General features: G+C 52.5%; 3 protein-coding genes and 1 long non-coding RNA gene across 14 annotated transcripts; 2 read left to right on the plus strand and 2 right to left on the minus strand.

Annotated features, from left to right (window-relative positions):
* The first annotated feature begins 23,209 nt into the window (after window positions 1-23,209).
* On the plus strand, window positions 23,210-33,908 carry KCTD17 (potassium channel tetramerization domain containing 17). 4 transcript variants are annotated; one of them, XM_060414171.1, is made up of 7 exons: window positions 23,210-23,400; window positions 24,589-24,697; window positions 27,005-27,096; window positions 28,026-28,121; window positions 29,884-30,009; window positions 31,342-31,411; window positions 33,019-33,908. In XM_060414171.1, the coding sequence occupies exons 1-7, from the start codon at window positions 23,227-23,229 to the stop codon at window positions 33,396-33,398; spliced, it is 1,047 nt and encodes a 348-aa protein (XP_060270154.1). In that variant the 5' UTR covers window positions 23,210-23,226; the 3' UTR covers window positions 33,399-33,908. The 4 variants fall into 4 exon arrangements, with proteins under 4 accessions (XP_060270154.1, XP_027823558.2, XP_027823559.2 ...); XM_027967757.3 differs by lacking the exon at window positions 33,019-33,908 and adding an exon at window positions 31,604-32,920; XM_027967758.2 differs by lacking the exon at window positions 31,342-31,411 and having other exon boundaries at window positions 33,019-33,878.
* A 2,964-nt stretch (window positions 33,909-36,872) lies between these two features.
* TMPRSS6 (transmembrane serine protease 6) lies at window positions 36,873-86,231 on the minus strand. Of its 2 annotated transcripts, none has more exons than XM_042247247.2 (18): window positions 86,098-86,231; window positions 70,741-70,937; window positions 65,682-65,815; window positions 64,213-64,280; window positions 63,452-63,636; window positions 63,155-63,196; window positions 58,662-58,866; window positions 55,820-55,956; window positions 54,347-54,459; window positions 53,942-54,051; window positions 45,545-45,690; window positions 45,070-45,168; window positions 44,013-44,126; window positions 42,500-42,616; window positions 42,005-42,173; window positions 40,389-40,660; window positions 38,219-38,355; window positions 36,873-37,688 (listed from the first exon to the last, which is right to left on the minus strand). In XM_042247247.2, the coding sequence occupies exons 1-18, from the start codon at window positions 86,130-86,132 to the stop codon at window positions 37,530-37,532; spliced, it is 2,439 nt and encodes an 812-aa protein (XP_042103181.1). In that variant the 5' UTR covers window positions 86,133-86,231; the 3' UTR covers window positions 36,873-37,529. The 2 variants fall into 2 exon arrangements, with proteins under 2 accessions (XP_042103181.1, XP_042103183.1); XM_042247249.2 differs by lacking the exon at window positions 86,098-86,231 and adding an exon at window positions 69,704-69,783 and having other exon boundaries at window positions 70,741-70,853.
* LOC114114033 (uncharacterized) lies at window positions 38,268-47,739 on the plus strand. The gene is made up of 5 exons (XR_006059408.2): window positions 38,268-38,380; window positions 40,784-40,869; window positions 41,030-41,139; window positions 46,134-46,293; window positions 47,355-47,739. It is a non-coding gene; the product is annotated as an uncharacterized LOC114114033 (long non-coding RNA).
* A 5,593-nt stretch (window positions 86,232-91,824) lies between the features above and the next one.
* On the minus strand, window positions 91,825-113,611 carry IL2RB (interleukin 2 receptor subunit beta). 7 transcript variants are annotated; one of them, XM_060414173.1, is made up of 11 exons: window positions 113,417-113,599; window positions 112,230-112,400; window positions 105,424-105,544; window positions 104,815-105,031; window positions 103,911-104,013; window positions 103,249-103,354; window positions 101,439-101,587; window positions 100,070-100,304; window positions 99,475-99,595; window positions 98,065-98,149; window positions 91,825-94,660 (listed from the first exon to the last, which is right to left on the minus strand). In XM_060414173.1, the coding sequence occupies exons 2-11, from the start codon at window positions 112,230-112,232 to the stop codon at window positions 93,905-93,907; spliced, it is 1,896 nt and encodes a 631-aa protein (XP_060270156.1). In that variant the 5' UTR covers window positions 112,233-112,400; window positions 113,417-113,599; the 3' UTR covers window positions 91,825-93,904. The 7 variants fall into 7 exon arrangements, with proteins under 7 accessions (XP_060270156.1, XP_042103191.1, XP_042103190.1 ...); XM_042247257.2 differs by lacking the exon at window positions 112,230-112,400 and having other exon boundaries at window positions 113,486-113,611; XM_042247256.2 differs by lacking the exon at window positions 112,230-112,400 and having other exon boundaries at window positions 113,417-113,583.
* Between the last annotated feature and the right edge of the window lie 26,965 nt (window positions 113,612-140,576).

The following is a 140,576-nucleotide window of genomic DNA, read 5'->3' on the forward strand; positions in this document are numbered from 1 at the left end:
TCAAACCAGTCAGTCCTAAAGAAAATCAACCCTGAATATTCACTGGAAGGACTGATGCTGAAACCAAAGCTCCAGTACTTTGGCCACCTGATGCAAAGAGCTAACTCATTGGAAAAGACCATTATGCTGGGAAAGATTGAAGGCAGGAGGAGAGGGGACAACAGAGGATGAGATGATTAGATAGCATCACCAACTCGATGGACATGAATTTGAGTAAACTCCAGGAGACAGTGGAGGACAGAGAAGCTTGGCTCGCTTCAGTCCATGAAGTCACAGTATAAGACGTGACTTAACTATTGAACAACAACAAGTGGAAAGACAGGCTCAGGGATATTGAGTGATTTGCCTAAGGGCACTCAGGTATTTTGAGAGAGGAGCCTAACGGGAGTTAGAATTCTCAGGGTAGGAGCCTCCCTGGTGAATTAGGAAAACCTGAGTTGGTTTTCCCAATTTCAGGATCAAGGGGAGAAGGGAGTAGAACTCAGGGTTTGGATACACATGTGGCAAGCTTGTGGAAGGTAGCCAAGTATCTTGAGCCAGGCCCTGAGTTTTGAGCAAGGAGATTGGGTTAGGCTTCCACCCCCAACCCCAGACCCATCACGCTTCCCTCCCCCACCTCTGCCCACAAGCAAGGAACCCGCTAATCTGAGCTGGGGTTTTTTCCTCCTGGGAATATTCTCCATGCATCTAGAAAAGTTCAGAGGCAACATTCTCGGGGGTGGGAGAAGGGAGATGGAGACGTGCCTTTCTAGATTTCTCGGAGCTGCGGTTGGTTTAACTTTGGAGGAGTTGGCTAGGAAAGACCCAGGGCCTTCCTGAGCTCTGCCTTGCAAGTCTGAACTCCCAGAATAATTAACTGTTCCCTGCAGGGTCCCAGCCTTTGCCAGCACCCATCCTACCTCGCCATGTGTGTTCCAGGAACTTGCAACATCGTACAGCAGGGATGATGAAAGTTTTGTCCACTTGGTAAATATTTGCTGAGCACCTCCCTCTGAGTCAGGGACAACTGGAAGTTTGCAGGCCTCATCTCACATGTGCATTGGATTTTGTCCACTCTCTGGCTTGTTGCCTGGAGGGATCATGGCACCAAGGAACCCCCACCCTGCACAGTGGGCTGAATAACGAAGTGATGTGTTGATTCAGTCCTGGCTCTGCTCGAGGCGCCAAAAGGTCTGCTTTCCAGACCCTTCCCTAGTTGGGGCCTCAGTCATCTCATCTGGAAAATGGGAGCAAACTGCCCTGCTGCATACAGGGTGGATGTGATGTCAGATAAGGGAGCACTCCAAACGATCTAAGACATTTTCTACTGTAGGTCATTCCCTGTGTAAGAAGGATGGAGCTTTATTATCCTTAACATATGGAGGACGAGTCATTTGGGAGGAGGTGAAATTTTCAGATTAACTGAAGCTTTATAATTTTTCTAACTTTTATGGGAGCATAGTTGCTTTACAATGTTGTGTTTCTGCTGTACAGCAAGTGAATCCGCTGTATGTACGCATGGTGGTGGTTTAGTCGCTAAGTCTTGTCTCACTCTTTGCAACCCCATGGACTGTAGCCTTCCAGGCTCCTCTGTCCATGGGATTTCCCAGGCAAGAATACTGGAGTGGATTGCCATTTCCTTCTCCAATATGTGTCCCCTCTGTTTTGGATTTCCTTCCCATTAGGTCACCACGGAGTACTGAGTAGATTCCCCTGTATTATACAGTAGGTTCTCACTAGTTATCAATTTTACACATAGTATCAATAGTGTATATATGTCAATCCCAATTCATCCCACCCTTTCTTTCCCCCTTGGTGTCCACATGCTTGTTCTCTTCACCTGAAGCTTTGTCATTTTAAGCACGCCAAAATTTAACAGGGGGTGGAACACAGTGTTCTGAGGGTACCAGAACTCTCTGTGGCTTTGTTTCATCACTTTACTGTGAGCACTGTTTGCCCCTAAACTGAACGGCCCCCATTGCTGTGACTTTCTAGTCCTCAAGTCCTTGCACCTCCAGATCATCCTTGACCACTCTTCATCCTGGTTAATATCATGCTCTCCAGAGTCTCCATCTGCTTCTAGGTGGGCCCACTCTCCAGATGATGCCAACTATTCTAGGCCTTAAACCACTGGTGAACCAGGGCCTCCGGCAACTCACTGGCGTCCACTGCCTGCGGTGCCATCACCCTGCTCCTCTGTCCGTGTCCCCTGTCTCAGCATGCATGGCCACCACGCAGGGTTCACCTGTGCCCAGACCTGCCTGACAGCCAGTTCTCCAGAGTTGGCCTCTCTTCCCCATAGCCAATCAACACCCAGGCCCATGATTTCCACCTCTGTTCTCACTGCTTTGGTGCAGGTCACAACCCCCACTCCCATGCCAAAGACACACAGATACAACCTGTCCAGTCATTAATTCCAGAACACACCTTCAGGAACAAGCCTTGTACTGGGATCTGGGGCATGGAAGATAAAGACATAAGGGGAACTGGCCTAGTGGAGAAGAGCAGACAGGCGGTGACGGGTGTGGCGAGGAGGATCTAAGAGATGAAACAGAACAGGAGAGGGTGGAACAGATGGCTCTGGGTCTGAGAGGCTGGTCTGCACAGGCCAGTAGCCCCTTTCTGAATCCCCTGGCCCGTGCCTCCTCACTCCATGTGGAACAACAATAGGGGATGGGGTTCAGAGCCCAGCCTCCAGAGGCATCTGGACCTCCAGCTCACTGGCTATGAGTGTGCTTTGATTTCCTCATCTGTCATGGAATAATCCAGTACCCACCTTACAGGATCAGATTCATACAAGCACTGAGAACAGAGCCTGCACGGTGAGCCCGACATCCATGCCTTATAAATTACTAATATTCTGTCCTACTCAGGTCACTCCTGCCTCCTTTTACCTGCCTGGATGCCCTTGAGGGTAGCATATCTTATTCATGGTTCTCTTCCTGGCCCCAGCACAGTGACATAGCCAGGGCTTAATGAGCCTCTGATGTATATATAAATATCCTGGCAGGACTAAGAAAGACCCTAAAAAACCTTCCTTGGGACTTTCCTGATGGTCCATTGGCTAAGACTCCAAGCTCCCAATTCAGGGGGCTTGGGTTCAATCCCTGGTTCGGGAACTAGATCCAGCATGCGCAGCTAAGCGTTCACATGCCATGGCGAAAGATCCTGCAAGCTGCAATGAAAGTGGAAGAGCCTGAGTGTGGCAGCTAAACCCAGTGCAACCAAATAAATACTAAATGAAACAGATATTTTAAAGTCCCTCCTCTTTATTGAGCACTTTCCATATCCAGGGACAATGCTAAGTATGTTGTACCCACTTAATCCCACAACCTCTTGATGAAAGTGAAAGTGGAGAGTGAAAAGTTGGCTTACAGCTCAACATTCAGAAAACGAAGATCATGGCATCTGGTCCCATCACTTCATGGGAAATAGATGGGGAAACAGCGGAAACAGTGTCAGACTTTATTTTTTTGGGCTCCAAAATCACTGCAGATGGTGACTGCAGCCATGAAATTAAAAGACGCTTACTCCTTGGAAGAAAAGTTATGACCAACCTAGATAGCATATTCAAAAGCAGAGACATTACTTTGCCGGCTAAGGTCCGTCTAGTCAAGGCTATGGTTTTTCCTATGGTCGTGTATGGATGTGAGAGTTGGACTGTGAAGAAGGCTGAGCGCCAAAGAATTGATGCTTTTGGACTGGGTGTTGGAGAAGACTCTTGAGAGTCCCTTGGACTGCAAGGAGATCCAACCAGTCCATTCTGAAGGAGATCAGCCCTGGGATTTCTTTGGAAGGAATGATGCTAAAGCTGAAACTCCAGTACTTTGGCCACCTCATGAGAAGAGTTGACTCATTGGAAAAGACTCTGATGCTGGGAGGGATTGGGGGCAGGAGGAGAAGGGGACGACAGAGGATGAGATGGCTGGATGGCATCACTGACTCAATGGACATGAGTCTGAGTGAACTCCAGGAGTTGGTGATGGACAGGGAGGCCTGGCCTGCTGCAATTCATGGGGTCGCAAAGAGTCAGACATGACTGAGCGACTGAACTGAACTGAGCTGAATCCGACAACCCTGAGAAATAGGTGTTATTACCCCTTCCTCTCATTTTACAGATAAGGAAGATGGTGGCTTAGGTCAGGTGACTCACCTGAATTGTTTCATCATGGTGAGACAGAACTGGAGAGGGGGTCATAGAAGAGGGGTTGGGGTTTCTGTCTGGGTGGGGGGTTCATAAGCCCCATAGGAATGCACTCACACATGCTTACACCTTTGCTCACAGGTGAGGAATAATGGAACCAGGCTAGACAGTTTGCCAAATTATGTGTGCGCTTTGATGCATATCTCCAGGACTCTTTATAAAAGTTGTACTTCCTCTCTTCAAAGAACGTAGTAGCAATTGGCAGAAAAAAACAGAAGGAAAGAGGCAATTATTTAATACTAACAACCATACCCAATTAGGTGCAAGCATGTGATAAACTGCAGAATTGTGTGGTCCAGTGCTGAGGTCCTTTAATGGACTGGAAGCTGGTGGTCCGGAGTCGACGATAAGAAAGTAAAAGAGAGAGAGAAAGAGGCTGATATTCCTTGGTTTATGCAGAAAACCAATAAAGCCCTTGACACGGGACTTGCACTGCTTCACATAGGCACAGGGCGCCCTCTCACAAGGGTCTTGCAAGCCCAGGCAAGAAAGTGAGCTCAGCAGGCTTCTGCACTCCAAAGAATTAGCCTGAGAGAGAGAGAAAGAAAGAGAGAGAAAAAGAAAGAAAGACACGGGGACCCAAGCTCTGATGGAACAAGGGTGTTTTTGTCAACATAGTGTGAGTATATATACTGTCTTACAAGGTAGCTTTGTTCAGCAAAGATAAAGATCAAAAGCCCAGACTTACAAATTATCAAGGAAACATAAGGCAATCCATATTAAAGAGAGAGGGTTGTAAATAATCATTTTTATGGTATGGTTCATAAAAAGGAAGAGGCTCATAAATAGTTTCTTATCACTGTATGGAAAAACTAAGGAAGGAAATGTATGCATTCTCAGCCCCGGGAGCGGTTTGCCACTCCTCTAAATTCCTGAATATTCAGGAATTAATAAGGAACAGAAGATTCATGACAGATCCAAAACAGCACACAGGAAGCCTCCTGTTAAGTACTTCCTGAAAATTCCCCTAATTTAATTATGTTTGTAAAAAAGGTCCTGATCAATTGAGTTTGTTTAGTATTAACCAACCTTATAGAGAGGTAACAATAAACAACAAATATAATTACCAAGACAATCACCAAAGTTTCAGACCTGATACTGTGGGTACTTTGCAACCATCCTCGTGGGTCTAGCCCAGATAATTGATCAGCTAGTTGTTCAGCTAAAGTTTCCAAATTAGTAGAAGAGGGCAGACATTTAGAAAAGGTTTCAAAGATTTCATTTTGCAGTAATTGTACATTTAGAGAGGCATTATCATGTATGTTTTGTAAATGAAATTTGATTTGTTCCCAGTTGTAGACACTATAATCGAATTGAACACAAATTCAAAAAATTTGAGAATTCCAATCACATTTTAGTATCACTTGGTTTTGCAAACCTATTAATTGATCTCCAACCCATTTGATGGCTGTTTTTAATTCCTGTATTTCCTCTTGAATATCTTCATCCACCTCAGCCTGAGTAGCCCATATATTATGAGTATTTTCAGTCCAATTTTGGATAAAATTATGTGTTTGAATCGAGGTACGTAAAGCAGCTCCAGTGACAGCAGCAGTGGTGCAAATAGCTGTTAACCCCAAAATGCCAAGAATCAGCCAGCCAACGAATCGTTTAGATCATTGGAGCAGTTTAGTAAGTAATCTGGATGCAAGTCCAGCCGTGGGACCTTCTTCCCAGGGTCGTTGGAGATTTATTGCTAACCACAAATTACACTGAGATGGAAGAATCAAAAAGGAATCATTTCTTAAAGACACAGAGGAGTTAAGTATTTAGTTTGCAATTAATACAAGTTACAGAAAGTAAAGTCTTATTAAATTGTAAATTTCCTATGGCTATAACAAAAGGAAGTGGGACACAGGCCTGTATAAAATATGACTGATTATAGAGAAAGAAATAGTTACTATGACCACGACTGGTCCCTGTGAAACGTCCGGTCCAAGTACCAAGTTCTTCAGTGCTCACAGCAAGCTTCCAGATGTCCCATTGTTCAAGCCCACTCTGTTTATCAACGATTCTAGGACGAGCTGGGGCTAATCCACCTTCAAGCCACCAAAGAAGTCCTTTGTCACAGTAATGCTCCATCGTAGTGTCAGTGACCTTCCATGTCACTTGAGTAGCATAGTCACACGCAGTGCTGTTAATATCATCTGAGCAGTTAGATAACCACATACCATGGGGTCTGCAATCAACAATTGTATGATTAGCCACAAACATTAATTTTCCTGATTTGGCTTGACATTTGTCCCAATGAACAGGAGCATATGTAAACTTCTTATAAGTAAACCCTTTGCATAATGTTCTTTGTTCTTTCCCTAACTCTTTCCCTAAAGTCTCAGCAGTATAAACATGGTCCACAGACAAAGAAAGGGCAGTAAATAATCCAAGCAACATCCGAAAATCCTTCTGGGGAGGCAAGGCGAAAGCCCAAGTTTGTCGGCTAATGTTTATGCATAATTCTGCTGTGCCCATGCACAAAGGAAGGACTTCATAACCTAGAGAAATATTAATTGGTTTTCCTTCTTCTTCAGCGTGTGAGGGCCCTTTAGTGCTCCAGGGAGAAGGCCTATGTATAGAGTCATTAGTTGAAACGATTGGTCCTCTCTCTGTCCACATGTAGTAGAGAGGGGTTAGGTATGTGAGCCCAGTAAGTATGATTAGTTAGAGCTTGAATGGGGGAGGCACGGGCAAGCAGACTGAGCATTGCCAGGAGAATGTATTCAGGACTCCGAGGCATTCCCTGTTGAGAGACCAAATTTTCAGCTTGACTAGTAAGAGTTTTTATGTGTCCCCAAGTGGGGCAGTCATAAGGTTGATGCTGCCGAGGGTGGCGCTTCCTGGAGATCTTTAGAGCCGCCATGACCCGTATTGGGATTTCTTCCTCCTGGGGTTTTTGTTGTTTTTTCTCTATTTTGAAGGCTGGGGGCCCCCTTGGGTTGAATCTTCCAAAGAGGAAGCCATGTGAGAGTTCGTTGGATCCATCTGGGGAAATACAAGCATACCTGTTTCCCTGTAAGATTAGTTTCCCATATTTCCATTGTTTCGTTAACCCATTTTGGTACCAAATGGGCAGAGGAAGAGAAGTGTCCTTCAATTCCTTGAAATGCTTTTCTGCTCTTGTTAAGATATCTCCCTGTGGTAAGTTTAAAAAATTTAAAACAAATAAAGCTGTATTAACAATAGTTATAGGTTTAGAAAATATCTTATGTTGGAATCTAGTAAAGTCTGCTTTAGATTCCTGTGTATTCCCCCTTTTTAAATTTTTTTATTTGCAACTTTAGTGTGTGATGTGCTCATTCGACTATGCCTTGTGCCTGTGGATTATAAGGAATACCTGTAATATGTTTAATAGAAAAAGATCGTAAAAATTGTTTAAAGTGTCTAGAAATATAGGCAGGGTCATTGTCTGTTTTTATAGAACTAGGAGTTCCCATTACAACAAAACAAGCTAATAAGTGAGTTATAACGTGTTGTGTAACCTCACCGCAAAGAGGTGTGGCCCAGATAAAAGGAGAATTAGTGTTGATACAGACAAGCAAGAAAGAAAATGGAGAAAGTTCAGGGCAATGAGTTACATCCATTTGCCATAGTTCATTAGGTTGCAAACCGTGAGGATTAATACCTTGTGCGATGGGTCGAAGATGTAGGGGTCTACACGGAGAGCAATTACTAATAATTTCTTTAGCCTGGCGGTATGGGATTTTCCATAGCTGGTGTAGGAAACCAGCATTGTTATGAAATGGAGCATGCTGTTCCTCTAGAGTAACAAAGGAAAGCAGTTTATCAGCCTGCTCATTACCATGAGTCATGGGGCCGGGAAGGCAAGAATGTGCTCGAATATGTGTAATATAAATGGGAGAATTGCGGTTTCTAACAACAGATTATAGTTTGAAAAAGAGTTGTTGAAAAATAGTTTGATTGGAGTTTATGGTGGAGGTTTCTATATTTTTTAATACAAAAACTGAACATACAGAGTCAGAGACTATATTAATGGGGTAAGGATGTAGGCAAATAACTTGAATAAGAGCATATAATTCATTTTGTTGAGCAGAATGAAATTTAGTATAAAAGACTTTATATTCTTTAAGAGACCAGAATGAAGCTTTGGCGTTTTTAGTCCCCTCAGCTTGTGTTATAGGCTGTGAGCTGATAATGCGAGAAATAATAAATTCAGTATTTTTGAAGAAATTCCACAGCTTACCAGAAGGATAATGAAATGAAATTTCTCCAAAATATTCCAGAAAAGCTATTTGGATATCAGTAGAAGTTTGTAATATGTTCTCAAATTGAGATTTATTGATAGGTATTACAGTTTATGAGGACCAGAGCCAGTTAGAGTTTTAGTCCTATTTCTTCCATTGATAATGATTAGAGCAATTAAATTAAGGTAGGGTGTAAGTGACTTTATTCCCCTAAAACGGGTATAGATCCATTCTACTGGGTGTTCTTGTTGGGCAAGAAGTCCTGTGGGAGAATGAGGAGAGGGGAGTATAAATAATTCTAGAGGCAAATCTAGTTTGATGCGAGTAAGAAACTGTTTGTGTAATTTATTTTGCACTAAATAGAGTTCTTCTCGTGCCTCTTGAGAAAGTGAACGAGGGCTATTTAAATCAGGATCTCCTTTTAAAGTATTAAATAGGTTATTCATTTGATAATTAGCAATGCCTAAAGAAGGTCCAATCCAATTCATACCACCTAAGAGCTTTTGAAAATCATTTAAGGTTGATAATTTATCAGTACGGATCTGGGATCTGAGTTAGTTGAGGAATAATACGTTGTCTATTAACAACAAACCCCAAGTAATGGTAAGGTGTAGAGGTTTGATTTTTTTCAGGGGCAATGGTTAATCCAGAGTTTTTAAAGCATAGTTGAGCTATATCAAATGTGTTGAGTTTCTAAGATAGATGGAGCCAAAAACAACATAATCATCCATATAGTGAATAACAAGAAAGTTAGGAAATTGCTTTCTCACAGGCTCAAGGGCTTTGGCTACGTAGTACTGACACATGGTGGGAGAATTCGTCATCCCTTGTGGCAGTACAGTCCATTGGTACCATTTATGAGGTCCGATATGATGAGGATAAGGGAGAGAGAAAGAGAATCTCTCTCAGTTTAAAGGGTGTAAAGGTATATTTTAAAAAGCAATCTTGTAAATCAATAATAATAATGTGCCAGTTTTGAGGAACAGTGGTAGGTGATGGGATTCCTGGTTGTAATGCACCCATAGGTTTCATGGATGCATTAACTTTTCTAAGGTCTTTAGGAGACACCATTTGTTAGATTTCTTTTTTATGACAAAAATAGGAGCGTTCCAAGGAGAACAAGATTCCTCAACATGCTTTAATTCTAGTTGTGTATCTATAAGTTCCTTAGCCGCCTGTAATTTCTCTTTCGTGAGGGGCCACTGCTCTGTCCAAATAGGCTTGTCATTCTTCCAAGTTATTTTAATAATTGTATTGTTTGTTAAATGAGCGGTGGCCCCTAGGAAAAATGTGGAATGTATAACTGAGTTTGCCATCGCATAAGTAAGTCCCTTCCTATTAGATTAAGGGGTGCATCTATCACAGAAGGTCTTAACGTTGCAGGTTGGCCTTTTGGTCCCTCACATGGATAAATCTGAGTACTGTGATAAATCTCTTGTGCTCTGGTTTGAGAAATCCCTGCAATTTGGCAAGAAATTTTTTGTACAGGCCAGGATTTGGGCCATAAATGTTTGGAAATAATATCAGATCCAGTGTAGAGGAGACCAGAAAATCTTTTACCATTAATTTTGATACTTATAGTCTGCCGGGCAAATTCAGATACCAATGATGTCCAAAAGGACTGTTTTTGATCTGTACTGCTGAATCCGCCCATCCATGTATCATCAGAGGAGTTAACAGAAATGTAAGGTAAAAGAAATAATTAAGCAATTTTATCCCCCTTTTTGAATTGCCATAAAAATCTGAGATAACATCATAATTTGAATTTCTATTTTCTAATCTGAATCAATTACTCCAGGGTGAACAGTAATTCCTTTAGAAGTCAAACTAGATCAGCCAAGTAAAAGACTGAAGGTCTGTGGGGACAGGGGTCCAAAAAGTCCCGTAGTTGTTCTAGAAGGGACAGCTTGAGGGTAAAGGAGAATGTCATTTAGGGCTGGTATATCGATGGCAGCATTGCTGGATGTTGAGGGTTTGAGGGAGAAGATGGAATTTGCCCCTGGTTTTTGTTGAAGGGGACCTGGGGGGTCCCCTGCTTGGACTTTCCCGGAATAGATTTCCCTTCAATGTCAATTTTAGATTTACAATCTTTGGCCCAATGCATTTCTCTACAGCAGTGGCAGCGAAGGCAGATTTTTGGAGGTTTTTTTATTAGCTTTCTTAGGGCAGTCCCTTTTTAAATGGTTCTTGTCTACACTTGTAAAGCATCCTTCATTTCCCTTTCTTAAGGCAGCAACCATTGTTTCAGCTAGGATTTGCATCTTTTGAGTTTCTGATCTCAGATTGCAACAGCCTTCAAACAATCAATAATAGTCCCTGTCTCACGAATTGGAGCTATAGCCTTTTGACATTCCTGATTTGCACATTCATAAGCAAGTAATTTCTCTAGTTGCCTTTTGGCGTCTTCTCCAATTATAATATGGGAAATAGCAGTTTCTAATCTAGCTAAAAAGTCAGCATACGTTTCATTAGGTCCTTGGAATATTTTCGTGTAGCTACCTGTAGGCTCCCCTTGAGGAGTAATTCGATCCCAAGCTTCAAGTAATTCGATCCCACTGTTTTTAATTGCTCATGTAACAAAGGAGGGCACTCTATTTGAGCTTCTATAGCTGTCAAATTGTCCTGTACCAGTTAGCATCTCAAAAGTAATTTGATTTGGGGGAGCGCCAGCTTGAGCATTTCTGTTAGCATGATCTCTGGCTCTATCATGAAACCACATTATCCATTTAAGATATTCTCCTGGTTTCAGTTCAGTTCAGTCACTCAGTTGCGTCCAACTCTTTGCGACCCCATGAGTTGCAGCAGGCCAGGCCTCCCTGTCCATCAACAACTCCCAGAGTTCACTCAAACTCACCTCCATCGAGTCGGTGATGCCATCCAGCCATCTCATCCTCTGTCGTCCCCTTCTCCTCCTGCCCCCAATCCCTCCCAGCATCAGAGTCTTTTCCAATGAGTCAACTCTTCTCATGAGGTGGCCAAAGTACTGGAGCCTCAGCTTTAGCATCATTCCTTCCAAAGAAATCCCAGGGTTGATCTCCTTCAGAATAGACTGGTTGGGTCTCCTTGCAGTCCAGGGGACTCTCAAGAGTCTTCTCCAACACCACAGTTCAAAAGCATCAATTCTTTGGCGCTCAGCCTTCTTCACAGTCCAACTCTCACATCCATACACGACCACTGGAAAAACCATAGCCTTGACTAAGCGAACCTTTTTTGGCAAAGTAATGTCTCTGGTTTTCAATATGCTGTCTAGGTTGGTCATAACTTTTCTTCCAAGGAGTAAAGATCTTTTAATTTCATGGCTGCAGTCACCATCTGCAGTGATTCTGGAGTCCAAAAAGATAAAGTCTGACACTGTTTCCACTGTTTCCCCATCTATTTCCCATGAAGTGATGGACCAGATGCCATGATCTTCGTTTTCTGAATGTTGAGCTTTAAGCCAACTTTTTCACCCTCCTCTTTCATTTTCATCAAGAAGCTTTTTAGTTCCTCTTCACTTTCCACCATAAGGGTGGTGTCATCTGCATATCTGAGGTTATTGATATTTCTCCCAGCAATCTTGATTTCAGCTTGTGCTTCTTCCAGCCCAGTGTTTCTCATGATGTACTCTGCATAGAAGTTAGATAAGCGGGGTGACAATATACAGCCTTGACGTACTCCTTTTCCTATTTGGAACCAGTCTGTTGTTCCATGTCCAGTTCTAACTGTTGCTTCCAAGGGAACATTTCATGCAAAGATGGGCTCGATAAAGGACAGAAATGGTATGGACCTAACAGAAGCAGAAGATATTAAGAAGAGGTGGCAAGAATACACAGAAGAACTGTACAAAAAGATCTTCACGACCAAGATAGTCACGATGGTGTGATCACTCACCTAGAGCCAGACATCCTGGAATGTGAAGTCAAGTGGGCCTTAGAAAGCATCACTACGAACAAAGCTAGTGGAGGTGATGGAATTCCAGTTGAGTTATTTCAAATCCTGAAAGATGATGCTGTGAAAGTGCTGCACTCAATATGCCAGCACATTTGGAAAACTCAGCAGTGGCCACAGGACTGGAAAAGGTCAGTTTTCATTTCAATCCCAAAGAAAGGCAATGCCAAAGAATGCTCAAACTATTGCACAATTGCACGCATCTCACACGCTAATAAAGTAATGCTCAAAGTCTTGCAAGCCAGGCTTCAGCAGTACGTGAACCGTGAACTTCCAGATGTTCAAGCTGGTTTTAGAAAAGGCAGAGGAACCAGAGATCAAACTCCCAACATCTGCTGAATCATTGAAAAAGCAAGAGAGTTCCAGAAAAACATCTGGTTTAAGGAGAGCTTTTATTGAAGTTCACCAGTCATGGGGAATAAAATTTCCAATAGAGGATGTTATAGACTTTAGAAGTACCTTAGTAAAAGGTGAATGTGGGCTGTACATAGTTATAGCTTTTTAAATTTGTTGCATGTGATAAAAGTTAATACCCTCATATTGAGGTATTATGTGCCCTTGAGCCTCAGGATTTCTAAAAACTGGAAAGGCGGAGAAACCATCAGCTTCAGAGACTTGTGATTGCAAAGCCAGCAATTCAGAGAGCCTCTGTCGTGAAGGAGAGTGAGTAGGTAGCAAATTCTTACTACAAATTCGCTGGTATTAAGAGTATGTGGTAAAAACTTATTATTGCTATTCAGAAAGGTGTTGTTGGTTTTAATGTCAAAAGGTGTCTTAGGGAAGTCGTTGCCAGAATCATTAGGTTCTAGCAAAGGAAAGACTTTGGGATTTGGGCCTGCTGGCAGGGGAGGAGCGCTTGGAGCAACCGGGGCAGGGCTTGTAGGAAAATTCTGAAGTATTTTATTATGTTGTTCTAATTGGGCCTTTTGTAAGGTTTCATCATCTAATTCATATTCAGGTAGTAAGTGTTCTGCCTGTTGCCAAATATCAGGAGGGCTAGAATTACCTTGAAATGGCAGAATCACAGATTTAATGAGAGCCCACAGGGGACAGAAATCTATTGGAATATTTTTTCCCTGTCTGGCGGCTTGTTCAACATTCTCTTTGACTCGGTGCCAAATTTCTAAATCAAAACTACCTTCATCTGGGAACCAAGGGTTACATTCAACCACAGTCTGAAGGCAAGCCTCTATTCACTGGCATGAAACTGAAAGTCCCTGAACTTTAAGTAAGTGATGAAGTAAAGTCGAAAAGTGATGGGGCTTTCCAGCTGTTTGACCCATGTCTTAGTACTTACTGACCTCAATAGGTCCTTGAGTCACTCCGTTCAAATCTGCCATGTGTACCAGGCCCCTGTTTTGGGCACCACCTGTTGAGGTCTTTTAATGGACTGGAACCTGGTGGTCTGGAGTGGATGATAAGAAAGTAAAAGAGAGAGAGTAAGAAGCGGATATTCCTTGGTTTATGCAGAAAACCAATAAAGCCCTTGACACGGGACTTGCACTGCTTCACATAGGCACAGGGCGCCCTCTCGTGAGGGTCTTGCAAGCCCAGGCAAGAAAGTGAGCTCAGCAGGCTTCTGCACTCCAAAGAATTAGCCTGAGAGAGAGAGAAAGAAAGAGAGAGAAAAAGAAAGAAAGACACGGGGACCCAAGCTCTGATGGAACAAGGGTGTTTTTGTCAACATAGTGTGAGTATATATACTGTCTTACAAGGTAGCTTTGTTCAGCAAAGATAAAGATCAAAAGTCCAGACTTACAAATTATCAAGGAAACATAAGGCAATCCATATTAAAGAGAGAGGGTTGTAAATAATCATTTTTATGGTATGGTTCATAAAAAGGAAGAGGCTCATAAATAGCTACTTATCAAAATAGCTAATTATCACCATATGGAAAAACTAAGGAAGGAAATGCATGCATTCTCAGCCCCGGGAGCGGTTTGCCACTCCTCTTAATTCCTGAATATTCAGGAATTAATAAGGAACAGAGGATTCATGACAGATCCAAAACAGCACACAGGAAGCCTCCTGTTAAATGCTTCCTGACAGTCCAGAATGAGGTGGGAGGAGCTTCTGAAAGTTCCCAAGTAAGTTAGGTGCCAGAGAGGCTTCTGGGAACCAGTGCAGTGGTGCAGTCCCCAAGGAGGCTGGTTCCTGTCCATTCTGCCTTCTGCCCTTCTTCCCCTCTGTACCCTCTCACTCCTGCCTCTGGAGGCTTTTCTTTATTTCTGAATCATGAAAGGCTTGAAAAATCACATAGCTATCGAATGAAACTACATATGCCCTTACCTTGAAGCAGCCATTCCACCTCTGGGAATTTCCCCTGAAGATACACCTCCAACAATAGGAAAACACTTATGCATAATTGGGTTGCTTGTTCTAACAGTACTTCCGTCATTTTCCAGTAGGCATGTATGGATGTGAGAGTTGGACCATAAAGCTGAGTGCCAAAGAACTGATACTTTTAAAGTGTGGTGTTGGAGAAGACTCTTGAGAGCCCCTTGGACTGCAAGGAGGTCAAACCAATCAATCCTTAAGGAAATCAGTCCTGAATATTCATTGGAAGGACTGATGCTAAAGCTGAAGCTCCAATACTTTGGCCACCTGATGTGACGAGCCGACTCATTAGAGAAGACCCTGATGCTGGGAAAGATTGAGAGCAGGAGAAGAAGGGGACGACAGAGGATGAGATGGTTGGATGGCATCACCGACTCAATGGACATGAGTTTGAGCAAGCTCTAGGAGATAGTGAAGGACAGGGAAACCTGGCTACGGGGTCACAAAGAGTTGGACACAACTGAGTGACTGAACAACAGCAAGCCTCCAGTAATGGGGTCAACTGACATGTGTGCCTCCTGAGATGACTCACTGAGAACACAGCGTCACCTCTGTGGAGTCCCTGCCAACGATGTATCCCATGAATCAAATCTTGAGGACACATCTGATAAACCCAGATTGAGAGCCCCTCTACAAAATAAGTAGCCTGTCCTCTTTTAAAATGGGAGACAAAGAAAGACTGAGGGACTGTTTCACATCAAAGGAGATTAAATAAGACATGATAGTTGAAGGCAATACATCCTGGATTGGATTTTTTTTTTTCTATAAAAGATACTAGTGAGACAAATGGATATTTGAAGAAATCCTTAGATAAGTTAATGGCATTGTATCAAAGCTAATTTCCTGACTTTGATCATTGTACTGTGGTTGTAGAAAAGAGCGTCCTTATTTTCAGATCACACTGAAGAGTTTGAACAAGGTCATGAACTCTGTAATTTACTCCCAAATGGTTAAGGAGAACAAGAAAAGAAGGAGAGAGAATGAAAAAGCAAATGACGTAAAAATGTTAACATACTGGGTAACGGGTCTACCAGAATTCTTGGTATTATTTTTGCAACTTTTCTCCAAGTCTGAAATTACTTCAAAATAAAATTTTATTTAAACAAATTACAATACCATTTTAAAGGTTACTTTCCATTTACAGTTATTACAAGATATTGGCTGTAATCCCTGTGTTATACAACACATCCTTGAGGCTATCTTACACCTAATGGTTTGCACCTACCACTCCCCTACCCTTATATTTCCCCTCCCCCACCACACACACGGGTAACCACAAGTTTGTTCTCTATGTGTTATTTTCAAACACCAGGTTTCTGATTCAGTTTCACAGGGCTGCTAACTGCACCCACATTCCAAAACAAAGTGCTAGACCATCTAAAGCAGTTCTTTCAGCCGCCTTGGTTAAGAACTAATTTAGAAACCGTAGGAGAGCTCACCTCCCACCCACAGCAGAGACAGGAGACATGCCAACAGGAGCCATTGGAAGGCAGAGGGAGGCTTTCTCTAGCGGCAGTTGTTGGGGTGCTGTGGCACTCCCCATGGTGGGAGTTGCCTGGGGTGCCTCCCCTCCCCAAAGGTTGACTGGGTCGGTGGGGGTTTCAGGGAGTTCACTTGAAGAATTTGAGCTGTGTCGCCTGGATTCAGAGGTTGAGGGTGGAAGGAACTCAAAGACTGGGCGAGACCTCTGCTTGGGAAAGCCTCAGGCGAGATGCTGGCCTGGCTGGGTGCTGGGTGGTGGGGTCAGTGGATGCGGCTGCACAGGGTGAATCATGTCAGCAATGAGCTGGCCAGGACTTCCGGGGAACCCACAGAAGACCCAGGTGAAGAAGATGCCTAGGGGCTGCCCAGAAGGGACTTTGTCTAGAGGGCTGTGGGGTAGGGCAGGAGGGAGCAGGACCCAGTGAGGTGGTCCTCACTCCCAGTGGGGTGCCCCAGACAGCCAACAGGAGTCTCTGCCAGGGTAGGAAACCCCAGAGCGAGCCACTCCCAGCAATGTGGGCTCCAAAGAATCCTCAAAGCTATCCTCCAGGGCAAACGAGCCCGCATGAATCATTGCTCTGGCCAGAGCAAAGCTGCAGTAGAGGACGTGGGCACCAGGCAAGAAAAATCTGTCCTTTCCTTTCCCACTCCCTATTCTGCTTACAAGGCCATGCACGAGCAGGAGTCGGTGGGGAGTGAAGGTGCAGGAGGAGCTGGGGGCCCAGGAGAGCACACACAACTTGCAGAGGGTTCCTCCTCTGTACGATGGCAATTATAGTCAAGTCTCCCTATTGGAGTGGGAATAAAAGAGCTAATCCATGAGACTGCTTGGTGCAGAGCAGGGCCAGTTGCTGCGCTCATAAATATCTTTCTGGCAGCAGGGGCCGGGGCTGGAGGTGGTCCACAAAGCCCAGGGGGTCAGGCAGGAGCTCCTAATTTTGTACAATTCCTGATTCAAGCTTGGTTTCTGATTCTACGTGTGGGCTGATCTTCCCAGGAACCAGAAGGACCTTTATGGGGAAGAGTGGGATCTCTGAGGGAGGCTGGGAAATTAGTTGACTGTCATGACCTCAGTATTGCAGAGCAGAGCTTCTGGAAAGGGGAGCCAACAAGAGCAGATGAACTGCGTGGATAGGGTGGGCAGGAAAGCATTGCGAGGGCCACCAAGGACCCAGGCAGACTGGTGTGCTCCCCACTAGTGAAGTCTATTCGCCGGCCACACTCCCACAGGGCCCAGACAGGCCAAGAGCCCCGCTAACCACCCGTTCCCCACCCCCGACCTGGCCCCGCTGGTTGAAGAGAGCAGCGTGCAGGCTGAGGACATTCAGCAGGGGCCCCAGCGATGCGAAAGGGTCAGGGTCAAACTCAGCTACACTTCGGTGCAAATTGGAGAAAGGCAGGCATCCTTTCCTCCAGACCCTTGACTGCCCTTCTGCCATGCGAAAGGTGACCCCTGGAGTTTGCAGACATTAACGAGCCCTCTGGGTGAGCTCTTCAAGGGTAGTAGGGTCTGCACCTCCACTTCAGAATTCTAAAATCCAGCACTTGGGTCAGGCTCTGTGAATATCTGTTGACGATTGAGGAAGTTCTAGGTGAATGCATTGTGGTTTACTTGTTATCTTGCATGGGTGATCAGTCACTTCCACCGTTTCTGACTCTTTGTGACCCTGTAACTGTAGCCCACCAGGTTCCTCCCTCCATGCGAATCTTCAGGCAAGAGTTCTGGAGTGGGTTGCTATGATCTTCTCCAACTTGTTATCTTATAGACATTCAAGTCTGTGGACCAGGCATTTAGCCTCTCTGAGCCCAATCTGTGAAATGGGATAATAATACTTCTAGCACAGGTGTGGCACATAGTAGGTGCTCAGTCATAATAACTAACATTAACTGCATGTAATAACACTAAGAAGTAAGAATAACATTATGATATAAATATTGCAAATGGTGTAATGTGAGAGTTGAAGAGGTTACATAACTAATTAGTGAGGTCTCACATGAAACCATGGAGCAGAGATGCAAACTCTGGACCACGGGCCTCTGAAAGCCTGTTTGAACATTTCTGGCTGGCAAAGACTCCCTCTCTTTTACTGCATAAGCTGGTTCTTCTCCTCGGGTGACCTGGAGACGTGCCAACTCAGAACCAACAATCTCCATCCCAAAGTAAGAGGCAGATCTGCCAGCCAAGGCAGGGATGGGATTGGATTTGACGTTAAAAAAAAAAAAAAAAAAGAAGAGTTGAGATGAATCAGAATGTTCTGACATTCTGAACGTGGGGCAGAGAAGGACTGACTCCAAAAAACCCAGCAGAGATGAATGACATCTTAGTCATGAAAGTGACAAGCAGATGTGAACAAAACCCTCAGATTCAGGGGATGCTGTTTAGAAAATGAGACGATTCAAAATAGAACATGGTGATGTGTTCAGGTGAGAACTTCAGGATGTATTTTCTGTTCCTTCAGCTCTGTCTGGCAGTAGAAAGTTCCCCAGGCCCCTTTAGATCTTGGGGGTTTAGCATGAGGAAATGGCAGCCACTCTGCCCTGGAGGCTGGGTCATTTGGGGGTAGCTTTTCTCTCTGCCTCTCCCTCTGACCCCAGCAGAGAAGTGTTGGTTGGGCTGGTTCATTCCAGGTTGCTGGGAAATGCATCCTAGGGGGCAGTCTTTGGCTTAGCCCCTGATCTTGGACCCAAAGGACAATAGGCAGAGTGGCAGGATTGGTTTCATGAAAGCCAATATTCACAGGACCTGAGGCTTTGTCCAGGCAGCATGCTGAGTGCTCTTCATGTGGTTTCATGTGTTAGCTTATTGAATCCTCACAATAACAGCATGAGCTAGGCACAATTATTCTCAATTTAGATATGGGGGAACTAAGGTTCCGAGAAGTTAAGTGATTTTGCCAAGATCACCCAACTAGCAAGCCACAAAGCCTGGGCTGGCATCCTTGTCTGGGAGCTGTGTGCCCCTTAATCCATCTCTCTCCTGTCTCACTTTCAAGCCCTATTCTGAGCCATGTTAAAAAGCACCTGAGCCCTGCTCTTCCCAGAAGGGGACAGCAGGGGGCAGTATAACTAGCAGGCATTTGAAGTCTGACCCTTCTCCAGGGTAACCATCATCCTGAGAAAGTGTCCAAGGGATGTTTAATTTCATCCTCTAAATTCAGAAGACATGCATAAAACTATGAAGAGTGCCAGTCCATGATTACAAGCAAAATAGTCTGGGATTCCATGTTTTTTCAAAGACTCTCAAGCCCACCTCCTCTAATCCTAAGCCCCCTGTAGGGAAGGGACCACCCCTAGTGCCTTCATCTTTGTGTTTCAGTGTCTGGCACACAGTTGGTGCTCAGTAAGCAGTAATGTCACTGAATGATGGTTGGTGGGAGGGAGGTGGTATTGCTTCAGGTGGGAACATTTTAAGTGCTTACTGAGGGGATGCTGTGTTTAGGTATAAGTAGGGGCTTCTGAGGAAGGAGGGGGGTAAGCCTCCCCCTCCACTCTGGGACCAAAGATGCTGGCCGAGCCTCTGCAACACCTTCAGGACCCCATGATGGTCCACAGTGGCAACGAGCCAAGCAAACTTGCACTGGACCACCCAGGTGGGTATAGCTTCCTCCCAGCATTCTGAGTTAAGAATGCCTGTGCAAGGGTGTACTGGGACTCCGTGTCAGCTTGAGTTTCAGAGTCAGTGAGACAAGCTTGAAGGCCAGATCTGCCCTTGGTTGCCATTCCCAGCATCACCTGGAAAGGCCCATGGTCTCAGAGCCTCTATCTCATCTTCCATAAGACGGTGGTGGGAACAGGATCAAACACATGGGGCTGTTTTAAGAATTCTGCACAGACTTGACCTGGTCCAGAATAAGCCCCTTATCAGTGACAGCAGCTGCCGCCAGTACAGAATGCCTGGGACACAGTCTCCAGCACGTTAGATGCATAAATGGTAGCTCCTGCTCTCACCCGGCTCCCTGAGCACACCTGTTACATGGGAGAGGTGGGCTTAGAATAGCACCTGGCACATAGGAAGCACTGAAGCAGTGAAATAAAGCACATCAGAAGCCAGTGTAAAGGAAGAAGACTGATCCCTATCCTGAAGACTCCCAGTACTGGGGAGGGGTTGATCCATTTGCCCCTCTAGGCCAGGACCAGAGCTGGGACTTTGTTGCTGCGAGGCCTTTTCTCCAGCTGTGGAGAGCAGGGGCTACTCTCCAGTTGCGGTGCATGGGCGTCTCATTCTGATGGCTTCTCTTGTTGCGGAGCACAGGTTCTACGGTGCATGGGCTTCAGCAGTTGCGGCTCCAGGGCTCTAGAGCACAGGCTCAGCAGTTGCAGGGCACAGGCTTAGCTGCTCTGCGGCATGTGGGATCCTCCCAGACCAGGGGTCAAACCCATGCCTCCTGCATTGGCAGGGGAATTCTGTACCACTGAGCCACCAGGAAAGCCCTTCCTTCCTTCCTTCTTTCTTTCTAATATCAGTTTTATTGTGAAATAATTCAATGTAGTAAGGAATTTCACCTCACCGAAAGAGAGATCTGAATTTTGTCCCATGACATGCCTCTTTTGTCTAAAAGCTCTACGCTGTCCGCGTGTGCAGCATGGTCTGTGCTCCTCGCAGGGGAGAGGCAACCCCTGATGGGTCAGGGCTGGCGGCCCAAGAAATCTGGGGTCTGCTCCACATTTGCTGAGTGACCCTGTGCAAGTTATTCTCTGCCTCCAGGCCTCGGCTCTGTCACACCTGCAGGGGCAGGTTGGTTCAGGCGAGCCGTGGGTTGCCACAGCTCCAGGACGCTACAGCTCCACTTTCTCAGCTTTCATTCCTCCTGTGAACTTGTCCATGCAAACTGGCCCCTTCTTGGTCTCTGGAGTATGGCTCTGGCTCCTCGCCCTCCAGACTTTGTCCCGTCCTCTTCATTCACTGGGGCCACCACATGAGAGGGCCTTCCTGGGTCTCTAGCTCTGGGACTTTTCAGGTTTTCTTTGAAGGGGTCTCCTCCCTGCTCTAGGCTCAGGCCAGCCCACCAGGCCTCTCCAGCCTAAGCTGCTCCGCTCAGTATCACACCTGCAGGACAATGGTCTCTCGCCCCACAGGCACTGGAGATACAGGCTCCAAACTGACCTCATCACCCCTGATGCCTCCCCAGACCATCTTCTCCTGCTTCAGGGAAACACTGCTGGTTCAAGCCAGAAGCCAGGGTTGTCAGCATGGCCCCTCCTCCTTCCTCTTTCTCCTTCCTTCTCCTTTCTTCCCACAGCCCCTTCAAGCTTCATTTCAGTTTCCCAAGTATCCACTAAAGCCTACTCCCGGTTGACGCTGCCTTGGTTGGGGCTTCCCTACCCCTCATCTAGGAGCCCTCCTGGCTGGTCTCTCAGGGCTCTGAGGCGTCTCCTCTGCAGTCTCCAGAGTGGCCCAAGTTACACATTGACCACATTACTCCCTGCCTATGACCCTTAAGTGGAAGAAGACATATTCCCTGCTTTGGTTTTGTTTCAGCTGACGATGGTGGAGGACTCACCTAGCGCTTGGAGTGCTGCCTGGAGTGCTGCCTGGAGTGCTGCTGTTCATCCAAGGCCAGTTCATAACTTATATCCTGTTTCATTCATTCATGTATTCAGTATACTACAAGCCATGGATTATGCCAGCTGTTTTACCAACATAATCGAATCTTCATGACAGTGTTCTTCAGTGACACTTCCCACTTCGCAAAAGGAAAAATTGAGATTCAGAAAGGAGGTGGCTCAAGATCACACTCGAATTTGTGTTTAAGAGAACACACATTCCCAGGAGCAGGAGTCTAGCAGCTGTGATCCACTCCCTGCCAAGGGGAAAGGTTTACGGAGACAGAACCTGAGGGATAATAGAACCTTCCCCTCCTCACCCCACCACAGGGCCAGGCTGCCCAGTGAGTGTGGCCTGAGTGTGTGACACAGAGATCACTGACTGAAATAGTGAGAAGGAAAGGAAGTTAAAGAAGACAGCTTTCAGGAATTCTCTGGTGGTCCAGTGGTTAGGACTTGGTGCTTTCACTGCCAAGGGCTTGGATTCAATTCCTGGTCAGGGAACTAAGATCCCACGAGCTACATGAAATAAATAAAGGAGGGTGACTTCCCTTCTGCTCCTTTCTCTCCCAGGACCCAAACCACATGAGGAGCTGTCCCCTTCCCACATCCTGCAGAACCCACAATAGCAGCAACCCACCCCCACCCCCGCCAAGTTATCTGGCTCAGAAGTACATCCACAGAACCAATCCCTCCTCCCCTTCCCGAATTACAGATGAGTAAACTGAGAGTCTCCCAGCACTTCATCCTACAAAAGCCAGAATGAAAACCTAGCTCTCCAGACATTCATCCGGTACCCTCTCCACTCTTCCTCCCTAGAAATGTTTCCCACGGAGCAGGAAACGGGCCTTGGTGGTGGAAATGCACTTGAAACCCACCTGGGCTCCTGCCAGCCTGACCCTCACTAGCTGTGTGAATGCAGAAAGTCACTTTGCTTCTGTGTCCTCTTATGTAAAATGGGTACAGTAACGCCAACTTCACAGGGCTACTGAGAGCATCAATGAATAATACAGATGCATAAAGCATCTGGAATATAGAAGGTGCTGAGCCAACTGTAAGCCCAGCTCTGTTGTCCTCAAAGAGAGTTTTCGTGGGGAAAGAGCACGGCTCCCTTCTTCCCCAGCCCCCGCCAGCCAAAAGCAGAATGAAAGAATATTAGAAAACAGATACAGGTAAATGCTGCTATAAAATTGGGAGAGGGAAAAGTTCCTTCTCTTGTCAGTTGTTTGATAACCCAGACTGGACAAAGGGAAAGCAATGTGGAGGCAGAACGGGAGGATTGCTGATTCGGGGTATCCCTCATCATTTTCCCAGTGACCTCGAATTTGACCTTCCCCGAACACAGAGCACTTTGGCCAAGAGCATCTTTAAGAGACCCTCGTTTGTAGACCTCCCAGAAAGGACAAAGTAGGGCGGGGCTAGGGAAAGGCAAGATCCTCACTCCCGCCGCATCCGCCCTTGGCGGCTGGGACTACAGCTCCCGGCATGCCCGGCGCTCGGTACCTGCCCACCTCCAGCCTCCTTGCCCGGAGGATGCAGACGCTGGGAAGAGCGATGAGGATGGAGGCCGGTGAGGCAGCGCCGCCGGCGGGGGCGGGCGGCTGGGGCAAGTGGGTGCGGCTCAACGTGGGGGGCACGGTGTTCCTGACCACCAGGCAGACGCTGTGCCGCGAGCAGAAGTCCTTCCTCAGCCGCCTGTGCCAGGGGGAAGAGCTGCAGTCCGACCGGGTGAGGCCCACGGGGTGGGCGGCCGTTGGGGATCCCCGCTCGCTGGAATCTGGCTATTCAGCCAGGCCTGCTCGCGGGGCTGGAAACCCGGCTGGGTTTCTTTCCGAAGAGCTGGAGGCAAGAAGAACTGGTCGAAGGAGGGGAGAAGGAAGTGGATCAGAGAGTGAGGATGTGCCCATTGCCTTGGCAACAGGACAACGCCAGGCTGGGGCCATTTGGAGCTTTTGAGCTCTACCCTAGGCTCCCCACCAAGGAGACTATTGGATAAGGTCTCTCCCATTTCTTTGGCGCTGTGGGGAGGACAGACACGAAGGGACTTCCCTCCTGCCCAAACTGGACTCCTGCATCACAGGAGATAGAGTCTGCTTCTCCCTGCCCTTTGGGGTGTGGGTGGCCTAGGGGTACAGGGAGCTGGGTGGAGAAATCCCAGGTTCCTTCTGAGCTGGGCTTCATGGGGAGGAATGCTGGCCTGGGGCACCATTTCTGGGTTCCCATCTCAGTTCTGCTGCAAACTGCCTGCATGACCTTGGGTCAGATCCTTCCCTGCTCCAGCTCAGCCTCCTGTCTGTAGCCCCAGGGGGCTGGCCTGCGATGACCTCTAAGGCCCCTTCTCTCCCATTTCCTGACCTGATGCTGTGACCTTGGGTGAGTCTCTTTACCTGGTGATGTCCCTGTCTTCTCTCTGTAGAGTTGCACTGAAACTCTCTCAAGCCTCCCTGCCCGGTATCCAATGAGGGTATCCAATGAGATAGCAGCTCCTTTGGAAACTTGTAAACATCCGCAGAATAACTGGGGTCTGCTGGAGACCGTGTAGGGCTGGCTTCAGGAAATAACCTCTAAGAGGGATGATCCCTGAGCCCTACACTGGCCTGGGTGCCACTGAAACTTCACTGGCTGCTCACAATTCTCCCCGGTTGTGGGGGAGAGGAGCAAGGCTCAGAGAGGTCAAGTCACTGACCCGAGGTCACAGAGTCAGGAAAAGGCAGAGGCAGGATCTGAACCTAGCTGTATCTGACCCGAAGGTCCTTTTACTCCATCACACCACTCCGTTTTGGAGCGAACACTGCATTCCCCCGCCCCCACCCTCCCTCTGTCCTTTACTGGGACTGAAGGGTGGGGGTATGTGCAGGGTCAGCAGGGAAGAGGGGCTCACTCTTTTCTCACTGCCTGTGCCCCTTGCCTTTGTAGGATGAGACAGGGGCCTACCTCATTGACCGCGACCCCACCTACTTTGGGCCCATCCTCAACTTCCTCCGGCATGGCAAGCTGGTGCTAGACAAGGACATGGCTGAGGAGGGTAAGTTGGTCCAGGGGGCTGGCCAGGACCTGCGTCCTACGCCTGTCTTCTCTAGCCTGCCAGGGCCTTCCATGGTGGTCCAAAGCCATTTCTCCCATCCAGAGGAGACCTCTGTTTTCTTCCATGTTTCCTGCTTCTTCTCGTTCCAGACAGGACTGGATGCCAAAGCCTCTGCCCAGGCTGAGCCTAGGGCCAAGGTGACTGGCCCACGCTTCCACTGGGTGCTTCTACTGGGTGGTGCTTCTGGGGAAGTGGCAGAAACATAGGCAGAAGAGAGAGGAAGCCCGTGAGGCCTGTAGCCTCCGCCGGAGGCAAGGGATGTCCTTTCCCCTGGCTTGCTGGGAAGCCAGTGGTGAGCCCGGTGGGGGTAGAAATGGCCACGGGAAGAGGTATGCTTCTTTCTTTGAGTGATCGGGTATCTCAGATGCCTGGTGAGGGCTCACAGTCAGCAGGGAGGTGGAACGGGTGGCTCTTCCCGAGCTCTGACAGCCTCTGCTGCACAGTGCTGGTTGTGGGTGGAGGAAGGGGAGTGGGGAGGCTGCTCCCCAGCGGGCGTGTGGTCCCTCCCAGGCCAGGTAGCTGAGGCCCTGTAAATGTCCACTTCCTGGCCCAGCAGATGGCAGGGAAGCCATGCCTGGGAGAATGGCTTCTTGGCAGAACTGCAGCCTGGAGCAGGGACTATAGGTGGGTGCCAAGCCCACTTTTCCTTAGAGCACAGGGTGTGGCTTTGGGTCAGCTGACCCAGCCAGGCCAGCTTGGACTTGTCACTTTTCCTTTCTGAGTCTCTACTGTGTGTATAAAGTGGGGCGGCGATCTCCATTAGGGATGTGTTCTGGGAAAACAGACATCGCAAATCCCAGGGCTTGTACCCTGAAGGAATCTAACACAGCCCCTCCCTCCTCACTCAGGCCACAGTCTTCCCTCCTGACCCCTATGGGACACAGTAGTCTAGAGGCCAGGTGGCTCTCCAGAGGACCAGGGCTTCAGAATCAGAGCCCACTCTAGGCATCGGCTCCGGGAGCCCCACAGCTTTCCTGGTGGCCCCTGGGAGAGCAGACACCATGGGCGTGGCCTGGGCCCAAAAGCCGCTCCCACGGGGAAGGGAGCTAAACACTCCAGCGTCACAGCTAACACCTGTTTACAGGTTCTGGATTTGTCAAAGCCCTGGCATTCCCAGCACCTTCAGACAGGACTAGGGCCCTGCTCCAAGGGGCCAGGGGCTTTGGCAGGAAACTGACTAGTGTGTGAACCCTAGAAAGTCACTTATCCCCTTGTGCCTCCATGCCTGCATCTGTGGAATGGGGTAACAATAGCACCCACCTTGCTGAGCTGCTGTGAAGATAAAAGGGGCGGATACAAGTGTGTCGCTTAGTGCCACGCCTGGCACCAAGGACCCGTGATACAGAGTTTGCTGTCTGTCATCTGTAGGGCCCCACGGGGGGCATTCCTGGCAGTAGCACGCACTGACCACCTCCTCTGTGTTAGGTGGATGTGAGCACTGGGGACAGCCAGGGACATCAGATGTGGGTCCTGTCCCGCAGGAGCCCAGAGGCCCGTTGTGCAAAGGACCTGCCCTGAGGAGCTGAGGGGGGTCCAAAGGCTGAGGGCTGTCCCCCTCACCAGAGAGGCACTCGCTCAGTCTCTAAGATGGCTCCCTTACCTGCGTGGGGACAAGCACGCCCTGGGGCTTGTGATGAGCACGGGACAGGCTCTGCAGACTGTGAAGTGTGGTTGGTCAGTGCACAAAGATCATGCACTTAGTGGGATTGGAGGGCAGAGGCACTTGAGTGGGAACCCCAGCTCTGCCCCATGCTGGGTGTGAGGTGTTGCACAGCTACTGCCTTGCCTGGCCCTTGGCTTCCCTGTTTGCTCGGTGGGGGTGATGAGAGTATCTACTTCTCGTGCTGAGAATGAACTACAGTAAAGAGTGCAACCTGCCTGGCGTGGTGCCTGCTGCTTAGCACGTGCTTCATCAGTGGGAGCATGTAATCAGGGGTCAGCCAAGGCCCCTCTCACTGTGGCCTTCTAGGGTCCAGTCCCATGGGCCTGCTGCCTCTGGTTAGCCCCAGACGGGGGGACTGGTAGGTGTCCCAGGTCGCTGTGCTCAGCACACCAGGGAGATGGTGCCTCTTAGCCCTGCTATAGAGAGTGTGAGTCCCCAAGAAGGGAGTGTTCCCTCTTGCCTGACCCCTGAACTCAGAGAGGCTCGTCACCCTAGTGTGATGAGCAGGGGGTGGGGATGGAGGGGACAAGGCGAGAATGGGGCATGGGGGCAGTGGGAGTGATGTGGGTGCTGCTCTGTGTCAGGGGTCCTGGAGGAAGCGGAATTCTACAACATTGGCCCGCTGATCCGCATCATCAAAGACCGGATGGAGGAAAAGGATTACACCGTCACACAGGTCAGGGGGCAGCGGGGCAGCATCCATGGCCAGAGCAGGGGGTGGTGGGGAGTGGGGAGAAGGGAGGTCAGGAGAGACAGAACTAGGTTTTCTTGGGAAGGCCGAGCTGCCCTGTAAGGGGTTGTCCAGCTCCCAGATCGCCCCGCAAAGCCCCAGACTGGGAGACATGTATCAGGTTCTGTCCTTGCCTTGGCTCTGCTGTGTGACCTTGGGCCAGTCACTTCACTCTCTGGATCCTGATTTCCTTTTGGGGCATATAGAGGTACTGAGAACTGCCCACCCTTCCCTTCCTCACAGGCAATATGGAGTCAGTATGAGGGTACAGGGGTCCTTGTAGGGGCAATGGGGATTAGTACACCATCCATTTCATGGGCTCAAGTGGCCCCCTGGAGCTGGCATGTCTGAGCTTGGACCCTGGACCTAAGTGGCCAGTCTGCAGGAGGAGCTGGTGGACTTCTCTGCCCACCCTGGGGGAGAGGTAGAAGATGAGAGATGGGTAGGGAGGCACTGTCTTCCACTGTCCTTCTCTCCCCAGGAGCTTGAAGAGGGGGTGCTCTGTCTCCTGGAGGACCTGCCTCAGTTAGTGGCCCAGGATGCCTCCTAAGCCCTTCTTCCTTACCCCTTGTATCACCTGTGTCCCAATTCTGGTCCTGCAACTCTTTAGCTGGGTGACCTTGGGCCAGTAACCAACCCTCTCAGAGCTTCCATGAACCTTCCTAGGGTTTTAGGTGGGATTAAGTGAAATCACGCATGTTGAGTGCCTGGCACATCGCAATTACTCAGAATGTGACTTCTGGCTTACCACCCCAACTCCATCCCCTCCTTCTGTCCTTCTTAGGGGTAGAGGGTAAGTGAAGAGCAGGGGCTCTCCCATCCCGGGATGCTGGGCACTCCCACAAGGTGCCCTCCACATCGCCCTCTGCCCATAGGTCCCACCCAAGCACGTGTACCGCGTGCTGCAGTGCCAGGAGGAGGAGCTGACGCAGATGGTCTCCACCATGTCTGATGGCTGGCGCTTTGAGCAGGTGGGTGGAGCACGCAGGAGCCACATGTCCAGGCAAAGCAAGCTCCTCTCTTCCTGCAGCCCCAGCCTTGGGGTTCCCCACTGCAGCCCCTACCCAGGAGTCTTCTTAAGGCAAACAAACAAGATTAAGAAAGGCCACACTTGGCAGCAGATTGATTGGGAAGGAGAGACAAAGGAAGCCCCACGGGCCACAGGCAGCTCTGGCAAAGCCTCCCAGGAGCTGGGTAGCATTTACACCGAAGTGTGTGAGTCTCTGCCCCCCCAAGCGACAGTTCTGATGAGAGGAGACAAGAACCGTAGAGGAGAACGGAGGTCTCCTGGGGGCCACACCTCTTGTAGCAACTCCACAGGCATAGATTCCAGGTCCCCACAAGGGACATGCCCAGTTCCAAGCATGGCCGCCTTCAGAAGCACAGAGCGGCAGCCTCCCCTGAGGTATTCACGATGACCTGCATTTCCTTCCAGTGCTGATGCAGTTTACCAGCCAGGAGAGATTTTTATCATAAACAGGTTGCCCTAGTAATCCAGTTGACGTCACACCTCTCTCAGGTTTCCAGAGGATCAGAGCCAGCAAGCCAACCCAAGGTCAGATTGGCCCTTAAGAAGAGAAGGGTTGCACTGCCTTTTATCCACACAAGCTCCCTCACACCTGGAGGTTGAAGAAAGGAGAGGAAGGCCAGGCTCCCCAGGATGGCCAGGCCTGGGGGGAAGAACAAGGCCAGTCCAGGAACTGGAAGCCTGGATTCACATCTAGGCTTCACCACTGATGTGCTCTGTGACCTTGAGCAGGTCATCTCTCTCTTGGCCTCAGTTTCCCAATCTGTGACATGGGCCAGTAGTGCTTCTTTTGCCAGAACATTGTGTAGATTAGAAAGACCATGGATCAAGTCTCTAGCCCAGGGTAGGCCTCAAAACAGTGAAGCTAGCTAGCATCCTATGAATTATTAGAAGCATTTGACTCTGTAGGATTCCAGAGAGGACTCAGGGTCCTGGATTCAAATCCTGTTCCACTCATTCTGGTTGTGGGACAAACCATCCCTCAAGGCCTCATCTGCTAAAGGGGCTGGCTGGTTTTTCCTCTGTCTGCAGGATGAGGGTCCCTGGGGGCTGAATGAGACCCACCATGTGCAGAGCTTTTATCAGCCAGGAGGGGCCTTCAGATGTAGTTATTTTAGGGATCCCAGACCAAAAGTGGGGCTGCTTTCCTCTGCTCTCTAGGTGAGAGTCGCAATTGCATGGGCTCCTAGAGGCTGAGCAAACATGCCAGGCACCACTGGCCTAAGGAACAGGTGATCTGGTCTACCTCTATTTCCAAGAGCAAACAGAATATTCTATGGTGCTCCACCAGGTCATGTGGACCCCATCCCGCGACTTGGTTCTGGGGCTGCTTCAGCCACACCCAGGACACAGGAGCACAGTCTGCCTGTTACAGATCTCTGCCTGCTTCTGGAAGTGGCCTGCTAGATCTGGGACTAGGCCGAGTGGGGGAGAAACAGCAATGATAACTGCCTTCCCCTAAGGATCAGGCCCGGCCAAGCCATGTGGGGAGGCTGGCCCTGGAAATTGACCAGAGGCATAGGCTGGGGAGGTGGAGAGGACTCTGACTTTGGGCCAGAGGTGTCCTCTGGAAAGCCAGGGGGATGGGCCTGAATGGAGCAGCAAGATAGGGCACAGTCAGTATCTTGACAAGTGCCAATGTTTGCCCACCCCTGCCCCCCACCCCACCTGACCAGTCATTTTCTCCCCACGCGCCGTCCCTCCAGCTGGTGAACATCGGCTCCTCCTACAACTATGGCAGTGAGGACCAGGCAGAGTTCCTGTGTGTGGTGTCCAAGGAGCTCTACAGCTCTCCACATGGGCTGAGCTCCGAGTCCAGCCGCAAAACCAAGGTGAGCCCCCCGCCCGACCTCAGCCTCCCTGCCTTCCCTCCCTCCCCTTGCTGCCCTCCGCCTGGCCATCTGTGCTTCTTCTTTCTCCCTCCTGCTACACACGCCTGACGCCCTGATCACAGCTGATGCCATCCATCCCATGCCACCCATGGTCCTGTCTGCCCACGCCAGTTGCCCAGGCCCAGGCTCCAGGGACAGTGAGAGGAGATTAGCCCCAGGGTGTGACCAGAGTGGACTTAGATGTTACTTGGATGGTGGGCACATGGCGGCCACGGGGCAGCATGGCACCGGGAGAATGCACTGGGCTAGGGGTCTGGGCGTGGTGTGAGTGCTCTGTGTGACCTTGGACAGGTCGCATCCTCTCTGTGCACCTTGGTTGTATTCTCAGAGAAGTGAGGGGGTGGACCACCAGCTTGGAACTTCTGCGATCCAAGGGGCCAGTTTAGTTCCTGGGGACCAGGGCTGGGGCAGGGAAGCTGAATCTGTTCATTCTGCCCCTTCTGCAGGCTCCCCACATAGGACTCAGCAGCAGAGGGGTCTGGAGCCCTCAGGGTCCAACCCTGTGTTGCCATCCTGGCCTGTGAGGCAGCCTCAGCTGGCTGCAGGGAGGGGGTTGATCGAAGGTCCTATCACCCCAGACCCTGAGTTGGTCAGAAGCCTCAGGAGTCCAGGGTGGAACCAGCAGGGCAGGCAGCAGCCAGGCTGGGAAGAAAGGAGAGCGTTCCTTCTAGAAGCCTGTCCCTGTGTGTTGAAGACTTAGGAACTCTGCTTCCCGTCTGTTTGTCTGCCTTCCTGTGCTGTGACTTCCCGTGCCCACCCCACCCCCAGCGGGGCCAGTGGCTGACGTGGCCTTGCAGGGGTGCAGGGTGAGCTGGCTGCTCCTGCCTCTCTGGGAGAGACCTCAGGATCTGGGATGTCAGAGCCAGTGCTGGCATCTCAGATCTGGCTGGTGTCTGCTGTGGGCCTTCCCTGGCCTCATATGTACTCTGGGTTGGTCCTTCTAAAATGAGGCCTTCCCAGGCACCCCTCAAGGATACCCCAGCCACACACCCACCCTCTTCGTCTCCACCACTGTCACAGCGGCAGCGGCCAGCATCCTCAGCAGGTCTCCACCCTCCCGCTGGTTACCCCGGGCCCCTCCCCAGGCTTCCTGGGAGGGACACGATGCCCCGGCTTCTGTGGCTGTAGCGCTCCCCTCCCCTGAAGGTCCTCCTTCTCTTGCCCCTCCCCTTCACCCTGAGACGGGGGCCCTCGGGGCCAGCCGCCAGCAGGCCCCGGTCCCCCGGTCAGTTCTGCGCTCTTTCTTCCCTGGGTCCGCCGGCTGGTTCACAGAGCGCGGAGGAGCAGCTGGAGCAGCAGCAGGAGCAGGAGGTGCAGGTGGAGGCAGATACGCAGGAGAAAGGTGCAGCCAACCCCCGAGGAGAATGATTGCTAGTAGAAGCCGGCGCCTCCCGCCCGCTCCCTGCTGGAGCCAGCTGCAGAGCCTGGGGTCCCGGGGGCGGCCGGGGGTCGGGCGGGCCCACCAGGGTTAGCTCAGCCGCATGCCTGGCGCCTCACCTGCATAACCATCCCTTCTCTCACTTTCTCTTTGCAGCCCAGTCATCTCAGGATCCCGCTAACCTTTTCTCCCTCCCACCACCGCCTCCTCCTCCTCCGCTCCCCGCCGGAGGTCCTGCCTCATCTTCATCCACCTCTTCCTCCTGGATCTCACCTACACCCTGCCTCTTCCCTCTCTGCCCCTGTCCGGGTTTTCTCTCTGCCTGCTCACACCTCCATCCCGGGGCTGTCCTGGTCCCAGCCTCCTGCGCCCTCCACCCAGGCGCCCCGGCCCCGCATCCCAGAGCACCCTGCCTGCCGCCTCCTGCACCCCTTCTGGCACCTCCTGCCTCCCGGGCCGGTGGGGAGGGGAGCAGCTGCACCTCCTCAGCGCCCCCTGCCGGCCACGTCTGAGGCACTGCTCCAGCGCTTCACGTTCTCCTCACGTTTCCTCCTTGCAGGTTTCTGGCGGCACCCCCTCAGACCTGAGGTGGTGCTTGCAGGGAGGGCCTCCCCTGGGCCCCTCGCCTGCCCCCAGAGCTGCCATGCCTGGTTCGTAGCCTGGCGGAGCTGGAGGGAGGGGCAGAAGCCAGAAGGGTGCTCATCTCTTATTTCTGGAACTTGAGCCGCACTTCCGGCTGAGTTTCTCCCCTCACCCAAGTTTCTCAGCCTATCTTGGCCTTGGGTGTGAGGCTCTGAGAGCAGACAAGAGGGGGAGGAAATTCTCTCCCACCTGCCCATCAGCATCAGAGCCACGCTGGGAAGGAGGGAAGGGAGACGGAAGCCAGGTGCCCAGACCTCACCCCTGATGCCCAGGACTCCTAATCACAGCCTCGGGGCACTGGGTCCCCGGTTTCTGCGGGGCTTGGAAGGACAGGCCACACTTGGATGCCTGTGGCCTTGGGAGAGTCAGCAGGAGCTGGCTAAGGATTGGGCTGTGGCAGAAGCAGCCCTGGCCAGGAGCCCACAAACCCCCACTCCATCTTATCTACCTGCTGTGGCCTTGGGCAAGTCACTGTCCCTCTCCGGGCCACAGTTCTCTAAAATGGGACTGACAGCTGTTCTCTGTGACCTCTTGCCTGAGACACTGGTGACCAGCCTCTCTTGACTTTCACTCCCCCAGCCAGAGTCTTGGCAGAATATGGACTCCTAGGAGGCCACCACCCAGCCCAAGATGGGGCGTGGGGTTCCCAGCAGACCAGCAAGCCGGGTCGCCTTCCTGTATCCCCTCCTCCTCAGCTCTGAATCCACCTTTTCTGGGCCTCAGCCCTCCTTCCTCGCAGAAAGGACCTCGTGACTCACCTAACTCTCTCTCTCTCCCTGTCTCCCCCACCCGCCCACCCCCTCCATTTCGATCTCCCCTCTGCCCTTCTCCTGGCCCTGCACTCCCGTCTCCTCACTGGCCCCACCCCCCCTCCCCTCCCGGTGTTCTGACCACCCCCACCCCGTCCCCCTGCCCCTCTTATTTTCTAGCTGTTACAAGCCAGAGGCACCCGGATGTAAGGCCCCAGATCGCCTCCAGGGACTTGGGGTTCCGTTCTGAAATCCTTTATTTTTGTACCACGGGGTGGGCCCCCGGCCTGAGGCAGAGGAAGAGATCTCCCCGCTGTCACCTCTGTCTACACCCTAGGGGATGTCACTCACCCCTGCCTCCGGGGTCCGGGAGGGGGCCCGCGGGGACCTCTCAAGCCCTGAGGTGGGCCCTGGGACCCCTGGGCAGAGCTGCCTGCCTGTGGCCGAAGTGTGGTGTTGTCCAGCTGTGTCTCCCAGGCCCCCAAGTCCCTGCCCCCAGGGCCCCCAGCTGCATGGCAAATACTACGCTCCCCCCCAGCCCAGTGACGTCACCTCCTTGAGCCTTAGTCTCGCTGTGTGTCACCCAGGTCACGTCCTGCCCTAACCTTGTGAGGTTACCAAGAGGGGCGAGGGCCCTGAAGGCCCTCAGGGAGGGTGTAAAACGCAGGCTGGCCCAGCACAGAGATGCAGGGATTGGTGGGGGTGAAAGGTCTGGGGGTCGGCCATATCGGAAGGAGAGGGTGGGTGACTTGGCCTTCAGCTTGGCTGCTCCCCACGCCCACCCCATCCCCGCCATCCGTACTGCTGGGCGCAGAGTGGCCTGGCCAGGAGGGCAGCGGGCACTGATTCAGCAGGGGCAGTGGGGCCCCTCAGGAACTGATGGCAAGGGAAAGGGGACCGTCCTTCCTCCACCCAGGGGAGAGGCTGGGGCTGGCAGGGGCTGAGCGAGGGGCCTCTCGCGTTTATGGGCTCCTGGGCCAGGTACTTGCTTCTCAGTTGTGTCCAACCCCATCGTGTAATAAAACCTGAATAAACAGCCAGCCTGGCTGCCTCCCTTTCTCTGGGCCACATTTGGGGACAGCGCTCTGTGGACTTAATTGTGTCTGATTCTCGTGACCCTGTGGATGAGTCCACCAGCCGCCTCTGTCCATGGGATTTTCCAGGTAAGAATACTGGAGTGGGTTGCCATTTCTTCTTCCAGGGGATCTTCCTGACCCAGGGATTGAACCCATGTCTCCTGCATTGCAGGTGGATTCTTCACCTGCTGAGTCATCAGGGAAGTCCCTTGGATCAGGGGCTAAACTTAAGGTGGGATACAGTCCAAAGGTAATGGGGCTTTTTCCCCAAGTCCTGGGGTCTGCCTGTTGTCCCTCTCCCGTGTGTGTTGAGGGGGAGTATCACGGCTGGATCCTCTGTCTCGTGGATGGGCGTCCAGGGTACCAACGCTGCCTTGCTGGGTAAACTTTGGAAAGTATCTGCCCCTCTCTGGGTCTGTTTCTTCACGGGTAAAGCAAGGGGTTGGACGAGGTGACTTCTAAGGCCCTGCCCCCAGAGTTACTCAATCTCCCACAGCCTCCAGGCAGACGTGGATTAGCTGGGATGCTGAGGGCTGGGGAGCTGGGCTTCCAGGCACCTGGAGTTTCCCTACCTCACCACACTGTTCAGCTGGCCCTCTTCTCCCCGGCTTTGCCCTGCCACCTCCGCTCCATCCTAACCTCCCAGGACGTCCTCTCTGCTTCCCGCTATGATACCTTCTGGTCACCTCCACCCCCTGTCCCAAGTCCTGAGAAATACAAACCCCAGGCTCCCATCCATCTTCTGAGTCCAACAAAGCCCTGCCCACCCCCACCCAACTTGGCCAATTCCTTCACCATGTGCTGGTCCTACTGAGTGTCTACCTTGCCTCCCTCCTCCCCTCCCCCCAGCAGTTTATTTTGCAGGTGTTTTGGGGGGACATCTCTGCAAAGCCGTGATCCCCTAAGCAGAGGCCCTCCCAAGCCCACTCAACGGTCTGGGGGCCCTCACCACTTCCCTTGGGGCCACCTGGCTCTCTGGAGTTGACTTCACTTTCTGTATCGCAAAAGGGTCACCAGGAGGCTTGTTAAAAGAACAGATTACAACCCCCACCCCAATTTCCACTAAGACTAGGATAAGGCCAGGAGTTTGCATTTCAGCAAAGCACCCTCTGGCAGTGTTCTGCTCCCCCTTTGAGAGGCCCCTGGGGTAGTCCTGTCCCCTCCCCAAAGCTGACCCCCCCGTAGCAGCTGCTCCACCTGCTCCGTCTCCACAGGGGCCGCCCAGCAGGTGGAGGGCTCCCCACGCGTGGCTTCGGCGGCCACTCCTCGTCTCCCTTTGAAAACTCTGGAGACTAGGTCCCTGCTGAGGCCCCCGCTGCTTCTTCCTCCCACTCAGGCTCCAAGGAAGACGTGTCTGCGCTTGACACCCTCCTTCCCTCCACCAGGGCCCACCCCACAGCCCTCCCTGATCACTCCCACTCAGGCCACAGCCTTGGCTGCCAAGACCCCACCCCTCAGCTCCCCTCCAGCCACTGGACACACCACCCCTCAGCCTCCTACTCTGGGCCCCCACTTCTACAGTGCGTGTGTCTCCCCTACCTCTTTGGTCTTCCCTGGACCACCTTCCATGCAGGGTGGCTGGAAAATCCCCCCTCCAAACCTCTCTCAAGCTCTGCCTATCTCCTGGACATCTCCCTCCTAGAGGCACCCTAAGTTCATGATACCTTCCCAGAGCCTTTCCTTCCCCAGGTGCCCCAGGTCAGGCAATGGGTCCTCCACCAGCCCAGCCAGGAGAGGTCCTCAGATTACCCCCACCACCAATGCACCTGGAGGATAATGAAGGTCCTTCAATGCTGTGTCCATCCCCACTGCCCTGCTTGGTCCAGGCCTCCTCCTTCTTGAGTTCTGCAGCAGCCTCCTCACCAGCTTCCCTGCCTCCCATTTTCTCCACGCTGATGTCCATGTTGGTTCTAAATGTTAAGCCACTTGTGTGTCACCTTCCTGCTCTAGAACCTTTCCTGGCTCCCCAGAGTGCCCAGCATCAGATCTTTAGCTCCACTCCAAGTTCTTTGCCATCTCATCTCAGTTTGCCCCTCCCCAAAGGAATTCTGCAAAGAATTCCTTTGCTTTGCCCCTAACCCCAACCTCTGTCCAAACTAAAAACAACTTTCCCTAAGAGGCCACTGACTTTGAGGACTCTGTGCCTTTGCACATCCTCTTCCCCTGCCTGGAATGCTCTTCCCTCCTTTGGCTGCCTTTGAATCCCAACTCAAGTTTCCTCCAGGCAGCTCTCCCTGACTTTCCGAGTTACTGGCTGCCTCCCCCAGAACCCTTCACACTGGATCACCATCCCACCCCTCTCGAGATTAGGAGCCGAGTTCTGTGAGCTCCATGACCCCACTACAGCACTTGGCACGTGGTCAGAGCCTGTGAGGTGCTGAATAAGAGACACAGAATGCAGAGGCAGTGCTGAGACAGAGAAGTGGTCGCCTGGGAATCAGGAGACAGGGCTTCCGCCCCAGGCTCCACTCCTGACCCCTCCCTGGTGGGATCAGGAGGCTCCTTGTCCCTCAGTTTCCTCCTAGGCTTCCAGAAGCAGCCCAGCACTTGTCCCAGCTCTGACTCTGACCTGTGTGCGTCTGACTCTTTGTGGCACAATGGACTGTCGAAGGGAGTTTCCAGGCAAGAATACTGAAGTGGGGTGCCATTTCCTACTCCAGGGGATCTTCCCAACCCAGAGGTTGAACCTGTGTCTCTTGCATCTCCTGCTTGGCAGGCGGATTCTTTACCACTAGTGCCACCTGGGAAGCCCAACTCTGACCTGACGGCACCCCACCACTGCCTTTCCAGGGTGGCTCCTGGGATTTAGGCAAATGCCCTGGAGGTCAGCCCTGCCCCCACTGACCCCGCCTTGGCCTTCTGGACACTTAGCCAACAGGCTGAGCAGACAGCAAGGGTCTGTTCAGTCAAGGGCATGAGATTGGTGCTGGGGCCCCATTCAACCCCCAGAGTAGGACCTTGGGTCAGACGGCTTTATTCCACAGGGCAGCTGAGCTCACCTCCTGGTGAGAATGGTCAGTGAAGTCCCAAGGGGCAAGTGGGGTTGGGAGGACCCTGGACCCAGGGCTCCCCACACTTTGGCTTGCAGTGGCGGCTGGCCCACTTGGCTGTCTCCAGGACTGTGAGGGCCCTTCCTGTGGGAGCACCTTCCTCCTCCACCACTCAAGTTAGGCCGAGGGCTTCAAAGGCCGGAATCTGCTGTCTGGAGAAGATGCCATCCCAACAGCCTTTGCACTGGGGCAGGGGTGGTGGCGGGAGGACCTTGCAGCCACAGGATCACTGCTCAACTCTTCCCCACAAAAGTCAGCAGCGGAGGAGCAGGGAGGAGAAGAGAGAATCAGGAGGTGACAGCCTGGATGAGAACCCCCCATCCAGGACTGGTGACCATCCCAGGCCCTCAGGGGTGGTCTGGACCACCAGCGAATGGCCCACCTCCCTCCTTGTACCCTCACTGAGGCTGATATCAGGCATTAGGTTGGGGGACAGGAAAGACACCACCTCTTGTCCCCTCCAGGCCCTGCTGCCTGCAGAATACTTGCTCCCAACCCCCCCAGTGGGTGCCCTGGGCTCTCTGAGTCCAAGAGGTAGGCCCCTGCTCTGCAGGGGGGCAGCTCCTCAAGTCAGCACCTGCTGGATCCAGCTTATCACACCAGTGATGCGGGTGTAGACGCCAAAATAGTTGGGCCGGCCGCAGCCCAGACCCCAGCTGACAAGCCCTGCCAGGAACCAACGGCCACTGGGCTCCTTGCACACCAGCGGGCCACCTGAGTCACCCTGTAAGGCGCGGAGAGACAGGACTACGTCAGGGTAAAGGAATCCACTTCCAGGTAAAGGGCTGGACTACTGGGGATATTCTGAGAGTGGCAGCAGGAAAACGAGAACTGCTTTGGAAGCCTCCGATACATGGAGGAAGCCCGAACCAACCCAGCCTGGCCTCCAGCGGGGCCTGGCTGTCACGGAAGCTTGAATGTGTGTCCCAATGCCCTGCCCAGCTCTGCCTCCATTCTGTGGGCTCTGTCTAGTCCTCTCTGCTGGGTCACTTGGGCAAAGTGCCTCTCAGAGGATAAGAAGCAGCACTGGGGTTGGGTCTCAGACCTGGCACCTGGGTCTCTTCTGATCTGGGGTCTGCAACCTGGAGGCAGTCTCTCAACCTCCCAACCCTCAGTTTCCTCACCCACAAGGTAGGGACAGCCAAGCCCACCTTGCCATGAGGCTGCTGCAGGCTGCTGTGAGCCGAGGGCCGGGCCCTGGGTGATGAGAGCCGTGCCCTCTCCCCACCCCCTGGCACACTCCGCGGGAGTCACCTGGCAGGCATCCTTCTTGCCGTTGCGGTAGCCGGCACACAGCATGCGGGGTGTCACCTGGTAGCGGTAGGCCTCGCTGCACAGGTCCTGCGGGATCAGCTGCACGTCCACCTTCTGCAGGCCGTTGCTGGTGGGGCCTGCCCGGCAGAGTTGAGGGCAAAGGTAAGAGGCTCTGAGGTGCCCAGGGCCCCGTCTCTTCTCTCGGCTGTTCCTTTCGTATCTCAAGAGCTCCTTCCTCGTCCTGCTCTGCCCTCCCTCCCATCTCCACCATCCCCCTCACTGACACTCTGTTCTGGCTCCTTCTCCAAGTGGCTCATGGGGACAGACCCCACCCACCAGGGCCAGGGTCCTCAGGTTCTCCTCCCCCTCTTCCTCGTGCCTGAGGCCTCTTGGCCGCCTCCCCTCTTCTCTGTGACAGCCCTGGGGAATTTTTCCAGAGTACACACCGCACGCCTCTGCTCCCACCTAAAACTCAGTCAGCGTCTGCTCATTGTCCAGCCAGCGCTTCTCCACGAGCATGCGTGTTAGGACCCCGCCACCGAACCATGGAGTTTCAATATACACCCTGTGCCTAGCTCCACTGGAGGATCCGGTCTGTTCAGCTGGGGTAGGACCCAGACGCTGGTTTTCTTTCCTGAAGCCCTGAGACCTTCATTCAGGTCAGGAGTAGGAATCCTAGCTCAAGATCCTGACTGAGATTCCCTGCCTGCCCTTCCCTCCTGTTCTCACCCAGATCCACCTGCTCCCGGCTCCCCTCTGGTGCTGTGTGTTCTCAGGTGGGTTGCCACCTATGCTCCTACCAGAAACGCCTTTCTGCTTTGCTGGGACACTGCTGATCCACCTGCAAGCCTCAGCTCAGCCCACCCCTCCTCTGGGCTGCCGTTGCCCCCACACCCCCATCCATGTCAGCTCTTAGCACTGTCTCCTATTCATTTTTGTACTGCTTTGTCCAACTCAATGCCCGCCATATAGCAGATGTTCACAAATGTGTCACTGAATGAATGAATGAGCAAGTGGACAGATCCTTGCTTGACCGCTGTTCTCTATCATCTTCTTGGACAAGTCACTTTACACGTGAGCCTCAGCTTCTCCATCTTTACATTAGCCCTCAACCTCACCCACCTCCAGATTGTAAAGCACAGTATACACTCCTGAATGCCACCACCGCGAAGGGTGCAGGGCATGGCTGTAGTTGTGTACAGAACTGAGAGCTGGCCTCTAGGGACAGCAGCCTCTGGTCAGTGCAGGAGAGAAGGACAGAAACTCATGTTTCTGAGAGGCAGTAGCAGGAACAGCAGAGTCTCTGGGGTCAGACAGGCAATAGCAGGAACAGCAGAGTCTCTGGGGTCAGACAGTCCTGGGTTCTAGTCTCTGTTCCAACTCTCCCTGGCTGTGTGACTTTGAGTCAACACTAAATGTCTCTGTTTTCCCATCCTTAAGATAGGGTCCATGATTACCAATAACTAGAGTTGTTGGATGGATTAAATGAAATCATGTTCCCCTAAAATCTAACCTCCATATGGTAAGTGTTAACAATTAAAAGTCTCCCCCCAACACAGACATATACCCTCCATTGTCCAAGGAGCACAGGGTTGGAGCTTGCCCAAGGGCCATGGGGCCCCTGGCCTGCCCTGTCACCCCACAGATATCCCCCAGCATCGCCTCCATGACCTTGGTTCTCCTTAAGTGCCCTTCACTCGAAAGGTATTGAAACTCCAATACTTTGGCCACCTGATGCGAAGAGTTGACTCATTGGAAAAGACTCTGGTTCTGGGAGGGATTGGGGGCAGGAGAAGGGGACGACAGAGGATGCGATGGCTGGGTGGCATCACTGACTCAATGGACATGAGTTTGAGTGAACTCCGGGCGTTGGTGATGGACAGGGAGGCCTGGAATGCTGCAATTCATGGGGTCGCAAAGAGTCGGACACGACTGAGCAACTGAACTGAACTGAACTGAACTGAAGTGCCCTTCTGGAAGGAAGGGAAGGGCCAGGGAGACAACCCATGGCTGTAGGAAAAGCCTTTTTTTTTTTTTTCTATGAAATACAACCCCATTTAATCCAGGACTAGCAAGAGTGGAGCCCCAGGGTCCCTCGCCAACTCCCTTCCAGGCTCAGAAGTTAGGCGAGCCAGAGCCACCCATCTCCCCTGCCTGCAGTCCAGCTCACCGCCTTCTCGCAGGGCACCCCAGCCTGTGATCCAGCAGTGCAGGCCCGGCTCGAAGAAGTGGGAGCGGGCAGGCAGGCAGATGGGCTGCACGGCGGCCGAGCGCACCACGGGGTGGTCGAGCTGCAGCAGGGCCACGTCGTAGTCGTGGCTGTCCTCCTCGTGGTACGGGTGCAGGAGCAGGCGGCTCACCTTGAAGGACACCTCGCCCGGCCAGCGTGAGCTCTGCCACACTTTGCCCAGGAACACGGTCCACAGCGCCGGGGATGCCATGCTGGGGGTGGGATGGGGACTGGCTCAGCGGCCGCCTCCCCCATCCCATCCCGGATCCCTGTGATAGCCAGCATTCCCACCTGGGACCCAGTCCCCCACACCCATCCCCACCCTGTTCTGGCAGACCGTGCAGCTGGCAGTGTGGTGCTCAGTGCTGGCCCTGGAGTCTGACTACCTGGATTTCAGCCCCAGCTTCAGCCCTTCCTAGAGGTGAGTGTACCTCTCTAGGCCTCAGTCACCCTATCTGTGAAGTGGGAATAGCATCTTCGGCTCATATGTTCCTGGGGGAATTCAATAAGACGGTGGATTAAAAAAAAAAAAATCCAGCACAGTGCCAGGCACCGGCAGATGTTTTCTGCACACTTTATAGATGGAGAAACTCGGAAACCCCTGGAATTTGCGGGTCCTCAGGAGGAGCGGATGGGAGTTGAGTGTGAAAGAATCGGCAGAGACTGGGCTATGCAGACCCCTGGAGGCCAGGTCAGCATCCAGGTCTTTCTCTACCTTGTGGACAGTGGGGAGCCAGGGATGGAGTGAAAGAACCTGGGTAGTCAGACCACACCCAGAAGGGCACCTGGGCACCCAGGCATAGGATGCAGAAGGGAGCTGGACTCTGAGCTGCTGCAGTGACGCAGGGGTGATGGTGGCAGCATGGACGGGCAATGGCTGAAGATGCGTTCGAACCATCGAGAGGGCTTGCTGCCTGGCTGAGTGTGGGGGGGAAGGAAGGGTGCCCGGGTGGCTCCAGGCCTTTGGTTTGGACCGTGCAGACCCAGGAAAGAGGAGGAGGTGTGGGGAGAGAGTCCAGGGCTGCCGTGCTCGGGGCTGGGTCTGGAGCACAGGGCATCAGGCTGGAGGTGGAGAGGGGAGCTGTCAGCCCACCATGGCGATGGGAGGGTGTCTGTGGGCAGGGTGAGATGGCCCTTCTTGTGGGCTTCTCTGCATCTCTCCGTCCCCGGGGTGGGGGACAGGCACACCTGGAGAAGGGTGTCACGACCTCTGACCAGGGCAGGAATTCTGTTCTCAGCTCTACCCCAGTGTCTCGCACAGCCCCTGGCACATGGTGGAAGCACAACAGATATCGCTGAACGGAGGGATGAGTGAGTGGCTCACTGGCCCAGCTGAGAGCAAGACACCAGAAGCAGAGCGCAGCAGGGGTTAGCAGCCTTTCCCAGGGCGCAGAGTGTGTTCTGGTAGTCAGGGCTGAACCCAAGTGTCAGGACAGCAAGTCTGAGGGGCTTCCCACAACCCTCCCCTCTGTCTGCTGAGATCTCAGACACACTGCCCCCGCCCCCTCACCACCACCTTCCTACCCACCTCTCGTGGCCTGTGTCCCCAGGCTCACCTTTCCTCCTGGAAGCAGTGGGCAGCAGTGATCACCCAGCGGTCAGCGATGAGGGCCCCCCCACAGATGTGTCGGCCACGAACCTGGAGGCTGGCCTGCCACGGCCACTCACCCTCCGAGGACACGGCCCCGCCCACGATGCGGCCCGAGGGGCCCTGAAGGCCACAGTCTGGGGGCAGGGGCAGGGGTGGATGGAGGGGCAGGGGCAGGGGCAGGAGAGAACCAGTGAGACACAGGGACAGAAGGAGAGGCATGGAAGAGGAGAGAGGAAAGACACAGAGGGGGCCAGGGAAAGAGAATGAGGGAGCGAGAAAGAGGGAGGTGGGCAGGACCCCCATGAGGGGCCAGAGGTGGGGTAAAAAGAGACAGATGGACAGACAGTGAGCTCTCCCTCCAGCCCCCCAGGGTGGGCACCTCCCTGCCCCCCATGCTCGTGGGCCCAGCAGGTGGAGGGTGTCCTGCCCACCCCAGCCTGTCGGAGCGCCCAGGGCTCACCGCAGCGCTGCTCGTCCGAGCCGTCCGTGCAGTCGGGGTGCCCGTCACACTGCGGGTTGGGCTTCTTCACACAGCTGCGGTCCTCACACTGAAAGGTGAAGGTCCCACAAGGCACCCCTAGGATTGGGCGGGGGGGCAGGGTGCAGAGGGTGGGTCCCTGAGCCCGAAGGAGTCTCCAAAACAAAGCCCAGGGAAGATGGAGCCTGAAAGAGGCCAGGAGACGACTGGGGAGGGGTCCCTTGATCACTCTAAAGGGTCCCCTGAGGCTCCTTTAGGATTCCCTAGAGGCAGGCCGTATCCCCTCCTGACCCCTCACTCCCTCAGACTGGTGTTTTGAGAGAAGGTGATGTCTCCCCTCTCAGACCTGGGCTCCTGACGGTAGGGTCAGGCCTTCCCCAGGTGTGGTACCTGAAGCCAGAACTGTGCCTCCACCTTGAGATGAGCAAGGCTCCCAAGAGCAAGGCTATGCCCCTCCCATCACGCTACCTTGACCTGGCAGCTCTCCAGGCCCCCACCCACCTAGACACCCACCTGCTCCTCACTGCCTTCACTGTGAAGAGCTTTCTGCCCCAGCAGCCAGTCTTCACCTGGTCTCCTTTCCTCCTCTATTCAAGTTGTATTTCTCTTCAAGGCCCAGTTCAAAGCCCACCTTCTCTAGTTCCAGCCGCATCTCCTCCTTGCCCTCCAGTCTTCCTATGCTACTGGACACGATGCTCAGAGGCTTTGGCCCGGAGTGACCCATCTTTTTTTTTTTTTTTAATTCGATAATCCCCAGAGTACGGGGACCACTTCTCTGGTGCCTTTTATTTCATTTTCCTTACTCTGCCTTGCATATCACTGGGCAATCTGCAAGTGAAGGTTGGATGGTCTGAGAGATGGATGGGTGGGTGGATGGATGGATGGATAAAACAATGGAGACTCAGACAAGAGATTGGGCAGACCAATAAATGTGCAGTGTGATGGTCTGATAAGAAGACTGACACACAGCTATTTAGATGGATAAATGAGTGAATGTAAGTGCCAGTGGACAAACAACTAGTTAGATCCCTGGATGGATGCCTGCACCTGTGCATTCATGGATGCATGGACGGAGGATGGAACAACGGACATACAGACAGGTAACTGGGGAAACAAATAAACCCAATACATGAGTAGATTGATGGCTTAGTGGACAGGGAGATAGGTAGTTGGACAGGCTGATGGACGAATCAGTGGGTGGATGTATGAATCAACGAACAGACAAATAGTTGGAGAGACCAGAAGACGGATGGACGGACAGATGGATGGATGGAAGAATGGGTGGATGGGTATTTGGATGGATGAATAGATAGATGGATGGATGGACAGATGATGGGTAGACAGATGGACATATAGGCACACTTATAGATGGGCTGGTAAGTATTTGGACAAGAGGGCAGAAACCTTTGTGGAAGAAGCATGGAGAAGGGCCAGGCTGTCTGGCTGAGCCCATTCTTTGGTTTCCCTCTAGATACCTAGCCATACCCTGCCCTACCTTCCTGGCACTGCTCTTCATCACTCCCGTTGAGACAGTCGGGCTGCCGGTCACAGACCCTGGACAGGGGGATGCACGTGCTGTCCTCCTGGCACTGGAATGTGGCTCTGCAGACTGTGAGGACACAGAGGAGGGGCAAGTGGGAGGAAGCCAGAGGCACCAGGCTGGGACTTTGTGTTGCCTGGAGACCATGTGTGGTGTCGCAAGTTATGATCACAAATCTCTTTCTCAGCTACTTTGCACCTGAGTCTCACAGCAACCCGGTGAGATACTCCATTTCACTGGTGGAAAAACGGAAACAAAGTGACTTGTCTGAGGTCACCTGGCTAAGCGAGAACTTGAAGCCAGATGTCCTGGTTCCAAATATGAGGTGCCTTCCTCGGCAAGAAGGCAGGATCGGTCCAGAGGCAGGCACATCCCCTCTCCCTCCTACTTCCCTCCCACATGTATAGACTTGGATGGGATGCAGGCTGCTGTGATGGTGACTCTGGGGGCCAGAAGCCAGGATTCAGAGGCAGAGTTATTATTCCAAGAGAATCCTGACTTGGGGACCATCAGAAGCCCCTTCTGATCCCCTTCTGCCAGAGTTGAGTGGCAGTGAGCATAGCCCCAGGAAGAGTCAGCAGCTCCAGTCTGAACCCCTGCAGTGGAGGGTCCTGCTCAAAAGAGGCAGATACAGTGTCCTCTCTTTGGCCACCCTGGGCCTGCCCAACCCTGCTTAAGAGCCTTCCTCCTGGGCCTGCCCTCCCTCGTCTGCTCTGTTCCTTCTCAGATGGCTGCCTGGGCAGAAGGCTGAGGGTCATAGCCTGGTGACAAGAAGCCATGAGCTGGGAAGCAGCATACCTGGGTCCCCGTTTGTCTCTGCCACTGCCCCACGGGGAAACCCTAGAGAGGACACTTGCCCATCCTGTGCATCCACCCTGCATCTCAGCACAGCGAGGGAGTTTCCTGAAGGCTGATAATGGGAGCTGCCCATTGGGAGATCTCAAAACGATAGGCTCAGCCCAGCAGCACAGAGGTGGGGAGAGAGGAGGGACCGAGTGGGTGGGCTGCTCACCGCAGTTTCTCTCATCCAGGCCGTTGGGGCAATCCTTGACCCCATCACAGGTGGGCACACAGAGTCCGTTCACGGAGCAGAGGAACTCTCCAGGGCAGGCTGGATGGGGAGGGAACCATCAGGACACACGTCATTATGAAAACACGTGCAGACACACCACACCTGTGTGCTCACGTGTGCCCATGTGGCTGTGCACATGGTCCATAAGGACACACACGTCTGGAGACAAGCACACAGCACACACTCGGGTATGTATGAGTGTACATACCTCACAAACACCTGTGAGTGCCTTGCACATGTGGGCACATGCAAAGCTGCCTATGCTCATGCACACACGTGGGCACACGAGTGAACACGCACACACACACAACACTCCTTTAGATTAGCCTCTAGGTGCTTCCAGGGAGGGCTAAGAAGCAGGGAGAAGCTGAAGGGGCTTTGGGGTCCCCCCACTCCCCGACCTGCCCACACTCACGATCTGACTGGTTGTACAGGCTATAGTGCACCTGCACGCCGGGCCCGGTGAGGGAGATCTGGGACGTGAAGTTGATGGTAATGCCGGCGCTGGCCACCACAGGGATCCTCTCAGCGTAGGGCTGCAGGGTGCGCAGGCCACACAGCCTAGGGGGGACCAGAGACAGACTGCGGGCTACACGGGCTGGTCCAAGGCACGGGTCAGCCTGGGTCCCGGCGCACAGACAGAGCAAGGACAGGGCAGCTGGGGAAGAAAGGGGAGCTGCACCCCGGGCCCCCCCACCCCTTCTGTCTTGGTTTCTCCCCTGGGTGACCGCTCATCCCCACAGTCATCCAGAAAGCATCCTGGCAGTGTCACTGTCCTGCTCAGAAGCCTTCGATGCCTCCCCATTGCCGGCAGGATAAAATTTATCGTCTGGATTCTAGTCCCAGTCACCTAGGAGCTGTGAGAATCTAGCAGGTCAGAGCCCTTCTCTGAATCTCACGTTCCTCACTTGTAAAACAAGGGAAATTCTCATCTCTGTTGACTTGACAAAAGGCTCCGATGTGTCAGTGGAAGGAAAATTCCTTTACTGGTCTACTCTCCATAGGCAAGAAGGGACGTTGCTACTGTACTCAGAGTGGGGCAAGAAGACAGCCATGCTCTCCATTCAAGCCCGTGCCTCCCACTGAGAAGTCTCCATAGCCCTGGGGGCTTCCCTGTGGCTCTCTGGACACAAGGGGACACCAGTGCAGCTCCAGGACCAACAGGTGATGGGCAGCACCTTCTCAAGCATGGCCACACCCAGGTGGGACCATCCCCCAACCATGGGAACACACTCATATCCCTGCTGACCCCTCAGCCCCCACGGATGATGATTTTGTTCCCACAGAACAGGTGGGAGACCTCCACGGAAAGGTGGAATCCCACCCCCTGGGGAGCAGGTAGGAATCCTCCCAACTCCAGGGCAGGGGGAAAAGGGGGCTTTGCCCACACAGCATTGGTCCCAGCTCGCCTCACAGAGCAAGTGGACATGCTTTCATGGAAGGTGCAGCCACACCCCCAGCGTGAAAGGACCCACCGCAGAGAGCAACCCAGGGTACGCTGCCTTCCCAGGCAGGACACCCTCACGGAACAGATGGGTCAGCCCCATCAGATCCTAGGAATGCCCGCCCCTACAGGGAATGCCTGTACAGATGAGAGAAGCACCCAGAATATGGGTGGAAAAGTCTGCAGGGAGAAGTGAAAATGACACTAGCAGAGAAGGTAGGAGGAAGTCAGGAGAGCAAGTGAGAGTGCCCCAAAGCACGGTGAGAACATCTCACAGCAGGTGCAGCAGCCCACACTGCAGGTCCCCTGACTCCCAGGGGTCAGAGGCTTCCTCATAACTCCTAGAACATGGCAAGCACTTACTGGTTCAGTAATAGTTGGAGGCCTCATTGCATGGGGATTTTGAGGTCACAGCAGCTCCACCCTATAAGCAGGAATTGTTCTCATCCTGGTTTCCAGAAGAGGCTCAGCAAGGGAAATGCGAAGGTAGGCAAGAATCCAGCCTCCTCAGGGCCCAGAAGGCCCCACCTGGCCTGCTCTACTGCGAGGTGGGCACCCTGACCCTCACGCCACATGAGCTCCAGAGGCTGAGCCCTCATGTCCCCTATGGCACCCCTCAGACCTGGCCATACTGTCTGGCTGCGGGAACCATATTCTTGCTCCTATGCCAATGAACAGTTCTCAAAATGTGGCCTGGGGACCCTTGGAGGTTCAAAGAGAAAATTATTTTTATAATAATTCTCAGGTATCATTTGCTTTTTTCACTCTCATTCTCCACAAGGATAAAGTAGAATTTTCCAGAGACTATGTAAGGATGTTCGTGTGTATTCCATCACTCAGTTGTGCCCGACTCTCTGTGACCCCGTGGACTGAAGCCCACCAGGCTCCTCCACTCATGGGATTCTCCAGACAAGAATACTGGCGTGGCTAGCCATTCCCTTCTCCAAGGGATCTTCCTGACCCAGAGATCAAACCTGGGTCTCCTGCATTGCAGGCGGATTCCTTACTGTCTGAGACACCAGGGAAGCCCCCATGTAAGAATACAGCAAATTTTTCCAGAGACTACGGGATATATGATACTGTAACCCACTGAACGAAGAAGCAGGTGTGGGGATTCAGTCCTGGTCTATTAACCCAATTACTAAATAAAGTTGCAAAAACATAAATTGAGGATATTTTTCTTCACCAAATGTTTTTAGTTTTGGAAAATATAATTCATTTTCTTTATGTTAAAATGTAATGGTTTTTTCTTTTAAATGAATTGATAAATATGTTTACATGTTTTAAGTTTTCATTTCTACTACTGTACATATAGATTACAAATATAGTTTTTATACGAGGCATATAACTCTCTGGGTTGCTCAATAATTTTTAAGAGTGTAGAGGATTCTGAAATGGAAATTTTTGAGAACCAGGGCAGTACAGCCCAGGGGGACCCGAGAGGGATGAGGTGCCACCAGGGGGCGTCCCGAGCAAACCTGGTTCTTATCCTTTCAAAGCTAAGGAAACAAGGCGGGGATGGTGTGGGGATCCTCCATTTGTTTTTAAAGTATTTTAGTAAAAGTTATCAAGGATTACTCTCCCCAGAGACTGGTCCTGGGGAGTGGATAGGGAATCTGGGGGTTGGGAGATACTGAGCAAGGGGAAATGAGAAATCAGGGGCATCCTGAACAAACTTAAGGTTCAGGGGCCTGGGGCATTGTCCCCACATGCTCACCGTGGACAGACACAGAATCAGAGCTGGGTCAGAGGGAAGGGAAACGTTATATTTATAAGAATTTGAGGGCTGCGTGGTCGCCGTGGCCAGAGGCTCTAAGGACATTTTGGGGCAAGGCTCTTCATTAGCAGACACGAACAAAAGAATTCAAGGCAGAGGCTGAAATCTGGCGACGCAGGCTAAATTACTCAATCAAAAGAGGATCTATTTAGCCTATGCAGTGTTAAAAACCTTTTTAAAAATGCACGTGCCAGCTAATTTCACATAACGGCCTAGATTCTTGCTTCTGAAAAATACACCCCAGAAACATTGGCTGGAAGTAATCAGAGACTGCCTGAATTAGCCAGGGCATGTATAGTCCAGCTAAGGCGGTTCCTCCCTCCCTTGCTCCCTCTCCCCCACAGCAGCCCGGCTTATGGAACTACACACTGGCTTGGCCTCTTTGCACATTTTCGTTTCTGGTTCTTACTGCAGTGCCTTCTGGGAGAGGGTTTAAATCCCCTGACTCTCCAATCCCTCTTCATCTATCAAATGCTGCCCCCACCCCCATACACCCTCTCCAAGGCGCGCCAAAAGTCTTAAGACTGTGGAGCCCACCTCTCATCTCAGCTACAGAGTGCTCGGGGTCTGAAGGCACCATTTTTTGCACTCATGCCTGCCTTGCTTTCTCTGAATGTGGGGAATTTTGCTTCTTGCCTCACACAGACAGTAAGCAGGGATCCGGTCAACCTTGCATATCAGCATCTCTAGCTGAACTCAAGGAGTTCAAGAAAGATTGGATGATGGACGGATAGAAGGGTGGGTAGATGGAAAGAAGGAAGGGTGGGTCGGTGTACTGATGGATGGATGGATGGATGGAAGGAAGGACTGACGGTAGATGAAGGATTGAAGGTGGGCGAGTGGATAGACGGATGAATAAACACACACAGATATTCCCTTCCCTCAACACAGGCTAAATGGGAAAGAGAGTCAGAGAAGGCGAGCACTGCAAAAGGGAGGTCAGCAGTGTCTCACGTGGCCAGAGCACTGGACCTGAAGCTGCAGAGCTGAGGCTGAGGCTGTGTGACCTTGGGTATCTCACCCAACCTCAGCAAGCTTCTGTTCCCATGTCTGTAGTAAGACGGGGTGCTAGCTCCCCGTAGGATGTTTTATGGTGTGAATGAGAAGGGATTTCTTTGAAAACTAGCTGCTGACGTCGTTGGGCTGTGAGCTCACTGAGGACAGTAGCTCCTCCTTCCACACTGCCGGCCCCCAGCAGTGCCCGGGGAGCCTCTGTGGCCACCCAGGGGCTCTGGAGACCAGAAGGGCTACCCCATATCTAGGCTCAGCCTGAGGGGCTCCAGCAGGCTTAAGGAGCCAGTGACTCTGCCTGTCGCCATCAGCGAAGTGGAAATGGTTGGGCAGATCACAAGAAAAGTGACATCACAGGGGAGGAAGCTGGCAGGAGGCAGGTTCCCGGAAAGGGGGAAGCCTGTGCTGTATTGACGCCCTGTCAGAGCTGGTTCTGTGAAACCCAGCCGCTGCTGGCCGGATCTCACGAGGTCAGCTCCTTCCCCCGCATCCAGGCCACTCAAAGGGCATGAGGCCTAGGCCAGGGAGAAACTGGGGAGGAAAGAGGGAGGTGGGAGGAAGGCAGTAAGGGCTCAGAGGAGGAAGGTGACATGCCCAAGGATGCCTCGCCAATGGAGGGAGCCCAGCCAGCCTCTCCTCATCACCATGCTGGCACTGAGGGGTGAGACCCCCTCTCCCCCAACCTACCCTCTGTCGCTCCTCGTCAGTGGCCATTCTGTGCATCCCCCTCCCTACAGATCCTGTGCCTGGAAATCTACACCCTTCCCCAGACCTCTCATGTCTCTGCCACCCACACAAGCAGATTTTCCAACAAATGCTTATTCAAAGAATTTCCCAGCAACTACATGGGCTGATGGTTATCAAAAAAGATCAGAACTAGAGGAAACGGTTTGCCCAGTGCTTGCAATCTGGAGGTACACTTCTGCCTCCCCTTTTGCACTCAGACGCGGGCAGGAGCCTAGGGGCAGGGGCCGCGAGTCTCTCCTAGGGACCCTGACCCTTACAAAGGTCTGCGAAGACAGAGCTGGGACTTCCCGGGTGGCTCTCAGATGTGGCGAGAGACAGAGCAGTGGTCAGTACCCTTAGAAGGGCGCCTCGCCCATGGGAGGGAACAGCTGACACGGCTGCCCCGAGGCTCTGAGGGGAGACTGCACAAGTGTGCGTGTGCACACTCTCACAGACACACGCTCACAGGCCCACACGCCCTCACGCATGCTCTGGATCTTACTGCTCAACCCTGTTTTCTCTAGTTATAAGCTGGGCGATTTTGTGGGAATGCCTTTGCTTCTCTGTGCCTCGGCCCCTCATAGGTCTATGAAGGAAGCGTGGGGCCAGCTCCCTCTCCAGGTTGCTGAGGATGAAGAAAACGGCACCCGAGCTCAGGGCCTGCCTGGTGCAGAGTCAGGAGCCAGTCCTGAATGTATGGTTGGTGCCTTCTTGAACTGGGCTTTATCCCAGCCTCCAGGAGCCAGCATCCTCTAGCCATCATTTCAGTTACTCTTCCCTGGATGAGAGGTCTGCTTCATGCCCATTTTTCAAATGGGCTACTTGAGGCTGAGAAAGGTGAGTCCTTGCCAAATAGAAGGAGGGGAGCCAGGACTTGAATCCTGCTTTCTTGTTTCAATAGCTAAACTCTTTCTACCTCTCCAGCCCAACTTGGAATGACATTTCATTAGGAACTAATAAACACAACTTACTGGGAGACATCTTTCTGATGGGTAAATAATAAAAAGTTACGGCCTTGGGCTGGCCTAACTCTTGTTTTATAGATAAGGAACAGGATGTACCCAGAGTTACATGCAAAACCAGGTGGACAGGCTTCCCTGAGCACATCCTTATCACCCCAGCCTCCCCTCTGTCGCTCCTTGTCAACGGCCAAGGTGGATGAGGCTTCAGAAGGGTGGGGGCGGGGGGTGGGAGCGCCAGGCCCTGTTGGGCTTCACCTCCCCACCCCACCTGCCACTTCAAGACAAAGAGACAAGGACAAGAGGCCAGGGACTTCCCTGGTGGTCCAGTGGTTAAGAACCTGCCTTCCAATGGAGAGGATGTGGGTTTGATCCCTGATCAAGGAACTAAGATCTCACGGGCCACAACAAGAGACGTCAGTGCGCCACAACTAGAGAAAGTCACAGGAAGACCCAGCACAGCCAAAAATAAATAAATAAAATTAATAATAAAAGGACAAGTCCTTAGTCCTCCCTTGGCCTCAGTTTTCCCACCTGTACAATGGGTAAAGATAGGGTTCAATGGCCAGCCCAGCCCACTTTTCTGTAGCTCAACGGTGCTTTGAGACACTAGGGTGGGTGAGACTCCTCCAATTTTGGTAGATTCTGCCACAGTGCCTGAAATTTCACCATTGCTGCATCATTCCTTCTGATGAAGACTCTCCCCATCTGTGGTCCCCCCTGGAAACCCAAGGGCAACTCATGAAGTCCTGCCACCTAGGGCCCCCACCTCTGCCCAACCCTCCTGGCTGCGTCAGGGAGGCAGACAGGAGGCCCTCCAGGGGAGCACGGCGTGGACCACTGTGTCCCGCTGTTCCCATGGTGTGCATGGGAGAGGGGCCCTGACTCTGGACCCATCTGGGTACCACTTAATCCCACTGAGCCTTGGTTTCCTTCTCTGGGAAATGGAATGATGATACTGCTGACATAACAGGCTGTCAGGCCAGTGAACTGAGGCCCTGTGCTGAACACCAAGCAGGCAGAATGGGGCACCTGATGCCAGGGCCCACCTCCCAGCCCATGGAATAGCCTTGGGGGTGGGAGGTACGTGAAGAAGCATCAGACCCAGGGCCCTTCTGTCTTCCTAGCTCCTCTTTGAGATAGCAGATTCACCTCTAGGGCTGAGAAGGCAACAGGAAAAGGTATTAATCTCATTCGGAGGACCATGAATCAAGGACCACTCTCAAGGTCACTCTGCGGGCTCCCGATGCTGAGTTGGGGGTCAGCCCAGTCATCCTCAATCTGCGTGGCCCCAAGCCGATGCGGAGGGCCCTCATGGAGCTCCATGAAAGATCAAGGCAGTCAAGCCCAGAAAGGCCACCCACATGCTGGGGCCTGTGGGACAAGATGCCTTCTGCTCTCTAAAAAGCACAGGGCCAGAGTCACACCACCTGACATCACCCCCAAATAGCACAGGCCCAAACTCACATTGTTGGCATGTCTTCTTTTCCCTTTTAATCACAGTCCCTGACAGCTTCCCAAATCCCTGGAAAGGATGGTGACGAGTTGACGAGTCAACGAGTGTAGCCAAATCCCTGTCCCCCTTTGTCTGGCTGATGCTTTTCAATAGGATCAACCAATAAGCAAAACCCAAGCGTGGGTGAACATGAACATTACCCCCAGAATCCAAGAATTCCAGAGTCCCAGAACTTTCCAATTTTAATGTATTGGAATCTTTGATACTGAAAATCCGTGAAACAAAGAAATCAGGAATCTTGCACGTTAGAATCCCAGCCTCTCATAGACCCCTAGGACCTCAGGGTTGGAAGGAAGAGCAGAAGGCCAACCTGAGATGAGATGTAAAATCTTCTCTTGGGCATTCTTGGTCCCCAGGTGGGGAGGGGGTTCCCTAGTTCTGCGAGGCTACTTTGAGACCCCTTCTCTCTCCCCAAGCCTCTGCCCCACCCTTGCAACAATGGTGCCATGCCAAGATGTTCTGCTGCTGCCCTTTGTGCCTCCTACTCCCCTCCTGCCTCATCCCCTCCCAGTGACGACCCGTGCCTGAGCCATCCTCTCCCGCTACGGGATGCTCCCGCACAGTATGTAGACACAGAGCGCCTCCCATTGTACACATCCCCTCCCTGAACACCCCGGTCCACTGTCTCTCTGCAAACCAGGGGAAACTCACCTGCAATGTCTGCATTTCCCACCTCTCCACCCACCCCACTCCTCTGAGACTGCCAGGACCACCTGTGGTCCTCAGGGGGCCAGCCCCCCTCCTCCTACTGATCAAACTGCATTCATGCTGACCAGAGGACGGTCTGGCTCTGCCGCACCCTGCCCACCTCTCCAAAGGACTCAATTCTTCCCCAGGAACTCTGTCACCAGGGGGCCAAGGGTAGGACAGAGAGCAGGACCAGCATCCCACGAGGGATGCGGGCGACTCAGGTGGCTTCGGAGAGTGGTCAGGTTAGCAGAAGTCGCGTGGACTCAGGCTAAGCAGTGTTGAGGCCCAGAAGCTGCTTTATTTTGACCAACAATGGGGGGCAGGATAAGGGATGGTACTGGGGTGGATTTAGGAAAGGTGCCCCAGCACTGCTGAGTCCTATGACTCTGCATCATCTCATTTAAGGATTCGGGGTGCCAGGCAGTGGGGTGACAGTACCTACAACAATGAAACCATTTCACTCTAACGAGGATCAGCATCCAAGGTGACTGATGACAAATGTGTGTCTGAGACCTCTGAGTGGTAGGAGGCGAGGCTGGGGCTGGAGCTGGACAGGGGTCAAGAGTAAGGCAACAGGCTGACCAACCCCACCTATGCTCTATTCCCATGATGCCCCTCTGAGATTCCACACTTGAGCTCCCAAGGGAGGTTACCTGCAGAGAAAGGGAGGGGGTCCAGGGGGTGGGTACCTTCTGTTTTGGATGGTCCACTGGCCTTGGGTGCATGGCATGTCGTATTTCTGCCTCCGCAGTGCATAGGCGTCAAACCAGAGAGCCAAGCCGTAGTCCAGAGAGGGCACCTAGGACAGAGGAGCCGGTCACTAGGGGGCCCACGGGTGTGGCGGCACCGATGGCCCCATCTCCCAGGAGCACAAAGCAGGAAGGAGGCCTGCCAACATAGAGCGCTGGCTGGGGCTGAGGTCTGTCAGTCACTCAACCATCAAGTGTCGCCATGGCCAAGGGACCCATCCCACCCACCCCAGAGGGACTAGTACCCAGGGGGCAGCCTGGGTCAGAGGCAGAACAGTGCTCCCCTCCCAGCTGGGGTCCCTGGAGGTCTATAGGGTGCTGTGGGCAGAGGGTAGGTGGGCTCACCGTCAGGTGCCAGGAGCAGTGGGTGCTGGGTGAGTAGTAGCTGGGGAAGTACGGTGTGCTGAGGACACCCTGCGGCTCCAGCCGGCCCTCCAGGGTCAGGTTCACCTCGCAGGCTGGGCCCAGAGAACAGAAGTTACAGAGGGTTCCTCAGCCCCGCCCCACTGCACCTGCCAGCAGGTGGGGGGCAGCTGAAACCCCACCACCCTGACTGCCACTAAACAGTACAGCCTAAAGACTGAGTGTGAATGCATGAACTTGGGCCTCAGTTTCTCCCTCTGTGAAATGGGGACAATAAAAGTACATACTTCATAGGGTAGTTGAGCAGATTACACAGACATGGCATGTAGTAAATGCTCAATAAATGTTCGCTACTGACATCAGCTGTGCAGCCCTTGATCATTTACTGAACGTGTTCACTGCTGCGCCAGCCTCACGGTTACAGGGACTGGGGAGAAAGAACCATTCCCCTTTTCAAAGATGATGAGGTTCAGAGAAAAGGAGCAACTTGGATGAGGTCACACAGTGAGAGGGCGAGGGACGGGGAGCAGCTGTGTCCTCAGCTGCCCTGACACCTCCCATGGAGCCAGGGTCCCTAAAGCCCTCCTTCCCCTCCCCATCGAGCTGTATCAGAGACGCCCATGAGAACGGGCCGACTGTGGCACTTCTTCAACCCCAGAGACTCCCAGAGGGTCACCTGTGGATCTGGGTGCCCAACAGGAGACCAAGAGGGTGGAACCAGGGGAGGGAGGGCAAGTGGCAGAGGAAGGGAAAGGGGGCAGGCCCTGTGTCCTCGGCGTAACCCTCCCTCCACGGAGCCCGGGAAACTTCAAGTTTTGCTTTGTCTGCCCAGAGGCGGCTGATTGATGATAATTGATGGTGATGATGACAGTCAGGAGGCGTGAAGGGTGGGGCCTGCTCTTCCTGAGAAAGCAGGTGGTGGAGGGGGATTCGGAAGCAGGAGAGACTGGGGAAGGCTCAGAGGGGCAGCCCGGGCACCCTTTCCCATGAATCGCCCGCCTCTGAACACCCTTTCCCTGCCATCTCTAGGGACAAATGCGCTGACCTTTAGTGTGAGAGGGTCGTCTGGGGGACCCCACTCTCCACGCTCAGCCAGGGTGCGCACAGAGGGAGGAGGGGCAGGGGAGGGGACCGGGAGAGGAGACAGCCAAGGAGGGAGAGAAGAGAGAGGAGGCAAAGAGGCAAGTTGTCTGCAAGAGGGCAGGAGAGAGGATGAGGTGAGGAGGAGGGAGGAAGCATCGGTGGGGCAGGGGCAGGGGTGGTGGAGCCAGAACAGAGAGAGATAAAGGGGCTCAGAGGGGTGGGTGTGAGTTTGGAGAGCAGAGAGGCTTCCAGAACCTTCCCTCCCCCATCCCATCTCCAACCAGAGCAAAGAAGGGGAAGGCAAGCCCAAGGAACACCCGTGGCTTCTGCCGCTAAGCCCCTCTCCTCCCCGAAGGACTCCTGACCCCTCACCCTGGAAGGTCACAGGCTGCACGGAGAGCACGAAGGGGTCGTAGTAGCTGTGAAGGCCCTTCTTCCAGACCACCGCCATGATGGCGCCTGAGGCCAGGACCTCCACCACAGGCTCCTGGCGACTGCAGCCGTAGACCCTGGTGGGACAGAGAAAGGTGACGAGGAGGGGCGGGGCCTGGGAAGGACATCTGGGAGGGCTGTGGGCTGCCCAGAAGAACAGATGAGGAGGGACTGGGAGCCTGTACATCTGAGTCTATGGCCAGGCTGCTGTGTGTCCTCAGGCAGGTGTCTAACCCTCTCAGAGGGCTCCTATAAGGGTCAGTCCAGCTCCTCAGAGGAGAGAAGACAAGGGGTTTCCCAGACTTCTGGAGCTTACAGTTCCACTGTGACTGCTGACTCCTGTCCCATAGCACCCCTCCAGCCCCTCAGAATCCCCGTGACCCCTGAGTGCCCAGCCTATGCCCTGTAAGGAGACCAGACTGGCACCTATGTGGGCCATGCCCTCTGGCTGACCATACCTAACTCCCGGCTCTCCTGGCTGGAACAGAGAGAACACAGGTGTACAGTCTGGTGATCCCCTGGGTACCCCAGGACTCTACCCAGAGCTTGGCTTGGGGGAGGCACAGGAGAAATAACCATATCTTAGAATTCTAGACTCAGGAATGTCAACCGTGATAAAGTTCTTCAGGGATTGTCAAGGTTAACTGCTTGGTTACCAGATGGGGAAACTGAGGCTCATGAAGCTGCCAAGGCCCCACTCTGGGTCCACAGCACAGACAGACCCATGCTGGGCACTGCCTGTGATAGCGACTGGCACTCCCACAATGTCTGTGCCCCCATTCAACCCATTTCAGGGTACGATGCTCCAGGCTTCCCCCTCCCTCACTGTTGGCCAACCTCTGCCAAACTTCCTCTTGACTCAGAATTCTCTGGAGCAGTAGACCAATTCCTAGGAAGCTAGTAACCCTGCCTCCCCTGGAGGGAGTGCGCCGGCATCCAGCAGGGAGGTACTGCCTGCCTGACCTGTGCCAGCTCTGAACTCGACCGGTGTGAGGGGACGGCAATGGGGGGACTGCAGGCACCCAGGCAAATGCGAGAAACCTCAAGCACAGCCTCAGAAGCACCATCCACACCAGCCCTGGGAACCCTGCTGCTGGCGAGGGAAGAGTGACCAATGCCAGAAATTTCCTCAGCAGAGTCTTGGTGCCCCAGCGTCCTGGAAGGGTCCTTTCCCCTGGCCTCGGCTCACCCAGGAGGCGCTCACCCCTCCCTGGTCCTCCTGCTTCGACCATCACCAGCTTGTTGTCACTGCTGGCCCACCCCCCCCCAACCCTCCTACACCACGCCTCCACTACTCCTCTCCTTCAGGAGGTGGGAGATAAGATATAAGAGGTCACCTTTAATCCTCACTTGTAATGGGGATTTCTTTTCATTTACTTAAGCAGCTGAGCCCTTGTTGTAACTAAAATGAGCTGAAGGTTGATGGAGACCCCACCAGTTCCCCCTACCACCCTACGCCCCTCGCTCTGTGTTCCCATCACCCCTAAGGTACCCCTCTCATGGTACGGGATGAAAGTCTGAGGACTCCCCTCAAGTCCTGTCTGATCCACCGTTCTACACCTTCTCTGAGGGCCTGAGACAGCAGTCAGATCCCCTCTCCAGTAGCAGGCTGAAGGGGGCACTTGGAGAAGCCCCAGGGAAAGCCCTGAAGTATCCCCACCCTCATCAGGCCTGGAAATCAGCTGGTGTCTGGCTTCTCTGCTTCCCAGAGCCCTCCAGGAACCCAGCCTACACACAGCCTAGACTGCGGTCAGCTCATGGCAGTGGGTGGAGCCGCAGATGACAGGCAGCCTCAGAGCCTGGAGAATCAGAGAAGCCCTGGGGGAGGTGGCCGGGGAGACCCTCACTCAGCTCACCCTGCAGGACTGCCCTGGACCCAAACATGCAGGTCGCACCCCCATCGGGCTTGGAAGCTGGTGCCCAAGCAGGACAGAGAAGGCAGCAGCCTGGTGCCCCAGGGTCTCCCCCAAGCTCCTGTAGCCCCCTGCCCCATCCCCACCCTGTGGGAAGGCGACCAGGCTCCTGGAGGCCAAGGCCATTTCCAGCCCCTTCATGGGCTCCCCAAGGCCCACTACTTGCCTGTCTTCAGCATTCCACATCTTATCCTGAAGTTCTTCTCTTCTGCTCAAGAACTTTCCATTAGTTCCCCACTTACCAAGTATTAAAGATCAGATTATCCCTTGCATTCCATGCCCTTTGTGACCTCGCCCCAGCTAGACTGTACATAATGATAAGTAATAATGGCTAGCAGCTGCTGGAGGTTTAATGGAAACATCGAACGTTTGGTAATAGTGGACAGCATGACTGTGTGTAAAGATCTTGGCCCAGATATGATTGAAATCCTCTCAATAACCCTGCAATGTAGGAATGGCTGTGCACCCATTTTACAGGTGAGCAAACTGAGGTTCAGAAAGGCAAAGTAACTTGCCTTAGGGCACATAGCTAGGAAGCAGTAGCGTAGGGTTGGAAGTCAGGGACTGCCAGACTTCAGAGCATTCTTACAAGATCATGTCACCTCCCAGAGCTGAGCTTAGAGATCGTCTAGTACAACTGCTTTGTTACAGATGGGAACACGGGCTGGGGGAGGAGAAGGGGATTGCCCAAAGTACACAAGCACTTCCACTCTTCTCTCGCCATCTCCCTCTGGCCTCACTGTCTCCCAGACGCCAACTACAGGGCCCAGGGTCACCCAGCCCCTTGTCTCAGAGCACTGGGTGTGGCTTTGACTTCACACCATCACCCCCTTCCCAACCTTCCCCCCACCACCTCCCCAGGGACTCACGAGGTGATGAGCCTCCTCTCGAGAGGCCCCGCCGCGTCATACATGGCCAGCCGGTCCCGGCAGTCAGCCAGCTTCCACTCGAGCCGGAGTTTGAGCATGAGATCCTGGGGGCCCTGAAGGTGCCACAGGCAGCTGGAGGCCAGGGTGTCGGGCCCCTTCAGCCGGAGGACCTGGCCCTGGCCCACGTAGCTGTAGCGGTAGCAGCCTGGAGTGGGGAAAGGGACAGGCCCCCTGACCCCTGTTAGCTGGGAGGAGGGACTCAGTTGGGGGGCAGCCCACCAGGTCCTCACCTGGGCAGGGGTGGGGTGGGGAGAGGGGCTGGACGGGGGTCAGCCCAGAGGCCCTCTGCCCCAGCTCCCTGTTTCCCCACTGCTTTCATCTCCAGCCTCCTCATCCACACATACATTCATTCCTCCCCTTCACGCTCACCAGACCAGGCGAATGCTAGAGAAAGGGTCGGTCAACTGCCCGGGCGTGACAAGAACAGCAGGGAAATATACAGACGCTGAAATGAAGTGAAGTCACTCAGTTGTGTCCGACTCTTTGCAACCCCATAAACTGCAGCCTGCCAGGCTCCTCTGTCCATGGGATTTTCTAGGCAATAGTACTGGAGTGGATTGCCATTTCCTTCTCCAGGGGATCTTCCCAACCCAGGGCTCGAACCCGGGTCCCCTGCATTGTAGACAGGCGCTTTACCACCTGAGCCACCAGGGAAGTCCAAAACTTACTTGGGAATGTTTACGTGGGTCTATTTCTGCTTTCTGTATTTTGCTCCATTTATTGATGTGTTTTCATGTGTGTGTGTTAGTCGCTCAGTCATGTCTGTCTCTTTGCAACCCCATGGACTGCAGCCCGTCAGGGTGCTCCATCCATGGGATTCTCCAGGCAAGAATACTGGAGTGGGTAGCTATTCCCTTCTCCAGGGGATCTTCCCGACCCAGGGATTGAACCTAAGTTGCCTTCAGTGCAATCAGATTCTTTACCACCTGAGCCACCTGGGGGGGCGGATATCTCGGAAGTGAGGGATCTCAGGGAAGTCCGGTGAAGGGTGGGGGGGCGCATCACAGAGTGAGCACAGGGCTGCAGGCTAGGGTGGGCAGGGGCCTTGGAGGCAGGAGGGCACGCTAGAGGAGGGAGGCAGGGCCCCCTCACGCCCAGGAGAGAAGCCTTTTGGTCCTGCAGATGACAGCCATGGAAGGTTACGTGAGGATGGGACACGACTGGGCTTGGGCCACAGACTCCTCTGGCTGCTGAGAGCAATGCCGAGGAAACCAGGAGACCAGCAGGATGGCCAGGCAATAAGGGGAGCCGGCTCAGGGCTGCATTTCGCACGGAGAGAAGGGAGTGTGTTCCAGTGGGGCTGGGAGGCAGCCAGGTGGAGGAAGTCAGCTCAAGCTAGTGATCCTCAAACAGCGTGAATGAAACAGATTGCACTTGGCAGGCATTTTGATACATGCCCAGAAGTGAACCAAGTGCCATACACTCACAATCTCATTCAACGGCTCCATGAAATAGTTTCTATTATTGTCCCCCTTTTACAGACCTGGGCCAGGCAGATCTAGGTTCACAGAATCTCCACCTGATCTTCCTTGGGCCTCAGTTTTTTCCTCTATAGAATGGAGGCAGTGGTGATCCTTGCTAGGTTGTCACAAAGCTTAAGGAGGGTGCATGCTTGAACACTCAGCATAGTGCCTTGCACAGGCATGCATGCTCAGTCGCTTCAGTCATGTCCAACTCTTTGCGACCCCATGGACTGTGGCCCACCAGGCTCCTCTGTCCAAGGAATTCTCTAGGCAAGAATACTGGAGTGGGTTACCATTTCCTTCTCCAGAGAATCTTCCTGACCCAGGGATCGAACCCGGGTCTTCTGCATTGCAGGCAGATTCTCTACCACTGAGTCACCTGGGAAGCCTTGCACATAGCAGGTGCTCAATACAGGTAGTGACCATTCTTCTTTAGGTAGGTGTGGGGGAAAGGGAGAAGGTGGAGCTGGGAAGAAACTCCTAGGACTTCTCACCCTTCGGCTGGTCACACTTGAGGCTCAGAGGTAACCTGTCCCGCTGGCTGCCCTCGCTCCTCCCCTGCTCCATCACACCTGTCTGCGTCCACACCCCAGCTGTGCTGCCTCTCTTGCAGTTCTCCACGAGCTTTGAATGCAGCGCTAGACGCTGCACAGCAGTATCGCCTCTACCATTCACTCATTCTTCATAGCTGATGGGCACCTGTACTGTGCTGGACTTAGGCTCCAAGGACCAGTAGTGAACCTGGGCCGTAAGTATGTCATTTAAACCTCACCTTGAGCTATAAAGAAGGGAGGATGCGTGCTCTGCCAGGAACCAGAAGGGATGTGGGAACCGGCCCCGGATGTGAGAGGCAGCCTGCTGTGCCGGGAGTTCACACTCTGTATGATTGTTCTGGCACCACCTGTTACTGCTGTGTGACTTCGTATCAGTTGTTCAGTCACTCTGAGTTCTGTCAAATGGACATAATGCTAATCCCTGCCCCACCTCTTTCTCTGCGTGGTTCTGAGAACCAGGAAGGGTGCGGAGGTGAAGGGCCAGGCTTGGCTCTGACTGCTACCACTTGCTCAGCTCCCTCCTCCTGATGACCCCTGGCCATCCTGACCCCAGCTGTGGAGCTGATCTCTCTAGGGAGAGATCCCCTGACATCGCCAAGGGGAAGGGAGAGGGAGCCTGGGGAAAGGTGCCTGGCATTTGTATTCTTTGAATCTTGCTCCAAGCTGATGCTTGCTTTTGCCGCTTTCATAATTACTTTTTTGTATGAAGCTGATCAAGGGAGTGCTGGTCTCTGTTGATCATCAGAAACACCTTTAGGGAGGCTGGGAGAAAGTAAATGAAGCTCCTGCGTATTCTCCTCGCTGCCCTTTGCTCATGCTCCTCCCTCTACCCAGAGTGTCCTTTCCCCACTGGATCTGACCGATTCCTCCCCATCCCCCAATCCTGAGCCTCCCTCCTCCAGGAAGCCTTCTAGGACCTCTCTAGTCAGGAGCACCCCTTCTTCCCTCTAGAGACACATCCCTTCCTCTGCTTTGGATCACAGCCCCGGGGGTCCACCTCTGTCCCAGGGCAGAATGGTTCCCTTTCTGCACTGCCCCCGGGACCTCTATTCTTGCCCTGGCGCTTGGTGCTGTGAGATTCTGTTTATGTGTTTGTCTCCCTCGTGGGGTTCAGAGCTCCTCTGAGGGCAGGGGTGAGGACACGGTCAGCTGGTGTCTCCAGAGCCAGCGTGGGGCCTGGCAGGGAGAAAGTGCCCCCAAAGCCTACTTAGAGGACTTGAATTGTCATACTTGCCCCATGAGACACTGTGCTCTGGGAGGGCAGGGGCTGTAGACATGTACTGAACCAAATAAGGATAATTATAAAGCAACTGCCAGAAACCTGGGGACATGTGAACACAGCACAGGCAAGCGCAATGGAAAGGCCTGTTTGAGACCAAGGATCAGGGCAATGTGTGCACCAATGCGGTGTCAGATGCTGCACATTAATAAATATAGACAGATTAATTTCTTGTGCTCTCCTTTAGACATGAGGGAAAATCCTACTGCTTCCCTCATTGGTGAGTTAAACAAATCTTTGACATGTGCTCATATCTTTGTATGAGAATCATGATTTTAAGTATTTGAAAACTGTCCTTTGACCCCATCACCTCCATCTACCAAGGAAGTAAGCCTTTGACTAGCCACATGGGAGGACAGGAAGGTCAGAGAAGGTACAACCAGGATTTCAACTCTGCCTCCCTAGGCAGAAGAGGAAGAATCTGGGAATTTAGGCGATCTTGCTCAGAGCCACAGGGTACAGCAGTAGCCCAGGCAGTGCACTGCCCAATTCCGGACGTCAGCAGTCACACAGCCTACGATGTGGACAGCACTCCTCGGTGGCCCTGCTGGTGCTCTGCTTCCCAGGGCTCAGTAGGAAGACTGGAGCCTCCTGGAGAAGCAGAGGGGACTCTAGCAATAGGGCATGGGGATGGGGTGGGAGGAGAAGACAGATTAGCCCGACTGGCTGAGAAAGGGAAGGAAAAGATGGAGGGAGTATCCTTACCTGTGACAGAAATAGCTCCCAAGACCAAGTTTCAAAGCCAAAGTGACTGATATACCTCAAATCGACAAGATTATTTTCTACCATCAGTGGAAACATAAGATTTCAAAACAGAAGAAATGGAATTCCATGAGAGAAAAGCAGGGTCACATTGATGTGCAACTAAATCTGCTACTCACTCACATCCCACACATGAAACACACACACTTCTGTGCAAACACACACTTTGTTCACACGTGCACAACACCTCCTCCCCCCAGAGGCCCCCAGTCCTGCTCAGGACCTGTCTCTGAGTCTATATTATCATGCCCCTTGGGTGACCCCAGACCAGTGCCCCTTGCACCCAAAGAAGCCGTGTGGTCCCCTGACACTCAGCCAAACCGAGAAAAATACCAACTCAAAAGGCAAGTGGAGAGAGAAAACCAAGTGGCGTACCCAGCGTGGAATTCAGTGCAACTATGTCTTTCACGCTGGCTTCTGTTAAAAGGAAACGAACAAACAAATGAACAGAGAGAATAAATAAATGAAATGAAAATAAAAATAGAAGAGACTATCAGAGCCTGCCTGAGACTGACCCTGACTGCCCACCGTCCCCCATGACCCACCCCTCCGTCCTGGCTCCTGGCCACTGGGGCTGGGGGTGGGAGGGGCCATCCCGAGAGCATCCCATTCCTGGAGGCAGGCTTGCTGGACCTCGCCAGACCGTCCCATGTTCCTGTCTCCAGTACTGACCCAGGATCACCAGGCCCTCGGGGTCCACCTCGTACTCGGTCCGATAGGGAGCGGGGACCGAGCTGTTGGCAGCAGACAGCAGCTCCTCCGCCAGCAGGGCCCGCACCACGTCGGGGCTCAGCATTGGCCGGCGGTGCTCCGGGATTTGGAGGATGAACCAGAAGAAGCAGGTGAATGGTCCTTCCCTGGGGCAGGCGGAAGTGAGAGGGGCTGGGGGAGGAGCCTGGAGTGTGGGCCCCACCCAGCCCCCGGCTCCTGGTGAGAGTTAGAGGGGGCCGGCAACTGTGGCTCATGTGATGGGCATGGAGCCAGGCATCCCTTTTCATCTTCACGTGGAAACCTAACACCCTCTGAGGGAGGAGCTCTGGAGAGGCCCACCCATTTCACAGATAAGGAAATTGAGGCGTGAGAGGTTAGGTTACATATCACAGACTCTGTTATAAGTGAATGGGACCACGGCACTCCCCACCCCTACTACTTCTCCGTGGTCTCATCTGATACCTGTCAGGCCCTTGATAAAGACACCACAGTCACTGTCTAGTATAATCCCTGCCACACCATTGTTTTCATTCTACAGATGAGAAACCCGAGTTCAGTGAAGGGAGGTCACATGCAGGAATCCAAGTTTCCTCTGTGTCTCAGTTTCCCCATTTTAATACATGAAGGCGTTGCATCAGAAGCCTACAGCATCCCCTCCCATTCTCCAAGTCACAGGCTCTAGCAAAGGCTGATGAGGGTGGGAGGTGCTCAAGAAGACTCACCCAAAGGAGTAGACGGCACTGGAGTTGTAGTAAGTACCTAGGGGGGTGCTGGCAATGAGCTCCTTGAGCTAAAAGGAGGGAAAACAATCAGAGTCCCCTCTGCAGAAACCCTCTCCTACCCTGGGACACCCTTTGACCCTCCCACAGCCCTCCTTGACTGAGGAATCTGTAGGATAGAGAGGCTTGCCCATGGTCACACGGTGGGTGATGACAACAACAGGGAACAAACCTCATTCAGTCTGTATTTCCCTCCCCTTGCACACAGGCGGGCTTCCCTGGTGGCTCAGTGGTGAAGAATCTGCCTGCCCCTTCCACTAGCTCTGAACTTGACCAGATTACCAGTGGCTTCTCCCCCTCCATCAGATCACTCCTTGACTCTGAGAAGCTCCCCCTGGGCTTCTGAGTCCCCTCCTTAGGCCTAACCACCAGCCACGGGGGCTCAGACAGTTGGTCTTCGCACATGTTCAATGGCAGTGCTGCTGCGGGGTGGAATGCAGGATCGTGGGTTCTTAAAGAGCTCTGAGTGGCACAGAGCTAACATCCGCACGCTCTCATTTTAACCCCACGACAACCCTGCAGACAGGCACTGTTGTTATCACTCCACTCTGCAGAAAAGGAAAGAGAGTCTTGGGTGGGTCTCCCCGAAGCAGGTCCTGAGGCAAGTGGTTTATTTGCAGGTGATCCCAAGGCACGTCAGTGGGGAAGGAGATAGGCAGGAAGGCAGCCAACATGGCTGCGAGGGTTCCGGGCAGAGCTGTAGGTGGCTGAGGAGCAGATCCAGCAGGGATCTCTGAGAGACTGTGGTGGAGGTGGTGCGTTGGTCATTAAGTCATGTCTGACTCTTACGACCCCATGGACTAGGAACCTACCAGGCTCCCCTGTCCATGGGATTCTCCAGGCAGGAATACTGGAGTGGGTTGCCATTTCCTTCTTCAGGGGGTCTTCCCGACCCAGGGATTGAACCCGGGTCTCCTGCATTGCAGGCAGATTCTTTACCAACTGAGCTATGAAGGAAGCCTGAGAGACTGTGGGAGCATCTTCAGAACTGCTCTCCCCAGGAGCTGAGGGGTCCACCTTCTCTGTCTCTTGTGCCTGAGGGTTGCTGCTGGGAATTACTCCTCAGCACTTCCGGCCCACCCTGCTGGACAGGTGCTGGCTGTGAGGGAGACCATCCCCAGTGCATAAGCCACTGTTAGGAGGAGAAGGGGCGTGGGTGGGTCCTGGCAGCATCCTTAACGCTGCCCTAATTTTCAAAGGTCATGCTTCTACTAAGTGGCAAAATCAGGATTTAATCCAAGTGCAATTTGACTCCAGAGTCCACTAGCTTTCCCACCAGTCTACACCGTCTCCCTTCCATGGTGCCTAGAGCAGGGCTCTGATCCTAATGAGTGTTCTGGATGGATTCACCCACTGCCTGGACACGGTCAGGCCCCTCCCCTCTCCCTTCTCATCCCCACCATCCTTCCTACCATCTTCTGAGCTTTGGCAGTTTCACTGCGGAAGGCACTGGACTCCCGGCGGGCAAGGTCCTGGGAGAAGTGGCGATTGAGCACGCGGAGGCTGCCTGAGTACACCTGGCTGACTGTCACCTCTGCCTTGTACCCTGCCCAGGAAGAAACCAGCAAAGGTTAACCAAGGGAGTAGATGGGGATGGTTCCTGTGTCCCCTACTCCTTCTCCTGCCACCCTGAACCCTCAACACAGCCTCCAGCATCTTGGGCCTCCAAGGCACCATCATCACTGCCATCATTTTTGTCATTGTCATTCAGAGTTTGTGTAGTGACAAATTGGCCGCACAGAGGCAGGGGGGACAGAGGCCTACGGGTGGGTGGTGTTCCAGGGGCTCCCAGGCAGAAGTTGACCCAGTGATCAGTCTAGGACATGGATACCAAGAAACCCAGCTTGGACCCAGAAGGTCAAGTTCTTGATTTAGCACCTCTGTGTTGTCCACTGAGTTGTCCAGGCTGCGCCTCCTATGAGAGGTGCACTAGTAAACCAAGACAGGCAGGCCTCCCCACGTGGACCTGACAGAGACGGGTAAGACAGGCTTTCCCCCAGCAGCCGTGCAGCCTGTGGGGTTCATCTGCCAGGATGTCTTAAAGGAGGAGCACGAGGTGCTCTTGAGGGTTCATGACAAACCCTAGGCCAGGGTGGCGCTCCATCTGAGACAGGAGGAATGGAGAATAAATTAAGAAGAGGAGAAGCAGCGGAGCATCTTCAGGGCAGAAGGAATAGCATACGCAAAATCTCCACAATGGGGGTCACGGTAAGGACCAGGGCCAAGAGCCTGTTTGGCTGGGGCAATCAGACAGGGGTAATAAGAGGCTGAGACATCAACAGGGCGGGATTTTGGTCTTTCCCTGATGAACAAGGGAAACCATGAAAGGTTTAAAATCAGGGTGATGTCATCAGATTTCCGTTTTGCAAAGATTGTTTTGACTGATGTGAAGACAACAGATTCACAGACCGGACTTTCTAGCCTTATTCAGTCATTTATTCATTCATTCAATGCATATTTATTGAGAACCTGCTATGTTTAGGGACTGGCCTAGAGTACATGGGAATATACCAGTAGGACAGTGAACAGATAATAAAAACAAAAAAACCAGAGCTGTCCTTAACAGCTTCTAGTCTAATAAGAAAGACAGACGATAGACAGTGAACACAGGACATAACATATTAGAGGTGTTAAGTGGTGTGGAAATCAAGGGTTGCTGTGGCTGCAACGTGGAGGCCAGAGAGGAGGGAAGTGGTGTTGGCCAAGTGCATGTTAACCTACAGGGAGAGCATTCTAGGCAGCAGACTGGCAAGTGCAAAGGCCCTGAGGCAGGAGCTTGTCTGCCGTGTTTGAGCAACAGCAAAGATTTGAACAAGGGGAAAGCAGGAGGAGATAGGATAGTGGAGGAAGGGTCACATAGGGCCTTGCAACCCGGGGAGCACTTTGATTTTTGCTCTGAGTGAGATGGGAGCCATGGCAGGCTTTAAGCAAAGAAGTCTGATGATTTGATTCACTTCATAAAACAGTCCCTCTGCCTTTGTGCTGAGAACAGGCTGTGAGCAGGCCCGGGCAGAAGCATGGGGACCTACAGGAGGCTCCTGCAGCCGTCCCAGTGTGAGTGGTCCAGCGGAGCCTGAGCAGGCTGCGAAGGGAAGAGAGAAGTGATTGGGGTCAGGGTATATTTTGGGTTTGCTGGCTGGCAAATGGGGGCTGGGCAGCAAAAGAAAGGAGTAAGGGGGAACATAGGAAGGATAAAATGACCACCACCTGGGATGTTCTCTCCATTTTTTTTCAATTTTAAAGGATTTTCTTAGGTCATGATTTTCTATCTTATTTTATTTTTTAGCACACTTCAAGATATCCAGAACTTCCCTGACCAGGCATTGAACCAAAACCTTCTGCAGTGGAAATAGTCTTAACCACAGGACCACCAGCAAAGTCCAGGTCGCTAATGATGATACGATAAAGTTACAATCATTTCTCAAAATCTCAAACTTCTGAAAAACTTGTCTATAAAGACACATTGCCTCAGAGACATGGAAAATCAATAGTTCAATATCATTTTATGTTAACAACTGGTACAAATCAATTAAAAAGTTAAAGCCCCCTTCAAAATATACTCCAAAGGTAGACTGACAATTTATAAAAGAGTTAACTCTCAGTGAGGTCTGAAATACCCTTAGACATCCTGGAGGAGGAGCAGCGCCTCCAGCCCCCATCCCCTCACCACCACCACCCCGCCCCCACCCACCCTCCCGGTGCACAGTGGAGCTCAAGGGCTGGAAATGCTGGAAATGCTGGAATGCTGGAAATGCAAATTTGGGAATCATCAGGCAATAAGGGCGTAAATGGAGGCAGAGGGGAGGAGAGTCCCTCCAACAGCAAAGACACAGAGAAGAAGCCATCACTGAGGACAAAGAAAGTGTGGGTGCTCCGGAAGCCAAGTGAGGAAAGTGTTTCTAGGAGAAGGGGATGAGGTACGAGTCAAGTGCTGCCTGCAGGTCAAATGCCATAAGGACTGGCCACTGGATTCAGCAGTGACCGTGACAAGTACTCTCGGGGTTATGGGGGTGGGAGACAGGGAGTCAGATTGGAAAGGGTACCAGACAGAGGTGTGGAACTGGAGGGCACAGCATTTTGAAACACCAGGAGTTTGCTACAAAAGGAATCTGAGAAGAGGCTGGCAGGGGGTGGGGAGACCAGAGGGACTGAGTACAGGGCCAAAGAGAAGCACTGTTCCCTGGTGGATGGTGCCCCAGAGGGGAGAGGGCATGGCTGGAGCCGGGCCACTGCATGGCAGAGGGGTGGGATCCAGGCTGGGAGGACAGCAGGCTTTACAAGGCTTTTTGTTTGTTTGGTTGGTTGGTTGGTTTGCTCCCCACCCCCTGACACACCACACAGCATGTGGGATCTGGTTCTCTGACCAGGAATCGAATCTGCGCCCTCTGCATTGGGAGCCCAGAGTTTAACCACAGAACTATCAGGGACGTCCCACAACTGGCTTTAGATAAGGCAGGGCTGATTCACCCATGCGGATGGTGGAGGGCAGAGCACATGACTACAGCTGGGAGGACATCTATGGGGCTTCTCTTCTGAGTGGTTCCATTTTCTCATTGAAGGGGGAGGCAGAGTGGGTGGGGGATATGGGAGAGTTTGAGAAGAAAGCATGAAACTGTGGCCCAGGAGAGCAGGAGAGGGAAAGGACCAGGGCAATACAGCTGGGCAGCATGAAGGGCCCTGCTACCCGGATCTGAGTGGACCAGCCCAGGGCCCACTGGGCTTGGGAAGCCGGCCCTCACCCTATACTCTCCTGGACCACTGGGTCAGGCTGCCACTTATCCAGACATTTGCTCCTCACTTCAGGCTTATCCTGCTCCAGTGTAATAGGCCTCTTGTCCATCTCCCCTTCCAGACCAGACAGGGCACGTCTGTGGTCCATCCTCTCCCCAGTGCCCAATATCTGGAGCACTGCCTGGCCCACGATGGGAGAAACTATTCAAACATCTCCTAAAGTGCTCTTCTACCTGCATCCCTCTGGGGAGAGGGTTGCCTTCCCCCAGCTGGAAGGAGCTCTCACCCTCTGGGTCCTCAGCCCCCATGGAGCATCCTGTGCCCCCAGTGGGGTGATTCACTCCAGAATTCTAACCAGGAGAAATCAGACGCTGTGAAGACAATCGGCAGGTGAGTTCCCGCCCCACTGTCCGCCCCCCACCTCCCCGTCCCCCGCAACCAGCCCCACTGCCGCAGCTTGGTGCTCTGCAGTTTTCCCTGAAGACTGATTATCCTGCAGCTTAAGGAGGCCTCAGCAGCCCTGTGCTATTTGGGACCCTGGCTTCCTGCCAGTTGTAAAATGCACACAGCTTCCACTCTTAGCCCGCGTTGCTCGGTTTTGAGCAGAATCACAATCCACCTAGAATCATGGCAAGTAGGTGAGTGTCAGACCCAGGCTTCCTAACAGCTTCAACCCAGGGGCTGGTTCTAGAACACCCCCTACCTCAACTCCCTTTGGAGTCGGGCGTAGGCTGCTCTCCCCAGTGGCTGCTCCAAAGTGGGTCCCCATTCCTTTCAATGGACCTGCAATTCCACCAGGAGATGCAGTCAGTAAGAAGATGGTCTAACTTTTGCAGAGTGCATAATGGGAGATCTCTGATCTCTTGTGCAAGGTGGGTTGTCCCTGCTAGGGTTCTGTTGGGTCCCCTTAGCTTGCTCTGTCCTAACACTTGGCAGACTTTATGGTGAGGGCAGGGTTGTCTCCAGAACCTGCACAAGGCTGGTGTATAGGAGGTGGTCAGTACTGAATGAATAAATGAATGATGGATGGACGAATGGACCCAGAATATAGGCTAGTTGCTCCTGGGGCCCCAACAGACTGACTGAGAGCTGTAATACCAGAGATGGAGGGCCTAAATTCAGGACATGGGGAGACACACCTGCTCCGGACATTCTTGCCCCCATTTCCCTCTGGGTTGAATTCCAGGTGCGCTCAGGCTGGGGTATAAAGGCATCGGCATGCATGGACACCGCCCTGGACACCTGACTCCTGGGTGCCCCTCCCCTTCATCCCAACTCATGTTGGGTCCTGGAGACTCAGAGATGATAGAGCCAAGGTCCCCCCTGCCCAGAAGAGCTCCCAGGTTGGACTCAAGTGAGCAGAAACACTAATTGGTGTCAGGCACCACCAGCACCACTGGGCCTCCTCCAACTGAGCCAGCTGGCTCCAAGCCCAGGGGCAAACCAGGAGGGCTGCGGGCAAGGGAGGCAGTGGCTACACTCCTTCAGCTTGTCAGTTTACAAGAACTGGAAAAGCGCTTCTTCCTCGGCTGCTGGGAGTTAGGGGCACTTGGCCCCAGAAAGGATTTTGCACTACCATCTTGCAAGACAGGAAGGGAGACTCCAAGAGAAGTGCATGTCCAAGGTCACACAGTGAGTTTCCAGGTGTTGCTGAGCCTGGAATCCTGGTCTGTCCTGCTGTGCCCCTTCGACCACCCTAAGTCCTCCCCAGGTGCCTCTCCCAGGGGCCCATGTGGTTACCTAGGAAATACCAGAGCAGGAGCCCCACTGAAGCCAACATGACCAGAGCCAGCCACAGAGGAGCCAGGCGGAGGCAGTCTCGGACTTTTCTCTTCGTGTCCTTGGGGGCCGTGAACATCCCTTCCGGCTCTGCCTCTTCGCCATCACCTCCATCACCCTGCCCGCCAGCCGCTTGGGGGGCCTTGGCCATGGGCATCCTGGCAAGGGAACAGATCAGGGTTGGACACAGCCTGGCTTTTGCAAGGGAGCTTTTGCTGAATGCCAGCCTTGCAGAGAAGTGAGACAGCACCTCTGCCTTTTGGAGGAGCAGGATCATAATGCCAGGTACTAGTAATTGAAAGTGGGCCCTGAGCCAGCTCCCAAAGGCGGGAAGCATGCCTCAGAATGGCTCACCCCGGGTGGCCAACTGGAACCGCTACCTTTGCATCTGGCGTCAGAGGAGAGAAGGAAGTTTCACTCCCTAAACCCCACCCCCAAGGCTGTAACCTCAGATGAAAATGGGGTACGTACATGGCATAAATGTTTCTATAAAACAATTCCTCCTGCCCTCAGGATTTCCTAGACTTGGCTTCTCTTCCATTCAGGGGATGCTTTTTCCTTGCTCCTCGTTCTCAACAGCAAAGCTTTCCACAACATTAATGCAATTCATTTGCTTGGCCCTCCCTGCCTAGAAGCCCTGAGTCAGCTCTGTGTTGAGCCAGGTTCTGCCCTCCAAGGAGCACCACCCTTCTTGTGTCCCCACTATCCAAAGTATCTTAGGGGCAGAGGAAGGAGATAAAAACTAATATTCATGTAGTGTTTGCATAAGACAGTTCATAGATATCACTCCCTTTAATCCTCTGGTCTCTGGAATGTGAGGACCATTGTCCCCATGCATTCCTCTTCCTCAGGTCCTCTCTGTGTAGACACTTTACTTGTATTTTCTTGCTTAACCTCCAAATGCCTTTCAAGGTTCTGCACCCATTGAACAGAGGAGGAGACTGAGACCTAGAATGTTTTAGCAACAACTCAGTCCAGGGATTTCCTGGCCTCGTTTTTATAAATGCAATATGAATGTCTGGTGCTGGCAACCAGCTCCATTTTGCAGATGGAAAAACTGAAGCCCAGAGTGGCTAAGCCACTCACAAAACGTTACGTAACAGATAAGTGGGGTGTCTGACTCCAAGCCCTGGTGTCTGACTCCCTGATCTTTCCGCTACTCTGGGCCACTTCCTGTAAATGAGGTGTTAAATAACAAATCATGATGAAATAATACCTGAATGTCACCCCTCTGTGCCCCAGGCCTGCAGCTGTCTCTCCTTCTAGACCCTCCGGGAAACTGCTGAGAGCTATTTGGCTTCTTGGGCAGGTTTTCCACAGTCCAGAGATGGCCCTTCACTTGCCCGCCCATCAGCAGAGCAAGGATTCCACACCTCTGAGAAATTAGCCTCTTCTTCCCACAACCCAAAGGCCATTGTACCTTTAAGATACATCCCTGTGTGTGTGTGTGTGTGTGTGTGTGTGTGTGTGTGTGGTGGAGGGGTCCTTTGGCTTGTGTCTTGGGTTTTCACACAAAGGGTTTCTGAAAACAGAGCTCATTTGTGATGCTTGAAGTTTCTCAGCCAAGAGTGTCTGGCTCCAGGCACATGGATCTAACTGGCCTCCACGGATGCAAGGAAAGGAGGCCACTGCTGGTCATTCTCAACTGGGTATAGGACCTCCCTCCACCAGAGGACTTCTTACACACGGGGCAGGCCCTGCTGGCTTTCATGGGACCAGGACCATGGATGGTAAAGATCCTGCAATGAGTGGACAGCCCTGCCCACTGCTCAGAGTGTCCAAGGCCACCCCAGGTGGAAGTGGCTGCCCCCATGAGCTGAGTGGGATGGCTAGAGCCAGGAGAGCCCTGTGATGGCCCAGTTCCTTCCCCCTCTCGGCCCCGAGTCCACTCTCTCTGCCAGAGAGCCACATCCCTATTTTACTGAGTCTGGATCAGCAAGGACCTACTGGGGACTCGGAGAGCACAGAGGTGACCACAACTGACATTTATTTGAATTGTTTTTTCCGGTGTTTTAGTGATTTCCCTGGTGGCTCAGACAATAAAGAATCCATCTGCCGGTGCGGGAGAGGCAGGTTCGATCCCTGGATTGGGAATATGCCCTGGAGAAGGAAATGGCAACCTACTTCTTGCCTGGAAAATTCCATGGATAGAAGAGCTTGGTGGGCTACAGTCCATGGGGTTGCAAAGAGTCAGACATGACTGAATGACTAACACTTTCACTTTCCAATGTTTTATAAGCACTGTCTTGTGTAAGCCTTCTGCAGACTCTCAGAGACAGGGTCTGTTATTATCCATCCCCATTTTACAGATGAGAAAGTTGAGGCACAGAGAGACTGAGGAACTTGACTGAGATCCTGCAGTTGGTCAATGGCAGAGTCAGGCTGCAAACACATGTGATTTGTCTCTAGGATAATGCCCTCCCCACCATGCTTTACTGCCTCGCACATCATCAGGGTACAAGGGGAAACTGAGGCTCAGAGAAGGTCATAGATCTGAAAGAGGAGGCACAGAGGGGAGTAGTCCCAGGCAGGATGCTCAGTAGGCACCCCCTTCCTCCCCCCATACCCCAAGCACTGCCTTCACTCCCTGGGTTTTGCCCCCCTTATAAATGACGCTCACATTCATCTGGGGGAACTCTGAGTATCACAGAAAATACCCTGTGTGAGACCCATGATCTGATACAGCCCAAATTGGGGCAGGTGAGGAATACACCTGGGCTCCCCATCACCTCCCACCCGAACTCCCAGGGCAGCCTCCTAATGCCCTCTCTGTCTCCCATCTCTGCCTCTAGCACATCTTCCGTGCTGTCAGCAGAGAGCTCTCCCTGCCTACCTCCAACCACTCACCTGCTCAGAGTCCTCTCAAGGCCCTCAGCCACCTCCAAACCCCTAGCTGAGGCCCCCAAGGCCCTCCATGGCCAGGCTGCCTTCACCCCCACAGCCCTCCTTTCGTCACACACACCACCCTGCAGGACCACAAGGTGTGACTTTGTACAGTCACACCCTCTGCCTAATGGACGATGGGCCCCTAAATGCCAGCGCCAAGGTCACCTGCCCAGTGATGGGGCCCAAGGCCTTGGAGAGTGAGCCACTCTCTCCCCTAGGCAGCCCTTGGTCAAGATCAGCAATCTGCCTGGCTTTCGGCTTCGTTTCCTCTTCTCTACAAGAAAGACAAGTCTGTGCCTTGTCCACTTCTGGATCCCCATAGAGCCCAGCGCAGGGCCTGCCACTCGAATGAATAGTTCATAAAAGAATGGGTGAGCAAAAACTGAATTAAATTTAAAGAAAAAAGGCTCTATGAGTAGAGCCCCAGTTATCTAGATTCCCACTGCGGGGCTCTCGTTCACATCTTGCTGCCTCTGGGGAGCAGGACGTGTGAGGCTTGGAGCTGGGTCATGGAGGGGGTGCCGGTTTCTGGGGTCCAGGATTCAGTTATCAGGCCCTCTCTGCTTATTGAGCACCTGCTCGGCATCAGGCTCTGTGCTGGGCACGGGGGTCACACTGGTGAGTATAAGAGACCTCATTCCCAGCCTCCTGTCTTTTACTACTATTATATGGTGACTCTTCCATTGCTTTTAGGATCCAGTCACCAGAAAAGTCTGTGACTCTATCTCTCAACTGCTCCCAGGACCCAGCCCCTTCTTGGCACCTCTGTGGCTCCCACCACCATCCAGGTCAATGTCATCTATCACCTTGACTCCTACACCGGCCAGTCATCTGGCCACCTTCACCAGCCAGTTCCCACACAACCACCAGAGTGGTCTTCACCACGCGTCCTGCTCACAAGCCCCGCCTAGAACAGAGCCCAAAGCCCTTGTCACAGTCCACCAGGGCCTCCGTGACATGGCCCTTGTGTACCTTTGTGTCCTCTCTGCTGCAGCTAAACACAGCTCCTGGCCAGATCTTCACCAGATGGAGTACAGGCTACCTCAGGGCCTTTGCACTTGCTGTCGCTCTGCCAGAAATGCTTTTCCTTCAGTCTTGCCTCATGACCTGCCCCTTTACCTCCTTCAAGTCTTTGCTCCAATGTTACCTCTTCACTGAGACCTTCCCTGACTGCTCCCCGCTCTTGACGGCATCTTCCTTTATAGCTCTTTTCAGGACTGAAATTGCCTGATACGCTTCTCTGTCCCTGGCAGTACTGGAGCAGGGGCTTTATTCTGTTTGCTCTGCATACCCTGCTCAGAGAGCAGAACATGGTTCCTGCCCGTGCAGCAGAGTGCTGGGTGCACGTGTGGCCTGGCCAGCTCTTTCTGCCTCCTTCCTCCCCTCTCCCACTTTACCTTGTTGCATCCTAGTCACATTGGGCTTCCCTGTGATTGATTCTGAAAATGAAGATAGTAAAAAGCTTTTCCAGATTTAGGATTCTAGATAGCTCTGGGTAAAGAGTGTCACAGGATTGTGTCTTAAACCCTGAAAGTTCTTGCTCACCACCTGGCTTTCTTCCTTCTGTCTGGGCTGCCCACCTCCTGACCTGGCCCCTTCACACCTCTGCTCAGCTCTTACACGCTCCTGACAGCTCTCCCAGAGTGCCCTGGAGGGGTGGCTGCTCCTCTGAAGCGTCCTGGGCTTCTCCCATCAATGCACAGTTCATCTTGGGGCATTCTCTGTGTCCCCCTTGACGGTGAGCCCCTGGAGGGAGGGACTGGAGGCACTCCAACTGCCACGGGGTCTGGGGCTTCTCCCCTGAGCCTAGACACCAGTCCGGAACCTGCTCCTCACTCCCTCCGTCCCTTCTGGTCATTGCAGCTCCTCAGTCTGCCCACGGGAGGCTGAGCTCACTGGGGCCAGACGATTGCGACTCCTGTGTGTCAGCCCGAGCTGGACGCTGACACAATCAAGTTCTGTTTCCGCCTCCAGCAGCCTTGTTTTCTCTACTTAATGGTTGGGGAAACCAAAGTACATATATAGAGAAAAGGACTTACTCGGGTCACTCCATCAGGGTAGACAGAGCAGAGCGGGGCAGGGATTCTGATTTAGGACCTACTGGGGAGGCCATTCGGGCCTAGGGTTCACCCCCACCACGAGCTGGGCTGACTGAGTCCCCAAGTGTAGGGGAAGGGGTGAAAGTCCCTTCCACATACTCCCAAACTCACACACAGATGTACACCAACAGAAACAGGCTGAAGCACATGCATAGCTATCTGTGCTATACAAACGGCTAGGTACATGCTTGTGAACACACACCCGCACACACACAGAGCTGCATTCAGCTCTCAGCCTGCCGCCTGTTTTTGCAGTGGGGAGCTCTGGGCGTTTCTCCCCTACCAGAAACCCCAGGTGGAGTATCTGAATATGGAAGGGGCAGGTTGTCCAGCCCAAAATGAGAGTGGGGTCTTCAGCCTGACAAACCAGGCCTCTCCCCTGCCCCGTGCCTGCCCCAGAGTCCACCAACCACAGCTAAGCCTTGGGCCTCCCAGACTCCAGAACCTGTAGCCCCTCCACTGCCCTGTGCCTCTCCCCAGGTCTACGGTCTCCTCACCTTCAGCTCAGCCGGTCACTCACTGGCCCATGAGGCCCAGCAGACCAGGTCTCAGAGCAGGGCAGTTGGCTGCTGCCCCAGGGAACCAGGCCCGACTCTCCAGGTGGACTCTGTCACCGGGTCATTCCTAGGTCCTGATCTCCTGTCTTGGAGGTCCCCGCTTACCTTTGGGAGTGGCGGGTGGGTGTTAGGCCTGCACACAGGCCTCAGAGCCTCTGTTTGTCCAGGCCAACGTCTCCCCACCCCCACCCAGCCAGCCTGGGATCAATGACCCACAGCCATGGCCAGGGTGTCTGGCCCTTGTCCCCTGTGGCCTGTGGCCCCAGGCTCCATGGGCTTCCTGCTGGGTGGGGGACAGCACTGTGACTGAGCCCAGGTAAACAGACCGGAGGCAGCCCAGGAGGCAGGAGGCAGGCAGCGCCCCGCCCCGCCTCACCCCGCCCGTGGGCACCCGGGAAGGCTGGCAGGCAGGTGCAGGAGATCCGAGCTCTCCCTCGAGGCCCGTTGCCTGGTGATGTTCCTGCCTGGCTACAGCCCCTGGTCCCCTGGAGCATGAGGTGAGGGTGGCTGAGGACTGGGAGCTGGGCAGGGGCCTGGGCAGTGCGGGCAGGGGCCCGGGCAGTGCGGGCAGGGGTCATGAGGGGCTCCTTACCTGGACAGGTGAGACCAGGGGAGTCAGTGGCTCCAAGAGAGCAAAGGAGGCAGGGCCCATGTGCTCCGGGGCGGGAGGGGAGAAGGTGGAGTCGGGGTGGGGTAGGATGCTAGTTTCTGTTTAGCTGGAAATTATTTGAATTGCAGCCTGATTCTGGAGAGCTGTGCTATCCACTTTGGTGGTCTCTGGGCGCATGTGGCTCTTGATCCCCCCAGGACATGGCCAGTCTGAAGTGAGATGTGCCGCATGGGTAAGATGCACACCAGGTACTGAAGACTGAGTGTGAGGAAAGTAAAATAGCTGAAGAAGAATTTTTTAGGTTCATCACATGTTGATAACTTAGCAATATGCGGTTAATAAAGTATGTTATTAAAATTCATCTCACCTGATTAATTTTGCATTTTTTAATACCACTATAAGAACATTGGACTCACAAGTGTGGTAGTGAATGGAATGCAGCAGAGATGGTGGTTGGTTGTGGCCATGCTCCAAAGCACTTGTTGGGAACCAGGGTTTTCTGGGTGTGTACAGGCTGCTGGCTACCTCCAGGCAGGAGAAGGACTGGCTTGGGCTCCAGCAGAGGGCACATGGAGGGGCTGGTTAGGGATTCTGGGTTGGGAATACCTTCCCTCACTTCTCCTATTCTTTAACCCTGCCCGAGTCCTAACCCTGACCTCGGCCTTGACTCCCCTCCATCGCCCCCAACCCCAGGGCAATTTTCCTTCCTCCCTCCAGTCTCCCCTCCTGCTAGACCCTGGTACCCCCCTCCCCGAAAACATTCCAAGAGAGAGGCACTTAGGATGGGAGCAAGGAGCATTGGGGTGTAGACACCTCAAGCCCTGCCACTGTCCTTCTCCAAAGTAGCCTGGGTCCCTGGACGAGGCAGGCTGGTAATGGGAGTCTTTTTTTCTAATTGGAGTATAGTTGCTTTACAATGCTGTGTTTCCACTGTTCAGCAAAGTGAGTCAGCTATACATAGACGTATATCTTCTCTTTTTTGGATTTCCTTCCCATTTAAGTCACTGCAGAGCACTGAGTAGAGTTCCCGGTGCTACATAGTCTGTTCTCATTATCGCGTCTATGAAAAGTGAAAGTGAAAGTCACTCAGTTGTGTCCAACTCTTTGCGACCCCATTGACTGTACAGTCCATGCATGGAATTCTCCAGGCCAGAATACTGAAGTGGGCAGCTGTTCCCTTCTCCAAGGTATCTTCCCAACCTGGGGATTGAACCCAGGTTTCCCACATTGCAGGCAGATTTTTTACCAGCTGAGCTACGAGGGAATCCCTATCTCTTCTATACATAGTATGAATAGTGTGTATATGTCAATCCGAATCTCTCCATTCATCCCACCACCACCCCCTTCTCCTTGGGAGCTGGACAGTCTTTGAAAAGCAGATCTTGTGCAATCAGTCCTCTGTACCTGTCAGCACCGAGCCATCGATTGATCACAGCCTGGGGGGAGGGGCTGACTGGGGGGGCAGCAGAGTGCCAAGGAAGGCATTTGAAAGCAGGGGCTGCGTGCCAACTCCCCAAGAGCTCAGAGAACTGTGGGCCGGGGCTGCCCACCACTGAGACAGGCTTCCCTCTGTCAACTGACGGACTCCCTGGTGGTCCAGTGGTTACAACTCCATACTCTTAGTGTAGGAGGTGCAGGTTCGATCCCTTGTCAGGGAAGATCCCTCATGCCTCGTCAGTTCAGTTCAGTCGCTCAGTCGTGTCTGGCTCTTTGCGACCCCATGAATCGCAGCACGCCAGACCTCCCTGTCCATCGCCAACTCCCAGAATTCACCCAAACTCATGTCCATCAAGTCAGTGATGCCATCCAGCCATCTCATCCTCTGTCGGCCCCTTCTCCTCCTGCCCCCAATCCCTTCCAGCATCAGTCTTTTCCAATGAGTCAACTCTTCACATGAGGTGGCCAAAGTACTGGAGTTTCAGCTTTAGCATCATTCCTTCCAAAGAAATCCCAGGGTTGATCTCCTTCAGAATGGACTGGTTGGATCTCCTTCCAGTCCAAGGGACTCCCAAGAGTCTTCTCCAACAACACAGTTCAAAAGTATCAATTCTTCGGCGCTCAGCCTTCTTCACAGTCCACCTCTCACATCCATACATGACCACAGGAAAAACCATAGCCTTGACTAGACGGACCTTAGTAGGCAAAGTAATGTCTCTGCTTTTGAATATGCTATCTAGGTTGGTCATAACTTTTCTTCCAAGGAGTAAGCGTCTTTTAATTTCATGGCTGCAGTCACCATCTGCAGTGATTTTGGAGCCCCCAAAATAAAGTTTGACACTGTTTCTCCATCTACTTTCCATGAAGTGATGGGACCAGATGCCATGATCTTCGTTTTCTGAATGTTGAGCTTTAAGCTCATAGTGCAGTCCAAAGAAAGGGAGAAACTTTGATTAAACCTCTGTCAATGGGGTAACAGTATGCCCCTCGTCCCTGAGCCAGCGAGACACACCCACCAAGGGACAAAGGCCTTGCTGTTCCCTGAGAATCTGCATTTCACACTAACACTGGGTCCCCTTGGTCTCCAGGGGCAGAGAAGCTACCCGGAGGCCTGGCCCATGAGGCTTGGAGGCTACGGGGCACAGCAGGCTGGACCCAGCAGGACAAGGAGAGACAGACTTCAGCATGTGCACCACACTCAGGCGGCAAAGGTCCAGCTGGAGAACAGAGGACCTGGCCCGAATCTCATAGCCTCCACCTGCTGTGACCTGGCAAGACATACCACCTCCCCGCGCTGCCACCTTGTCACCTGTGGAATGGGGACAACAAAGCTGGGTTGTTGAAGGCAGAAAGAAGAAACTGGATGTGAATGGCAGATTCTGTGCCTGGTGCACAGCTGCCTTTTGTTTTATTATTATTATTCTTTTGGCCATGCCATGTAGCATACGGAATCTTAGTTCCCCAGTCAGGGATCGAATCTGTGGTCTCTGCATTGGGAGCACAGTCTTAATCACTGGACCACCAGGGACATCCCTGGCAGCCTTTCTCTTAATCCAAGGTTAGGGAGGAGTCAGGGGCAGGGTCAGGCAGCCGCAAGCTCCCTCACCCTGCGTCACAGCCTTGTGATAAGGGCCCTCCAGGTCCTGATCAGTGCTGTGGGGAATACTCACTGTGGGCCAGACCCTGCCCCTAGCACTTCTCGGATTACTTGACTTACTTCTCACAACCACCCGTTAGTTGATACCATTTTTAGCCCCAATTTGCAGAAACTGAGGCCCTGGTGAAATCTGAACTCACAACTCATAGTTTATTTAATCACACAGACATACATTAAGAGCCTACGAAGGGTCAGGCTGTCCTGGGTGCTGGGAAAGGGAGGTGAAAGAGACACGTGTGACGTCTTTTCAACAGAGCAGGACATTATGCAAAAGTCCTTGGGTGGAAAGGAAAAGAGGTGGACGTTAGCATTCCTTTTCACAAGACATTTTGAAGATGAGCTGACGCTCTGAGGCAGAGGCCGGGGGCAGTGAGTCACAACCCTGACCTCAGCCCTCGGTGAGGGCTGTCAGCAGGACAGGTGCTTGACTTTCTGGAAGCACAGAGAAGGTGCCTGTGATGTGTTGAACTGTGAACCCCCAGTTCATATATGGGACCCCCCGTAGCTCTAGCTCTAGGCGTGACCTTATTTACAAATAGAGTAGTTACAAATGTAATTAGTTAAGATGACAATCGCACTGGAGAAGGGCGGGTCCCTAATCAAATATGACTAACAGCTTTATGAAAGGGGGAAATTTGGAGATGGATACACAGGGAGAATTCCATGAGAACATGAAGGCGGAGATCCGGGTGATGTTTCTACTGGCTGAGGTAAGCCGAAAGATCACTAGGAAACTACCAGAGAGCAGGGAAGAGGCACGGAATGGATTCTCCCTCACAGCTGCAGAAAGAACCAAGCCTGCTAACAGCCGGCTTGGACCTCTCACCTCCAGAACCATGAGACATTACATTGCCATTGTTTAGGTTGCTCAGTTTTAGGACTTCCTGGTGGTCCAGTGGTTCCACTGAGCTTCCACTGCAGGGTCACAAATTTGATCCTAGGTTGGGGAACTAAGATCCCACATGCCATGGGGCATGGCCAAAAAATCGCTGCTCAGTTTGGGATCCTTTGTTACACAGCCCAAGCAAACTAACAGAAGGCGCTGGACAAATGCCACAGCAACCATGTCTGTGCTGTGTGAACACAGCAGTGCTCACGACTGGCCACCAAAGAGGCTGAAGAGCCAAATATCTGCATTTTTAATTATGTCTTGAGCTCAGTCACGTTGGAGGAGACTGAGGAAGCTGACCCTATCTGAACTTAGGAAAGCCCCGCAGCGAGGACTCCAACAGCCCAGAGGCAAATTGTGTCACAACACGCCTCTGAAATCATCCCTGCCCTACTCTCTCCACCCCTAGACTGTGAACCCCATGAAAACAAAGGGTTTGTCTGTCTTGTCGCATCTAGGATCCCAGCCTAGAACAGTGCCTGGCAAACAGGACAAGCCAACATTTGTTGAGTGAACAAGTAACAGTTCCTGTCTACTCCATGGATGGTAACCTCGTATTTTGAGTTTCGGGCCCCAGCTGGAGCCCCAGTGATGCCTCAGGTTCAGGCTTGGGAGTGGGACTGCAAATCTCCACTCAGCAGAAGAGACCAAGGTCCTGAGAGAAGAGGGTGGCCTGCCCCAGGATGCACAGCCTAGGGCAGGTGGAACGGATCTCTTTGATGGGAGGTATATCAGTTTCCTAGGTGGCCGTAACAAATTGGCTTAAACTGGATGACTTAAAATGATGGGGATACATTGTCTCATAATTCTGGAGGGGAGTCCACAATCCCACGTCAGTCCATTCTCTCTCTGAAGGAAGAAAGAACCCTCCCTTGCTTCTTCCTAACTTCTTGTTTTCACCAGCAATCCTTGTCATTTCTCGGCTTGGAGAAGCATCAGTCTGATCTCTATCTTTACGGTCACGTGTTCTCTTCCTTGTATGTCTGTGTCTATGGATCCAAATTCCCTCTTGGTATAAGGACACCAGTTAGAGAGAATCTGCTGCTGCTACTGCTGCTAAGTCGCTTCAGTCGTGTCCGACTCTGTGCGACCCCAGAGATGGCAGCCCACCAGGCTCCCCCATCCCCTCTAACCCAGGATGACCTCATGGTTGCCAGCTTACGTCTGCAAAGACCATGTGTCCCAGATTCCTGGTGGACATGGGTTCTGTGGACACTGTTCAGTCCAGCACAGGGAATGACTATCTCAGGGGGATGAGGCTGGGAGACATGAGAGCGCTAACCCTCCTGGTCAGCCTGTCCTGCAGGTCAGCAAGTCTCAGAGCTCAAGAAATCTAGTCAGGGTAGAGCTGGAATATCCCTGGGGAAGGTTCCTGACTGGCTGAGCCAGCTCTGACACCCTCTGAGGAAGCACAGGGCTCACAGTTAAGGGCTGCGGTGAGGGGTGAAGGGCGGGCTCCAGGTGCCCCCGACAGATGCTGTCTAGACAGTGTCTGGAAAAAGGAGGCTCTTCTAGCCAAGGCAGTGTGTAATTGTTTCCCGGGACTGTCCTAACACGGAACTACCAGCGGGGTGGCTTAAAACAATAGAAACTCTTTCTCTCATAGATCTGGAGGCCTCAAGTCCAGGATCAAGGTACCCACAGGTGCACACTCCCTCGCAAGCTCTCAGGGAGGCTCCTTCCTGCCTCTCCCAGCTTCGGTGGCTACTGGTACCCTTGCTTGGGTCGCGGCAGCGTGACTTCAACCTCTGCCTCCCTTGCCACCTGGCCTTCTCCCTGTGTGTCTTTCTCAGTGTCTCTTCTCTTCCTTCAAGGACACCCATCATGTTGGATCCAGGCACGCGTAGTGACCTCATCTATTCACAGCTGCAAAAATCCCTAGATCCGAATAAGGTCACATCCAGAGCTACTAGAGTTTGGGATTTCCACATATCTTCTGGGGACACAGTTCAGCCTGTTACAGACCAGGTGAGAGGCTGGGAACAGGCTGGTTACTGACAACACCATGGACTGCTGTTCCAAAGATGCATGTTTCCCTGGGTCCTCATGTCACTTCCAAAGCCTGTTTTCTCTCCGAACTCCTAACCTCCTCACCCTCTTCCCACACAGACACAGGTCCAACCTGCCCCCTTCTCCTTCCTGCAGGCTCTGGAGCTCCATGGAGGCGAGCAGTGGGGAGGAAACTCCCTGTGCTGAACCCGTCTTTCCCATTGCCTCAACCAAACCTTCAGGAGCTGCCCAGGCAGGGGTCCCTCTGTTACCTTCGTCCAATCTTTAAACGGGTGTCAAGCACCTACATGGTGCTTGCTTATGCTGACCCCCAGGCCACAGAAACAAGCAAGGCTCAGTGTCTGCCCCTGAGAGATGCAGCCTACCTCGGGAGACAGCGGAACAGGTGAAGACCTCTGTCCTCACAACAGCAAATGGAGGACAGAGCCCTTGGTAGACTTAGAGGCGCTCCTTAGTGCTTCCAGGAAGGGGAATCCATTGGAAGGGGTTGCTGTGGAGCCAAACAGGAGCCCTCGCAGGAGTCGTCATTGTGGTGGCCTGAGTTCCCTCACCTGCAGAGGGGTTCAAGTTCCTAAGTTCCTCCAGGATCCCCATAGAGGCCCTGAGACTCTGATTTTATGCTACTACTAACCAAACACAAGGCTGGCCTCATCCCCTAATTTAACAATGGCCGCTTGACCCCATTTTGCAGGTGAGAAAGTAGAGCTGAGAAAGCAGGTGTCATTTGCTCTTGGTCACACGGCAGGAAGTGCTGGGGTTCAGACCCAGGAACCTCTGACTTCAGAGCCCTCTGACTTCATCCCCTCTAGGTGTGTGTCCCTCCCCCCTTGCCACCCATCTCCTGGCCCCCTCAGCCCTCCTGGACCCTGGCCTTTGGCCTCTGTCTGCCAGGTGAGAACTCACAGGTCTCCAGCCTGCTCTTTCCCAGCCGGGTGGTCAGGGGAGTGGCTTCTGATCAGGGGTTTGAGGTTTGAAAGGCGCTGCCTCAGGCCAGGCCGCTGGGGACACAGAATGGAAACTCTTGATGCGTCATTCAACCTGGCCTTCTCCACTGTGGGGTCCCAGTAGGAGGGGTTCCAGGCAGGGGGTTGGGGTGAATAGACTACCCAAAGTCACGTGGCATGGCTGAAACAGGGTTGGGGCTGAAAAGCAAATTACCCAGGTTCCCAGGGCCTGTGCTCTTGCCAACACTCTGACCCAAATTAAATGTTTAAAAATAAAATCAAAGGTCAATATCATTACTGAGCATGCAAGTTCTTAAGTAGAAAGTTAAAATAATTTTCCAAGGCACACACACATGTGTGTGTATAGCCTCAAATATTGTTGCAGCCAGAGCTCCTCGCTACAGGCGGCTGAGTTTGAGAGTCTGACTCTTGCTCCTCCAGGGGAGCCCTGTTCAAGGTTGAAGGAACAGAAGGCTCTCCAAGGAGCCTCTTTCCTGCCACCCTTAGAGGCAACCCCAGCACTGGCTCTGGCCTTGAACGGTGCCTCTCTTCTCCTTGAAGCTCCATGTCATCAGGGCAGCTGCTCATGCTGGTGGGGCTGCATGAGGTCCTAATGCCTGGGGCTCTGTCCCGTCAGCCGTCCTCATTGGTTTCTGATTTCTATGCAAGTCCACGTTCTTGGAACTGCTATGAAACTGCCTCTCCCTCCCTTTGCTTCTTCCTCTCTCCCTCCCCTTACCCCTTCACAGTCTACACATTTACTCAATGAACATCCTGTGGCAGGTGCTGGAATCCAGTGATGAACGGGGCATTCAGGATCAGGGCCCGCAAAGGCTCACAGTGGGACTCAGAGCACAGGGTGGGGAGGATGGAGCGCCCAGCCCAGCCAAGGTCTGGAGGAAGTGACCTTTTACAGTAAATCCCAGAAGATGGCTTTTCTTTATTCCTCCCAAGAAGACACATTTTGCTTGGCTTGTTTGTGTTTTAATTTTTTTTTAAGTTAGTTGCCAATATTTAAAACTCAGGATACTATACTCTCCAGCTTCCCTTAAATGTTTCAAAGATCTGGGTCTGCCTCCCAACACAGCAACTGTCAGTGGTGGCTCCTCTGAGCAATTTCAATATGACACAGACCCCCACCACTCCTAATTGTCTTCCACTGTCTGGGTTAAAAACACAAGTACTGAAGCCTGAAGCCTGGGTTCAAGTCCTGACTCTGACTCTTGTTAGCATAAGACCTGAGTTACAAGTTATTTGGTCTAGTTATGCCTTCGCTCTGTCATATAGAAAATGAGACAATAACTATAAGTGATGTGAAAACTGAAAGAAAGAACTGATGAGTGGAACTCAGAACAGTCCTGCACCTACTAAGTACTCACTGCATGTTGCTGTCATCATTTTCAGCACTGTTGCTGTGATCTGCCCCCCACAGCTTTCCCCAGCAGCATCTGCATCTGAGTTGGGATCCCAGCAGTAAAGGTTTCGTTGTTAGTCTCCTATTTGCATAAATCACAAGCAACAGACTTCTCTGACTTACTCAGCTCCCAGATGGTTGCTTTGACCACTGCAGCTGGAGCTCTCCTGCACCGTTTTTACTAGAGTCACTGGACCCTTGGCCAGGGACACCCTCTCAAACACTGGGGTTGACCAACACCAAGCCCTGACCCAAGCAATCCCAGTTTCCTGCAATCCAATGTCTACTTTGAACAGTGCCATGCACACAGTAGCTCAATAAATTCATCAGAATGAATGGGGAATGGGTTGCCTGAAGCAGACTGGGCTACCAGTCATGCCATGTGAGGTTTATCTAATGAGTATTTTCCCTGGGTACTTAACATTGAGTTGGGGGTTGGGGAGGAAAATTGCCAAGGCAAATTTTCTGGGTCATTTTTAGCCGAGTGAGTGGGGACTCCATCCAGAACAGACTGGTTGAGTCAGAAGAGAGCTTCAAGGTTAGACAGACTCCCCTCCCCCTGCACCTTTCACCCCAGTTTACAGTTGAAGAGACTGAGCCTCAAAGGGGATGAGTGGCTCAGAGCTGGGACAAAGGGGACAGACTGAATGCCGCTGACCCTGGACTAGGCTGGCAGCAGCTCATGTGGGTGGATTTGAGAGGCGGGCTGCCTTTCTCACACCTCTGGAATCCCCCCGTTAGAGACTGATCCCTTGGGGCATTTGCATCCCCCTAGGGAGGGTCATGCCTTAAGCCATTATCCCCCTGAGACTTACCAGGTGCTTGGGGAAGATATACACTGCAGTGGCATCTAGGTCAGCCGTGCCCCAAACAGCAGAGAGCATCTGAGAGGCTGCCTAGCAAGTCAGCTGCCTCCACACTTGCAGCCCTTGGGTTTTCCCTGGTCACAGCCCTGTATCTGTCTGTCCTATCTCCCCGAAGCCAGCTCATCTCTTTTAAGTACTTTGTATACACTCGCTTCTTTAATCCTGATAACAGTCCTGGTCCTTCCCTCTGCCTTTTACAGATGAGAACACGGAGGCACACAGAAGTTTAGGTACTTGCCCAAGGTCACATCTGGTAAGTGGCAAAACCAGGATTTAATCCATGTCACCTAGGTCTAGAGTGAGGACTTTGCCCACCACACCCATTGTCCCAAAGGGGCTGTAGGAGCCTCAAGGCAGGCTGGACTGTGTTTTGTCCACTGCTGCATTCCTGGCAACTAGCACACACCCTGCACATAATAGGCCCTCAGTAAATACACCCTGAGTGAATTAATGAGTCTCTCAGAACACTTCCTCCAGGAGCCAACTTTGGTCAACTACAGTAACTCCCCTGTATCTGCAGTTTCAGTTGCCTGTGGTCAACCTCAGTTCAAAAATATGAAATGGGAAATTCCAGAAATCAACAATGCCTAAGTTTCAAATCATTTTCTACCTCAGCCGGGCCATGAATTACTCCTTTATCCAGCATATACTGCCGTTAGTCACTTAGTAGCCACCTTGGTTATCAGATGGACTGTTGAAGAAGTATCTCAGAGCAGTGGTCAAGTAACCCTTGTTTACTTAGTAATGGCCCTAAAGTTCAAGAGTAGTGATGCTGGCAATTCAGATATTCTCTTACTGTGCCTCATTCATTTATTAAAAAAAAAATTTTTTTTAATGTTTTGGCCATACCGTGCTGCATATGGAATCTTAGTTCCCTGACCAAGGATTGAACCCATATCCCTTGTATTGGAAGACAGAGTCTTAATCACTAGACCCCTGGGGAAGATCCCTGGGCCTCACTTATAAATTAAACTCTATCACAGGTATGTAGGTACAGTATAGGTAAAAACAGTTATGGAATTTGGTTCTCCAGTATTCTTACCTGGAGAATCCCACAGACAGAGGAGCCTGGTGGGCTACAGTCCATGAGGTCTCAAAGAGTAGGACACAACTGAAGCAACTTAGCACACAGCACTATCCTCGGTTGGAGGCATCCATTGGGGGGTCTGGACTGTGTCCCCCAGGGATAAGGGGAGACTGCTCTCTGTGTATCTGAAACTAATGGGGCTGAACTCCTCTTGTTAAAGACCTGTACAGAATTTTACCCTCTCTTCCCAAGCTAGGAGACTCCGGAGCTTTCCCAGGTCGGGTATTTCCGATAAAGGTTCTGATTGACAGCCCTCCAGAGCAGGAGGGTGTGACTCTGTGTTGACTCGTCCATCCTTTGCGGTTACGCGCTCCCCCAGGGGCTGGAGTCTCTGCCGACTGGGCAGCAGGCAAATCTTCTCTTGGCGGCTGGGGCTTGGCATGCGGCCAGATGCCTAGAGGACTGGAAGCTGATGCGTCTCCCGCCAGCTCCTCCCTCCCCTCTGCATCCTGACTTCCTGGAATTGTAGACTGGGTACCTTTTCTCCCCACAGGCAACTCTCCCCCCATTCAGCACTTCCGGCCTTGCTTTCTCACAGCTCCGTCCGACAGCCTCCCTCCCGGGCGCTGTGATGGGATGTGTGTCATACCTGCAGTGGTGGAAAATGTCTCAGAGCCACCCAAGGGGATGTCCCGGGGCTGTCACAGGGGCCAGGCCCAGGCTGTTGGTGCTGAGCTCAAGTTTAATCAACAACCCAACCACCCTCCCCAACCCCAGTGACAAAGGCCAGGAGGCAGCAAGCTGCAAGGGTAGGATCTGGGTTTCTAGTCATTCCCCGAGTCAAATTCACTGAGTGGCCTGGTACAGGGCACCCTCCTCTCAGGACTGCATGTCTGCATCTGTGATGCGGAACCTGGAATCTTGGTCATTCTTGTCGTGCTGGGTTGCTGAGAGATTATATGAGATCTTTGAGTGCACATACGTTAAAGCAGTGAAGAGCTAGCCCATGTGAGAGCTGAAGACTGCCTGAGTTCAAGTCCTTGCTCTACTGTGTTCCAGTTGTGTCCTTGAGCAAGTCATTGACTACTCTGTGACTTCGTCTTCTCACCTGCCAAATGGATAAGAATAGTCCTTCCCTTGTGGCAATGTTGTAAAGATCAAGTGAGCTAGTAACACAATGCATTCAGAACAGAGTCTGATGCCTGCTAAGTGCTCAAAAAATGCCCCTTTGAAGAGACCCTGAAGGATGGAGAACATTCCACTGTGGTCTCGACAGGTCCTTGTCCTTGCACCTGCCCCTCCCACACTGCCTGTTGATAAAATCCAAATTGCTAAATGGTAGCTGCTGATATGTAAGAACAGTTTCTCTCTCTTTCAAGAACCACCCTCAGACAATTGTTTCCAATACAAGCTGAACTCCAGCGGAGCCCCTACTAAAGCCCCGCACAACATTCTGCCTTCTGTCCCTGAGTCAGAAACTCCTTTATTGTCTTCTCGTGCCTGGTATTTCCAAACAAAGGCTTGTGCTAGTGGGGCTTTAGCTGGTTTTCTCCTATAGCTGTTATTATCAGCTCTGTAACTCCAGAATCTAGTTCAGGATCTCTCTGGCCCATAGCACCAGAGATGATTAAAAGAGGGATCTCAGGAAGGGCACAGTAGGAGGAAGTACTCAATCCAACTTGGAATGACTTAGAGGGTCTTCCAGAAGTGGGGATGCTTGAAGGTCCTGAGGGATGTGTAGGAGTCCGGGAGTGAATTGTTTGGGTGGTGGGTCTGCTTCAAACCCAGAGACCAGCATGTCCCAAAGCAAGTGAGTCAGTTGCGGTCCCTGTCCTCATCCCCACCCTCGAGCCCCGGCCTCCCACTCTTGAAGAGAAATGCATGTAATCCCAGCCACCAGCCACATTCCGTGTGACACCTGAAACTGCAGACTATCAGGGCCTGGAGAGCACTTAGAAGTCATCCATCTGACTCCAGACGCCATTCACAGATGGATGAATGAGCCATGAAATCAGATGGGACCTGCATGGAGTCCCTAAGTTATTCATTATTACCTTAATGCTTTCAGCTAATGTCCTGAAAACAACAGGGAGTTGTTGGGGTTTAGGTGGGGATGTGGCATGATCCAGATGTGCCCATGGTAAGATCACCCTGGAAGGGCTCAGAGGTGGAAGAACAGGGGGCAAGTGGAGGGGGACTGGTGGACCAGGAGGAGGCTGAGCAGGAACCTGAGTGAGAAGTGATGTTTCCAGGTCACAAGAATGGGATGGTTTCGATCACAATCACAATCATGGAATATAGGCTGCTTTTCTTTTTTTAACTGGTTACCAGGAAGCATCCAGTCCCATCATTTCATGGCAAATAGATGGAGGAAAAATGAAAACAGTGACAGACTTTATTTTCTTGGGCTCCAAAATCACTATGGATGCTGACTTGCAGCCATGAAATAAAAGACGCTTACTCCTTGGAAGAAAAGCTATAACAAACATAGACAGCATATTAAAGAGCAGAGACAACACTGCCAACAAAGGTCCATATAGTCAAAGTTATGGTTTTTCCTGTAGTCGTGTATGGATGTGAGAGTTGAACCATAAAGAAGGCTGAGCATCAAAGAACTGATGCTTTCGAACTGGGGTGCTGGAGAAGACTCTTGGGAGTCCCTTGGACAGCAAGGAGATCAAACCAGTCAATCCTAAAGGAAATCAGTCCTGAATATTCGTTGGAAGGACTGCTGCTGAAGCTGAAACTCCAATACTTTGGCCACCTGATGCCAAGAGCCAGCTCATTGGAAAAGACATTGATGCTGGGAAAGATTGAGGGCAGGAGAAGGGGGTGACAGAAGATGAGAGGGTTGGATGGCATCACTGACTCAATGAACATGTGTTTGATCAAACTCCAGGAGATGGTGAAGGACAGGGCAGCCTGGCGTGCTGCAGTCCACGGGTTCATGAAGACTCGGATATGACTGAATGACTGAACGACAACCACCACCAGAAAGCTTAGAATGGAATTTTGCTTGTTATTTTCCCACTAATATAATTGTCCCCTATGCAGTCCTGTATATGCAAAAGGGCCAAAATCTCTGGCACCAAACGCACCAAGTTTGAATCCTGGATCCACCAACAATCAGCTGTATTTCTTAACCTCCATAAGCCTCAGTGTCCTAATCTGCAAAATGTGGAGCATGTCACCTGCCTCACAAAGTTCTTTTCAGATGATGAAATGCTGTTTGGAAAATGTCTGGCACTGTGTCTGGAACATAAAATATTAGCTGCCTTCCCACTTTTAAAGGTGCTTCTTGATCATTTTTTAAGTTATCTAGGATGTCAATAATTCAGAGGGCAGTGGTAAGTGATTCATCCTAGCCATGAACTGTTTTGACAGTAATTTGCTTGATAACTGTGGACAGTGAAAGTTGCTTGGAGTGGGAATTGGTAGGTAGGGGGAGAGCAGAGGTATTGGGGGGTTAGGGAGGTGAAGGAATAAATACAGCTCAAGACATTGGAGACCTGAGGGGCTGGAAGGCCCTTCTCACCTCTCCTCTCGGTTCTTTTATTCCCCAATCAGCCCTGGCTGCCTCATACTTACTGCTCCGCACCTGACAGTTCTTTGAGACCCTAGGCTCCCTGGTCCCCAGCTGGTGCCTCTCCTCTCTCCTACAGTCTGACCCAAGCAAGCCTGTCTTTCCTTCATCTCTTCTGCCCCTGCCAGCTGCCCTCTCCTTACCCCGTCTCCCAAGACCCATACCCTACTGCACACTAACCATGCCACACTGTGGCTTCCAGACCATCAGTCCATCTCCACTTGGTGTAAGGTAACTCCCCGCTCTGCTCACTGCCAGCTCAGATCTCCTGTCAGACTGGGCAGGGACAGCTGGGTTCCCTGGATGTGCCTGCTCATAAGCCCTTCTCAGCTTTCCTCTCTCCATCATCTCAGCCTCAGTTTTACCTGCCAAGAGAATTGGAGTCGGAGCAACAACTTCTGTTATGGAAGAAACCTGAGGAGTTATCTGGTCTAGAGCTACCACCAGGTGCCAGCTATGATCAATTGGGACCTGCCTACAGAGTCTAAGGCTGCATCCAAGCACCAAAAAAGGAGTGCTGTGGTCAGCTAGCAGTGTCTGCCAAGCACCAGTACTATTGATATGGTTGATTAGCAATGTCTGCCCTGAGTGCAGCTTCATGAATGCCAAACATTGCTATTCATGATCTGGGCCAATTTTTCAGAATCAATCAAGGACACTGAAAAAAAAAAAATTATGTTTTCAGGAGATCTGGGTTCAATTGCTGGGTTGGAAGATCTCCTGGAGAAGGGGACAGCTACTCACTCCAGTATTCTGGCCTGGAGAATTCTATGGACTACAGTCCATGGGGTCGCAAAGAGTTGGACACAACTGAGCAATTTTCACTTACATATTCAAGCAGAATATTTTCCCATAAGACCATGTCAAATGGTGCCTGGACACAGAATAAGATAAATATGATTCCTTTTAGTGAATAAGACATTCCATTTACAATCCTTCAGCATTTTCTCAAGAAAGAAGTCTCTGTTTGGTTTCCATATACCTTCATCAGCTTCCCAACACTTGTTTATCTTCCCTTTAAAATAAGAGAGCAGATTTTCAGCAGGCAATAAACGGAAACATTCTGTTTTATTGTACTCGCTTTGTGCTATTGCCTTTTATTTATACTGAACATTGGTTTTTTCATTTACAGAATCAACATAAAATTTTTCCTTAAATAAAACTATTAAAACAAAAATTGAACTGATTTAAAGAAAAATATCAAGTAAACAATAACAAACATGATACACACATGTATCAGCATGCTGCTGATGAACTAATGAGTGGGCTTCTGTCAGGTGCTCAATCAGTTGAAAGCAGGGCCTATAAATGCAGGCACTGCGCGCTTTCACACCTCAGCTGATAGCAGGAACATCTCGCGGTCTTCACCTCTGGGAGAATTCTTGTCATCACAAGTGTGATCAATGCCAGGGATAGAAGGACGAGAAGTGGACGGGTGGTGGGAGCACCAAGAAGGAAGGGGCTCGCCATGTGTGGTGGGGCAGGACTGCCATGTGAGGGGATGAGCCTCTTGCTGGGGCGGGCATGCCAGAACCTAGTGGACATGGACTGCTCGCCTCTCCAAGGCTTGACCTCAGAAACGTCAAGGTGCCAGGGGTGCCCCTGAGAGCTCGATGATATCCACCCTGCATGAAGGCAGCAAGGGCACACGGAGACCAGGCATGGTGACGCCAGATAGGTTATTAATTCACCCAGGGACTACGATAGGATGTAGTCGACTCTGTGCAGGGCAGGGAATGGAACTGCCATCTGGAGGCAGTGTGCCAGCCTTTGAGCTGCAGAAAAGACCCCTCCAGTGGAAGTTGGAGCAGGAGGGGCCTGAGGGAGGGCTCCTATGACAGCATCAGGACCCGCCACTTGGAGGGGTTTACTTTCCAGCGGCTTGCCATAGTGGAAAGATCCAGCCCGCATCCACTTTGCTGGGCATTTGTGCATAGACGGGCCACAGCTGTAGGCAAGCATTCCGAGGTCACGAGAGACCCCAAAGGGGATGTGATAGACATACTTTGTCCCACCACCCTGTGTCCCTGAGGGCCTGTCCCTCCAGCACTGAATCTTGAGTTTGGGCACATGAGAGGAGGCAGTGTTTCCCTGTAAGGGAAGCAGAACTGCCACCTGAAGGATGAGGGGAGTTTGTCACCCAGATGAGGGAGGAGAGGGCCCCCCAGGAGCAGGAAATCACACGTACAAAGGAGTGGGGAAGTGAGGGAGTTCCGAGTGGCTCTGTAGGACTGTGTTGTTCAGTCGCTCAGTCATGTCCGACTCCTTGAGACCCCATGCACTGCAGCATGCCAGGCTCTTCTGTCCTTCACTGTCTCCAGGAGTTTGCTCAAACTCATGTCCGTTGAGTCAGCGATGCCATCCCACCATCTCATCCTCTGTCGCCCCCTTCTCCTCCTGCCTTCAATCTTTCCCAGCATCAGGGTCTCTGAGTAGGACTGTTGGGAGGATTCTAGATGGGAATGTCCCAACATGATGCTGGAGGACCAACAGGTCAAGAAGTTGTACTGAGGGCAGTGGTGAGCCATGGCAGGATTTTAAATCAGGAGCAGCACATGTATGCCCATTCGCTCTGTCGTGTCTAACTCTTTGCAATCCCATGGACTGTAGCCTGCCAGGCTCCTCTGTCCATGGGATTTTCCAGGCAAGAATACTGGAGTGGGTTGCCATTTCCTTCTCCAGGAGGAGCAGCATAGCTCCATTTATGTTTTGGAAAGATTCCGCTGATTGTCCTGTGCTGGGGGGTGGGTGGGAGGGGTGTGATCCAGGCAGGAAGCCCAGTGAGTAAGCCAGGGTGAAGACCACTGGAGAACCACAAACTCTCCCTGAAAAGTAGCTATAGGGCTGGAGAGGAGAAATGCTTCAGAGGTAAAACCACAGGAGTCCACGACGAATGAGGGAATGGGGGAATCAAAGGACCCCACCCCCAAAGTTCTTGGCTTGGGCAATAGGACCAGGGAGCAGCAACTGAGGTTTGGAAATCAACAGCTGAGTGTGCAGGACTGGGTGAGGCCCTCTGGGCAGAGATGTCCAGGGGTTGCTGGACACCGTGTCTCAGCAGGGGAAAAGCCTCATGGACAGGGAGTCCTCAAGCAGGCCTGGCGCAGCAGTGGACGGCCACCTGCCTCCCAGCTCTGGCTGTCTGTCTACACCAAGTAAGTTGGGTCCCGATCCTGGAGCTCTTGGAGGGATAGGTAGGCATCAGTGTTCAGGGTCAGGCAGGCAGTGGGGGCCCTGACTTGGCTTTGCCCGGGAGGGCTGGCCCAGGGGAAGCTGGTCCCCTCCCTTGGACTGGGGCCAGGTACCTTCTCTCTTGCTTCTCCCAGCTCATGCTCTGGGGGTGACTGAATATCCACCAGGTCAGGGGCTTCCAGAACAGGAGGCCCCAGTGGCTGGGGGATCGAATCTCCAGGGATTCCCTCCTGTGGGCTGGAGGCCAGCCTCTCTTCACCAGCCCCAGTGCCCTGCTGGGAAGTGTTCAGGGGGCCTGGGCCACTGAGGAGACTCGGAGAGAAGAGCAGCAGGTCTTCTCCGGGGGGGAAGGTGCAGTAGGCATCGTCATCCCCTGGTGGAGTCGGCAGGGGTGGAAGGAGAGCTCCTTCAGGGGCCCTGGGCCCACCCTCATTAAGCTCCTCTGTGCATGGGTCGTAAACGAAGTACACCTGGCAGGCCTCAATCTCTAGGGCATCTGGGAGGTGGAAGAAGAAGTAGCCTTGGTTGGTGAAGCAGCTGGTCACCGAGTGGCCGCTGGTCTCAGCTAAGGACAATGAGCCCTTGTCCTGCTGCAGCAGGAACAGCTGTGTGGCCTTGGCGTCCCTGTCCAACACCTCCAGTGGGGAGATCTCGGGGTCTGGGCCACTGCGGCTGAAGGAGGACGAGGGGAAAGGTGAAGAGAGCCACTTCTGTGAAGAGAAAGGACAGTGGGAGGATGAGGGGGCCGTCTCTTCCAAACTCAGCAATAACCCCTAACTCCTCCTTCTTTAGCAGTAGATTCAGGGCTGCCGCCTCCGGGAAGCCCTCCTTGACTGCAACCCCCCCCCCCCCACCCCCACCTCCACCCCTGCTGCCCTACCTCCCAAACGCACACACATGCACACACACACAAACTCTGCCCATTGGTTTGGGGAATGTTCCACATCAGTGGGTGTGCCTGCTTCCCAGCCTCAGTACAGATCTTTCTGGCTCACTAGGGGCCCAGGGGATGTGTTGGGTCAATACCTGACTGCTTATTGAGCAGCTAGTATGTGCTCTTGCCTGGAGAATCCCATGGACAGAGGTGCCTGGTAGGCTGCAGTCCATGGGGTCGCTAAGAGTCGGACACGACTGAGCGACTTCACTTTCACTTTTCACTTTCATGCATTGGAGAAGGAAATGTCAACCCCCTCTAGTGTTCTTGCCTGGAGAATCCCAGGGACGGGGGAGCCTGGTGGGCTGCCGTCTCAGGGATCACGGAGTCGGATACAACTGAAGTGACTTAGCAGCAGCAGTATTAGGAAACTAGTGCTGCTCCAGGTCCCAGGGACATAGAGACGGGTGGAATCCTCAGACTGACTGGTGGGGACCAGTGTGAGTGTCTGAACCAACCAACCAACCACTGCCGAAGCAGAAAGAGCCCTGAGAGTACATCACGACCACCATACGAATGCCCAGAGAGAGCCCGTGTCCTGGCCCTGATCACACAGCCAGCAGGTAGAAAAGCTGGTCTTCATGTTCCCCACTCACACTGCCATGGAACCATCTCCAGCGGGGAGCTAATGGTCCCGCCCCCTGCTTCCCACACACTCCACCCACTGAGAGAGGCAAGCACCCATCAGAAGCAAGCGCTTCTCAGTTGCTCTGGAGTGTGGAGAGCCCTGGCAAGGAGCAGGGAGACCCAGTTCCAGCCCTGGCCCTGGCATTCACGAGCTGTGTGACCCTGGGCAGGTGACTGCACCTCTTGAGCCTCAGTTCAGTAATAGTTAGCTGCCTCTTTCCTGACTGCCTCACTATGGCCCAGCAAAGAGATGTTAAAGAAGAAAATGAGGATGGAAACACTTAGCACAGGTAGCATGCACATGGCCAGCAGAGGTGTAGGGGACAATACCCCCCTGAGGACAGGGTGATGGGGCAGGAGGGTGCACTTGAGAACCCCAACAGCCTTCTGTCCTGGGAGCCTTCTGCAGCTGGACTGTGGTCCCCTGAGCACAGGGGCCAGGTGTGACGGGTCTCCCTGCACCCTTGTGCCCAGCGTGGGGATCCAGAGGCCCGGTCGATATATTGCAGGTGAATTAATGGCTGGACCACTTGACAGCATCTACCCCCTTCCCCAAACCAGGTGTTCATGTTACAGGAGAAAAGGCCAAGAGAGAAGGACAGTGAGGGCCAGCTAAGGGTGGCAAAGGACAGAGGCATGGGAGAGAGGGCAAGAGCCAGGCCGGGTGAGGCTCCAACACTCCAAGAGGCAGCGGAGGGCAGGGCCAGGCAGCAGTGCTGAGCAGCGGCCAGAAAGAAAGGGCAGCCCTGTGGCCTGCGCTGGTGTGCTGGGCCTCTGAGCTGTGTGGTTAGCCACTTCCGGGGCCTGGGCCTCCATCCACAATGCCTTGAAGTGGACGTGGGCAAGGGAGGGGGGATTGTGGTGTGGCACAGGAAGAAATTCATCCCTATCACACACAATGGCACACGTGCTGCTGGGTCCCACGGACAGGGCAGTGGGCCCTGGGGTCTTGGAGCTCGGGGGTCTGGGGCAGAGAGGCAGAGAGGAGCTGGCCTATCACCCAGATGCAGAGGAGAGGGTGGGGGTCCCTCTCGGCCATCTGTCACCCCCAGTCGCACCTGCACCCCCAGGGCCTTTTTGGGATACCCCCCACCACACACAGAAGGCCTGGGCCAGGCATTTTGACCTGGGGTTGATCTCCTGGGAAGATGCAGCTCTCTAGAAAGGACCGCAGTCCTGCCTCAAAATGTCCCAAGCCCATTGACTCAGAAGGACCTCAAGCTGGAAGCGGTCTGAGGCTGCATCTAGTCCAGCTTCCCACTAGGAATCCCTTCTGCTATGTGACCAACACATAGTCAGCCAAGGCTGGCTTGAATACCTTTGTTGGTGGGGAGATCACTACCTTTCAGGCTAAAGGAAAAGTTATAAGGAGATACATAACCCCACATAAACAGCACTGCAGGCAAGATGTGCCCAGACCTGGGAGTTTTCCAGAGACTTCCAGAAGGGGCCCTGATCAGCCCCGATAGAGAATGCCAAAGCTGGCTTGTGACAGGCCTGCTGCAGCATGGCTTCCCAGCCTCTGGGCATTTCTCTCGACCTCTGTCCACTCCCGCCTCACCCCCCTCCACCAACACCAATCTAGGGAGCCTAGAGTATGGGGTGGGGTGGCAGAATTGGCCCACCACACCTCCCTCCCCCCGTAAGCTTCCTTCCTGAAGCACGCGTGTGGGCTGAGGGAGACAACTGAACTCTGCACGGCATTCAGAGCGTTCCGACATACAGGGTGCACTTTTAAAATGAATCTGTTTTGTACCTAGAAATGCCTAAAGGCCTTGCTAGCATTTGTGATAAATCATGGAGGCTGGCCTGGAGGATTTTTCAAGAGCAGGGAAAGCACTAGCCCCTAAGAGCAGATCTGCACAAGAGAGAGGGGTGAGAACTTGGACCTGGTGAATCCTGCCCCAACAGCAGCCCAGTGCAGGTAATTCCAGTGAGGGTTTTGTGAGCATTAACTGTGTGCTGGGCTATTTGCTTGGGATCATAAGCATATTAATATTATCTCACCTTACCCACCCACCCATTTTACAGGTGAGGAAACTGAGACACAGAGAGGTGCTCTAACTTGCCCCAGGCCACACAGCCAGGAAGTGGTGGAGCCAGAATTAGAGCCCAGATAGGCTGGCTCACTCAGATGGGCGCTGCTATTCAGCCTGAGAACGCTGGTACCAGAACTGGGGAAAGGGGTCCAGGGCTTCCCAGGTAGCGAAGTTGTTAAAGAATCTGCCTGCCAGTGCAGGAGATGCAAGAGACTTGGGTTCGATCCCTGGGTCAGGAAGATCCCCTGGAGGAGTTCATGGCCACCCACTCCAGTATTCTTGCCTGGAGAATCCCAGGGACGGAGGAGCCAGGCTGGCTACAATCCATGGGGTTGCAAAGAGTCCAGCACGACTGTGCACACACATACCCGCGAGGCAGCTGACTTTACATTTCTTCGCCCAAAGTGCAAAACCCACTGTTGTGCACCTCCTTCCCACCCTGTCCACACCCCAGCCCCGCCTCTGGCCAGCCTGTGTCTACTGCCTGCTCTGTCCTCCTCCTCCAGACTCCTACCTGGAAATCTCCTCCATGCTCAGAGCTCAGCTGGGGAAAAAACTCCGAGGGGTCTGGGATGTGACACTTGAGAATGTTCTTCAGCCTGCAGAGGGGAGAGGAGGGAGGGAGCAAGGGTGAGAAGAGAAAGGAGCCCACAGTGTCCTGCCATGAGTCCCGCAGCTCTGAGCGCAGGGCGCAGTGCCTCACCACACACGTTATTTTGTCAATGTTGATTGCATGCCCGGTAAGGGAGGGTATTGTGCTGGGCACTGAGAACACAAGAAGAGTCAACAGAGGAGGTCCCTGCTCTTAAGGAGCTGACATTCTAATGGGGAGCCAGTCAATAAACCAAGTGTGAGAGCAGAAGGACGTGGGGGTGGGTGGCCACAGAGAAGACCGGAGCAGAGTGAGCCACGAGGAGGGAGGTAAGAGAGAGGTCAGACTGTGGGCCTCCTAGTCAAGGCTGTCATGGACAGTGGCTCAAGTTGTGCATTGCCCAAGGGTGCCTGGGTTTGTTTTTTTTTTTTAAGGGGGAGGACCGATGGTGACTGGAAGCTGAATACCAGCCCGTGCACTGCTTGCCAAGCTGAGTGCCCCAGTGTCTGTGTGCATCCACTTCAAGATGTATGCCTCAAGACCCCAGGAAACCTGGCTGCTGCCCAGAAGTCCAGGCTCGGATCCCAAACTTCCTTCTGGTCTCTGACCACACCCACTTTCCCATACTCTCCGTTCCTGGAATGCTCCCCCCTTGTTTCCACCCAAGGTCTTTGCACAGGTTTGTCCTTTGCCTGGGATGGGCGAGCTCCTGACCCTTTCCTGCCTGGTTTGCTCCTCCTCCAGATTTCAATGCCATCATCACCTCCTCGGGGATGCTTACGCTGGTCACCCCTTAGCTGAGGCTCCCCTTCCTGTTGTCTACTTCCAGTACTTCTAGCACCTTCTTTCCTTCACCACCCTAATCTCATGTCATTATAAACCTGCGTGATAAATATCGGCCATCCCCGATGGGACAGTGAGTCCATGAAAATGTGATGACATGCCTGTGGCTGTGCTTACGTTCCCAGCACTCAGCACCATACCTGGTTCTGAGCTGGTACTAGGCAAATAAAGGAAAGAACAAGTGAATGGTCAGGCCCATAATGACAGCCCACCCCCCACCACAGGCTCATATACATATACATGCTCAAGTCCTGAGCCTAATGCTCGGGGTAGAGCTCCCATGGGGTTCTCCCTGTGCCTCTCCTCTTGGGCTGGTCCCTTGGGCCTCCTTCTTTGGGAGGAAAGGCCAGATGTTAGGAAGGGAGGGCCCTTGGGATGGCAGAGGGAGCATTGGAGTGTCAGAACACAGGGCTCAGCCCAGAAGCTGACCTGGCCATGGGGGATGTCATACCGAGACGCGAAAGACTGGGAAGGGAGCATTCTCCTTACCGTAGCCTGATGCACTGGAAGCTGCCCAGAAAGTAAACCAAGAGGACAAGACCAAAGAAACTGCCAACGCCCAAGAAGATGGGGACCAACCAAGGGAGAGGTGGGATCTTCTTCTCGGTTTCTGCCCAAGGGGTAGGAAGAGGAGAAGGGGAGGCGTTAAAGAAGTGTGCCCTGCCCTGAGTCACTCCAGCATCCCCCACACATAACGTGGTGCTGAGGGACAGGATGACCACTGACCCAAGGCCTTTATAGGGTCCCAGCTGGTCCAGCAGAGCTGCTGTGTACCTGGCTGACATGGAGGGCATCGCATGCCTTCATCACAGCAGCCCTGCCGTGGTACCATGCTACCCACTTCACAGACGAAGAAATAGGCTAACAGGTGAAAACAGCCCACCCCAGACCTTGGCAGAAACCAAAAGCTTGAGGTTAAATGGTAGAGTAAAAGGAAAGAGCCTCTCCACTAACTCACAAGGCCTCTGAGAAGTCACATCCCATCACCAAATCCTTGTTCCCATCTGCAAAACTTGCCCACATTTCCCACCCTGCAGGTCACATCCAGTGAGCTAAAGATAGTCAAAGGGTGCTGAACACATACCCCAAGACTGCCCCGCCAGTCTCTTTCTCCTTTCCAGGCTGCATCCCCATCTCAGCTTCCCATCAGTACCTGCAGGGACTGTCCTGAAGGCCAGGGGCTGGCTCCAGTGGCTCCAAACCTCATGGCTGCCTAGGTGGGGCTTGGCCCGCACCTGAAGCTCATATTCCGTGCCTGGAGTGAGATTCTCCAGGAAGATCCATCGCTGGTTCTGCTTGAGGATCAGTAGCGGGACGTCCTTGGGCAGAGATGGGGCTGTCAGACCAAAGGGGTCTGCACTGCCCCCTCACTTCCTGTGGCAGGGCTGGCTGAGCGTATGAGCAGAGCAGTGCCTTCCTTTATCCCTTCCAGCCCTCCACCCTGCACTGTCCCCCACTCCTACAGGAAGGCTCCCCAACTAGCCACTTGCAGGGGCCCCAGGAATCAGGGTCTTCCTGAACTCCTCCCCCTCTCTCAACTCCAGTATCCAAAGCCATCTGTCAATCAGCTGGTTCCACCTCCAGAACCTATTCTGGACCCTTCCCTCTTCTCTGCACTCCTTCCTCCTGCAGGTCTGAGCCCCCATGACCTCTGAGCTCCGTCCACGGTCTCCCTCCTTCCCTGTGCCCCGCACCCCTGTGCCCCGCTGCAGTCTCTTCTCCACTCAGCCATAAGGAGGGGTTTTCCATAGACCTCTTCCTGCTCGGCGTCACCTTTTTTGCTTTTTTTCCAGCGCGCCAGACACACAGGCCGTCTCTTGCCTTTGCAATGGTTCTTTCCTCTGCCTGGAAGACCCTCCCCAGATCCTCAAAGGCTCAATTCCTGCCTAAGCCCCAGATCTCAGAAAGGCCTGGTCGCATGAATCTGAAGGAGCCTGGCCCAGGCCTTCTCAACTGTGTTATCACAATGAAATCTCATGAGAGTATGTAGAAACATCACAGAGTCTCTTCCTATGCCCCATGCAAGTTTCCTCAGAGGCAGCTTGTCAGATCTCCCTCCGTTCTCGCCCCAGCATCCAGCACGGAGCAGGTACTCAGGGAATGTTTGTTGAGTGAGAGAGCGAGTAAAGGAAAGGGTAAGTGAACGAATAAGTGATCAACCTCTGTGCCTTAGACCACACTGGATTTGAAGAGGGCACAGTGGCTGCCCAGGCCCTCTGAAATCTTCAGAGGGGGAGTCTGCTGCCTCTTAGCTTTGTAAATCTTGCCTAGAAACTGCCACCGGCAGGACCCCTAGGGTGCCAGGGGGCCTCAGAGAGACGGTGTTGGGGGGGCAGTTCCAAGGAGCAGCAGGGGTTGATTAGGGGCTTCTGTGGCTTTGCTGAGATGAAGGATGGGCAGGGTGCCCAGGACAGGGAGGAGTCAGGGCAGGTGGGACGGAGCCAGGTACTCACCTCCCAGCTGCGGCCTGCAGACCTAGTCCGGACCTCAAATTCCATGACGTCTTGGATGTAGTGGGATACCTGGGAGATGGTCCAGGTTATGTTGCACCTACGGGTCTCTATGTGGGCGACTTGGAGTGAGTGGGGTGGAACCAGACGAACTGGAGACAGGAGAGAGACAAAGGCAGACAGAACAAGCTTGGGGGGTGCCACATGCTGATGCTGAGATGAGAAAGCCGAGCCGAGCTCCCACCTCCACCTTTGTACCTGCTGTTCCTCCCTGCTGGCATTCTCTTTTCCCAGGGATCGGCAGGTCCCTGCTCAAACATCACCCATTCAGAGAAGCTTACCCCGCCCACCCACCACTCTCTGTCCCCGTCGCTTGTTTCATTTTTCTACCTAGTACTTATCATCATCTGATATATTAAATATCTATTTCTGATTCTTTATTCGTTTTCTGTCTGCCCCACCAGACGGAGCTCTCTGAGGGCAAGGACTTGATCTCTGGAGTATCCTTGGTGCCTGGAACGTTACCCAGCACATGGTGGGCACTTCATTAGATATCTGCAGAATGAATGAATCGAGGCAGTCTTTCTCTGCACTCAGATTTGATCAGAGAATTATCTGGATCATCTCATTCATTTAATTTAATTCTACGTCAGCAATCTTATATAATAATAAGATTGTATGATTCTGAAGTTCAATTGATCTAAATTTTTATACTTCTGAGATTCTATAGAACTCCACAAATGTTTATTGTGATATTTCTGTGTCTTGGCTTATAGATTCTTAAGCAACCATGTTGTTGTGGTTGTTCCTTAGTCGCTAAGTCTTGTCTGACTCTTTTCGACCCTATGGACTGTAACCCACCAGGCTCCTCTGTCAGTGGAATGTCCCAGGCAAGAATACTGGAGTGAATTACCATTTCCTTTTCCAGGGAATCTTCCTGATCCAGGAATCAAACCCACATCTGCTGCATTGCAGGTGGATTCCTTACCTCGGAGCCACCACAGAAGCCCTACAGCAACTCTAGACAGCAGGTAACTAGTTATCCCCACTTTACAGGTGAGGAAACTGAGGCTCAGACATGTTAAATGACCTGCCAGTCAGATTACACTCAGTTAAAGTAGGGTTGCATTTAGAAACCTTGGATCTCACTCTATGCTCCCATCTCTTTCCTAGAGATGACCTCCAAGGTTGGAGATGGAGAGGGGGATAGGCTAGAGGTGGGGGAAGCCACTTAGTCATTCACCAACCTTCCCCCAGCACCACCCAGATCAGCCCTGATGCTGAGTATTCCGAACAGAGTTGTAAGGATGGCAGAAGTTCTGCCCTCAGGAAACTCACAGCCCAATGAGGGAGACAGACCCATTATCAGGCAGCAAAGACCCAGGACATAAACACCCTGAAAGAGGAGGTACCAAGGGCTCCAGGAGTCTGGGAAGGCCTCCTGGAGGAGGTGACTCCTCATTGAACTTGAAGCGTGAGTGACAATTTTTGGGGTGACAAGAGCCTTTCAAGCAGTGGGTCCATGGTGTGCAAGTGTTTAGAGGCATGGAAGGGCAAGTTGAACCTGGAGAGCTGGCCGTTGGTATGGCAGGAATATAAGCCACAAAAGGAGGCATGCTGGAGAAGGAAGCCAGGCCAAGTGGCCTTGAACACCAGGATAAGTGTCGGGGACATCATCCCAAGTTCAGTGGGCAGTGAGTTGCTCAGACGGGGATGTGGAAGTTGATGGGGAGATAGTAGAAACTAGAGAGGGAGACAGGGAGGGAGGTGGCTGCCCACCCCATACCAGCTCCACCCTGGAGTCCTTACTCACTGTAATCAAAGGGCGTGATATCCTGGGTAATTATCCTCGTCCACTTCCCGCCTTCAGAGCACATCACCGTCAATTTCATGAAGTCCACTACGGTCAGTTTCTGAGACTGCATGGGAAGGAGGCTGGGGATGTAATTGCCAGTAGCTGGTATGGGGACGGAGAGGCTGCTGGGATGTGGATGGCAGGGGAAACCACGGCTGTAATAAGCTGGACCCCTCCCTGAGATCCTCCATCTAAGACACGGCTCAGCAAACTTTATGGAAAGGATCAGATAGTTAATATTTTTGACGCTGCAGGTCATATGATCTCTGTCACAACTATTCAGTGTTGCCATTGGTGCTGTCCTGCAAAAGCAGCCATAAAAAAACAGGAGAGCAAATGGGTGTGGCTGTGTGCCAATAAAACTTAATTTATAAAACCAGACAGTAGGCAGGAGCAGAGCTGAGTGGCTGACACCTCAATAACCTCGGATCCCTCCTGCCCGGGTCAGTCATCTGCTCTCCCTGGATGCTGCCTCCTTCCTCCTTTCTCCTACCTCCCCAGCCCAGGAAGCCCACTCTGCCGCAGCCCCTGACCACTGGGTATGCTTGGGCCTCCATAAGAAAGATGCTCCTCTGCACCCACTGCCCCTCTGGCCACCCCTCTTAGCTCTGGTTACTCACTTCTGGAGAAGGTCCCAGGACCAGGTTGCATGCCCAGGATCCCGGCTTCACTCGTTGCAGCTCACAGGTGTGGTTCCAATTTTTTTCAGGAAAAACCAGCTCTCTTTGAAGAAAAAGAGGGACCCCTTCAGAGCTGGCCTCAGGAGGGTCCCCGTGCAGCATTACTGATCTGATCCCGGCTCTATGCCAACCCCATCTGCCCCGCTTCCTTTTGTGAGCATCTCTCCCTCCCTCCTCATCTCAGTCAAGCCCCAGGGCAGCTAAAGTGATCCAGAAACAAATCCGTTCAGGGCACATGGCCCTTTCAACGTAAAGCCCTTCAAATTCTCCCCATAGGGTGCAGGCGTTCCTTAACAGGCCCTCCAGAGCCCCTTGGAATCACCACCTACCTGGGAGCCAAGGTCAAAGCCGCCCTGCTGGCTGCTACCAGCAGGATGTTTGGATCAGCGACCCTTCACCAGTTCCTTCCCAGCCGGCAGGTTCGTTCCCCAAGCCTCTCCCCAGTCCCCTGTCCCCACAGCTGCCCTAGGCATCTCATAAATTCCCAGGTTATTCAAAAACTTTGGGGAAACCCATTAGGTCCTCCTTGCCTCTAACATCGAGTCCATCCTCGGCGTATCAGGCGAGCAGCCCAGTGTCTCCAAACTACCTAGTCTGGCTCATGCCCAGCCTTGCTACTGCAGCTCGGATCGCACACCCACTGCAACTCAGGCTCCAGGAGTCTAAATATCTGACCCCCCAGTTCTTCCAGACCCCTGTGACATCAGCAGTCTGTGGGTCTTATTAGTCCAAAATTCTCAAAGTGTAGAGTTCTTGGAGTCTGATTTCAAGAGTGTAAAGTTCAGGATGATACGATCTCCATGCCCTGTGGTTCCGTACACTTGCCCGTCAACCCCACACGCACCTTGGAGGCTGACGGCTGTGCAAGTAGCAGGCGGTGGCCCGCAGGCCCTCATCATGGTTCCAGGTGCAGGAGACGTTGGCTCTCGAGTTATAGAAGCATGTGATGTTGGAAGCATTTGCCTTGAAGATGCTTCGTGTGGGGCTGGGTGTAGGCCACACACGGCGTACAAAGGTTCTCCTGCCATGCCTGTCCCTACCAGGTGAGGAGATGCTCAGTCCTGGTGGGCAGAGAAAGGGTTCATGGGTCCGCTTCAGAGAGGACAAAACTGAGTCCCACAGCCCGCAAGGACCCCCAGACTGGTCGAGGCAGGGCAGAGACAAGAAGACATTGTCTTCCTGGGATTCGGAGAGGCCCGTGGGTACAGTGTAGACAGGATGGTTGAGGGAGAAGGTAGATACCCGGTCTCTGGTCCCATTGGGTACAGCGTAGACAGGATGGTCGAGGGAGAAGGTAGATACCCGGTCTCTGGTCCCATTGGCCCCGTCCCCCACCTCCTACCCCTGCTGATGGGGCTTCTGCCAAGAATCAGGGGTCTCAGAACAAGTTCTAGAAGGGCCTTGGCCTCCCTCCTGAGGGAAAGCCCAGCTCTGCAGATGCCAGGGTCCTCACCGTTCTCTGCTGTAGATGCCTGAGGGATGGCCAGGGACAAGAGGAGGACAAGGAGGGACAGACAGCAGGACAGAGCCGGAGCCGCCATCACATCCACGGGCGGGGGCTGGGGAAGGGAGCCCTGGATGGAGGAAGAAGGGGAGAGGGCGCGAGTGAGCAGCCAGCCACCTCCTCCCCCACCCAAGAGACAGGCTGGGCACTGCCCTCCCGAGGTGCACCCGTCGGCTCCCCGCCATGCCAGCCTCAGGCCTTTGCACCTGCGCACCCCTCTGCCCCACACATGCTCTTTCCTTTCCTTTGGAGATTCAGGGCCCCGTGTTGTCATTGCTGAAAGGACTCTCTAGCATGTCTAACCTTGTTCAAATGTTGGGGAAAATAAGTCCCAGAAAGAGGAAAGACCTGCTTACATCCACGTAGAGAGGCCAGCACAGAGCTGGAATTAGAACGTACCTCCTCTCTACCCAGCTGCCTGCTTAACCACACCAAAACCATTTGTCGAGAGGTTCCTCTATGCCAGGCTGTATTTTAATTAAACCTTTAACCATGGCAATCAGGGTATCTACTGGAGATACACTCATTATTCCCATTTTCAGATGAGAAACTGAGGTGCAGAGAGATGAAACAAATTACCCAAGGTCGCACAGCTCATAATAGGCAGCTGTGGAATCGGAGCCAAGAAACACTGCCTGGAGCCCAGTGAATTGTGCTGATCACCTCATAACAATACCTCATAGTAATTCTAGAGGAGGTGAGTGCAGTGGGGGATGGGGACTAAGCCCTCACACTGTGCTAGGGTTTCGTGTGCACCAGCTCATCTAACGGAGAAGGCAATGGCACCCCACTCCAGTGCTCTTGCCTGGAAAATCCCATGGACGGAGGAGCCTGGTGGGCTGCAGTCCATGGGGTCGCCAAGAGTTGGACACGACTAAGCGACTTCACTTTCACTTTTCACTTTCATGCATTGGAGAAGGAAATGGCAGCCCACTCCAGTGTTCTTGCCTGGAGAATCCCAGGGACAGGGAAACCTGGTGGGCTGCCATCTATGGGGTCGCACAGAGTCGGACATGACTGAAGCAACTTAGCAGCTGCAGCAACAGCAGCTCATCTAATCTGCCAGCAGCAGGGGCTGGGAGCATGTATTGTCTCCTTACTCCGATGAGGAGGCCAAGGCTCTAAGCCATAAGCCCACCCAAGGTCACATTGCAGAAGAAGCAGAGCTGGATTTCCACCCCCGGACTGCACCCTGAGGCCCATTCCCTCTCATCATTCTGGCCCACCCAGACTCTGTCCCAGAGGTAGGGCCCACAGCTTCCCCTCCCTGGGGAGTCAAACCCTGGCAGGGGCAGCGAGTATCTGACCTGGTTGTGGAGAAGGGCCCAAACAGGTACCCGGGGGCACCTCCTTGCCTGGCCTACTGTCTCCCCAGGGCAACGCTCCCAGGATGGGGCTATTTGCCTCTTTCTTTGGATCCTCCAACCCGCGATAGCACAGAGCACAAGGCTGGGACCCCAGAGGCTGGGACCCCAGAGGCTGGGGAGCCCAAGAACGCAGCTCCAACAAGCCCCTAGTGCCCTCTCTTTGTGGATCATGGCCCTGGGGCCCCCCAGAAGGAGTTGCCTAGGGCCAGACCTCCACCAGCAGGGTCACCCTAGGCCCAGGACAAGATCTGGCACAGAGCCTCTGTATGAGAAGAGAAGGGTAGAGGCAAAGGTGTGCAAGATTACAGGAAGGTCAGGGCCAAACCACAGCCCCAGCCTACGTGAGTCGGGCAGAAGAAGCATCATCTAGGATGAGTTCCCGCCACCCATAGCCAAAAGGGTGCAGCGGAACCCCGAGAGGGCAAAGAGCAGGAGGATGGGATGAGGAGGGCTCCCAGCTGTCTCTGAGGCTGCCCCCTTCTGCAGAGGAGGAGAGAGAGTTTCAGGTCAGTTAAGAAACCTGCTCAAGCTCTCAGAGGAATGATGAGGCCCAGCCTCAGGGAGGGCAAGTGGGATCTCTGAATCCCCAGCTGGCTCCATCCTGGATTCTCACACACACCTGTGCCCTGCCCTTCATGACTGCACAGCCGAGCACACTCACGGACTCGTTAGGTCCCCACCTCGCCCTGGGAATGTGTGTTGTTATCCCCATTTGATAAGTGTCAAGACTGTCAGAGCTGCCCAAGGAACCGGATTTTAACGCAGGTTATCTGATGTCAAGTTAGAGGAGGATAGTGATGATAGCGATGGTGATGGAGCTGATGATGACGGTGATGGTGGGGGTCGTGATGATAGTGGTCCTGATGGCTAATGCTCAGCCCTCACTCTGCCCAGCACTGTCCTTAGCACTTTCAGGTATTACCTCACTCAACGTTCACAGCAACCCTGTGAGTAGATAACTGTTATGACTCCTTTTCTCAGATGAGGAAACTAAGGCCCTTGTAAGCCTCTTGGGCTGGAGTTGGGATTTGAACCCAGTCAGTATAGCCTGAGGCTCTGCCAGGGCTAATATTGTGGGATGTGGGGTACCGAGAGGCTGGGGGAGGGTTTGAAGCAGGGGCTCGGTAGTCTGAGTCACATCCCACCTGACCTTTGAAGCAGGGGCTCCATCTCCCCTCGGCTTCTCCGGCCAACCCCTCATCTCCCACTCTAGGACTCTCTCTTGCTGTTTAAGTTTGGGAGCATCTCCCCAGCTGTGTGTGGGATGCTGGCTTTAGGGGAAGAAAGGGGACCCTTGGGGGTGGCTCCACCCCTTAGGTGTTCCAAATACAGTTCAGGGTGGGAGGCCTCAGCCCCCAGGAGTGGAGTAAAACCCTGACCTTCAGGGAGTTCTACCCCCTTTGGGGGCACCTGGAGACCCTCCTCACCTGCTGGGTCACACATACAAGTAAGGGACAACAAAGATGAACTCAAGCTCAGGAGCCTAGCCTGCAGCCCAGGGCTCCCAGAAACCTCCCAGAACACCCACTTCATAGCCAGGTCTCAGAGGGGCCCCTCTCCTTTTCCCTCACCCGCAGCCTCCTGAGGTACCCTTTACACAGGGGCACATCCCCAGTGCAGGCCACATCTCTCCCACCCACACTCCACACCCTCTCTGGGCACCCAGCACATCTGAGTCTCAGCCAGCCTTCCCCTTCTCAGGCCTCCAACCTCCTTTTCCACTCCTCTCGGTTAGGGGACCCAGCACAGGGCCTGGGAAAGCCCCTCATCCCAGAGTAGCTCCTGGCTTCCCACAGGGAGAGTTGGGAGGGAGGGAAGGACTAGAACCTGAAGCCAGAGACATGGGAACAGGGCCTGCCCCATCCCTGGGGGATTCTAAGATAAGCCTGGGGGCAAGGGCTGAGAGATGGCTGATCAGGCAGAAACTTCTGGTGGGTCTGAGTCAGAGCTGAAAGAAATCCCCGTGACCTTCATCTCCAGCCCCCTGGCTGGTGGCAGGGGTCAAGAGGGAAGCTTCGGCTACCTGGGGACCAGGCCAGGCAGGGCCAGGGCAGGGTGGGTCTTACCTGGCTGGGACATGGAGCTGCGATGCGCTGTATCTGCTTCTCTCCGCTGCTGGGACCGCAGCCATCTCCCCAGGGCCGGGCTCCAGCTCCCTCGGCCCAGGTAGTAGACGGCTGACGGCGCAAGCAGGCAGAGACTAAAACCCCAGGGCCAGCCCACTTCCTGTGCAGAGGATGGAGGGGGTAAGGCCTGGGGGTGGGAAGGCGGGGGAGATCTGACTGGTTAGAAAGCCTGAAACTCCTGCAGCACCAGGGGCCAGATAAAGATCTCCCTCCTCTGCTGGGGGCGGCTGGGGTATGGGGGGGTCGGGGCGGGGGGCCACTGTGGGTGTTGCGGTAGCAGGCGCGCGCGTGCACCGTCGCACACATGTCACTCTCAAATAGGCGCCACGCTGCACACAAGAGCCTGCGGGGACAAGACCCCTTCTTCTCCCTCTCATGCCACCCCCTCCCCATCTCACAGGCCGCCTCAGGCCTCTGACACCTTCATCCAGTCACACACATGTCCACTAACACCCAGGCCTCGCTCAGACCCGTCCCTTTAGGTGTGCCCCAGCCATGGAATGAGACATGCCAACTCCCTCAGACACCCTTTCTCACCCGGCCTTCCAAGAAGCCCCTGACTCAGTTTAGCATTCAGGGATGACTATTTGGGGGGCCTTTGCAAACAATTGCAATCAAATTGGCCACTTATTGAACATTCTAGAACCTTCCTCTGCCTCTCAAGTCATGGTTTATAATCCGCTTTCTCCTCCTTTCCTTGGCAGAGAGAATCAGTTCCAGGCTTTTTCTTTTTTTTTAATACCGAGCAGTTACAGACCCCCTGTTTGGGAGGGTGCATGTCCACCTATATCCAGTGTCACAGGCCTAGGGACCCCGTGACGTTCCATCCAGTGTCAGAAGAAGCAACTCTGCTCTCTCTTTATTCTAAACTGTATGCCTCGGGGAAGGTTTTCCTGTGAGCTGCCATCTCTTTCACCACCGGGAATCAGGTGAACAGGACGGGGAGTGAAAAGAGCAGCTCTGCAGAAGTTTCTGTCAGCAGAGAAGTGAGAAAACAGAGTTGAAGACCCTGAGAGACAATCAGGCCAACTCCCTTCTGAGCAGGAGGCAAGAGCCAGTGTGGCCGAGAAGAAGAGCAGAGTCGAGGCTCCTGGAAGCTGGGTGACCCGCCCGCCTGTGCTTCCCTGCCCACGCCTGTAGAATGAGGGGTGGCTGTTCCTGCGGGGCTGTCAGGAGGACTGAGCAGCAGGAGGGCGTGAGTCTCTCACCTGGTGACCCCCTGGAGTGGGCCCTCAGAAGCCCATCTCCCCCTCCCCTAGAGCAAGTCTTCTGACTGTAGGAGAGAGTGACAAACATGAGCACCACAAAGACGAGAGTGACAGCCGAGATTTACTAAGGCTAGAATAGTTCTGGAAGCTTCTCAGGAAACGGGGGATGCTGATTCTCCCAGGGAGGAAAGCCGGCTCAGGAAAGGAGGGGAAGTCCGCTTTTTGCTGTAGACTCTTTTATACCACGTGCATGTATTTCCTGTCCCCAAACTCACGAATCCATATATAAAGATAAATCCAAGGAAGGCAAATGCCACATGATATCACTTATATGGACTCTAAAATATGACACAAATGACCCTGTCTATGAAACAGAAACAGACTCCTAGACACAGAAAAGAGACGCGAAGTTGCCAAGGGGGAGGTGGGAAGAGGAGGCAGGGATTGGGAGCTTGGGGTTAACAGAACTTGCAAACTCTTGCATGTAGAATGGATAAATAACCAGGTCCTACCGTACTGCACTGCACTCTACAGAGAGCTATATCCAATCCCCTGGAATAAACCTAATGGAAAAGAATATAAAAAAGATTGTATATGGGTGTATAACTGAGTTTGCCATACAGCAGAAATCAACAACATTGCAAATTGACTATGGAAGTGAAAGTGTTAGTGTCTCAGTCATGTCTGACTCTTTCCAACTCCATGGACTGTAGCCCGCCAGGCCCCTCTGCCCATGGAATTCTCCAGGCAAGAATACTGGAGTGGGTTGCCACTCCCTTCTCCAGTGGATCTTTCCAACACAGGGATCGAACTCAGATCTCCTGCATTGCAGGCAGGTTCTTCACTGTCTGAGCCACACTTCAGTTTAAAAAAAGAAAGATAAAATCCATCTGCAAGTGAAGGCAGAAACTGTGGACCCAGCTTTGTCCATGCTCAGGCATGGCTGCCGTCAGCAAGCATGCCAAGCACCCCACCTCCACCCCCACCCCCTGTGTACACACTGATGCCCACCTAGCTTGCTTCCATGCTCTCTGCAGAGCTAATGCCTTCCTTCCCATTTTACAGGCAAGTAAACTGAGGCTCACTGGTCACCCAACCAGAATGCGGCAGGACCGGGATTAGAACCACAGTCTGTCTGACGGAAGACATCAGATTCTCTCTGAGACGACCTGAAGAGGAATCCAGGAACTTCTCCAGTGGCAGGGGCCCGACAGAGCCCTCTCAGGCCTGCCCAGACCTTGGACTCAGGAGTTTGGGGGTTACATCCAGCCTCCTCCAGCCATCCCCCTTCTGTCCCAGCACCCAATATACAAAGCCCCTTAAACCCTGTCCTGCGCCTTCCTTGCTGTGTCCTCAGGGTCCCACTGTGAACCAACTTCCCTGCACCCTTGGCTCTCATGGACAGAGCCGTGGCTCCTGCCTGGGGACCCCACTTTCACAGGAGCCGTGGGGCATGTGTATTTGGGCTCTTCTGGCTTCTGTGTCCTTTGTGACCATGACATTTCCACCCATCACAGGGCTGCCTCTTCTGGAGATGCCAGACCCTGTGCCCACCTCAGCCGTGGCCTCTACCAAATGCTCCCTCCCCCTTCCTCTGTGCTCCAGCTCCCAGGTAACTTCAGGGCCTCATAGCAGCCTTCAGACTCCTGCACCATCTTCTCCCCAGGGACCCTCCACTGACTCCACATTGCAGCCCAGGTCCACCCTGAGACCCCGTCATCACCCTGACTTGTGCCAGCCAGACCCCCTTGTGGCCACCACCCCTTCCACTCTGCAACAATGTCCCAGTTTGCACTGAGTCCAGCTGTGTCTGTCAAAAGAGAATTGAAGAGCGTAACAGGACGCTAAAGTAAGAGAGCAAGTTACTTTTCTTTCACATAAAAGCCATCCAGGGACTTCCCAGGTGGTCCAGTGGTTAAGGGTCTCCCATTCAATGTGGGGGACACGGTCAGGGAACTAAAGATTCCACACGCCACGGAGGAACTAGGCCCATGTGCTGCAACTACTGAGCCCACACGCCACAACTAAGACCCAACCCAAATAAAACAACAAACCATTTTTTTAAAAGTCGTCAGAGGAAGGCTGTTGAGGGCTGGTGGAGGGGCCCTATGATGACATCAGAATCCTCAGTTCACTTCGTCTTGCTACTGGGGTTTCCCCAATATCTTTCTTCTATCTCGTGGACCAAGAAAGCAGTTCAAGCTCCATCCATCACACATGCATTCCTGCAGTTGGACAGTGGAGGAAGAAGCAAAGAAGGACATCCTCTGCCAAGTAAGGACCTTTCCCCAAAGTTGCCCTAGACACTTCTAACTTACATCCCATTGGCTATAACTGAGTCACATGACCATTTGTTCGCATTCCACCATGAGTCGCCTGGTTCATCAGCCATTCCAGCACCAGCCCTGAGCAACTCATGTCTCATGCAAATTATGACAGTCACATAGAAAGTGATTCCCTGTTCCTGTTCCTCACCAGCAAGGCTCCAGGGGAAGCAGCTGTTCTGCTTTGCCTGAGGCAGTTTCCAGAACACAGGCGTTTCAATGCTAAAACTAGGACAGAGCTGGTCACCCACTGCCAGCCCACTCTTCCAGACTAACTCAACGGGATGACTTAAAACTGATTCTTCCTGGAACCCCCACCGCAGCTGGATTGGACCCAAGATACACATCACTTGCTTATTTCAGGTCGTGACTTTCTGTTCAGGTGTCTGCACTGGGAGTTGCCTGAGAACAGGGACCGAGTTTGATTTACCCAGATTGTCCCAGAGCCTCGAAAATGACCTGACACACAGAGGTGTCAAGCTGCAGGGAAGGAAGGAGAAAATGGAAAAGGAAAAGAATGGAGGTTTCCAAAAGGACCCAGAAGTGGCAGATTAGAAACAACGCAGAGAATATCTGTATTTGAAGCTTCAAGAGGTTTTCCAGGGCTTCCCTGGTGGCTTGGTGGTAAAGAGTCCACTTGCCAGGGAACACCGAGTCAGTCCCTGGACTGGGCAGATCCCGCCTGCTGCAGAGCAACTGAGCCCGCTTGCCACCGCTGTCCAGCCTGTGCTCCAGAGCCCGGGAGCCACAACTACTGAAGCCTGTGCTCCTCAACAAGAGAAATCACTGCAGTGAGAAACCTACGCAGCACAACTAGAGAAAAGGCAGCAACAAGGACCCAGCAAAGCCAAAAAGAAACAAACAAAATTCTTTTTTAAAAAAAGGAAGAGACAGTTGTCTACAGAGGAGCTACCCACGTCCGAGGTCAGGGGCAGGGGCCTAGTGTGCCAGGATGCGACGGGGCAGGAACCGCCGAGAAGAGCTACCCCGCGTCCGAGGTCAGGGGCGGCGGCCGAGAGGAGACATCCTGCGTCCGAGGTAACGGCGGCGGCCGGAAGGAGCTACCCCGCGTCCGAGGCCAGTGGTGACCGGGAGGAGACAGCCCGCATCGGAGGTCAGGGGCGGCCGGGATAAGCCACCTCGCGCCCGAGGCCAAGGGCGGTGACCCTGAGGAGCCACCCCGAGCCCGAGGCCAGGGGCGGCAGCTGGGAGGAGCCACCTCACGCCCGAGGCCACGGGCCGTGACCCTGAGGAGCCACCCCGAGCCCGCAGCTGGAAGGAGCTACCCACGCCCGAGGCCAGGGCCCGCAGCCCGGGAGGAGCAACCCGAGGAGCAGTGGCTGCAGGCACAGAAGGGCCTAGAGGAGCTAGCCCAGGTTGAAGGTCAGGAACGGTGGCGGTAAGGAGATACTCCTCAACCAAGGTAAGGAGCAGTGGCTGTGCTTTGCTGGAGCAGCCGTGAAGAGATACCCCCACGTCCAAGGTAAGAGAAACCCAAGTAAGATGGTAGGTGTTGGAAGACGGCATCAGAGGGCAGACACACTGAAACCATACTCATAGAAAACTAGCCAATCTAATCACACTAGGACCACAGCCTTGTCTAACTCAATGAAACCAAGCCATGCCTGCGGGGCAACCCAAGACTGGCGGGTCATGGTGGAGAGGTCTGACAGAATGTGGTCCACTGGAGAAGGGAATGGCAAGCCATTTCAGTATTCTTGCCTTGAGAACCCCATGAACAGTATGAAAAGGCAATATGATAGGATACCAAAAGAGGAACTCCCCAGGTCATTAGGTGCCCAATATGCTACTGGGGATCAGAGGAGAAATAAATACAGAAAGAACGAAGGGATGGAGCCAAGGCAAAAACAATAGCCAGCTGTGGATGTGATTGGTGATAGAAGCAAGGTCTGATGCTGTAAAGAGCAATATTGCATAGGAACCTGGAATGTCAGGTCCATGAATCAAGACAAATTGGAAGTGGTCAAACAAGAGATGGCAAGGGTGAACATCGACATTCTAGGAATCAGCGAACTAAAATGGACTGGAATGGGTGAATTTAACTCAGATGACCATTATATCTACTACTGTGGGCAGGAATCCCTCAGAAGAAATGGAGTAGCCATATGGTCAACAAAAGAGTCTGAAATGCAGTACTTGGATGCAGTCTCAAAAAGGACAGAATGATCTCTGTTTGTCTCCAAGGCAAACCATTCAATATCACAGTAATCCAAGTCTATGCCCCAACCAGTAACGCTGAAGAAGCTGAAGTTGAACGGTTTTATGAAGACCTACAAGACCTTTTAGAACTAACACCCAAAAAAGATGTCCTTTTTATTGTAGGGAACTGGAATGCAAAAGTAGGAAGTCAAGAAACACCTGGAGTAACAGGCAAATTTGGCCTTGGAATGTGGAATGAAGCAGGGCAAAGGCTAATAGAGTTTTGCCAAGAAAATGCACTGGTCATAGCAAACACCCTCTTCCAACAACACAAGAGAAGACTCTACACATGGACATCACCAGATGGTCAACACCGAAATCAGATTGATTATATTTTTTGCAGCCAAAGATAGAGAAGCTCTATACAGTCAACAAAAACAAGACCAGGAGCTGACTGTGGCTCAGATCATGAACTCCTTATTACCAAATTCAGACTTAAATTGAAGAAAGTAGGGAAAACCGCTAGACCATTCAGGTATGACCTAAATCAAATCCCTTATGATTATACAGTGGACGTGAGAAATAGATTTAAGGGCCTAGATCTGATAGAGTGTCTGATGAACTAAGGAATGAAGTTCGTGACATTGTGCAGGAGACAGGGATCAAGACCATCCCCATGGAAAAGAAATGCAAAAAAGCCAAATGGCTGTCTGGGGAGGCCTTACAAATAGCTGTGAAAAGAAGAGAGGTGAAAAGCAAAGGAGAAAAGGAAAGATATAGGCATCTCAATGCAGAGTTCCAAAGAATAGCAAGAAGAGATAAGAAAGCCTTCTTCAGCGATCAAGGCAAAGAAATAGAGGAAAACAACAGATTGGGAAAGACTAGAGATCTCTTCAAGAAAAATAGAGATACCAAGGGAACATTTCATGCAAAGATGGGCTCGATAAAGGACAGAAATGGTATGGACCTAACAGAAGCAGAAGAGATTAAGAAGAGGTGGCAAGAATACACGGAGGAACTGCACAAAAAAGATCTTCATGACCCAGATATTCATAATGATGTGATCACTAATCTAGAGCCAGAGATCTTGGAATGTGAAGTCAAGTGGGCCTTAGAAAGCATCACTACGAACAAAGCTAGTGGAGGTGATGGAATTCCAACTGAGCTGTTTCAAATCCTGAAAGATGATGCTGTGAAAGTGCTGCACTCAATATGCCAGCACATTTGGAAAACTCAGCAGTGGCCACAGGACTGGAAAAGGTCAGTTTTCATTCCAATCCCAAAGAAAGGCATTGCCAAACAATGCTCAAACTACCGCACAATTGCACTCATCTCACATGCTAGTAAAGTAATGCTCAAAATTCTCCAAGCCAGGCTTCAGCAATACGTGAACCGTGAACTCCCCGACGTTCAAGCTGGTTTTAGAAAAGGCAGAGGAACCAGAGATCAAATTGCCAACATCCACTGGATCATGGAAAAGCAAGAGAGTTCCAGAAAAACATCTATTTCTGCTTTATTGACTATGCCAAAGCCTTTGACTCTGTGGATCACAATAAACTGTGGAAAATTCTGAAAGAGATGGGAATACCAGACCACCTAACCTGCCTCTTGAGAAATCCGTATGCAGGTCAGGAAGCAACAGTTAGAACTGGACATGGAACAACAGACTGGTTCCAAATAGGAAAAGGAGTACGTCAAGGCTGTATATTGTCACCCTGCTTATTTAACTTATATGCAGAGTACATCATGAGAAACACTGGGCTGGAAGCAACACAAGCTGGAATCAAGATTGCCGGGAGAAATATCAATAACCTCAGATATGCAGATAACACCACCCTTATGGCAGAAAGTGAAGAGGAGCTAAAAGCCTCTTGATGAAAGTGAAAGAGGAGAGAGGAAAAGTTGGCTTAAATCTCAACATTCAGAAAATGAAGATCATGGCATCCGGTCCCAACACTTCATGGGAAATAGATGGGGAAACAGTGGAAACAGTGTCAGACTTTATTTTGGGGGGCTCCAGAATCACTGCAGAAGGTGACTGCAGCCATGAAATTAAAAGACGCTTACTCCTTGGAAGAAAAGTTATGACCAACCTAGATAGCATATTCAAAAGCAGAGACATTACTTTGCCTACTAAGGTCCATCTAGTCAAGGCTATGGTTTTTCCTGTGGTCATGTATGGATGTGAGAGTTGGACTGTGAAGAAGGCTGAGTGCCGAGGAATTGCTGCTTTTGAAGTGTGGTGTTGGAGAAGACTCTTGAGAGTCCCTTGGACTGCAAGGAGATCCAACCAGTCCATTCTGAAGGAGATCAGCCCTGGGATTTCTTTGGAAGGAATGATGCTAAAGCTGAAGCTCCAGTACTTTGGCCACCTCATGCGAAGAGTTGACTCATTGGAAAAGACTTTGATGCTGGGAGGGATTGGGGGCAGGAGGAGAAGGGGACGACAGAGGATGAGATGGCCGGATGGCATCACTGACTCAGTGGATGTGAGTCTGAGTGAACTCCGGGAATTGGTGATGGACAGGGAGGCCTGGCGTGCTGCGATTCATGGGGTCGCAAAGAGCCGGACACGACTGAGCGACTGAAATGAACTGAACTGAACTGATGTGGAACAATCCCCAGGATGTGCCAATGGGTGAAAACAAGGCAAGTCCAGCTCAAAGTGTGCAGTGGAAGGGTGTAACTGCATGAGCGTGTGACTGTGAGAGGACATGTGCCAGGGTGTGGGTATGTGTTTGTGAGGGGGTGTGTGTGTAGGGGTGGGTAGGTGTGAGTGCCTGATGGCTGTAGGGTGAGTCTGTCTGTGTGTGAAAGGGTATGCGTGTGTGAGGGGGAAGTGGGGGGGTGTGCTTGTTGTGCATTTGTGAGAATGTGTGTGCAAGTGAGTGTGTGTTGTGTGCGTGTGTCTGTGACCTGGCAGGTACAGGCACCGGGTTGTTCTGGAACTAATTCTTAGGGACTGAATTTACCTCAGGGAGGGAGCTGGGAGACCCAAGAGGCAGTGGAGGGTGGGGAATATTTCCTGAATCACCTTTGGTAACTTTTGAAATTTGTTTCATTGGAACATAATACCTATTTAAGAAAATGAGTAAAATAGGAATCAGAATTAAACTGTAAAAGCCTGGGACCCTTGGTGGAGGCTGAGGTTCTCCTCAAGGGTCACCAGACACCAGACCTCCTTCTGCTGCTGCTGCTGCTAAGTTGCTTCAGTCGTGTCCGACTCTGTGCGACCCCATAGACGGCAGCCCACCAGGCTCTGTCATCCCTGGGATTCTCCAGGCAAGAACACTGGGAGTGGGTTGCCATTTCTTTCTCCAGTGCAAGAAAGTGGAAAGTGAAAATGAAGTCACTCAGTAATGTCCGACTCTTAGAGACCCCATGGACTACAGCCCACCAGGCTCCTCCATCCATGGGGTTTTCCAGGCAAGAGTACTGGGGTGGGGTGCCATTGCCTTCTCCGAGACCTCCTACTACTCCTGTTTAATTCCAAGCTCTACAGAGGAACGCTGGGGTCACCTCCCTGTGCCGATGGTGCCTAGGAAGGGAAGTGTTTTGTCCACAGTCACACCGCTCCTCAGCCCCGTCTCCTGCCTGCCAGGCCAGAGTCCTGCTACGGGGACAGTCAGGGAAGCTCTGAGGCCCCTTTGACAGCTCCCACAGCGGTTTCCCCCCCTTTCCCGTGAGAAACAGGTAGAAAAAAGATCTTTTCACTTGTTCTTATTCTTAAGTAGGTTTCACCAAGATCTGTGATCTTTCTCAGAAGACAATCTAGGTGTTGCAGCGAGGAAAGAGGACGTGTGATCTTTGCAAAGTGTCTGTGAGAAGTTCCTCTCTATCTAGAGGTTATGCTTGCTTGCTTTTCTTTTCTGGGGTGTTTTTATTAAGGAATGGCAAAACATTTAAATGTCCCTTCGCTTAGATTGTCCCCAGCTGTCAGTACTGTCTACAGTGTCTGCTTGGAGGTGAGCAGTAAACAGGGTCAGAAGCTCACCCAGCTCTGGAATGATGGCCCCAGTCAAGCCTGGCCACAGGGGTGGGAACCCTAGATGGCTGCCTGCACCCTGAGAACGGGAACTCTGAACTCCTCTGAGCAGCGAAGATGCCTGCTTCAGGCTGTAGGCAGGGGCAAGGTGAGGCAGATCTGGCTACCACCTGGCCCAGGATCATACAGACAGACTGTGAAACCTTCCCCTGGCCCTTGATTCTTGGCATCCTGGTATGTGCGTCTCATCGCCACCTCAGGGATCTAAATAAGGTGGGACTGAGAGAAGAGAGGCAACCATATTTTGGCAGATTCTGAAACAACCACAATGAGGGTATAGAAAAGACCATGAGTCTCCTTCAGAACAAAGGGGCTGAACTGAGCCAGATGAGGGGGCGCTCTGGGCAAGTGCAAAGCCACGGAAGGTGTTGGGCCGGCATCGAGGATTCATGGAGAAGGGCCCCTCTGGGTGGCAATCTGGGAAGCATGCTGGTGGGAGGAGGCCCTGTCCTTACTCCCCCACACCTGCAGCTCGAAGCTTCCCCAGCTGTGTGCTCCTACAGGGGCTCTACCAAGTTTAATACAGGCTTCTCTTGACATCATTTTTACTCACTCAGGTTCGCAGGCCCACTCGAGGGCCACCCCAGCTGTATTGTAGCGATATCAGGGATCAAGTAGTTTTCGGACAATCGGCAATTCATTGCAATACATCCAACTCCCTTGGCCTCCCAACATCAAAGACTTTTCTTTCGGTGAGGGAGGTGGCCTTGTCTCCCCCTCACTGTGGGTTTGGGTTGGGGACCCCAACTCAGATGAAACAGGGGCCAGACAGGAACCCATGCTTGAGGCTGGCAGGAGGAAACCATGGTAAACTGGGGTCTCCATTGCTGTGGGATGGCAGATGGGAACGACGGCTCGATACTGCCAGGAAATTCTCAATTTTCACAAAAAGCAGAAAACTGAGAATTGTTTTTTTAAACGTGAAATTCTCTTACTTAAAATAATGGTCATTTATTTTAACTTCAACCCACAGCAAGACACCAACCACCAGGCCTGCCCCAGAGAGAACACGCTGCTGGCCACGAGGTGTGAGGAAGCCGACTTTAGGAGGGAGGAGTGGGGCTGAGGGCTGACAAGGACCCTCTGTTGGGGATGTTTCTTCTTAGGTACTGGCCGGATATTTATTTTTCATTGTGGTCACACTGCAGCTTTGCAAACCTTTCCTGTGTTTGCGGTGTTTACCTCTTTAGGAGCCCTGGGTCCCAAGCAACAAGCTCAAGCTTTACTTTCCCAGTCTCCCTTGCAACGGGGGCAGTGAGCACATGATCGGGCTCACCCATTCAGGAGTGTCTGCTGCAGACCTCCCTCGGGTTGGGAGCCAGGGATGCGGGTTAGGAGGCAGAGAACTCCAGGAGGCTGGTGAGGGTGACACAGAGCATTTCAGAAACTGTACCCCTCCAAGCCTGGTTTATAGAGATTCTTGAGCTGCAGAAGATCCTGAACCAAATGCTTTCCTAACGAAAGCGGCCAGGTGGGGTCTTTGGTTTGCATTTGATATTCCTGACTGACACAGGTGCTTTGAAGCCAGGCAGGGTGGACAGTCACTTAGCATGCAGATTAAGACTCAAAATCATCTTTAATTACTAGCCCCCCACCCCATCCCGGGACTTGGTGGCTCAGACAGTCAAGAACCCACCTGCAATGCAGGAGACCCAGGTTTCATCCCTGGGTTGGGAAGATCCCCTGGAGAAAGGAATGGCAACCCACTCCAGTATTTTCATCTGGGAAATTTCATGGACAGAGGAACCTGGTGGGCTGCAGTCCATGGGGTTGCAAAGAGTTGGACACCACTGAGGGACTAACACACACACACACACACACACACCATCCCACTCTTCATGTAGAGCTGACTAGCTAGGGTGATGGCAAAGTGGGAACCAAGTGAGAGGGCACAAGAGGAGTGTGTCTGTTGGGGTTTTCTCTCTGCTGGGGCCCTTGGAATAAAATCTGTGTTGTCATGCAGATCTGATGGCCAGGCGTGAGCACTAGCTCTTGAGGGCAAAACAGGAGGGTTTAAGACAAAAACCTGCCTTGTGTTCTCCAGTTGTAGGTGACTCTAGAAAGGCAGTCACAGCTGATGTCCTCCTAGCCGATTCCATGATTGAATGCCTGGGAGGCCCATGCACACTCAGTGAGCTGGCTGACATTGAATCTCTCTCACTGACTGGTTTCCACTTTGGGTGCTGGTTAATAAAGAGACAGCCTGCCGGAGGCCCCCATGTTTGGTGGGTGGCTGGTTTCACTTTCAGGATGAGTTAGACTCAACCCGTTGTGAATCCTCCCACTGCACAGAGTCACAAACCCACCCTGATTTGTGTGAACCAGATCAGCGCGAACCAGATCAGCGCATGCTCTGTTTACCAATTCCTCCTTCTCTAGGGAAGGCCTGCACCCCCTCATCCCTACCCGGAGGGAGTTTCTACCACGTGCCAGGGGTTCTGGGCAGGGCCAGGGCATGTGTGAGGGTGGCAGGGAGCCTCGAGCACTGGCTGACCCCCTCCCACATTCACGGGCCTCCTCACACTCTGCCCAGCAGTCAAACCACCAACATCCCCACCCAACACCAGGCTGGAGCTGAGAACACATGTATCTTCGCTATAATTCTGCTTCATTTCAGTCCTGTCCCTCCTCCCAGGCCAGGGCGCCTTCGAGGGGACACAGGCTGGGAATCTAGGGACCTGGGTCTGAGTTCCAGCAGCGGCCCCAACCCCCGAGTCACACGTCTTCCCCTGCGGTAATCACCATTCTGGGGCTGCAGACCATGGGAACAGGCTATGGCTAACTCGGGCAATAAAAAATGAAAGGATCTGGAGTGGTTCCCAAGACCAAGACCTCAGCGGAGCAGATTCCAGACCAGCTGCAGGGACCTGGCTGCGAAGATGCCTTCAAGGCACCAAACGCCAGCTGTTTCCTGGCCCCATTCCACTCCTCTTCAAAGAGTACCATTGGCTATGATGAGGTCAAATGGCCACCCCTTGGCTGGAGAGGTTGGATGGGGTACTTTGATTGACAGCTTGACCAAGATGTCATCTAATGCAGGTTAATCTCCAAAGAGAAATGAGTGATGTTACCAGAAACAGGGGGCCAGATGATGCTGAGTAAGCAAGAACCAAAACGGTCAGACCACTCCTCTCTGGGCCCAGCCTCCCAGCCCTACAAGGACAGGATCAGGTCAGACAGAATCTTCCAGGAAAGGCATCCTCTGACTGGGGGAATCCAAACCGGGCACCTTGCTTTCCTGCAGGGGTGGGGTGCAGGAGGGTGAAGGAGGAGCCACAGGGTGGTGGGAGAGGCTCTTTTCAGTCCTCAGAGGGGGCTTCTGGCATGAGGGTGCATCGCACACCCACCCTGAAGCCTCCCTATTTAAGAGAGAACCAGGCAGGGTCAGGGCAGCTGCCTGAGTGGGAAGGAGGGACGCTTACCTCCTCCCCTACATGGGGCTTAAACCAGTGACCTTGATCTCATGGGCCCCGGGGAGCTCATGAGCTAACTTGAAAGCAGCAAAGGATGAAGGGCCCCAGGCTGCATTACCCCATCTCAGGGCAAGGCCGGAGGAACGCTGTAACTAGCTCGTTCCTCAGGGCCTGGAGTTGGGAAATAACCTAAACTGGGACTTGGTCAGCAACCGGCTGTACTTGCCAGGAGGCCCTCGCCTGCTCCAGACTGAGGAAGATGATTTGTATACCCACTTTTCATGGGTCACCAGATGGCACCCCCTGGAAACAACCCTATTAGGTAGAAAACAAAGGCCTTGGGATGAAGGAGCCAAGGGAGGGGCAGGTCTCGAAGGCAGAGCTGAGTCAGATGCTCAGCCATCCAGGCCCCCAACACAGAGCTCTCTGTCTACAACCTCTTGGCTGACCCATCCCCCAACCTCCACCTCTTCAGAAGCACCCAGGAACCCCAGCCTCACCACCACTGTCCAAGCCAGGACTCAAGGACCAACCAGGCCTGGCCAGTGCACCAGAGTCCGGGCGGGGTAGGGGGGCCTGGGCAGAGCAAGGAGGGGACCAAGGGGCACGTCCATCGAGAGGATGTGGCCGAGGGCTTCGGGCCTGCGGTTCCAGGCAGAGCGCTGCTGGCCCCTGGCTGAAGTCACCTGTGCCCTTCCCGCAGGAAGCAGGGGGCGGCAGGAGCGGAGGGGGCAGGGGAAGCTGTGAGGTGTGTGGTTTAGACTGTGAAGCGCACACTGGGGTGAGCCCGGACACTCAAGTGGGTGGGCCTGGTGAGCTGCTTCTGCCACCAGGCCCTCTTCCTGTGTCTCTCTTCTCAGCTCTGTCCTGAAACCTGCCCACTAACACCTGTTCCTCCTCAGCGCCTTCAGCACAGACCACCAAGAAGGTTCAGAACAGCCCACCTCAGACAGAAGAGGCACCAGCATCACCAAGGCTCCAGAGGGCAGAGCACCGCGAAGGTACACTGAAAGAGGCCAGAAAGTCCTCAGAGCCTTCTCTGAGGTACCAGGCACCAGTGCTGACGATACTGCCCCAGTCCCTGCCATGCTCCAGGCCCTGTTCCTAGTTTATGGGTGTTAATTCCCGAATAGGCCAAGTGTGGTCAGATCCAACAGCACCAGCATCCCCAGGTGCTTGTCAGAAACGTGGTATCTCAGGTCCCACCCCAGACTGAATCTGAATCTGCATCTTAACCAGGTTCCCAGGTGATTTCTGCACACATGAAAGTTTGAGAAGCATCATATTAATTCATTTAATCCTGATAACAGCACTTGGTACCTCAGACAGTAAAGAAAGTGCCTGCAATGCAGGAGAACCGGGTTCAATTCCTGGGCTGGAAAAATCCTCCGGAGAAGGGAATGGCTACCCACTCCAGTATTCTTGGCTGGAAAATTCCACGGACAGAGGAGTCTGGTGAGCTACAGTCCATGGGGTCACAAAAAGTCAGACATGACTGAGCGACTAACACTTTCAGGTAGGTATTCTTACGATCCTCTTTTACAGATGAGGAAACTAAGGCACAGGTTAAATAGCTTGCCCACGGCCGCACAGCGGGGTTAGTGCCAGGGCTGGGACTTGAACCCAGACCATCTGGCTCCAGAGGACATACTCCTCACTGCTGGGAGGCCACTGCCTTCGGAACGAGGGGACCGTGGGGATTCCTGTCACTGCTGGCCATACGGCGCCTGTTCTATCTGTGCTGGCTTACCTTCCAGAACCCACTCCAGCCTTCCTGCTATTTTTCTGCCCTCCGCCTGTCTAGGGAGAGTCTGAATCATGGTTTTCTCAGGCATAGAAGGCAAGAACACCCACCAACTGCATGGACCATTCGTCAAGCATGTGTCCTACTGGGAGTTACGACCCTTACAAAAGATGCTCAGGATTCAAGTCTGCCTCCGAGAGTCCAGGGCCTAATAGAAGAGACAGAAGACAGGAATGGTCACATGGGTGAATAAGACTTATCTGGAGGTGTTCAGACACTCCCTGTGTGGCTGCCTCTTTAAGGCAGACCGCAGGGAGGAGGAAGTTTTGAGCCAGACCTTGAAGGCTGAAATACCTAACACAGGACAAGGGTCAGAGACCAGCTCGAGTGAAGGGGCAGAGGAGGGTGTAGATACAGGTGTCAAGTGGCCTGTGTGGCTGAAGTGGGTGCATGGAGCTTAGCTTAAAGCATCCCCCGCTCCAACCCTCAACTGATGCCCAGCTCCCCTCCACAGCCTCTCACCCAGAGTGCCCAGACTCCCTTGAATGCCCCGCTATGATGAGGAGACCACTGCTTCCTATAGCAGGAAGCCCAGGCCATCTCTGGTGTGCCCACAGATATGTTCATTCTAGCCGGCACACCTGTGTACAGGTAGATGTCCTTCAAGCACACCTGAGCCGTGCAGATCCAGCCGGTCCTGCTGCAACCTAGGAAGTAACAGATGCCTAAACACCCAAGACATCTGCTGTACTAGACAGGCCCCCACCCCTAGAGCCTTGAAGTCCTGGCTCCGTGGGCCTTAGCATCTTGACTCCACCCTGCTTGGAAGAACCCTGAGGCTGGCATGGCCGCACACACAGTAGGGAGCCCTCTGGATGGTGCTCCTTGCTGAAGGCGCTGAGCATGTGCAGGTAATAAACACAGCCTGCTTGTCCTGGGCTGGAGTGACGCTGACGTGAGGTCCCCCTACAATGCCGTTTAACACCCACTGCAGCCGCAGGACCTCCCTCCACCATGACTACCGCTAGACATGAGAACACCCAGGGCTCCCTCGTAACTGGGATCTGAGCTCAGATCGGTGACCCTAGCGTCGAGTTCTGAGCACCTGCACAAGATTCCTTCCCTCCTTCCCCTCGCTGCCCACCTCCCCTGCACTTGCCTCAGTACTTTGCACACAAAGGGCACTCAGTAAGTAATTGCTTTAGAACATTTGAGTTTAGGGACTTCCCTGATGGCTCAGTGGTTAAGAATCTGCCCGGCCATGCAGGAGATGGCCACACGCCATCCCACATGACAGAAGCCTGCATACGGCATGGGCCGCAAGGAAAGATCCCACGTGAGGCAGAAAAGATCCTGCATGCTGTAACTAAGACCCTACAGAAGTGAAATAATAAATAAATATTTTTTTTTGAGTTAGTAATCTTATTTTATTTTATTATTTTTTTTAGTTTTTTATTTTTAAATTTTAAAATCTTTAATTCTTACATGCAATAAACAAATATTAAAACAAAACAAAACAAAACAAAACAAAAACGAACACGGAGTTATAGGCCCAGAAGTTGCCACCAGGGGGCGATGCGTGCTGCTCCCCAGCCTCCACCTTGGAGGGAGGTGAGATGAAGGCAAGGAGAGTGGCCCAATGTGGACACTGGCTATTTCTGCCCTGAAGAGGGCAGGTGCCCACAGGACAAGACAGGGAAGCAAGCAGGGCCCGTCAATTCCAGGCAGGCGGCATGAGGGGAACCCAAGGAAAGAGAAAGCCAAGAGAATGACCTGCAGGGGATCTTGGAGACTCTCAGATCTATCCTCTCCCTTTAGAGATGGTGAGCCTGGGCCCGGATAGGGGCAGATGTCAGCCTTAGGTCACACAGCAGGGCGGAGGTTTAAACCCTGCTCTCCAGCCTCCCAGAACCCTTCGTCCCACTTAACCCCCAGATACAGAGAAGGAAGTTTATCTCAACGGATCCCTCATCTTCCTCTAGTTGAAACAGATCAGAAATGGGTTCTTGAGACAGCCCCAGGCCCCAGCCCTCTGCTCCTGCATCTCTTTCCCAAACACCCTCACCTCTGACCTTAACTACCCAAGGATTCACAGTCCTGCAGCTCTTGCTGTGACCCACCTCCTCAGCCGTCCATCTCCCAACCCTAACTACCCAAGGATTCACAGTCCTGCAGCTCTTGCTGTGACCCACCTCCTCAGCCGTCCATCTCCCTTGTTCTGCTCATCTGGCCATCATTCTGTCCCCCAAGGACCACTGCCAAGCCTTTGGGCTCAGCTGCTGACCTCTTAGAATGAAAGTCAGATAATATCCTGTCCTTGCTTGAACCCCCGCCCAACAAAGGCTTCCCGCTGCCCTTATGATACAGCCGCACCTGCTCACCCTGCAAGTCTCAGCCCTACTGCCCCTCCCCCTGGAAGGCTCTAAGTTCAAACCTGCCGGACCCTCACCATGCTCCCTCTGACCTCCTACTGCAGTCTTCCCAGACCAGCCACACCCCATCTAAAGCCGATATGTGCCTATTAAGTCCTGGCACCCACCTGTCTCCCCAGAGCACTCACTCTCATTTTTAATTGGTTGGACATTGGGGAAGGATTTGCTTGGGATCTGTCCTCCTGGCTGGACCGTGGCTCCTCAAGATCACAGGCCAACTCCATGGAGTCCCACGGCTTCTCTGGCAACTAAAGCCCTTTGTGATTCAGGGAAGGTGCTCAGATTATAATTGTTGAAAGAACTGATGGATGGAGGTGACAGCTTACGGTGAGCAGTCTCGAATTCGTGATCTCCGAAGGAGAGGAGAGGATTTCGCTTCAGGACCAAAGACATGGCTCCAGTCACTCAGAGCTTTGCAAAAGTTTCATTACAGTGAAAAAGAGATGGAGAAAGCTTCTGACATAGACATCAAAAGGAGGCAGGGAGCACCTCACTCACTAGTTGGGATGGGGCCTTATATACTTTATCAATTGGTTAGTAACAATAGATTAAAAGAATGTTTCAAGGTTTTTAAAGTCTTACTAGACCCACCCCCATAACATACATTTTAGGATAACAGGATTAGCCTGAAGGTTCTTGTTAAAAAGGAGAAACATATCCTCGAGCAAGATACATTGTTGTTATATAATAATTAGTATAGAACTTAAGGAAAAACATACCCTTCTGGCTCAGATGGTAAAGCGTCTGTCTACAATGCAGGAGACCCGGGTTTGAGCCCTGGGTTGGGAAGATCCCTTGGAGGAGGAAATGGCAATCCACTCCAGTACTATTGCCTGGAAAATCCCATGGACAGAGGAGCCTGGCGGGCTGCAGTCTATGGGGTTGCACAGAGTCGGACACGACTGAGTGACTTCACTTCACTTCAGCAAGATGAGTTATTTTGTTGTGTAATCATTCCGTTCAGTTCAGTCGCTCAGTCGTGTCCGACTCTTTGCGACCCCATGAATCGCAGCAGGCCAGGCCTCCCTGTCGATCACCAACTCCCGGGGTTCACTCAGACTCACGTCCATCGAGTCAGTGATGCCATCCAGCCATCTCATCCTCTGTCGTTCCCTTCTCCTCCTGCCCCCAATCCCTCCCAGCATCAAAGTCTTTTCCAATGAGTCAACTCTTTGCCTGAGGTGGCCAAAGTACTGGAGTTTCAGCTTTAACATCATTCCTTCCAAAGAAATCCCAGGGCTGATCTCCTTCAGAATGGACTGGTTGGATCTCCTTGCAGTCCAAGGGACTCTCAAGAGTCTTCTCCAACACCACACTTCAAAAGCATCAATTCTTCGGCGCTCAGCTTCCTTCACAGTCCAACTCTCACATCCATACATGACCACAGGAAAAACCATAGCCTTGACTAGATGGTCCTTTGTTGGCAAAGTAATGTCTCTGCTTTTGAATATGCTATCTAGGTTGGTCATAACTTTTCTTCCAAGGAGTAAGCGTCTTTTAATTTCATGGGGGCAGTCACCATCTGCAGTGATTTTGGAGCCCAAAGAAATGAAGTCTGACACTGTTTCCACTGTTTCTCCATCTATTTCCCATGAAGTGATGGGACCAGATGCCATGATCTTCGTTTTCTGAATGTTGAGCTTTAAGCCAGCTTTTTCACTCTCCACTTTGACTTTAGCTCTGGGCTTAAAGAAAGTTAGTATTAGGCAATCTTTTTAATTGGTTTTAATTTAGTTGTTATGATCGTTTCCACAGCAACTCAGAGCTTAAGAAAAAAAAGTCTTGTATAACTAAGATGAAGGAATGTAGAAAAAAACATTTGTCCCTTTCTCCTCCTTGAGGGCCCTGGACTCCTTATCAACCTACCTAAGAATAGCTCTCTCAGAGGGATGGATGGATGAGGGATGTTGTTCAGTCTCTAAGTCATATCCAACTCTTTGCAACCCCATGGACTGCAACACACCAAGCTTCCCTGTCCTTCACTGTCTCCTGGAGTTTGCTCAAATTCATGTCAATTGAGTTGATGATGCTATCCAACCTTCTCATCCTCTGCTGGCCACTTCTCCTCCTGCCCTCAATCTTTCCCAGCATCAGGGTCCTTACCAATGAGCTAGCTCTTTGCATCAGGTAGCCAAAGTATTGGAGCTTCAGCATCAGTCCTTCCAATGAATACTGAGGGTTGATTTCCTTTAGGATGGCTGGGTTTGATCTCCTTGCATTCCAAGGAACTCTAAAGAGTCTTCTCTTGAACCACACAGTCTCAAAGCATCAATTCTTTGGCACTAAGCCTTCTTTATGGTCCAACTCTCACATCCGTACATGACCACTGGTAAAACCATGGTTGTGACCATACGAACTTTTGTTGGGAAAGTGATGTCTATGTTTTTCATACACTGTCTAGGTTTGCCATATCTTTTCTTCCAAGGACCAAGTGTCTTAATTTCATTGCTGCAGTCACCACCCACAGTGATTTTGGAGCCCAAGAAAATAAAATCTGTCACTGCTTCCATTTTTTCCCCTTCTATTTACCATGAAGTGAGGGGACTGGATGCCATGATGTTAAATTTTTTGAACATTGAATTTAAAGTGAGCCTTTTCACTGGAGGATGGAGGGATAGATTGATGGATTGAGACAAAGATGAAGGATGAAATGAAGGAAGGTCTCGGCATTGGGTTGAGAAAGGATCTATTCATCCATTCATTAATCTAATAGTGATTTACTGAGTACCTACTGCCAGCACATGCTGGGCACTCTGGGTGTTACAGAATGCATGGGACTTGAAATCTGTCTAACTCAAGGAAATGTGTCTTAGTATGGGAGTAGGGCAAATATGCAAATAATAACAACAAAGGGAGGGTGTCAGTACAATAACCATTGGGTTAAATTTTCACGACTGTCCTAATATCAAATGATAACAGTAAATACTATGCTTGATTCTAAATATTTCAAGGTTTTATCTAAATAAAGTAACAATGCAGGAAAAAAATCATTTTTCAGACTGTATAGGCAATTTTGTCTTTAGAAAATGTGGTCATAATAAGTATAAAATGCATAGAATAGGCCAGTTCAAATAAAACATATACAGAGAGAAAAAAAACCAGATCCTTGCATGACTGAGCCAAGAAGGGAAGACCTTTTAGCTACCTTCTAAACCTTCTATATACGCCCTTAACCTTCTAAAATTCTAGGCTTGTACTCATTCAGTCAACAAATTTTTATTGAGTACCTACTATGTAGCAGCTCTCTTCTAAGTTCCTGGACTATAACAGTATAGAGCTCACAGTCTGGTGGGAGTCGGGGTCAGGGGAGACAATAGCAACGGGTGGGCAGAGACAGTAAATGCAATAGCCAAGTAAATTTCATAAGGAGGGGCTTCCCTGGTGGCTCAGAGGTAAAGAATCCACCTAAAAACTCAGGAGACACAGGTTCGGTCTTTGGCCCTATAAGATCCCATATGTCTCAGAGCAACTAAAAGAAATCAAAAGTTTGACATTTCAGGGTAGAGAGAGTGGAAACAATCTCACTGGCCTCACACTAACTCACAAGCCCACTGGCAAGGCCCACTCCCTCTCTGAACCCCTGTTCCCATCTGTAAAGCATGCCCACGTTACCACCCTGCAGGTAACATCCAGTGAGTTAATGATGGTCAAAGGGCACCCTACCCACACTCCAATGCTGCCCCAGCAGCTGCCCCCAGTCCCTGCCTCCTGCTCAGGCTGTATCACCACCTCAGCTCCCCATCAGCACCTGCAGGGACTGTCCTGAAGGCCAGGGGCTGGCTCCAGTGGCTCCAAACCTCATGGCTGCCTAGGTGGGGCTTGGCCCGCACCTGAAGCTCATATTCCGTGCCTGGAGTGAGATTCTCCAGGAAGATCCATTGCTGGTTCTGCTTGAGGATCAGTAGCGGGACGTCCTTGGGCAGAGATGGGGCTGTCAGACCAAAGGGGTCTGCACTGCCCCCTCACTTCCTGTGGCAGGGCTGGCTGAGAGTATGAGCAGAGCAGTGCCTTCCTTTATCCCTTCCAGCCCTCCACCCTGCACTGTCCCCCACTCCTACAGGAAGGCTCCCCAACTAGCCACTTGCAGGGGCCCCAGGAATCAGGGTCTTCCTGAACTCCTCCCCCTCTCTCAACTCCAGTATCCAAAGCCATCTGTCAATCAGCTGGTTCCACCTCCAGAACCTATTCTGGACCCTTCCCTCTTCTCTCCACTCCTTCCTCCTGCAGGTCTGAGCCCCCATGACCTCTGAGCCCCGTCCACGGTCTCCCTCCTTCCCTGTGCCCCGCACCCCTGTGCCCCGCTGCAGTCTCTTCTCCACTCAGCCATAAGGAGGGGTTTCCCATAGACCTCTCCCTGCTAGGTGTCACCTTTTTTGCTTTTTTTCCAGCGCGCCAGACACACAGGCCGTCTCTTGCCTTTGCGATGGTTCTTTCCTCTGCCTGGAAGACCCTCCCCAGATCCTCAAAGGCTCAATTCCTGCCTAAGCCCCAGAACTCAGAAAAAAACATCGCAGAGTCTGTTCCTATGCCCCATGCGAGTTTCCTCCGAGGCAGCTTGTCAGGTCTCCCTCCATTCTCGCCCCAGCAACCAGCACGGAGCAGGTACTCAGGGAATGTTTGTTGAGTGAGAGAGCGAGTCAAGGAGTGGGTACGTGAACGAGTGGTGGTTCTGCAGTAAATAATCTGCCTCATGCAGAGACCTGGGTCGAATCCTTGGGTCAGGAAGGTCGCTGGAGAAGGGAATGGCAACCCTTTCCAGTATTACTACCTTGAGAATCCCATGAACAGAGGAGCCTAGCAGGCTACAGTCTCTGGGGTCACAAAGCATCAGACACTTCTGAGTGACTAACACACAGTGAATGAGTAAGAGATCAACCCCCATGGACGTGGACCACACTGGATTTGAAGAGGGAAGAGTGGCTGCCCAATGCCTCTGGAATCTTCAGAGGGAAAGTCACCTGCCTCTTGACTTTGTAAATCTTGCCTGGAATACGATACCAGCTGGACCCTTGGGGTGTCAGGGGACCCCAGAGGGAGGTGATGGGGGGCAGTTCCAAGGAGCAGCAGGGGTTGATTAGGGGCTTCTGTGGCATTGCTGAGATGAAGGATGGACAGGGTGCCCAGGACAGGGAGGAGTCAGGGCAGGTGGGACGGAGCCAGGTACTCACCTCCCAGCTGCGGCCCGCAGACCTAGTCCGGACCTCAAACTCCATGACGTCTTGGATGTAGTGGGATACCTGGGAGATGGTCCAGGTTATGTTGCACCTACGGGTCTCTATGTGGACGACTCGGAGTGAGTGGGGTGGAACCAGACGAACTGGAGACAGGAGAGAGACAAAGGCAGACAGAACAAGCTTGGGGGGTGCCACATGCTGATGCTGAGATGAGAAAGCCGAGCCGAGCTCCCACCTCCACCTTTGTACCTGCTGTTCCTCCCTGCTGGCATTCTCTTTTCCCAGGGATCGGCAGGTCCCTGCTCAAACATCACCCATTCAGAGAAGCTTACCCCGCCCACCCACCACTCTCTGTCCCCGTCGCTTGTTTCATTTTTCTACCTAGTACTTATCATCATCTGATATATTAAATATCTACTTCTGATTCTTTATTCATTTTCTGTCTGCCCCACCAGACTGAGCTCTCTGAGGGCAAGGACTTGATTTTCTCGAGTATCCTTGGTGCCTGGAACGTTACCCAGCACATGGTGGGCACTGTGGAATGGATGAATGGAGGCACACTTTCTCTGCAATCAGATTTGATCAAAGAGATTTTCCTCGATCATCTCATTTAATTTTAATTCTACTTCATCACTCTTATATGATTATAAGACTGTATGATTCTGAAGTTCAATTGATCTAAATTTTTATACTTCTGAGACTCTGTAGAACTCCACAAATAATAATTGGCAAATGTTTATTGAGCAAGTGCTAAACAATTTCTGTATCTTGGCTTATAGACTCCTACAGCAACCATGCTTTTGGTGTTGTTTAGCTGCTAAGTTGGAGAAGGCGATGGCACCCTACTCCAATACTCTTGCCTGGAAAATCCCATGGATGGAGGAGCCTGGTGGGCTACAGTCCATGGGGTGGCTAAGAGTCGGACACGGCTAAGCGACTTCCCTTTCACTTTTCACTTTCATGCATTGAAGAAGGAAATGGCAACCCACCCCAGTGTTCTTGCCTGGAGAATCCCATGGACGGGGGAGCCTGGTGGGCTGCCGTCTATGGGGTCGCACAGAGTCGGACATGACTGAAGTGACTTAGCAGCAGCAGCAGCAGCAGTCACTAAGTTGTGTCTGACTGTTTTCGACCACATGGACTGTAGCCCACCAGGCTCCTCTGTCAGTGGAATGTCCCAGGCAGGAAAACTAAAGTGGATTGCCATTTCCTTCTTCGGGAATTTTCATGACCCAAGGGTTGAACCTTCATCTCCTCCACTGCAGGTGGATTCTTTATCTCTGAGCCACCACAGAACACCACAGAAGCCCTACAGCAACCACAGGCAGCAGGTAACCGGTTATCCCCACTTTACAGATGAGGAAACTGAGGCTCAGACATGTTAAATGACCTGCCAGTCAGATTACACTCAGTTAATGCAGGATTGCATTTAGAACCCTGGATCTCACTCTATGCTCTCATCTCTTCCCAAGAGATGACCTCCAAGGTTGGAGAGGGAGGGGGATGGGCTGGAGGTGGGGGAGGGCACTCAGTCCTTCAACAAACTTTTGCCTAGCACCACCCAGATCAGCCCTGATGCTGAGTATTCCGAACAGAGATGTAAGGATGACAGAAGCTATGCCCTCAGGAAACTCACAGCCCAATGAGGGAGACAGACCCATTATCAGGCAGCAAAGACCCAGGACATAAACACCCTGAAAGAGGAGGTACCAAGGGCTCCAGGAGTCTGGGAAGGCCTCCTGGAGGAGGTGACTCCTCACTGAACTTGATGGGTGAGTGGCAATTTTGGGGGTGACAAGAGCCTTCCAAGCAGGCTGAGGCTGCTTGGCGTGCAAGTGTTTAGAGGCATGGAAGGGCAAGTTGAGCCTGGAGAGCTGGTCCTTGGTGTGGCAGGAATATAAGCCACAAGAGGAGGCATGCTGGAAAAGGAAGCCAGGCCAAGTGGCCTTGAACACTAGGGTAAGGGTCGGAGACTTCATCCCAAGTTCAGGAGGCAGTGAGTTGGAAGCTGATAGGGGTGTGGAAGCTGACGGGGACAGACTAGTGTTGGGTGATGCCAGAGGGGAAGACAGGGAAGGAAGTGCCCACCCTTCCCACCCCACGCAGGCTCCACCCTGGAGTCCTTACTCACTGTAATCAAAGGGCTTGATATCCTGGGTCATCCTCCTCCTCCGCTTCCCGCCTTCAGAGCACATCACCATCAATTTCCTGACGTCCACTACGGTCAGTTTCTGAGCTTGCAAGGGAAGGAGGCTGGGGATATAACTGCCAGTAGCTGGTATGGGGATGGAGAAGATGCTGGGATGTGGATGGCAGGGGAAACCATGGCTGTAATATGCTGGACCCCTCCCTGAGATCCTCCATCTAAGGCATGGCTCTGACTCTTTATGAAAAGGGTCAGATAGTTAATATTTTTGATGCTGCAGGTCATATGATCTCTGTCACAACTATTCAGTGTTGCCATTGGTGCTGTCCTGCAAAAGCAGCCATTAAAAAAACAGGAGAGCAAATGGGTGTGGCTGTGTGCCAATAAAACTTAATTTATAAAAGCAGAGGAACAGAGCTTTTAATTTATAGGAGTAGAGCTGAGCAGCCGATACCTCAATAACCTCAGATCCCTCCGCCCCTGGGTCAGTCATCTGCTCTCCCTGGATGCTACCTCCTTCCTCCTGCCTCCCCAGCCCAGGAAGCCCACTCTGCCGCAGCCCCTGACCACTGGGTGTGCTGGTGCCTCCACCAGAAAGATGCTCCTCTGCACCCACTGCCCCCCTGGCCACCCCTCTTAGCTCTGGTTACTCACTTCTGGAGAATGTCCCAGGACCAGGTTGCATCCCCAGGATCCTGGCTTCACTGGTTGCAGCTCAAAGGTGTGGTTTCACTGTTTTGTAGGAAAAAGCACCTCTCTTTGAAGAAAAAGAGGGACCCCCTCAGAGCTGGCCTCAGGAGGGTCCCCATGCAGCATTACTGTTCTAAGCCTGGGTTTTACGTCAACCCAACCTGCCCCACTTCCCTTTGTGAGCATCTCTCCCTCCCAGTCAAGCCCCAAGGCAGTGAAAGTGTCCAGAAACAATTCTGTTCAGGGCACATGACCCTTTCCACGTAAAGCCCTCCAAATTCTCCCCATAGGGCTGAGGGTGCAGACGATCCTTGACAGGCCCTCCAGAGCCCCTTAGAATCACCACCTACCTGGGAGCCAAGGTCAAAGCCGCCCTGCTGGCTGCTACCAGCTGGATGTTTGGATCAGCGACCCTTCACCAGTTCCTTCCCAGCCGGCAGGTTCGTTCCCCAAGCCTCTCCCCAGTCCCCTGTCCCCACAGCTGCCCTAGGCATCTCACAAAATCCCAGGTTATTCAAAAACTTTGGGGAAACCCATTAGGTCCTCCTTGCCTCTAACATCGAGTCCATCCTCGGCGTATCAGGCGAGCAGCCCAGTGTCTCCAAACTACCTAGTCTGGCTCATGCCCAGCCTTGCTACTGCAGCTCGGATCGCACACCCACTGCAACTCAGGCTCCAGGAGTCTAAATATCTGACCCCCCAGTTCTTCCAGACCCCTGTGACATCAGCAGTCTGTGGGTCTTATTAGTCCAAAATTCTCAAAGTGTAGAGTTCTTGGAGTTTGATTCCAAGAGTGTAAAGTTCAGGATGATACGACCTCCATGCCCTGTGGTTCCGTACATTTGCCCGTCAACCCCACACGCACCTTGGAGGCTGACGGCTGTGCAAGTAGCAGGCGGTGGCCCGCAGGCCCTCGTCATGGTTCCAGGTGCAGGAGACGTTGGCTCTCGAGTTATAGAAGCATGTGATGTTGGAAGCATTTGCCTTGAAGATGCTTCATGTGGGGCTGGCTGTAGGCCACGCATGGCCTTCAAGGGTTCTCCTGCCACGCCTGTCCCTACCAGGTGAGGAGATGCTCAGTCCTGGTGGGCAGAGAAAGGGTTCATGAGTCCGCTTCAGAGAGGACAAAACTGAGTCCCACAGCCCGCAAGGACCCCCAGACTGGTCAAGGTAGGGCAGAGACAAGAAGACATTGTCTTCCTGGGATTCGGAGAGGCCCGTGGGCACAGTGTAGACAGGATGGTTGAGGGAGAAGGTAGATACCCGGTCTCTGGTCCCATTGGGTACAGTGCAGACAGGATGGTCGAGGGAGAAGGTAGATACCCGGTCTCTGGTCCCATTGGCCCCGTCCCCCACCTCCGACCCCTGCTGATGGGGCTTCTGCCAAGAATCAGGGGTCTCAGAACAAGTTCTAGAAGGGCCTCGGCCTCCCTCCTGAGGGAAAGCCCAGCTCTGCAGATGCCAGGGTCCTCACCGTTCACTGCTGTAGATGCCTGAGGGATGGCCAGGGACAAGAGGAGGACGAGGAGGGACAGACAGCAGGACAGAGCCGGAGCCTCCATCACATCCACGGGCGGGGGCTGGGGAAGGGAGCCCTGGGTGGAGGAAGAAGGGGAGAGGGCGCGAGTGAGCAGCCAGCCACCTCCTCCCCCACCCAAGAGACAGGCTGGGCACTGCCCTCCCGAGGTGCGCCCTTCGGCTCCCCGCCATGCCAGCCTCAGGCCTTTGCACCTGCGCACCCCTCTGCCCCACACATGCTCTTTCTTTCCTTTGGAGATTCAGGGCCCCGTGTTGTCATTGCTGAAAGGACTCTCTGAGTGGGCCCAACCCTTATTGAAAAGTTGGGGGAAATAAGGCCCAGAAGGAGGGAAGATCTGCTTACATCCACGTAGAGAGGCCAGCACAGAGCTGGAATTAGAGCTCACAGGCTCAGGTTAGATCTCTGGGTCAGGAAGATCCCCTGGAGAAGGAAATGGCAACCCAAATCAGTATTTTTGCTTGGAAAATTCCACAGACAGAGGAGCCTGGCAGGTTACAGTCCGTTGGGTCACAAATAGTTGGCCACGACTGAGTGACTGAACACATCCTCTTTACCTGGCTGCTCACTCACCCATACCAAAACCATTTGTCTAGATGTTTTGAAACCATTAACCTCAGGTTAGGACTTGAACCCACGTGGCCAGGACTGGAACCCAGCCAAAACCCAGGTTGGAACTTGAACCCACCTGGATCTTTTAATTAGAATAAAAAACCCTTGGATCTTTTAATTAGAATCACTTACCTGATGTCTGGACTTACTGAGACTCAGGTTCTTTGTGTCATCACAGAAAGAATTCAGTGAGAGACAAAGTGATAGGTATGAAGTGGATTTATTCAGAATGAGAAAGAAGCACACTCCACAGACAGGGTACGCACCACTGTAAAGTGGCAGTGAAATGTGGCCTGGTTAGTTTCTATAGACTGGGTAATTTCATATGCTGATGAGTGGGAGGATTATTCCAACTATTTTGGGGAAAGGGTGAGGATTTTCAGGAATTGGGCCACCACCTTGCTCTTTTGACAGTGCCTTGAAACTGTCAGGGGTCTCTCGATATGTCATTTAGCTTGCTGATTGAGGATCAAGGTCTAATCAAAGTCCACTTGTCTGCCATCTTGGGCCCATTTGATTCTTAATCAAATGTGCTTATGTTATGTCCTTGGGCTATGTCATTCTTTCAAAAATTGTGCCCTGCCCTTTCCCTCCTGTTACAGTTCCTCTATGCCAGGCTCTATTTCAAACCTTTAACTGTGGTGATCAGGGTCTCTACGGGAGATACACTCATTATTCCCGTTTTCAGAAGAGAAATTGAGGTGCAAAGAGGTGAAGCAAATTACCCAAGATCACACAGCTGATAAGAGGCAGCTGTGGAATCGGAGCCAAGGCACACTGCCTGGAGCCCAGTAAACTGTGCTGATCATCTTGTAACAAAACCTCATAGCAATTCTTGAGTAAGGGATGGGGTGGGGGAATGGGGACTAAGCCCCCACGCTGTGCCAGTGTTTCACATGCACCAGCTCATCTAATCTGCCAGCAGCAGGGGCTGGGAGCATGCATTGTCTCATTACTCAGATGAGGAGGCCAAGGCTCTAAGCCATGAACCCACCCAATGTCACATTGCAGAAGAAGCAGAGCTGGGATTCCACCCCAGGGCTGCACCGAGAGGCCCATTCCCTCCCATCATTCTGTCCCATCCAGACCCTGTCCCAGAAGTAAGGCCCACAGCTTCCCCTCCTGAGCCTCACTGGCCCACCAGAGGGCATCTGGCCTGAGTGTGGAGCAGGGCCCAGAAAGTTACCTAGTTGCTCCTCCTTGCCCAGCCCAGTGTCTCCCTAGAGCAATGCTCCCTGACCAGGCTGTTTGTCTCTTTGGATCCTCCAATCCCCTATAGTACAGAGCATAGCCTCAGTACTTTGCACACAAAGGGTGCTCAATAATTGCTTTAAGGGCTTCCCTGGTTGGAGAAGACTCTTGGGAGTCCCTTTGGACTACAAAGAGATCCAACCAGTCATTCCTAAAGGAAATCAACCCTGAATATTCATTGGAAGAACTGATGCTGAAGCTGAAGCTCCAGTACTGATGTGAAGAGCTGACTCATTAGAAAAGACCTTGATACTGGGAAAGATTGAAGGCAGGAGGAAAAGGGGATGACAGAGGATGAGATGGTTGAATGACATTACCAACTCAATGGACATGAGTTTGAGCAAGCTCCGGGAGATGGTGACGGACAGGGAAGCCTGGCATGCTGTAGTCCATGGGATTACAAACAGTTGAACATGACTTAGCAACTGAACAAGGCTGCAGTAAAACTAAGCCTGCATGCTGCAACTAGAGAGTCCATGTGTCACAAGGAAAGATCTGGCATGACACAAGGAAGACCCCTCCTGCCTCAACTAAGACCTGGCATTCTGCAAATAATAAATAAATAAATACAAAAAAAAAAAAAAAAAAAACCAAACCACCAATTATAAGCCCAGAAGTTACCACTAGAGGGCGATGTGTGCCTCTTCCCAGCCTCCACACTGGAGCAGGAAAGTGAGGTGTAAGCAAGGAGAGTGGCCCAAAGTGGACAATGGCCTCTTCCTCCTTGGGAGCTCCAGGTGCCCACAGGACAAGATGGGGAAGCAAGCAGGGCCCGTCAATTCCAGGCAGGAGGCATGAGGGGAACCCAAGGAAAGAGACAGCCAAGAGAATGACCCACAAGGGATCTTGGAGACTCTCAGATCTATCCTCTCCCTGTAGAGATGGTGAGCCTGGGCCCGGATAGGGGCAGATGTCAGCCTTAGGTCACACAGCAGGGCGGAGGTTTAAACCCTGCTCTCCAGCCTCCCAGAACCCTTCGTCCCACTTAACCCCCAGATACAGAGAAGGAAGCTTAACTCAACGGATCCCTCATCTTCCTCTAGTTGGTACAGATCAGAAATGGGTTCCTGAGACAGCCCCAGGCCCCAGCCCTCTGCTCCTCCTGCATCTCCTTCCCAAACACCCTCACCTCCAACCCTAACTACCCAAGGATTCACAGTCGTGCAGCTCTTGCTGTGACCCACCTCCTCAGCCCTCCATCTCCCAACCCTAACTACCCAAGGATTCACAGTCCTGCAGCTCTTGCTGTGACCCACCTCCTCAGCCGTCCATCTCCCTTGTTCTGCTCATCTGGCCATCATTCTGTCCCCCAAGGACCACTGCCAAGCCTCAGCTGCTGTCCTCTTGGGCTTCCCTGGTGGCTCAGATGGTAAAGAGTCTGCCTGCAGTGCAGGAGACCCAGGTTCGATCCCTGGGTTGGGAAGATCCCTTGGAGAAGGAAATGGCAACCCACTCCAGTACTTTTGCTGGAAAATTCCATTGACAGAGGAGTCTGTAGGCTACAGTCCATGGGGTTGCAAATAAATGAAAATCGGATAACATCCTGTCCTTGCTTGAACTGCCCACCGCCCAACAAGGCTTCTCGCAGCCCTTATGATACAACCTCACCTGCTCACCCTGCAAGTCTCAGCCTTGTCACCCCTGCCCCTGCCTCCCTGTTAGCCCCTGGAGGGCTCTAAGCTCAAACCTGTCGGACCCTCACCATGCTCCCTCTGAGCTCCTACTACAGTCTTCCCAGAGCAGCCTCACCCCATCTAACGTCGACATGAGCCTGTTAAGTCCTGGCACCCACCTGTCTCTCCAGAGCACTCACTCTCATTTGTAATTGGTTGGACATTGGGGAAGGATTTGCTTGGGATCTATCCTCCTGGCTGGACTGTGGCTCCTCAAGATCACAGGTCAAGTCCATGGAGTCCCATGGATTCTCTGGCAAGTGGAGCTATATGTGGCTCACGGTAGGTGCTCAAATTGTAGCTGTTGAAAGAATGGATGGATGGATGGAGGGAGGGATGGATGGATGGAGAGAAGGACGGAGGGTGGAAAGAGGGAAGGTCTCAGTATTCGATTGAGACAGTGTCTCTTCATGCTCTCATCAGTATAATAGGGATTTACAGAATACCTACTGCCAGCACCCTGCTGGGCACTGTGGGAGTTACAGGATGGGTGGGACTTGAAGTCTGTCTAAAGCAAGGAAGCATCTGTTAGTATGGGAGTAGGAAAAGTGAAAGTGTTATTCTCTCAGGAGTGTCTGACTCTTGCAGCCCCATGGACTGTATCCTACCAGGCTCCCCTGTCCATGGGATTCTCCAGGCAGGAATACCATAGTGGATAGCCATTCGCTTCTCCAGGGGATCTTCCTGACCCAGGAAGATCTCCCACATTTCAGGCAGATTCTTTACCATCTGAGCCACCAGGGAAGCCCATGGGAGTAGGGCACATATGTAAATAACTAGTAAGGAAGTATGCCAGTGCCATCTCCTTTGGGTTGAATTTTCAGGACATGTATCAAATGATAAGAGTAAATATATATGATTTGATTTTAAACCTTTCAAGTTTTTATCTAAATAAAGTAATAAGACAGAATAAGTCATTTTTCAGACACATTTTGTCTTTAGAAAATGTGGTCATAATGAATCTAAAAGATGTAGAGTAGGTCAGTTCAGATAAAACACATGCAGAGAGAAAAAAAGAAAGCAGATTCTTGCTTGATAGGGTTAAGCAGGGAATACCTCCCCACCTATGCCCTGAACCTCCCCAAATCTAAGACTTTATTCAGGCAACTAGCTGTTGAACAACCATTGGCAGGAAGATACTCCACATCCAAGGACAAAGGAGAAGCCACAACAAAATGGTAGGAGGAGCACAGTTATAAT

Source organism: Ovis aries, chromosome 3, assembly GCF_016772045.2.
Source record: "Ovis aries strain OAR_USU_Benz2616 breed Rambouillet chromosome 3, ARS-UI_Ramb_v3.0, whole genome shotgun sequence".
Lineage (NCBI taxonomy): Eukaryota > Metazoa > Chordata > Mammalia > Artiodactyla > Bovidae > Ovis > Ovis aries.

Coding starts and splice junctions, on each gene's coding strand:
- KCTD17 (XM_060414171.1), top strand. CDS start 23,227: ATGAGGATGGAGGCCGGTGAGGCAGCGCCGCCGGCGGGGGCGGGCGGC. Junction 27,097..28,025: donor AGGATTACACCGTCACACAG/GTCAGGGGGCAG, acceptor CTCTGCCCATAG/GTCCCACCCAAGCACGTGTA. Junction 30,010..31,341: donor AGTCCAGCCGCAAAACCAAG/GTGAGCCCCCCG, acceptor GCTGGTTCACAG/AGCGCGGAGGAGCAGCTGGA.
- IL2RB (XM_060414173.1), bottom strand. Junction 99,596..100,069: donor ACTGGCGGGGCAGTCTTGGG/GTATGTGTTCAG, acceptor CCCCTTGGGCAG/AAACCGAGAAGAAGATCCCA. Junction 98,150..99,474: donor TTCCAGTGCATCAGGCTACG/GTAAGGAGAATG, acceptor TCCCCTCTGCAG/GCTGAAGAACATTCTCAAGT.
- TMPRSS6 (XM_042247247.2), bottom strand. CDS start 86,132: ATGCCACTGCAGTGTATATCTTCCCCAAGCACCTG. Junction 42,617..44,012: donor TGAAGAGCAGTGCCAGGAAG/GTAGGGCAGGGT, acceptor GCCCAATCCTAG/GGGTGCCTTGTGGGACCTTC. Junction 38,356..40,388: donor GGGTGCCCTGCGAGAAGGCG/GTGAGCTGGACT, acceptor TCTGCCGGGCAG/GCCCCACCAGCAACGGCCTG.